Here is a 144,179-nt window from a genome sequence, read left to right as displayed (position 1 = left end):
GACTCCATCTGTTCTTATAAAGACCCCCATCAAATTGTATTAGGGCCCAATGACCTCTTTAACATGATTACCTCTTTAAAGATCTTATCTCTAAAATGGGCATGGTGGTACAAACCTGTAATCCCAACATACTTGGGAGGCTGAGGTAGAAGGATCCCAAGTGAGAGACCAGCCTGAGCAAATTAGTGAGTCCCTGTCTTAAAATAAAAATTAAAAGACTGGCCGGAATTAAAATTCAAATTTGTGGCCTAGCAGTAAAGCACTTGCTTAACACATGTGAAGCAATGGATTCAATCTGCAGCACCAAGTAAAAAATAAGTAAATAAAATAAAGTAATTGTGTCCATCTATAGCTACAGGTTTTTTTTAATTAAATGAGGTATGTAATACACCACCACAAAAAAAAATAAGTAAATAAATAAAGAAATACCTTATCTCCAAATACAGTCATGTCTGAGGTGCTGAGGGTCTTGATTTCAAAATACGAATGGGCAGGGTCAGGGACCATTCAGCCCATAACAAGGCTCATCTTTCCTTGCCCTCATGCACCTCACAGTGGTTTCTCATATATATAGTTTATAGTCAGCGCTACAAGCACTTCCAAAGATATACCAAGTCATGCCTTAGGTCTCTTTTTTCTGCCTAGTAGGTGTTTATTTGAGAGGCAGTAGAGTGCAATGGTTAATAGCACTAACTCTAAAAAAGAAATCCATCTTGAAATCCCAGATTTACCAATCAATCTTTATGTGACTTGGAAAGTATGGCTTAACCTTCCTAATCTATTTCCTCATTTGGAAAATGGCAATTGTACCATTTTTTCATAAAGAAAAATTAATAAATATGTATAGAGCATTTTGAATAGTGTTTAATATGTGGTAAATTCTGCTCAAGTGTTGGCTATTCCAGTTACTCTCTCCTGGCAGACTGCTCTTCATCGGGGAGAGCTTGGTTGACCATCACTTCTGAGAAGCCTTCTCTGACCTCACATCCTGGACTAGTGTCCCAAGCACTTCAGGTATGTTGGTTACTGGTTGCTCTCCCATTAGCCCATGACTCCTTGAAATCACAAACCTCTCAGAGAGGAGAAAGCTCGGTCGGTCTCTGGGGTCAGACAGGCTGGGTCACACATCTCTAAGCAATTTAATCTCTCTAATCTTTGATTTCCTGTTCTAGAAAATGGACACAATAGTCAAACTTCACTGAGACATTGTCAAGAACAAATAATATTAGACACATGAGGGATATTTCTGTTACAGAGTTAGGACCAATGATTATTAGCTATTATTATTATAACTCTGTATAGTCAGTGCATTTAAAAAAAATTAAACTAAGTTTCTTTCTTAGGGGCCCTATATCTATCTCTTTTCAAGAGACATAATGCAAAACCCACCATGTCTTATCATTGGCCATCGGGAAAACCTTAGGAATAAAGTTCCTTAAATGGGAACAGCAGGGAAGCAAACAAAGAAAAAACAAAACACTCTTGGTTTTATTTGGTAATGAAACAAATTACACAAAACTTAACCTGGAAATGAAAGTCCATGGAGGAGAAAAGCTTAAGTAGAAAACTTACAAGTAGACCCAAGGGATCCTCCACAGCCTAGACTAAACCACCACTCCTCAGTGATAGCACCTTCCTTCAGAATATGTCTCCCAATGTTTCTCTCAAGAGGCAGAACAAAGTTGAAAAGGGCTGTGATCACCCCCAATATTTTTCTTTCCTTTCAATATCTTTTTCAAAATTAATATTCTGTTATTTTTTTCTGATTTTTATTGGTGCATTATAGTTGTTCATAGTGACAGGATTTATTACATATTCAAACATGCACACAATATAACAATATAATTTGGCCAATATCATTCCCAAGTATTTTCCCTATCCTTCTCCTCCTCCCTCCTCCTGGTCCCATTCCTCCCCCTCTTTTCTTCTCCTAGTTTTTTTCTCTTACTCTACTGATCTCCCTTTGGTTTCCATAAGAACTCCCTTCCCAGCTTTCTCATCTACTCTTCCTTCTAGCTTCCACATATGACCCTTAACTTTCTGAGCTTGGCCTGTTTCACTTAACATAATGTTCTCATGTTCCATCAATTTTCCTCCAAGTGACAAAATTTCATTCTTCTTTATGACTGAATAAAACTCCATTAAGTGTATATATACCAAAACTCTCTTATGTGTGTATATAACACATTTTCTTTATCCATTTATCCATTGACAGACACCTAGACTGGACTCCATAGTTCAGTTGTGAATTGTGCTGTTATATTCTATTATTATTTTGTATTTCTACAAATAGGGGCAAAAGAAAGTTGCCCCTTATCAGAAAATGCAGATAGCAATAAATAAAATTTCTTAACATTCATAGTTTCCCACTCCCAAACGCATAGTTTGTTGTGTAGCTTTTGTGTTCCTTATAAAAAAAGATCTAAACAGAGATATAAATTACAGATACAGATAATTGATTATAGCTGGATATATTTGTAGACATAGGTGTATAATCACAGCTATGTCTGTACTTCAATGCAGATATCTGTCTACAGACTACCACAAACAAGTACAAAGATTATTCAAAATGAAGGCATTTTATTAGGTAAAGAGCTTTTGATTCATGATCTGCCTTCTGCACTCAAATTAAGACATATCTTGTTTAATCACAATCCCTCCCTTCTAAGGAATGAAATTCCCCTCGATTATTCCCGGCTAGTCCAAGTCCAGCTCTGCTTTCCTCAGGGTGGCCTCTCAGTGAGCCCAATTTCTCTGTGGGTAACCCAGTCCAGGAAGTCCTCAGATTTTCCTACCACAAAGAACTGGCTGCTCCTGTAAGGTCTGGGCTGAAGTGAACAAGGACTGTGAATTTCAAGCCAGTACATTTGACTCGCAGCTAGGGTTTCCTTTTACCCTCCAAGACTCAGGCATGACCCTGGAGCTTGTTTCCCAGGTGCAAATATCCTTTTCAAAACAGAACCAGATGGGGTCTCAGATGTAATGACAAAAATCTATTAATTGTAGGTCATAGATAACATGTAAATTATCTGAAAAGTTAAGGGCTTCATAACTTATCCTTGAAACAACTCTTTGAGGTAGATATTGCTGTTATTCCCAGATAAAATACGAGGAATCTGAAGCTGAAGGAAATATCTAAAGTTTGAGTCACTCGAGACATTGCCTGACTCCCTTGCTTGATTCATGCCATGCTGCTTCTGTCTGTGAAAGTTTCTTGCAGGAGATGGAGGAAACACCCACAACATGAGTTCTAGCTGCTAGAGTTCTCTTTCCCAAGATGTCTGGCTGAGAAAGAGCTGTGTCAGCAGCTCTGCAGGATGATCTTAGGGCTGTTAGGACCACTGCTGAGAAATCATGTCTCTGTTACAAAAGCTGGTGGCACAGGTTTCAGAAACTTACAATTATATCCTTCTCCTTAGGATGGTCTAGAAGTTTGGTCAATCTGATGGCCATTTGAAGTCTAGAGATGCTATGTATCTGATGTTCAGGGAGTCATCCTGAGTGCTGCATGTGGGACTGAGAGCAACTGGTCAGGGCTCTACCTAGACCAGGTGGGACTTGGAGCACTCATCCCCCCTAGGGAAGACTTGGTGATTACATGGAAAAACTCTGCATCAGGCTCATTTATAAATATAATTTAATATTGTTGAAAAACACTGACCTGGAGTGAAGATCTTCCCATTTAAAAGAATAATTTTCCTTTGTTGAGTATTTTCTAAAGCTCCATTATATTTTTAAACTTTTATGAGCTCATTCCTGCCTCCTCTCCTATCAATGGATTGTTGACAGACTGAAATTGGTCCTGGTTATTCCATGTTTGGGTAAACGTGGACCTTGTTCCCTTAAATCCTGGTTTGATAAGGACTAACAGGAAAACAAAAACGAAAAAAGTTAAGTAAAAAGTATAAATCTTGCATGGATTAGCAATGCCATATCCAAAATAGAATATGGAATAGAGTATTCAAGAACTTAGTACATCTGTATCTTAAGATTTATTTTCATATAATTTGCCCCCAACTTGCATAACAACAAACAAATGAAGGAGACCATAGATTTAACTGTGAGATCCAGTTATGAGCATAAACACAGGAACACAGTTGCCCAAGCAATGGCCTTAGGTTGCAGAAGCACAGATTCCAGCTGACACATGGAAACCTCGTTTCTCTCCACATTACACTCCTCTGACAGCTGTTTCAGCAACACAGTGGGATAAACTTTGATCAGTGAGGGACGTGTCTTCTACAATAGCTGTAGCAAAGTAGGTGGGGTAGTAAAGAGGTAGATATTTAAAAAAAAAAAAAAAAGAGTCCTTGGGTTTCAGAGAGATCTCACATGATGACTTTCATTTTTCCTATGACCAAGGGGGACAGAAATGATGGCAAGGGTAGCACGAGAAAGTAGTAAAAATCTAGCCTCTGTGGAGAATGAGAGAAGGATCTGAGATAAGTAGATTTAAAAAAAAAATGATACAAAGCACTGCAAGGGGAAAGCTGGACTCGGAAACCCTGAATGTATAGGGGGCAGCAGTGGGTAGTCAAATGACAGGTAAGAATAATAGATAATCAGGTAGGTCCTAGTTTGGAGATTGGGGAGGAAGGTGCAGCAGAAAGTCTGCAATGAGTGAAGCATTCTGTGCCCAGTTTGGATAAGGAAAGAACCAAAGCAATGACTGAAGATAAGCCATGGGGAGAGAGAGAAGCACAAAAGGGCTGGCGTGTTGGAAGGAATGAGATTGGATAATAAACACAGTGGTAATATGGAAGGAAGAGAGTAGGAAGAGTAGAAAGCTAACCAATGATTGACATATTAGAGTTTAAAGTACTAGAGGGGATGGAGTACCAGTTGGTAAGACTCTATCAATGAAAACAGGTGATTGGGAAGGAGAGAACATGCAGGGTTAAGAATGACAGAACCTTGAGGCTCCTTTGTTGAGCATTCCATTAGGATTCAAGAACTAATGTTGTCAATGCTTTATTTGTGTAGTAACATTGTATTATTTCCTTAGTACAGGCCCTCTTATTATAAGCCACTTCCAATACTTGCAGAATAAAGAAAAATAGTCAGTGAGATGAACAAAATATAAATAAATCTTCATTGGGTCTCAGATGTGGTCAAAATTATGTGGATTAGGTAGTTCAGGGATGTGAATTTCTTCCTCCTCTTCTGGGGCTGTGCACATTTCTCATCTGCTCTACTCAGTCTTAGGTGCCCCAGTGGAGGCCTGCAACTCCGTCCCTGCATGCTGTTGCAGTTCTGAGCAGAGTTGCCTACACCACATTATTGTTCAATGAAACTTCATTGAATTAACAGCTTGAGAAAATAGTTCTAAGACATCCTCATATGCTCATATACTGATTGTATAAGTGCTCATGTTAATGTTCATAATACTTTCTACATATGCAACTTGAGTCCAGTTGCATAGCTGGAGGGTTCAGGATGATGAAGAGAGGAGGTTTGGATGCTGCTGAAGATAGGGACAAAATCTGCTAGAGCTTCCAGACCCCCCTGCTCAGTACAGGGCCCAGAACTTAATAGATGCCAATGAATTCCAGATGAGAAAGATGACTCCCCACCTTACCAAGAATCTGCTTCTGACCTCTAGCTGCTGAGAGGCAGAAGGCTCTGTGTCATCAGGAGCCCAAACCCATCCAAGCAACCTCACCTCTCCACACAGCCTCGGCCTCTTATGAGGTTATTTTATTTTATTTTATTTTATGTTATTGCTTATTTTTTCCTTAAGATCATTCTAATATGTACTTTTGATCTTAATGAAGGCAGGCACTTGAGTAATTTTATAAATAAATAATTTACTTCCCAGTTGGGAGGTACTTACTCTATTGTAGAATAATGTGTTCCGAATGCTAGTGATTTCAAGTCCAGAAATGAGAAGTAATGTGGTTTTGATAGCATTCCACTGCCTGTTCTTAGCCAATCTCTGAAATTGTTGGAGGGTTGGGAATGCTGCAGCTCATTGAAGGGACTTTGTGACAAAAAGGAAAAATTCTTATAAACACTGGAAGGACAGGCCTGAGCTTGGCTGGGCTGGGCAAGATGATCCTCCCCTGCTGATAAGGTCTCTGTTTAGAACCAGGGAAACTGGCAGAACAGGGTAGGAGCAAGCTCTGAGCAGTGCATCAGGATCGATGGTTTGACAATACATATTTTTTGGAGGCCATCTGGGGATTAAATTAACATATTTAAAGTTCAAAAGGGAATAGAAATTCATTACTAGAATGGGAGAGGTCATTTTTTTCCTGGATTACTCCCAAACAGAAAATTGAGAACAGGATTTGTTGCAGTAAAAACCCAAAGGGATTGTTTTTTTCCTTCAGCAAAGCCAACAGATGTTTTCATTCTTTTTAGAGCCAACTCTCGGTTAACCAGCACTTGGACATTCTGTTTTTTCAGTTATTCATTTAACTTTTTCTTTTTTCAAATGCCACCAATCCTGACAAGATATTCCCTCTAGTCAGTGTTTAAGTGATTGCTCTTTGTTAGAATATTTCCTACAGTTGATCAGAACAGAAAGACAAAGGACAGACAAGGCTTCTTTTCCTATTTAGACATTTGGACTTTCTTTACCTCCCCTCTTCTTATTCCTTCTTTGCCATTATTCTTTCCCATCCTCTCTTGCATGCTCCCAGCTCTCTTGTCCTCTTCCTGATACATATATCCTTCCCAAACATCCTCACAAGTACCCTCTCCCTGTGGTGTGACACAGGACAGTTAAAAATTCAGGGCAGGCTGGAGAGTTTAAATGCTAACACTTTATAAATAACCATAGCAGTCCTCATTCACTGAGGCATTTTTTTTCCAATTTGAAGATTTAAAAAAAAATGTAACATGAAAGATGGTACTACCAATTTGTCGAGAACCAGATCAAAAACTCAAAGTCCAGAGATCCTGGACCATTGGACAGACACATGATGTAATCTACACCCTCCTCTGAGAGGACAGGAAGGGGTAAGTAATGTAGTGTGCCAAACTCTCTTGTATAATTATTTCAAGAATATTCTAGATGCCACTACTTTATTAAACAGATGAAGAAATTAAATTGGGAGAAATTAAGTACAAAGTAGCACAAAGTTACGAAGCCGTTAAGTGACATACATCAACGTTCAAGCTCAGGTCTTCCTGGCACCAAAGCTTTGTAGCAAACATTTATGTCTTCATTCAAGAGAGGATACAAAACACTTGAATATAGTCCACCCTCATCAATTTGCAAGTGGATTTTCCTGTTTTCAAGTGACTTTGGGTCTTGGGAATCACCCAGTTTCCAGATTCTTGGACTGATGACACCAGTAGTATCTTCAAAAGGAGAATTAAAATAAACATGGGAGAGTGAAATGTGTATGCATGTATTTAGATTTGACTCTGAATTAATGTGGATGTGATGTAACATTCATTTTGATTCATTCCTGAAGAATTTCTCCAGCTTCTGGCTGTTTCTTATATTTCCTTTTCCATTTCTCATGTATCCCTGTGAATGAATCGTGATGAATCCCCTCCAGTGGAGCAATTTGGCTCTTGACTTTTTTTTCCCATACCCCACCTGCTGACATGGAAGTCCAGGAGTTAACTAAAGAGTATCCAGCCTCTCTCAGGAGACTTAGTTATACCCATTAACCTTTAAATCCACTCACTGTATCAACAATTACCTGAAAGGACTCACCTCCTTGCTTCTTTGTGTTTTCCTTAAGGGGTAGGGAGGGGGTTCAAAGAAGTGATTTTAGACAAGAAATTCAAACAGCATTTCTTTCCCAACCATATCCTGCCCCTATATACATGCACCCTTTCTGTGCAGGAATATAAGCCTTCAGAGAAATGAAGAGCAGTTTTTCCGCGTAAGCATTTTAAAAACAATCTTGCTACAAATAAACTAATTTTAATATTAAAAATTAGAGGATAACACACACACACACCTACAAAATGCAGCCCAGAAACTGAAAAAAACCCTTTATTTTTTAACTCTTGAAACAAAAAGGAAATTAAGTCAGAAACTGAAGAATGCTGATAATAATTATTAGCAATATTACCATTTCAGAATTTATGTAATATAACTGAAGAAGCACTGAAAGGAAAATTTATATTGTTAGAAAGAAAACTTCAGACAAAATAAACAACTGAGTTTGGGCATCCAAGAAGCAGAAAGCACTTAAAACCAAAGAGGTTTAAAGAGGTTGGCTTTAGTGTTGGAAACCTCAGACTTTTACACACTGAATAGGGAAGCAAAGTCAAGAAATTATTTGATTGGCTAGACCTTTGCCTTATTTGATGTGATCCAGGAGAGAGTCTCTGTTAGAGGTTAGTTGGTGGTTTCTGAATGGTTAAGCTTAACTGTCAGCTTATTGTTTACATCTATTAGGGTTTTGTTTGCTTAAGTAGGAATCCAAGACTCTGGAGCCATCTCAGCCTGATGGTCTCTCAATTGATTATGTTAAATTTATAAGTAAATAAGAAAGAAGTAAGTACTTTAAAAGTTTTGGAAATTAACTACAAAAGAAATGCATGGAAAGACTGAATAAAAATAAAAGCATAAGTTAACTAATTATAAAAAACCCAAAGTGTGATAGAACCAAAAAATAAATCCAAGAACAAAGAATCTAACCAAAGAGATAAACCATTGTCTATTCTTATCAAGAACAAAATAAAGTAAGAAAAAATATATTCAAAGGGCCATAGGAATGAAACATAATCATAAATTATAAAGGAAATAAAAACAATAACAAACAAAATTAATTCTAGACAAATAGAAATGAACACCTGGGTGAAATGTATAATTTTCCAGAATTGTTTTCAGAAGAAAGAGGGGAAAAAAATTCAGGCAAACAAACTGATTTGCAACAAAACAATGAAGATAATACATAGAAGAGATCCAACAGCTACTTCCTAAAAACTCCCACTTATTTTTCTGAAATCTTTTTTTTCCTATTTCAATGAGTTTAAATAGTACTAAAGTTATCTGTTCCATAAGAGTTTAGTAAAATTCAACTATGAAAACTAATCTAGATTTCATAGTTCAATTACCAACTAAACTAGTAATTTTTTAGGGAGTAATATAACAAAAATGATATTACAAATCAGTGTGGGGAAAATGGAGATTATTGGAATAATGACATATTTGAGTAAGAAAATTTCAGTCAATGCCTCACTTGTTACATTCAGAATATTTAAGGCATGCATGGTGGAGCACATCTGTAATCCCAATGGCTTGGGGGGCTGAGACAGGAAAATTTCAAGTTCAAAGTCAGCTTTAGCAACGGCATTGCACTAAGCCAACTCAGTGAGACCCTGTATCTAAAAATTACAAAATAGGGCTGGGCATGTGGCTCAGTGATTGAGTGCCACTGAGTTCAATCCCTTGTACCAAAAAAAAAAAAAAAAGAGTATTTATAAGAGGGCTGGGTCTAGTGGCACCTGCCTGTAGAACTTGGAAGTCTCAGGCAGGAGGATTGTGGTTTGAGACCAGGCTCAGCAAATTAGTGAGAAACACCCCCCCCATCTCAAAATAAATAAATAGGGCTAGATGTATAGCTCAGTGGTAAAGCATCTCTGGGTTAATTCTCCAGTACCAAAAATAAATAAATTAGCAAACAAATATACATACATAAAATAAAAGCTCCCCCCATCAAAAAAAAAAGAATATTTGTAAGAGAGATCAAAGATTTAAATGTAAAAAAAACATTAAACACCACAATAATACAGAATAATATATAATCTTGGAGCACGAAATATTTTCTTAAATACAAAATATGACCTAGAAACTATTTAAATTTTTTTTAGTTGTAGATGGAATCAATACTTTTACTTTTTTTTTTAATGTGGAGCTGAGGATTGAACACAGTGCCTCACACTTGAGGAGTAAGCACTCTACCACTGAGCTACAACCCCAGCCCCTAGAAACTACTTATTAAAATTGGAAAGTTAGAATACATGAAAGTCAAAATTTACTGTAAGCAAGATGAATATAAAAATTATTAATAAGATAAAAATTTTGGTTTAAAAAATATAACAAAATACTAATTTTATTAGTTCTTAAACATTTTCTAAAAATAATTTTCTAAAAATTCAACTGTGCATTTAAAAAAAAAAAAAAAACAAGCAAAGACAGTTCCAAAAAGGAACTCCACATGGCTTGTAGATATGTAAAGAGGTGCTCAATTTCATTCATAAGAGACATGCAAATTTCAAGGATCATATGCCATTCTTTGCCTATCAAACTGTCTTGATAGTACATATGTTGGTGAGCATGTAGAAAAATAAACATGCTGCCATATGTTTTAGGGTGGAATATAAATTAGCCCAACCTCTTTCAATGGCAGAACATTCATAACAACAAAAATGGAGATGGATGCCTCTTAAACTAACAATTCTACATCTAGACTATAAATGTCAAGTGTAAAATTGATCTTAACAGTTGATTATAATAGGAAAATACTGTGAATAACCTAGATATGCTTATTTAGGGAACTAGTTAAATTAAATGGAAATCCAACTATGGATTACCATGTAACCATTAAAACAGAAGGAGGCAGCTCTGTTTGTCAGTTATGGAATAAGCTCTGGAGTATATTGTTAAGTGAAACCAACAAATATAAAACTAGCATACTGAATAAACATGACTCTAGGCGTGAAATTGCAAAGCAACTTTACTTTATGTCTCAGTGCCCCATTATAATGCATTCAGTGGAAGCTGGTTACACTTTCTATGATACCAATGACTCAGGAGGCTGAGGCAGGAGGATCTCCATGTTCAAAGACAGCCTACAAAATTTAGCAAGACCCTGTCTAAAAATAACAAAATAAAAATAATTACAAGGAATGGGGATGTAACTCAGTGGTAGAGCACTTACCTACTTGCCTAGTGCATGCAAGGCCCTGCATTGGGTACTAAGTTCCACCCCCAACCCCACATAGACCCCATTCAGTGGGGGAAGTTCTCCTATTCCTGAATGAAAAAATTCCATGACTTTTGTGATCACTTGACAAGTACACAATTTTGTATAACTTTAGATCACCAACTGAATCTCCATTAAGAACTTAAAATGGCCAGTCCCACATCATAGTCAATGCTGTCAACTCAAGTCACTATTACATTCCCTTCTACAGGTAAGGCTTGTTTTTTCTAGTTCAACTGCTATGCTACTTATCTTCCATTCCAGGGCAAGATGACAAGAGAAAAGGAAGCATGAAAGTAAGAACTCGACTCTACTACATGAAGATGGCTTTATAAGAGATCTAGGTTGGACAGGTGTTTTAAACTGACATTTTTTTCTAAGGGGAAGGATGACCCAACTTGTCTTGGGTTATTTGGGACTTTCCTAGTTTTAAAACTGAAAGTCCCATAACTCTGAAATTCCATATCTGGAAATGTGGGATTTTCAGTGACACAACTTAAAGGACACTATGCAACTGTTAGGAGGCATCTCTCTCATCAATTGAGATACCTTACATGCATTCCTTTGATGCTCACTTAGAGACATGGTCCACTTTTCCTGTTGGGAAACCTGCAATCTACTTCTAGTTTTTAACCACTGAGATCTCTTTTTCCATACTGTTCATATGCATGACTGCTATGATTTGAACATGAGTTCTCTCCAAAATTCATATTAAAACTTAATCCACATTGTGGAATTAAAGGTGGAAGAGATTAAATCATGAGGGCTCTGCCCTTATGAATACATTAATGCCCTTATAAAAGAAGCTGCAGAGACAGTTTGTCCCTCTTGCCTTCCTCCTACCACATATAAGGAGATAGCAACTAGGCGCTGTCTCAGAAGGAGAGAGACCAGGAGCTCAATGTATATTGAGTTTGCCGGTGTCTTGGTCTTGGACCTCCAGCCTCTAGAACTCTGATAAATAGATATGGATTGTTCATAAATTACCGAGTCAGGTATTTTGTTATAACAGTACAAACAGACTAAGACAATAGCCTAACAACTTTCTCCCTGCCACTCCCTCCCTCCCTCCTTCTCCCCTTTCTCCTCTTCTCCTTCCATGTCCCACATCTGGTAACATGAGATTCCCACACCATCAGTAATCAGCTCATCTGTTGCCTCTGGCTCTCAGGTGTAAAATGCCGTCCTGGCACCTGTCACTCAGGGTACATATTCATCTAAGTACTCCCATGTAAACTTCTCGTCTCTAGACCTGAGGTTGGTGAGAGTGCCATGTACAACTCAGCTCACTCCAAAGAAGTTATCTCCACAACCATAGATCTGTCTTACTTTCCTTTTTGGCCAATGGTCCATCACTTTGTATTCTCAATGGAGGTAAAAAGTTTAAGAACTTTAAACTGGTTTCTGAATATTTGTGTAGAAGATTACTATTCTGATATGGCATTTATATCGGTATTTGACAATCTAATATCTGTCATCATAGGATTTTGGCCCAAAGTGACTTTTTAATATCTGGTTTCTATGCTTACTATATGAACAGAATAGCCTGGAAGGAGTTTTTTTTTAAATGGCAATTGACTCCAGGATGGGGAAGTAACTGGCAGAGAAAATAAAAAGACTAACTTTTCACTATTTGTATGTTTGCATCATTTGTGTCATTTGAATTCACACACTGTGAAACTGTGTAAATATTACCTGTGAAACATTTAAATCAGTTAAGTTTCTAAAAATTGAACAGTATAACACCTATGATTAAACTTAATAAGATAAATGAGTCTTGTATATATAAAATTACTAAATTTTGCTAATATTATCCAATAAATTAATAATAATTAATGGATTTGATTCTATGTGAGAACAGACAGATGAAATAATAAACACAATGGAAAGAACCAAAACAAACCTCAGGGTGCCCACAAACTTCCTATATAATTAATGTGCACTTCAAATCAATATGGGGAAACATTATTATTTAGAAAGTAATATCTGAGTAACAGGTCATTCATTTGTAAAAACAAAACATGATCCTTCATTTACTTTTTTTTGGGGGGGGCGCACTGGGGATTAAACTCAGGGGCACTTGACCACTGAGACACATCCACAGCCCTATTTTGTATTTGATTTAGAAACAGGGTCTCACTGAGTTGCTTAGGCACCTCACTTTTGCTGAGGCTGGTTTGAACTCTCAATGCTCCTGTCTCAGCCTCTGGAGCCACTGGGATTATAGGCTTGTGCCACCACACCCAGCAGCCCTTTTGCTTCTAAACCAAGCCAATTTATATTAAAAATTTAAATGAAAGAAGTAAAATCATAACAATAGTATACAAAAAATACAACTGAATAATGCTATCATCTTATGGGAAGGACAAATACAATACAAATAGAAAAGCTGTAAAGGAGAAGTTGGATAAAATTAAAACCTAAATGTTCCAAAATACAAATAATAAAAACTGAAACAACAACAACAAAAAATGAAAGAGAGAGAGAGAGAGAGAGAGAGAGAGAGAATCCACAAAGCCATGTACCTATGCACATAACATTCACGATGTTTAGGTTTTATGGTGGTATTATACAGGTGATGTTTCTTTTCCTTGTTTTCTTACTTCCTGAAGTTTTTTTCTTGAAATTAATATGCATTGCCTAATGATAAACTTATTTTAAACGATGTTAAAAATCATTTTTAAATAATTAAAAATAGATCACCATAGTGAAAAGACTCACTATTGAAACAGTGTTTTCCAGTAACACATGAAGATTGAATATGTTTGCTGAGGTAAAGGAACTGCTTTTCAGCAAGTTGTTTACCCCAATGGTACTCTTCCTCAAATTGTCATTTTTTTTTCATCTTGGAAAGGGCTGCAACTTGAATCCTTCTGTGTGCTTGCTTACTTTGAGCTGATGTTAATAGAATGCTGTTCACAATGACATTGGAGAGGATTTCTATTGACAAACCTGAAATTGGAAACCTTAGTATAGCAGCTCCCAACAGAACACTATTGTGAAGAGTGTGTGTCCCCTAGTTGATTTATTCTTTCACACCCAGGTTAAATTCTTCTAATTCCATATTTAAACAAGAGAGCAAGGCAGTATTTTTAGCCAGAAAGCCCAGAGAAGGAGAAATGATGATTGTTCTATTTTTAAAAATCAATATTTTCAGAGTTCAGAAGTTATAACAAATTCTTATAATCTACAACAGAAAACCATGTGATAAAATAGCAATAGGCACCACAAACCAGAAATAAATATGTGATATTAATAGTACCGATAGTGACATTTGAGCATCTGCCATGTGCCCGTTAACCTACTATACGCTTTATGTACATTAGCTGTAGCCATAGTGATTCCTTAATACACAAACTGCTTGATTGATTACTTTTCAAAAAGATAATTCCATAAAAATTATTTTTTTAAAACTTCTATGGCCCATGACATGAGGGCACATACGCTCTTCACAATAGCATTCTGTTGGGAGCTACTATATCAAGGCTTCTATCTCCGGTTCATTATCCTGAAAACAACTGCTGTTGAGTATAAACATAAATAATAATTCAGGTCCCAATATATATTATAATGTCCCTAAGGAAGTTCAGGGATATAAATGAAGATCTTCAGGACCATGTATTTTTCCATAATGAAAACAAAGTTTACGATACAGCTCAAACACTTAGGCTCCTACAAAGTCCTGGATGGTGATGATGAAGATAATGAGGAAGATGATAAGGACAACGAGTATATGAAGAGTCCTTGCTGTATGCCAGGTGCTATTACATTCACTCTACACTTAATTTGACCTAACCAACAATTCTATAAGGAGTTGGAGAGATATCCCTGCTTTAACAGAATGAAACTGAAACATTCAGAAATTCTAAAATGTATCCTAGGTCACACAGCTAGTGAGAGAAAATGCCAGTAATTAGGCTCAGACAGTTTGAGTCTAAAATGTTTATACAATACACTGTCCCCCCAGGCTCAGATCCTGAAGGAGGAAGGGATGGAAAGATCAAATTATCACATTTTGGGAAATAGGTCTATATCCCTTGACAAGCATATCAAAACAAACCACCAAAACACTTATTTGAAAAAAAATCAATTTCATACTACAATATGGAATTAAACCAAAATAGAGGAATGCCTAAGTTGTTGAGATAATTACCTTGGGGTTTTATTATCCTCTGCTAGAGGACACTGACCCGGAAGGGCCCATTCCCAAGAGACCCACTGTCTCTGTGACTACATATAAGGCCAGATTTTCACTTCTTACCCTGAGAAAATGAGTATGCTTCTCACCTAAATTAGTGCAGTAGTCACTGAAATAACAGGATGGTAGAAATGTAGGACATATGCCCTGGTATATGTGTAGAAGTAGGAGTATGCACAGCATATACCAGATAAAGTGTCCTAAGATACGTATTCTATGTAACATAGTAATTAAAAGCAGGGACTTTGTAAGTTAGGTAGAAGTGTCTTCAAATACTGGCCCACAACTTATTAGCTCTGTGACCTTGGGAAAGTAACTTCACCTCCCTAAGCCTCAGCTTTCTCATCTTTAAATGGGATAACACATGCCAACCTTACAGATTTGTTGAGAGGGCCAAAGGGCATGCCATGTCTGGTACTGAGACTGGAGCATGGATAGTGCTATGTAATTGTTAGCTCCTATTATTTTCATGATCATCTTCAACACCATCATATTTAGCCCACATCTTCTCTATTATTAGCATTTTTAGCTAATAATAGAGTGATTTCCAAAGTGGCCATCTTCGTTGCTTTTCATTTTTACCTACAAAAACTGTATCCCATTAGACTACTGAATTTTCCATCTAAAGCATCTTGTAAAGTTGAACCAACAAAGGAAGGAAAGACAGGAAAATGAGAAAAGCCATCCCACAAAGCCTCCTTATGACCAAAATTTCACAATAAATGCAAAGCATATAAAAGGGAATGTCCATCCCTTTATGTCACAGCTAAAAACTGTAGCATAAATATTTTTGTCAGTTGGCTTTATTCTACAGATGTTTTTAAGTATTTGTTGCTGAAACAGCCAATCCACTCCTGAATTAAAAAAAAAAATTGGCAGTACTCAAAGTGTCAACTAATTAGATCCAAATTGTAGCTGAACACTTTGAAATGTGTGCATCGCCCACGTGAATACTGAAAATTTTATTATAAATGAAATTTCAATTGCTATGAAAGGCACAGGAATAAACTAATTTGTGAGCATCAATGGAATAAATAATGGGTTTTCCAACACTGTGCTCAGGGAGGGTAGTCTGCATAGCAGTCAGAAGGAGGTTGTGTGCATAACCAACTAGATTCCACTCCCATCTCTGCTACTAACTTTGTGAAACTTAAAAAGTTGCTTTTCCTTTTTGTGCAAACTAGGTCCCCACCCTCTGGACCTAATTCCCTCTGCAAACTTTTTAAAAACTTAATTTAAATGACTAGAGCGAAGGCACCTATTCTTAGGCAGCCACGGTTCCCAGTGGCTGGCTCACTGAGCAACTTCACAAGTTGTGCTACTTACTTATCCTGAAGTCTGTGAGCAGGCAAGGCATTGGTTTAACCCTATGGGGTCTCATTGTCTGCCTTTGGGTGAGATGAAATTTTAGTGAGCTATTTGCCCAAAGTATATCATGATATGAATTATAGACAATGCCAGTGGTTGATAGAAATAAAGCAACTTAAACCACCCAGCAGAAAGTCTTTACATTATATCAGTAAGGACTTTGTAGATTTTACCACCCAGCCACGCATTTGCCTATTATGTTGGGTAGTGAATGCCCCATCATTGGACTTGCTCATTCTAAGGCTATTAAACTATCTGCAAGAGGTTGGAAGAAGAGGTATGGTATAGATTGGGAGGTGTGGTGGTTTCCTAGGGCTGTTGTGACAAGGTACCACAAACTGAGTAGTTAGAAATTGGTTTTCTCACGGTTCTACAAGTCCAAAATCAAAGTATGGTCAGAGCCATGCTCCCTCTGAAGATTGTCTCTGTCTAGGAGACAATCCATCCTGGTCTCTTCCTAGCTCTTCCTGGTTGCCAGCAATCATTAGCACTCCTTGGCTAGAGGATATGTCACTTCAGTCTCTGCTTCCTTCTTCCCAGGGCTTTTGTCCCTCTGTAAATGTCTCCCAGTCTCCCTTCTCTTATAATTATACCAGTGGTTAGGTGTAGGGGCCTCTCTAATCCATCACGACCTCATATTAACTAGATTATACCTGCAGAAACCCAATTTCCAAATCAGGTCACATTTGCAAGTGTCAAGGGTTAGAGCTTCAATATTCTGGGGGAGGTGAGAGGAGTGGGGAGGATATAATTCAACCCACAACACTAAATATGACTAGCTGCCTGCTGTGGTGATCCCACCTGCTGTGAGATTTTAGACTTTTATAATTCCATTCTACCAACGTACTGTTATTAATTTGTTCAACAAATATTAACTAGCTCCATTCTCTAATCCTGGTTTTTTTTTTCTTAAAACATGCATTTTGCTAATTCTGTAAGTTTTGTGTTTTAGGAATGACTGGGAAAATTGAGGACATTGCCTTGAATCAAATCCCAGAGCACACAGGGCTAATTACTGTTTTGTTTGTGAGGTTTTTTGTTGTTTTTTTTTTTTTAATTTCATATTCAGCTCATTGACCTTACATTTGCTTTGCATTCAGCAATACAGATGCATATCACAGTGCAAACAAGAGCTAGATGTTGAACATGAGGCACAATGAACTTCTCAAAAAGTTTTAATGGTAATGAGTTTTAATAGAAAAACAGAGCTCAAAAGCCAGCCTTATATTTTCCTTTAGAAAATAACAGACTGGTCTCACTAGTAAATCAGAAAAAAAGTTCACATGGCTTGAACCTACTATCCTATGCTGATCTGTTTGTCTCTTGTTCTCAAAATGTGGCATTTGGACACACATGCTTAAGTGGTTGTGCTTTATTGTCCTTTTTAACAGGCAACTTTTTTGTGTCTCTCTTCTATCACTTATTCTGTAGTTTCTCAGCTTTGGTGCTATTGATGTTTTGTGCAAATAATTCTGTCGTGGGACTGTCTTGTGCGCTGGGGGATGTTCAGCAGCATCCCTGGCTTCTACTAAATCTCACTGACATCCCCACCTCCACCCACTGTGACAACTAAAAAAAAGATATTGTCAGGAGTCCCTGGAGGGCAGGGTGCTCAATATCACCTCCAATTGAGAACCACTACATATTTTATAAAAATGAATTCTTTTCAAAATATAATGAGGGGCCGGGGATGTGGTTCAAGTGGTAGCGCGCTCGCCTGGCATGCGTGCGGCCCGGGTTCGATCCTCAGCACCACATACAACAAAGATGTTGTGTCCGCCAAAAACTAAAAAATAAATATTAAAAAAATTCTCTCTCTCTTTCTCTCTCTCTCTCTCTCTCTCTCTCTCTCTCTCTCTCTCTCTCTCTCTCATATATATATATATATATATATATAATGAGGACACTAGTAGCATTGTTACCTTACATCTTTAATATCTGATTCAAGAGAAGCCTGAATTTTCACATTGACTTCTTTCATTCTGATAATATGTTGTTTTGGTTGCAGTTTACAAAGAAAACCCCACAGAGATATGAAATTGGAAATATGTAATTGGAAAATGACACCAAGTTTTAATAGCTTTTTAAAGTCACTATGGATAGTTTTCTTTAGCACTACCCCAAAATCCCCAAGTAGTAATTTCTTAAATGTTGCTTTACAAATTAAAGTTCTTTTGTCTATCTTTGACTTTGAATGGATCTTTCCCACATGCTTTGGTCATTTGGAAAATACCAGTTTGTTGAACTTTGTTGCTCTTCCAAAATTTGACACATTTTATCAATTTCATTACTAATTCAATATCAAAAAGATCACACTTGTTAACATCACCATCCATCTCATCAGCAATGCCTTTAAGCACAAGGATGTGGTCAAGTTCACAGCAGTGGGTAGAAGTTTTACAAAGTTCCCATTTTTTGCTTGAAATCTTGAATTTTATCATTGGCAACAAATACTACCAGTTATTTCCCCTGAAGAGACAGACTCACTTCTTTAATTTTTTAGTTATTGTCTTTAAAAAAACGCTCAAGTATGAATAACCATAATTTTCTGTGATTCTTTTGAGTAAAAAGACATGTTTTGTGAAAAAGGCTTTTAAGTCTGCATCTTTTGCAGTTAAGCACATACTCTCCCCAAGCCAACGGGCTACCTTAATTTGCAGCTTCATGTGCATTACTCATTGTGACACATAAGACGTTTTTAAGGCAAACTTAGGGTGTGTTTGAGATCACATTTCATGTTTCATCAAAGACCTTCTGAACCAGAACTTGCTGTTTTCACCACAAGGCCTGGTGACAAGGAGTACAATAACCTGCTGGCACAGCTGCACAGCACCGTCTTGGTTCCTGCAACACCATAGATACCACTGGTGCAAATGTCAACACAGTAGAAAGGGCCAGTTTTGTCTTAGTAGCAACAGAAAGAACAGTTCGACCACAGAGATCCCCAGAGGCCCACAGACCACACTTTGAGAACTGCTAGTCTATGAAGATCCTTCCACTCCACATCACCTGAATAATATAAAATGTATCTTCTGATAGACTTGCACATAGCAGACACACATCATCAAACTAGAAATTGGCATAGACCAAACACTTCACATAGCATATGATGAATATATACCCTACTACACCAAAATTGTTAAAACAATGTGGTTGGTTTCCTTGATGAGAGTCTTGGAGATTAGAAATGTTTCTAAAACATTTTAGTTTCTATATTAATGAAGCTGGCATTTCTGAGCTTTTCTTTATATTTTTGAAATGATTTCCACATTTAGCCTAGACCTTTCTGAGTTTCAAAACTTTGTGTGTCAGTGCTGCTTTCTGGGATTTGTACCAAACTTGACTCTTTCTTCCCTCAAAGAGTGGGTTCCAGTTCCAAAGAATTTGGTAAAGAAGCAAGCATTCACTCCATTTCCAAAGCCATGCCTTGTTCAAATTAGACACTCAATAAATATTTGTTGACTATAAAATTTAATTGGCTTACCCCTTTTATAATCCTGATAGTTTTATGATCTGATAATATGGTTTCTAATCTTCATCCATCTTAACTGGACAGAGCTACTTTTTAGACCCCAGGCATTTGAAGGTGAAAGTAAAGCTTTTTATTGAAAACAGAATGATTAAATAAATTTCTTCATACTGCAGAAGAAACCTGTTCCCTTGCCCAAGGCCTTTCCAGGACACAACCTCAGCAGCCAAAACCTTGGCTGCCAGTTTGATGCACACCCTCTCACCATCAGGCAGCTGAGGGATTCTCTCCAAGAGAACTGATAAGCACAAGAGATAAGACTCAAAGATAACTGACATTTGGGGTGCCTAAAGAACCAGATGGGCCTGTGTACTGAAAGACCTATTTTTTGATAAACCACACCCTAGGAACACAAGAGAAAAAGGAAGATGATATTCAACAGATAAATAGAAGTCATCAGGAATTCCTAGAATAGGACTACATGAAATCCTGGGAAAATAGCTCTTCAGTAAGCTGGAATGACAAGATGGATGCTCCAAGAGGAAATCTTCAGGAGGGAAAAAGAACATAGAAATTACCAGCCAGGTTTGATCACACTGAAGGACATTTCAGACGCCTGAACGGAGGATTCAGAGTTAATCAAGAAAATAAATTCACATTATGCCACATGACTTAGCTGAGAACAATATTTACATGATGGTAAAAATATAAACACTATGTATGTCGATGTAATTAAACCTGTGAAAGATTTTTGTTGGGAGGAGAAAGGTAAAAAAAAAAAAAAGTAGCATCAAGGACTGGTAATCATAAAATAGTTCAATCCTCATCTAATAGAGTAAATCAGTTCTAAATAAAGAAGTTGCAGTATAGTATGTTTCTTTAAAAAATGGAAGTTAAAAATCTGAAGAAAAAGCCTAAGACATTAAAAGTAGTTCCTCTATATAGTAAAACTTAGGAATGGGAAGGTTGGAGAAAATTAACTGTTATTTTTCACTGTAAAACTTATATAGACTTAACATTTCATACATGTTTTGCCTCAAATTACTTCAATAAAAAATAAAAGCTAACTAGTCAAAGATGTTTTGCTTTCGAAATAGATCAACTGCGTACCCAGACTTTTTTTGCTTAGGAGTTTCTGGTAAACCACACTGAATTTCCCTGCAGGAACAGGAAGCAGCCGCAGGTCTGGCCCTCCCGGACCCCCTCCTCCTATCAGAAATTACCTGTCATGTGTCCTATCTCCTCGAATTCTGTCCTTGCATAGTTAATTGAATGAAGACTTTGGTCTAATTGCTTTACCCACCTGATTTGTCCGGCATATCCCATATGAACAAATCTCTCTGGCCAGATTGGTCTTCTTCCTGCAGCTTGATTATGTCATTTGGTCAAAGAGAAATTATCCTTCTCTATTTCTGCCCCGAGCTTTACATATCAAACAAACTTCTAGCAATAGGTCAAATCCCAATTCTGTATGGGATTTTTCTTGACCACTTTAGTCGGAAGGGATGCTCCTAGATAGACACTATTTGGTTTTTAATATTTTTACACTATTTGTTTTTAATATTTTTTTAAAAAATTATCTTAAATACAAAAGCTATGCATCATTGATCTGTACAACTTAGAACAAAATAAACATCCAATAACTCACTTCCCAGCTTAAGAAATAAAACATTAATTTCCGTGACTGTGTATCCGTACCCTTACCTCACAAGAAGTTGCTCTCCTACTGTCTCTGTTACTGATATCTTTTTATTAGGTTATTCATTTTCTTGCTTTTCTTTATGGTTTTATTACAACTAGATGCATGCCTAAATAATCTTAATTGGCTTGCCTTGAATTTTAAATGAATGAAATCCTACTTTATATATTTTCCTTAGATTTTCTTTTGTTGGAACATAATTTTTTAATATTTTTTTTTATTCTTTTTCATTTTGAGACAGGGTCTCACTAAGTTGCTTAGAGACGTGATAAGTTGTTAAGCCTGGTCTTGAACTTGCAATCCTCCTGCCTCAGCCTCCTGAATCACTGGGATTACAGATGTGTGCCACTGCACCTAATGAAACATTATTTTCAAGAATTACTTACGTTCTTATCTGCAGTTCATTATTTGTCATCATTGTATAGTATCCAATTGTCTGAATATGAGTTATTGATAGTTTCTGTTATGGACTGCCACATTGAGTTGTTGTATTTTTCTATGATGACCAGTGCTACTATAAACTAGAACACTGCCTCTCATGGTGTGGTCCTTGGACCACCATCAGTTGTGATTGGGCCTAACCCCAGACTTACTGCATCAGAAACTGTCAGTGGGACCAGAAATCTGTGTTTGAACAGCTTTCCAGTGATTCTGACACATTCAAGTTTAAGAACTGCAGCTCTGGTGTGATGACCCATTTGTCAGTTTAACCTTGTAGTTCTCTTCATTATTTTATATACTTTTATATACTTTATTTTATATACAGCTATATTACTGGGCTATATGAATTAAAGTTGTTACATCTTCCCTTTGAATCAAAACTTTTATAGCGGCCGCGCCTAGCACGTGCAAGGCTCTGGGTTTGATCTTCAGCACCACATAAAAATAAATAAATTAAATAAAGGTATTGTGTCCAACTACAATTAAAAAATATATTTTAAAAAAACTTTTATAAAGATAAAGTAACTCACTTTATTTCTGATAATGTTTTCAGCCTTAAAGTCCATTGTGTCTGATATTAAAAAAGTTCAACATCTTTTTCTTCTGTTAGTTCTAGCTAACTTTCTTTCTCTGTACTTAAGTTTTGGTTGAATGTGGCTCCTATAAAACAGCATATTACTTTTTTTAAAAAAGTCCCATCTGATAGACTTGTAATTGAGGACCTCAGTCCACCTACATTGATAACCTGTCCTTTTAAACTCATTTCTACCTTTTTACTTTCACGTACTGTTTGTTCAGATTCTTGTTTTGTTTAATTTTTCCAATTTTATATTTTTTGGGTTATTCAAGATTTATTTTTCCATCCTTTTATTTTTTTTCTCTCTGCCTGTTTTATACTTTGAGTATTTATCCTAGGAATATTATCATGGGTATTTAATTTTTAAAAGTATGTATTTAATGGACATTTCTACTCCAAAGAGTATAAGTTTATGATGTTCTGAAGTTAAGTGATGAGCTGAGGTTGTGGCTCAGTCATAGAGCACTTGGCTAGCATGCATAAGGCACTGGGTTCAATCCTCAGCACCACACAAAACTGAAATGAAGATCTTGTGTCCACCTACAACTAAAAAATATACATTTAAAATAAATAAATAAAGTTAAATGACACTCCTCCAGACATGTTTTCTAAATCAAGAATTTCATTTTTGTTTTCAGTCTCATAAATTGAACATTCGTGTTTTATTTCATTGTTGATGTTCAGATACCAACACATTCTTATTGGTTATTATTTTTCCATGAAATTCAGGTCTTCTGTGGTTCTTTTTCTTCTTCACTTTTGTCATGTAGGAGTTCTTTTAGTAAAGATCTGGTGGTGGTAAGTTCTCTTAGTTTTTATATAAAGTTCTTTATCTCATCCTATTTTTAAATGGTATTTTACTGTGTGACCAATTCTATGGTGACAGTTATTTTATCTCTTGTAATTTAAAAATAGTATCCAACTATTCTCCTTTCCATGTTGCTACTGAGAGATCAACTGTCAAATTCATTGTTCCCTCATAGTAAAACAGCCTTTCTCTGTAACACAAGTTAAGAGATGATTTTCTTTTTTTGCTTTGCCACTACAATTGTAGTGGCAAATGTCTGAATGGAGATTTCCATTTAACATGTCTAGGATTTGCTGGGATGTCTGAATCTAATAATCAGCCTTTAAATATAGATGCCAATTCAATGCCACAATTTTTATATAACTTAAAATCTATTAAATATCGTTCTCCTTCAATCTTCCTGTTATCTTTTCTAGCAATCTGATCAACTCATCCTCAACATGTTTTCACCTCCTTTATATTTTCATTCTTTTTCAAGTTCTTCTGTTTTCCTGAAACTGTATTTTTCTTTATAACTTTTATCTGGTAATGCCAATGTCTCCCACACTTATATGCCTATTTCTATATTTTTTTGTTGTGCTGATTCTTATTCCTGATGGCTTGCTTGTTCACATTAGTGTATTGCGTGGTGGGGGAAGGGGAGTGTGTAGAGAAAGAAAAATACTGATGCCAGATGTTCTGTGAGATTTTACATAGGAATCTGTTTGAGGTCTGAGTTTAAGGGGGATTTGTATTTGCTTCTGCCAGGCATCTGAGGGCAATATCACTTTAAGCTCTATTAGAATACTGTACAGATTTTTATAATGATGGTCCCAAGTCCATGTGGATAGAAATTCTCAGAAGAAATATTTAAGAATATTTCTCCATCTTTATTTTTTATTCGTATTTCACTACATCAGTTGACAATGTATTTTACTGCAAGCTATTGTCCTCTTTGATAAAATTTTAAATTGTAACCATTAAATAAAAGGAGTGAATCAAAGAAAATCTAAAGGCCGGTTGAAGATAATGTTGCATTATTTTTAAATGATAGTTTGCTGGGATCTCAGAAAACACAGTCCACTGTGTTCTGATTTTAAAGGAAGTTTCAGGGCATTGCCTAAGGCAATACTAGCAGAATAAATTGATTTTGGAGTGCTTAGGCAGCTTCAAAATCTGAGCAAGGAAAACTGAAAGTTCTAACTTCGCATTAAATATTGAAATGGCAGTTATGATTTAAAGACTTAGGAACTCAGACCTGGGTGTGCTTGCCAGTGTGAATGGGCAAGATGGAGCCATTTGGTTCTGTGTAACAGAGAATGATATGACTCCAAAAAATACTAAGTGCAAAACCAAACCAAGTGCAGGACAATGAGTCTAGAGTGCTTCCTCAGAAGGCAAGAATTTACATTTGCGCATATATACATATGCTATCTCTGCAGGAATACTCAGAACACTGAAAATATTTGTCCCCTCTAGGAGCAGAAACAGATGTGATAGAGATTTTTTTCCATGTGCACCTTTTAGAAGCTCTTAAGTTTTAAGCCATAAAAAACATTTCCTATTTACATAAGTAGAAATATTGATGCATATTTTGATATAGACAGATGAAGAGTCAATGATTAAATGACTGAGTGAGTATGTGAATTCCCTGACCAGATGCAACTCTCACTGATTGCTGTCTAGCCTCTTTCTATTCCTTCATTTCTGTCTGTAAAATGGGGGTGAATAGCACCTTTTCATTGGGTGGTGGTGAGAATTAAATGAGTTAAAACAAGTAATCAGAACAAAGTTTAACACATAGTAAGAACTTGAAAAACGTTAGCTATCATTATTTTTATCATAAGCCTTGTGTTCTTGGGAGCCTACTTACCTAATTAACATGGGCTTTGTACAACATTATACACAGATTCTAATTCATATTCTCCTACTTACCCTCTATAAGATATTGTGCAGGACTTGGGATTTTTCATGCCCTCAGTTTCTACATTTACAAAAAAAAATGTAGAGAATAATAATTCAAGAATAACTGCCATAATCAACTCAGCCATCTCTCTGATATTGACATTAGGTATTCTTAATACTTTAGGTATAATAATGATAGTAAATTTAGTTTTAATGAGTCTTTATATTTCATAAATGCATACTAAAATATTTGAGGGTAAAAATCTCACATTTGCTTCAAACTAACAGAAGGAGGGATGGGTGAGGGAATGGGTAAAACAGGAGTGGCCCTGAGTAGATACTTGTCATAACTGAGTGATGGGGGCATGGGGCTCATTACAAGTGCTCTCTCCTCTTTTGTATATGTTTGCACTTGTCCCTAATAATTTTTTTTTCAAAGAGACTATGGTTAAGTGAGAAAAAAAGTCACACAATATGCTATTGTTTTTTTATGTAGTAATGACATAGTACCTGGTTGCTGGTAGCCAGTTGCAGAACTGGTAATATAGCTAGAGTATAGTAACCTCATTATTTATATTAGCCCCAGTTAAATGGTCAGGAACAAATGCTGGTAAGCCAGGGAAAGGATTAACTGATGTATGCAAAGAAATCACCCCATTTATTTATTTATTTATTTATTTATTTATTTATTTATTTATTTTTTACAGTTCTCCTGATGAAGATCTCAGGTTTCTGACATTTGGGGAGACACCAACCCCCACATGTTACTGAGGTCTGACACATAGCATTCATACTATTCAGCCAAAAACCAGACCCTGGAAAATGGCAGAATTGTCTCTCCATGCTTTAGTGTCAGCAGTCATTTTGCCTTCACTTCAAGCTTCAATTGAATAGTCTCAAACAGGGCAGGTACTTTCTTTTATCTCTACAACCATATCGTATCTGTATAACCAAATTCCTTATTGTCATCATTTAACTTAAAAGAAAGTGAGTTTCAGTGATTAATGTGTGGCCAATTTTAACTTGGACAGTCATTAAATAGCACGGGGGGAGTGGGGATTTGGAAATGCTGTCTTTAAAAGTTTCTCCCTCTACTTATTTTTTACCCTTCCCACCTCTGTCTCCATGGAAATGAGGTCAGAGGTCATAGGGACTCACAGGGAGCCAGCAGCTGAGAATGAGAATTCCCACTTAGAGATTTCAGCTGAAAGCCATAAACTCTTTTACAAAGACCAGCTGAGTCTTGGCCTCTTCAGTCTCTGGCTTTTTATACTGATGAATAGGTGGCTTTTCGTTTTGTTTTGTTTTCCTTTAGTGTGTATGTGGAGGAAGACTAGGTACTACTAAGTAAAACTCATTTTTTACATTTGTATTTGATTTCTGTGCAATAAATCAAGTATGAAGACATCCCTTAAGAAGTTATTTTAAATTTAATATTGTTAAATGATAGTGTACATGTGGAATGAAGCAATTATCACTAGTTTGATCTCTTTCCTTTCAAGCTTATGACAATACCAGCTATTTGAAGAAAAGCATATGTGAAATCATCATGCAATCAGTTATAAATGATTCTGTCTGATAAAATGTCACCATAATGCATTTCAAAATCACTTGGCTAAAAAACAAAATCTCAAGATACGGGTAGTTAGTACCATATCATACATAAAATGTTTTATGAACTTAAATATAATTTACTATTGACTCTTTGTCTTTCTGAACTGTACACACTATCTCATATTTTTTGCCCTTTAAGTGTTCAGCTTACTTTCTCAGAAATCATTTAAAAATACTTGAGGAGTGACTACTCAAATATACCAAATATTTTAAATTATTCTTACATATTCTACATTATCATTTCATACTACCTATATGACTTTTATTTTTTTAAATCTTGTCCTCTTTGGTCCTTCCTCATATGGCAAAAACTTTGCAATGCCATTCTTCATAGAGAGAACAGAAAAATAATACTAACTGAAATACTGTGAAATATAAATGTAGGTTTGAAAAAGCTCTAGCAGGTTCTTATTAAATTTGAAACTAAAGGAGTCTGTGTTTCAAACTTTAATATTCTTTTTTTTTTCTGTTTTGCTACACATCTTTATGGTTCAAGGTTTATAGATTCAGCGTTATTCCCAAGTACTTTTGCAAAATGTCATCATTACTGTTACATAAAATAGTCCGTTCTTATTTTTAATTAGCAATCACAAAACTGCTCTGAATATTTCAGAACGTAGTTTTAGCAAACATCAGTACCACAGTACCTCTCAGGGGCTTTACCATTCTCTCTTTTTCTTTTGTGGTCAGCAGTCTAACCATGTAGTTTTTATTCCTTAGTGTTTCCTTTGTCTTTCAGCCTTTCTCATGTCTGTACTGAGACCTCTGTCCTGGGTTGAGCCCTTATTCCACTTTCCTCTGCTCTCAGAAGTGAAACAGAACATCGTGTTCCGAAACTGCCCGGCACACATGCCTGAGGATGCTGCCAAGTCTGCAGCTGACCAATTGGCCTACTTTAGAGGACTTGCATTTATAAAATTTACAACCCTTTATTTCCACCACCCCATCCTCACCGCTCTCCCCCTGCCAGCACGATAAAGAGTATGCCAAACGTACTGATAAATCAAGAGTTCTTTGGTTTGGTTGCAACAAAATGGGAAGCTCTTTCTTTTCCCTTTCTTGGCTCTGAGGCTGTCCATTCCCTCCTGAATAAATGGAAAATGTTGGTTGATGTGGTGTACAAAGACATTTGAAATTGGCTGCCTCTGTATTAATGACTATTTTCAAAGAAATATACTAACAAAAATGATATGCTTTTCAATTTGGGGACATTTGTATTTTTAAAGTAATTCCCTTCCAAAATCTGATCCAGACAAACCCTCCTTCTTCCAAAATAGGAAGTCAGTGATGCCCAGTTTTCAGCAAGATCAGGAAAGTCAGATATTATGGATGTACGTATTTTGAAGACTCCTTATTGACATTGGAATCTTCTAGGGTTTTAAGTAGCTTCAAGACCAAGACCAAGTAGGAAAGGGTAAGGATTTAAACAAATAAAGAGAAGCTGTGGGAATTGGTTTCTCAGGATTTAAGTAATTATTCTGTATCCAACCCTATTTCTCAGGAGAAGGATCTCTGCTAAGTGCAGATACAGAATTTTCCAAAACTGATAAACCATTGTACTCTCTTTATGGAACAGAATATAAAATAAGGTCCAAGAGTAAATATCTATTTAGAATGAGAAAAGAAACCACAAAATTAAAACATTTTTAAAAGCATCCAGAAAACAGATTATCATTTGTATTAATTAATACTTGGGTGTTTGACCCACCTATATGATTTTTATTTTTTTAAATCTTGTCCTCTTTGGTCCTTCCTCATATGGCAAAAACTTTGCAATGCCATTCTTCATAGAGAGAACAGAAAAATAACACTGTCTTTCTTCTGGCTTAGTCATCAGAAATAGGTTTTCTGTTATTGATGGATTTAAAATGATTTCTTTAGCTTCAGAATTTATTGGTCACAGCCAAAACACTTTCTTACTCCAGAGGTGCTCTTTAAGAAAAGTCTCTAGAGATTCCCCTTTGATTTTGCTAGGTAGTATGTCTGCTGGCCCCCTTTGACTGGTCCAGCACCCTGTTTGTTGTCCTGGCCAGGAGAGCAGGACATAAAATGTTTGTAGTAGAGCCTTGGTCTGGAGGGCCCTGAGTAGAGAGTGGTGCATCCTCTCATTCCAAATTTCTTTCTTGGTGCCAAAGTTAGATTCCAGACTCTTACAGAGGCCCCACATGGTACAGGGCGTGTTACTGGAGGTTGGCAACCAAAGGAAGTACTGGAAACCCACTGGCCCCACCCACAGGCTCAGGACAGGATCCAGCTACACCCCAAATCCCTGAAAAGAGCACAGAGGACCTTGGATGGGTCCTGTGAATATAAATAGATATGAGACTTGAGGTTTTAATGTTTTAAAAATCCACCTCTCTGTTCAGTGCTGGTCATTTCATGGACATTCATGAAAATGAAAAGGGAATTGAATCCCCTAGCCAAAGTGACTTCTAATTAATATTCTTAAAATTTTTAATCTCCACGTAGCATGGATTTTATCTGCTTGGTTCACCACTATATTTTCATCATTTAAGAAAAATGAGAAGTCTCTTCCTCTGAATATTTTTCTATTCAAGGAGGGTACCAAGATCAGTTAGGAATGCCTTTTCTTTTCCTGGGTTAAAATGGACCAGCCAACAGGAAGCCCTGGCTGTTGCTCACTTCAGATGCTTTCATCCACCCTGGAGATGCTTGTTTTTACATCAGCTGAGCTCCCCCTTCCCTGGGGGAGTACTGTAATGCATAGTTTAAGCATCATGTCATCTCCTTTCACTTGGAGTGCAGGTTCTAATGCTGCTGGGGAGGCAAATGTAAAACCTTTTAGGCTGGAACCCTTCCAGCCAGGGTACAATTCTTGAATTTTATCAGAGTCTAAAATTAGTTTCTTGCCCTGTGTTACAATCTCACTTAAGATATTTGAAGAACCTTGAAAATATACATGTTTGCTTATTTGAGGACTCTGGGATGCTCCTTTGACCTTTGGGGAGAAAAATAATTCAATCAGTGTGGTCGATGTATGCATTATTTTGGGCCACTTTAAAACGTGGCCATCCATACGTACAGAGTGGGAGTAGGGCTGCAAGGAACTCCTGAATTACAGATTACTCAGTGTTGGGGCTGGATGTGTGCCACAGTGTATTCTCCCACTTTACTTGAGAAGAAATAGACCTGCAAAGAGATGAATTGAGTTGCCCAAAGTTGTCCTCATGAGTAGCATCAATCAGAAGCTCTGTGAGGGAAGCATATTAAAGTTCTCTCTCAAAATGAGTGTCATAGTCCATTGTCTTAGTCCATAAAATGGCAGATTGGGCAATTAATAAATAGCAAAACTTATAACTAACAAATTTATTTCTCATAGCTCTAGAAGTTATGAATTGGGAAGTCCAAGACACTAGCAGATTCCATGTCTAGTAAGGGCTGTTTCCTGGTTCGCAGAGGGCATCTTCTCACTGTGTCCACATGTGGTAGAAAAGGTAATGAGTCTCTTTTAGGCCTCTTTTCGAAGGATATTAACCCCGTTCACAAAAGCTCTATGGTCATGAGATAATCACATCCAGTAGGCCCACCTCACTGAGGGTAAGGATTTTAATGTATGAAATTTGGTAGGGACACAAACATGCAGGCCATGTGTTCTTTTTTTTGTTTTTATAAAGAGAGAGAGAGAGAGGGAATTTTTTAATATTTATTTTTCATTTTCTGCAGACACAACATTCTTCATTTTATTTTTATGTGGTGCTGAGGATCGAACCCAGTACCACATAAAAATAAAATGCCAGGCGAGCGCATTACCACTTGAGCCACATCCCCAGCCCAATGTGTTCTTATCTCGTATTTTTATTTCTTCATAAACACCAATCTCTAGTACCATAACTGTATGTCTAAGTCAGTAACATTTGAAAACCCTGTAGTTTATGATAAAGCACACTGGGAGGCCAAGAAAATTAGAGAAATTATTGTGGATGGACTTAACATGGGCATCTGAAGAATACTTAGTGAAATAAATTGAGTACATTTGATCCTCATCTCTAATTGCCTATGCAGCACTGCAAAATGAAAAGGCACTATTTTATTAATTTATTAAATAAGAGACACTCACTAGGCCATTGCGTTGAGTCAAGCACTTTGTTTAGAGGGGACTGCATATGGTGATCAATAAAATATGGACACTACCTTCCAGGAGATCATAATTCAGTGGAGAGGACAAATGTATGATATATTTGTTTCTACAGCTTCATAACCAGTGACCTCAAACTACTGTGATCATTAGCAGCTAAAAACAGCATTTATTTTTAGTTCACAGTTCTATGGGTCAGAATCTTGGGTATAGCACAGGTATCTGCTCAGGCTCTCACTGTGCTAAAAAGTGAGGTGTCTGCATTCTCATCTGAAGCTGGCATTCCATGCCAAGATCATGAGGTTGGGACACAATTCAGTTCCTTGAGATTGAATTTCCTTGTTGGCTCTCAGACAGGGGCTGCTTTCATATCCTAGAAGCTACAAACATTCCTTTCCTACAGATCCCTCTATCTCTAAGCAAACAAATGGGTATCTCCTTTATACCAAATCCCTCTCACACTTCATTCTCCTTTGAAGAACTTCATCTCGCTTTTTAAAATTTATTTATTTATCTTAATTTGTTATACATGACAGCAGAATGCATTTCAATTCATAGTACACATATAGAGCACAATTTTTCATGTCTCTGGTTATACACAGAGTCACACCATTCGTGTCTTCATGCATGTACTCAGGGTAATGATGTCCATCTCATTCCATGATCTTTCCTACCCCCATGCATCCTCCCTTCCTCTCCCTCCCCTTTGCCCTATCCTAAGTTCCTCCATTCCACCCATACTCTCCTTCCCCACTACCATTATGGATCAGCATCCATGTATTTCATTAGGCCTGTCTCACAATGTCCACAGATTTTTGTACCTTAATTCCATCTGCAAGAACCCCTTTTGCCCTATGCTGACTGGGGAGAAGCACATCATCATTGTCCCGGCTGTGCTCACACTCAGTGGAAGGAGACTCTACAAGGGAATCATTGGAGGTCATCTAGAATTCTGCCTACTGCACCAAACAAAATGCTACCATTTACCAGTGTAAATGACATAGTAAAGGTGGGTACAAAGAGCCATGAGAACTAAGAAAAGGGAAAGAAGCAACTCCATCTAGTAGAATGGATAGAATCGGGGTGAGAGAATAGGTAAAGTTTGAGCTTAGTAGGAATGAGCAGGAGGGCAACAGACAGGGAAAGGGCAGTCTTGTATACTTTTCTGTGATGTGTCTCTGTTTTATCTGTACCAGTGTAGCTAAGGTCTTTGAGGACATGAAGCTTACCACCTCTGGAGACTCCCATCTCTAACCTGCAATATACCAAATAGAGCCATAGACTCAGTGTTAATGTTTAAGAAATATTTGGGGCTGACTCAATATCTAACTAGTTCTGATGATTGTGTAACCTTAAACCTCTCACATTGCTTACCCAGCAGAGGTTTAAAAAATAAAAAGTGAGTTTTGTAAAAACTTTTGACATACACACATATTTTGTAAAAAAGCTTTGCAGATACAGAGGAAATAAATAATTGTTCGTTATTAGTCTGACATCTATTAACCTCTCCTGTCATTTTCTTCTGCTCATCCTACTAAGCTTTGCCCATTTTGTCCCAACTCAGTCAATCCAGCTGATGTTGTATTAGTCAGGGTTCTTCGGAGAAACAAAACCCATAGGAGATTAGATGGATGGATGGATGGATGGATAGAGATTTATTTTAAGGTATTGATTCATGCAGTTGTAAGGACAGCCAAATTCCATGCATGGGGCCTGGAAGCAGTCTCAAAACTCAGTGAAGAATTGCTGCAGACTTGTGGCAGATTTAATTTCCCAAATAACCTCACTTTTTACCCTTAGGGTTTTTCAACTGATGGGATAAGACACGTACCCACCTTATCTAATGTGACCCCTTTTACATAAAATCAACTAAGAGTGGATGCTAATCACATTTACAAAATACTTTCACAGCAGCACCTAGATTAGCATTTGATTAAATAGCTGGGTAATGTAACCCAGCCAAGGTGACATTTAAAACTACCTGTTAAGGATGTGTTAAGCCACTCTTGGACCTTCTGGAGCAGTCAATTCCCCCAGGTGTTGACCCGTCAGCCAATATCACAGAGAGCAGTATTACCCAGCTACAACCAGTCAACCTGGAATTATGTGAGACAACAAAATGGTTGTCATTTTAAACTGCTAAGATTAGGATAGTTTGTTATGTAGTCATAGAAAAGAGGAACACCTACAGATTAAAAGGAAGAAATAAACAAACAAGCCCGAGTACAACAGAGTAAAGCAGAGCAGCTCTGGAAAACAGCAGTCAGATTTTTTGAGGCCCATCTTCTGGAACAAGGCCATTCCTGTCACTCAGCTCCAATGACCCCAGAACTATGCCTTTCCAGTGACAGTTCTTCAGGAACCCACCAGATATTTATTACTTTCTCCCTTCCTAAGAACACCTGGTTTCTATTTAGGGATCAAAGAAATATGACTCCCTCCTCACCCCCAAAAGAAATGAAGCACATGACCTTGGCTAAGCTCATCAACAGATCCCTGGACACAGTGATTGAGTCAAAGAAAGACACATGACCTCAACCAGTCCAATCAGGGTTTTTGCTGATAACTACAGCAAAGACATTATTTGTGCCTTGCTGGGTGTCAGTGAAAAAGCATGTGGTTCCTTTCAGGAGCTGCTGGCAGCCAGTGGATGACCTTCAGGGGAGTCAAATATTAACCCAACAGCACAGAAAGCAGAATGAAGACAGATAGTTACTCCTTCCTACTGTCACTGCCCTGCTGGTGTAAGCCCCTCCTGCATCTTATATTCTGATGGCTGTTCAATTCTACGAATGAGCAAATTTCCTTTCTTTCTTACACCTACTTCAATTGTACTTTCTGGATCTGAAAGCCTCTGTGTAGGTAAAGCCATTCCTAAAGAAGAGAGGGTTAGGCAAACTCAAAATGTTTATCTACAAAACTCCCTTTCACCTGTGTCAGCAGCTGTCTTGGAAGCAGGTAAACGGAAAGGGATAAGATGTGGCGGGACATTTCTACTGTCCTCGAAACTCTGGATTCTGCAGGTCACTTGTTAGGAAGAAAGAATGATAGAAAGCGGAACGAGAACTAATATTTACTGAGCACCTACTATTTATCAGGAACAGACCTGGGTTCTTACATGCATTCTCTTAGTGAATCTCTACAAAAGCCTTTGGGTCATCATTCTAGCCCCCATGAATGTGGAAGCCACAGATCAGAGAAAACAACTCGGCTAAGTTCATGCTGGTATTCAGTTCTACCCGACTCCATGCTCACATCTTCCCCACTCCCTCTGTATCCCAGAAGCACCTTCTCATATCAGTGGTGCTATCATCACTGTGGAGAGTAACTCTCAGTGGAGATAGGGAAAGGAAGGAATAAACGCAACTCAATGCACATTAGTCCCTGAGGTGAGGACTGGGAGGTGGAAGGGATGAAATCCACCCTCAGCCTTGCTCCATTAATTGCACGGGTTGTCAAGAATGCTTTTCACATAGAATCCCTGCATGTTGGAGCAGGGTCATCTACTCTGATCTCCTTTTACAGTTGATGGAACTGAGGCCACAGAAGTCAAATGACATGCCCTAAAGTCACACAGCTAGGAGTCAACACTCGAACTGAAACCAGAGTGTGCTTTGGCCCTACCTCATTGGTCCATAGCATAGAATGTTAAGTTTGAGATTTTGCGACTAGACATCCTAGGTTCATCACCTGGCCCAATACTTACTAAGTAGGTTGGGCAAGTTATTTCATCATTCTGGGCCTTGATTCTCTCTCCTATTAAAAAGGGGTAATAAAAGTACCTCTCTTGGATATAAATCACATAGCACAGCCCTCGGATATAGTTACTGCTGACTGTTATCCACTGTGACCAACTTACATCTCACTACCTCAATGGTACTGATTCTCTTCCATCCTGGCCCCATCTTGTGTACCTCTCAGGATGTGTTTTCCAAGCTGATTATCCCCAGTGTGATCTAAATTAAAGTCTTCAGAAATTTGCCTATATCTGCTATAGAATAGAACTTTTAATTACTACACTCTTAAATGACAGAGAAGATAGGATAAGAATCCTAGTTTTCATTTTAATTTATCTAACCTTAGGTTTAGAAGAGGCAGTAGGAAGTTGGTGGAAGTAGGAAAAGGAAGTTTCCCAATTCTTTTTCCATCTTCCCACTGTTGAAATCTGCCACCAGGGAAGCATCTGATTAGTTTATTCAGTGGTCACTTACTGATACATATGGTTTAACCAGTGACCTCTGCTCTTGAGGGTATTTGCAGTTTCACCAAAGGTCAAAGCTGAAATTAAAAGATCTCTACTTTCTAGGTGTCCATCAAGAGTGAAATAGGTTTGCTGCTGATGATCTGGGATCAAGGAGCTGAGGGTGAAGAGGAAAACAAGATAGGTCATTTTACAATCCCAGGTTTCACACTACAGAGTCGGGGTAAACTGATCAGGTGGGCAGGTAGGAAAAAGGAGGTGTTGGCTATTTCCTGAGATAGCTCAACTGGAGTAGAAAATCAGAATGCCTTCAGGAAAACCAAGGGGCTGGGGTGGAGAATACTTCCACAAAGAGCCAAGCCCTTTACTGAGGACAAAAAAGCATACATCATATCCAAGAAGCCAGAATAGCACAGGGTGACCCATGGAACCTTCAGAGTGAGTCAGAACCCTGAGCTCACACACCCTTCTTTCACTTGGCTGGCTCTGTGCTTATGGGCAGGGACAGGTTCAGAGTATCAAGACGGCTGATGCTATACCACTGCTCACTCCTGCTATTCTTGAGGTTGGTACACCTTCCAAAGAGTTGGGAGTAGGAATAGGAGGAAGCAAAAGCCAGTGTCACCAAGAGAGGCTTGAACTTTGGAATAGCATCAGAACTCCAACCAGGTCAAATCCTAGCCCATAGGGAGTTCCTTCTCAGTGTTCTACAGAGATATGAGGAGGAAGGGAAATCCTCAGAAATTGGAAGTCCAGGCAGAACAGCCCCTCCACTAGAAATGAAGACCTAGATTAAAACCAGAGAGGTGAGCTGGCGAGCAGGGCAGGGCAGGGGAAGCAGCCTATGCTTTCCTATCTAGGGGGACCTAGAGGTCTTAGGGCTTATTGAAAGGCTTTTTGCAGAAAGTACTATGTAGTCTTAATAGATATATATTTTTATACATATATGACTCTGGTTTTGCAAATGTGTATGGAAGCTGCAGTGTGAATATGTGATTCATATATTCCACGCTTATGGTTTATTTCATCAATAAATGTACAGTAAGATTCACTTACTCTCATATGGGGACATACATAAGAGTTTTGACTTCCAAAAGAGATTCTCACTCTTAAAAAGGTTGGAGACATTGGGCTATATCATTGATTGCATCCCCTTCTCATTGCCGCTGCAAGTACTTCAAAGCTGGGTTTGTGAATGCCTCCTTTATGACCAGAAAGAATGCTTGCTGTCCTCTGATGAACAGTGGATAAAATAAATCAAACAAATATGTCAAGTACTTCCTTTCAAACAACCCCCAATATATTCTACTGAGTAATATCTTTTACATTCTCCTCTGGGGTGAATTTAGCCTCTTCTGTCTTGCCTGCCAGTTTCTTCCAATGTAGTGACTTGGGGACAAACTCTTTTGGAGGTAGTTGAACTTTGCTTTCTAAAACTTCCCATTACAAAATTTTAGGTAAATGTGATAATACAGGCCCTTGTTAACACACTGAGAAGCATGGCCCTCAGATTGCTAGTTATGAGCAGTTCAAGGTCAAAGACACACTGCTAACTTTGCTTCATTTTCTTTACACTAAATAAATCAACCATCAGACAATATTTAGTTATATTTCTAACATAATTTGTCAATTTTTTTTCTTTGTATATATTTTTTTAAGTTTTTGATTTACAAAAATAATACACATTGAGCATTTAAAACACAAGTATACAAAGATAAAGTGGGCTTATTAGCTCAAAGACAGAAGTGAAGAGATTTTGAAATATTTAATATTTACAACTAGAAGGCATGCTTGTTGTCCCCTGATGAACAGTGTATAAAATAATTGATATTTAGGAAGAAATGTGTGCTGGCATGTAAAGGGCTACCTTAAAGTTGTTCTTTTTTTTTTTTTTTTTTTACCTTGGAATACAGTCACAGTCCAAAAAAAAAAAATCTCTGTGTGAAACATTGATAAAATGATAATAACTGTCTCCATCTCAAACTTCTTCCTTTATCATCATCTCTGTTCTCCTCCTCCTCACCCCCAAAGAATCAAAGCTGCCCTTTTTGTTTGGTTGGGAAATTTGTGTTCATAACACAGGTCAGTTCCTACTTGTAGCAGGCAGACCTTGTTTCCTTACAGTTGAGCCATCTGCCTCTGTGACCTGGGACAACTCACATCACCTCTCTAACTTCTCTTGAAAAGATGAGGGATCTTTAGGACTCAGATACTGTAAAGATTTGCCCATGTTTTATGTTACTCAAAATCAAACAACTGAGCCCTAAGACTAATTTCAGGATACCCCCAAATTTCTGAGTTTCCACGGGATGAATACTTTCTTTCTTTCAAGAAATATTAAATATGAAATTCTTTCAATACACATATGGATTTCTGCTTCATCTGGTTTTGGCAACCCAATCCCCAAAGGACAAGGTCCACAATATACTCTCTGAGCTTTGAAAATCTACAACTTGTTACTTACATTAGGAGAATACTGCAGAGGTGGAGAAGTTGATTTTAACAATGATATAAAATAAAGCTAAATAAGAATAAATCATTTTGAGAGGCTGGGAGAAATGAATAGGACTGTTTCAAAAGTTAATGTGTACCACTACTGGTATAAACTGTGCATTGTGACTTTCAAAGAATACACTGTACAAAGGGAAGTAGGAGCAATTTACAGTGGAGAAACATGAGGAACACTACTTTAGCCAGGTGACCAATGTCAACATTGGCAGTCACAAATAATGATGAATTCTCAACATACCTTGGTATGATGTAATAACCTAGCATTTTACCTCCATAGTATTCTCCCCAAAACCCACTTTCCCTAGTCTAATAATGAGAAAAGCATTAGATAACTCTCAGTAGAAGGGCATCCTCTTATCTCTGACAAAATCAATGACCAGTGCTCTCAAAACTGTCAAGGTAATCCAAACCAACAAAGTCTAGGAAACTCTCCAGGCCAAGTGGAGCCCAAGGAGACATGACAACTAAAAGTAATGTGTGTCCTGAATGGAACCTGGAGTGGATAAAGAAATTAGGTTAAAACTAAGAAAATTTGAATAAACTGTGGTTTTTTGTTAATGTGTCAATATTGGCTTATTTATTATAACAGCTGTATATCATTAATGTACATTAAAGATGTTAATAATGGGGAAACTAGGTAAAGGGCTTATGGAAACTTTGCACTATCTTTTAAATTTTTCTTTAAATGTCAAACTGCCCTCCCCAAGTAAAGTCTTTTTAAAAAATTTTAAATCAATGAGCAATTAGTTAAAATAAGATAATGGTGGACTGTTGGCATTACAAATTTGTATACAGCATCACTAAGCCCAGATGGGGAAGTATCAAGTAATGGGAAGGAATGCTGTTTCAACTGGGCCCAATGACTTTATCTGAATGTTCCTAGAATTCTCTATAATGCAAAGAGTAGACATTGTAGTGTATCTGAATTAACTTACTCTGCCTTCCCACGCCCAACTCATCTGTGAAAGCCCATAGCACCTGGTGCCTTCAACCTGGAATCCGTAAGGCAAAAGTTATAAATTTCCCCATAGAATGAGTAAAAGTTACTTTATGGTTGTTCAGAGATTGGATCTTTGGTTGCATCACTCATACACTACAAAATAATGGTGGACAATTTAGTAACCTCTCTGAAGTCCTATTTTCTCTTTTTTTGTTTAAAGAAAAGAAAATCATCAACAACAAAACTCTGAAGGGTTGTGAGATGGAGAAAATGAATATAAAGTCCTCAATTCAGTGCCCGGCACATAGAAGTTCTCAATAAACGATTGTTAATATTAAGCAGGGGTTATCCATCAAAATCAAGAGAAGATAATCTCCTTAGGTGAGAAGAAAATATGACATACAGCTCTTTCCTCCAAATGTCCCTTCTCATTTTAACTGCACCAAGCATCTAGGAGGCTCTCTGCCAACAGCAGGGCTGGTTTGTTATCTCAGTGAGTCTTGGTCATTAAGCAAAGTCAGAGTCTTTGTTAATGTTTTCATCATCACTGGCTGAGCAGAGAAAAGCCCAAGCCACAGGGTACATCTCTGCCTGCCAATGCTCTGTAGTCTCCAAACAAAAACGCAATAAAAAAACACGACAGTGAGTGTCAGACCCCGAGCCCAGGCCTGGGAGCGGGCGGGGAGGGCTCCTTTTTCTCCTTGTTCCGCAGCACCTGTCACGGAGACGGGGACGGCCAGGCCGGCGCAGTCTCGCTTCCTCCTGCCCCCGCCGCGTTCGGCGGGCGGCTCCAGACCGTCCGCTCCCAGCAACGCGGCGGCGCAGCGCGCTCGGGACTAGAAAGCGCCCATTGAGGGCTTGCAGCTGCCGGTCCCGCTGGCCCAAAAACTAAATAAAGCCTCAACTTCAGTTCCAGTGAAGAAGACACTACTGTGTTCTTCCCAAGCCCCAGTCACGGCTATAAAACATTAAAAAGCAAACTGGCGATTGTTAAACACTGCATTTGTTTACACCCCGAATCTTGAATCACAATGGTGCAGCTCGGGGCTGCCAAGGCCCGGCCGGGCCGGGCTTTTTCCTGGACACTGGAGTCTGTTCTCTGACCCACCAGGCAGAAGAAAAGTTGAGTCAATACCATATCGCTTTGCTTTTGATAGATGTTTGCTCACAGGGACTTCAATGGGGAGTCGGAGGGCACGTACTTGCAGAGGCAAGATGCTCTATCACATTCGTGGGTGTTCTGAAGGCTCGAGGCTTTGCAAAGTATCCCCCAAGAGAAAACCCAGGCAATAGGAAATAAAATATACCCAGACGAATTAAAGGACAGTCGGGATCCTTTTAAAGAACTTCATGGTATAAAAAAGTGGTGGTGGGGAATAGATGAATGGGGGTAGCAGCGTGGTTAACCGCTTAAGCGGACTGATGGTTACTTGGAACATAATCTCACTTGTTCTCTGTCTGCTCTTGTGAATTTAGAATGTATTTCACTTTAAAATATTACAATACATGCCCCTTTGCTCTCCCCTTTTCCCAGTCTACAATATGTAAAAATCGTTTTTCTTTTAAAAGTCTTAGTGTAGTCCCTTTTTCAATTTTTTTTTTAATGTTACATGAGGGTTTCCTTAGAAAAAGTACATGAGCATGGTGGTAAATTGAGAAAATGTAGAAAAGAAATATAATGAAACAAAGTAATTACAGGTTCTACATTTTTCAATTAGACTGGCCTGGTCTTTATTTCATAGGTAAGAACTTCAGAATCAAAACTAGTGAGAACCACAAATACTGAAGGGGAAAATGCACAGAAATGCAGATCTTAGAAATGCAAAGTAAACAAAGTCAGGGCAGCCAGATCCAAGGACAGCGTTTAGCACTAATCGAACACCGGTTTCACACAGAGCTATATACTGGACATTGAAAGAGAAAGAGAAATAAATAAGACTCAGTCCTTGGTCCCATGGAGCTCACAGTCTAATGGGAAAAGAGTATATAAGCAAGTCATTTGAGTACAACTTTGGAATTACATGTACAGAGGAGTGAATGAAGGGCTGTGAGAGCCCAGCAGAAGATACAAGGACTGAGAGAAAGAAGATTGGAAGGCCTTAGACAGGAGTAACCTTTTAGCCAAGATGAGAGGAATGAGACTTCACAATCATAGGAAAAAGGGGGGAAATAATGAAGTTTTCACAGTTAGGTGAGCAAGAAAAGCAACTGTGGTGTCTTTTTTTATATGGGCTTGGGAACCAATATTATTAGATTCAGACTTGCCCATTTTTTTCTGTAATAGAGGCACCATTCCCAAAAGGTTTTGCAAAGGATTAACTTTGATATTTTTCTGTATATTTCCAAAAGAATGGAGTCACTGTTCAAAAGAACCATACTGTGAATTTGTTATCTAGATAACATCTCATTTGTCTTTTTTAAAACATGAATTTTATATATCACCTGTAATTAGTGCAATTGTGAAAACAGGTGTTTCCCCCACTTATTCCATTCATTATTCCATCATAGTTCCAAACCCAAATGGATCTTGAGTGAGTTTTATGTTTATTTGCTAATGCTACCACCTACCACTCGACACACACATTCACTTACTCATATAGTGAATTCCATTTGGATGGCAAAAGGCAAGTAACAGCACAGACAAATGTGGCCAGGGCGAAAATAAATTTCAAAGATTAACATTTTTATAAAGTAAACTTAATAATTTTTAAAACTCCCATATTTGCAAAAACGACTTAGTATTTTTGATTCTTAGTCTTTTTTTTTTTTTTTTTTTTTATAAAACCAGTTTGTAGCCGCCCCCAACCTACACAGTGACTATTAAGGTAAGTCAGGACTGTAATTACAACTTTGCAAATAAAGAAACCAAATGAAGAGGTAAGGTAGTTCCTTTCCCAGGGTAGGCCCTTAAATTGTCACTTGTTAAAACAGAGATATTTTCTGCAGCCACTAGAGCCTGTATCTTCAGACAAGAGCTTGACCCATGGAGTCCTATAGTTGTCATTCTTAGGTGGTGGGTCATTTTCCACCTCCCACTGAATTACAGCACTTGAATCTTGATGGTATTGAACATATCTAAGAATTTACAATGGGAGGATCATGTGTCACCTGGTTGAGCTGACGGGGTAGGGAGAAGGAGTCTATTCTTATCTTTCAGTATTTTTCCTCTGATCACCAGACCTGAATGTTTCACTGTGGTTAGAGTAAATAAAGACTCAAGATGACTTTTTATTTTTTTTTCCCAAACAAAAACAAAAAATTCAGTTGTCCTGAAGAACACTGATAATGTGAAAGGACAACAGTAATTACTATTTATAAGGTCATCTATGGCTTATTTTTCTTAAATTGAATTTTATCAGAATACTCATGTTTCATGGCTATATTTCAAGCTTGAGGAAACCAAAACTCTACATTTCAAGGCTATAATTCAAGCAATATAAGACCTTTAATAATATTGCATGATTCTGTTTATGGAGATTTTAGGTCAATTGTATCATTGTCGTCTTTATCTTAGTATGCATGTGCTATACCCACTGGAAAAAATTCATTATCTTACAAATGTTTCTATGGTAACTTTGATTCTGGATTATTTTAAGAATAATATCAGTGAAGGTATTATTCTAGTTACTATTGCTGCATAATAAATTACCCCAAAACTAGTTGCTTAAACTCAACATTTTCTATTGTTGCCAGCCTTATGGGTCAGAAATTCAAGAAGGGCTTAGATTGGGCAAGTCTCTCTTGGGACCTCCCATGCAGTGGCAATCAGATGTTGGTGGTGGTTCCAGTCATGGAAGGTTCCACAGTGCTCTCTCACAGAGATTGAGGTACCTTCCCAGAGTTCAGAGGGGCTATTAAGGAGAACTTCTATGCCAGTGTGGTGTCTCAGAGCAGTCAGATTCCCTACTTGGTAACTGGTTTCCTCTCCTCAGAGTGTCACAGAAAATAAGGCAGAAGCCTTTTCCAACCAGCCTCTAACATCACAGTCTCTACCACAATTCTTGGTTTGGACTGAGGTTGGCTCCATCTTGATGGGAGTGATACCAAAAAATTTGCAGACATATTTGAAAGAGGCCGCATATATGTTCTTGTGCTTTTTTTCTTTAAAAAATAACAACATAGCTTGTATTCTCTTAAATTATCAATATGGATCCTACTAAATTGTGAATTCATCCTGTGCTTCTAGAACCTAGAGCAGGGATCTGTGTCATAGCAAGTGCTACAAAACATTTATTTACCTGAACTCAACAGAAAGCTGAGGAACCAAGAACCCCAGTCATCCATGTGAGAAAGAAGAGACTTTGAGACAGACAAATTTTTACTTTTGGTAAGTTGGAAGATGTTTTAGTGAGCTTTTTTTGCTGCTGCAACAGAAAGACCTGACCAGAACAACTGTAGAGAAATAAAAGTTTATTTAGGGGCTCACATTTTCAGATGTCTCAATCCATAGATAGCAGGCTGTATTCCCAGGACTCATCCTGAGGCAAGTCATCATGGGGAAAGAGTATAGCAGGAGGAACCAGCTCACATGATGATAAGGAAGGAGAGAGCAAGAGAAAGACTCCACTTGCCAGATATAAATATATACCCCAAAGCCACACCCCAATGCCCCATCTCTTCCAACCCGAACCCTACCTGCCTCCAGTTACTACTCAGTTAATCCCATCAGGAATTAATTAATGGATTAGGTTAAGACTATAACCCAATCATTTTTCCTTCAAACATTTTTGCATTGTCTCATATGTGAGATGAATTTTGTTAAGAAGTATATTATTTTTAAAGTGACTACCCAGTTGATTAGCACCAAGAAATAAATCACATATTTCATAACTTCCTTTAGCAGAAGAAGGTTCTTGCTTTAGCCTTTCAGGAGTGTATTCAAAGCTGTTTCAATTTAGTAAATTCAGTATTTTTTGGGAAAGGCAAATGATAGAACTAGTGTCTGAGAATTGTTCTTCAACTCATTTCTGAGGCCATTAAATGTGTCCTTAATTCAACTCATTGAGATGAGGTTTGTGTAGCTGGCTGATAGGGAGCTTTGGGTTCATGTTAATTCCCCTTCTTTTGCCTACAGCATTGTACAGGAAATGATTCATTTTCACAATGTTCAGTATTTCTCTAAAATACTCTTGAGTCGTCATTAGTGGGGGAAAAACTCATTAACATTTGGCCTCTTGAACTTGTTTAGGCAGAACAAGCTTCTAAGTTGCTTGTATTTATTATAGTCCTCCAGAGAAACAGAACCAATAGAATATGTGTATGTATGTGTGTGTATGTGCGCATGCGTGTGTGTGTATATATAAAGAGATTTATCTTAAGGAATTAACTCATATGATTATGGAAGCTGACGAATCCCTAAATAGGCAGTCAGTGAGCTGAAGAATCAAAAGGGCCAATGTGTAATTCCAGTCCAAAGGGCTGAGTCCCAGGTGTAAAAACTAGGCTAAATGCCAACAGGCTGGAGACCCAGAAAGAGCCAATGTTTGAGTTAGAGTCTACAATAAGAAAAAAGGGTGGGGGTGCACATTCTGCCTCTAGGCAATCAGATAAGAACCAATTCCCTTTTATTGTAAACCGCCGTTTTTTTAAAATTTTTTTTTGAAGAGAGAGAGAGAGAGAGAATTTATTTATTTATTTTTCCGCGGACACAACATCTTTATTTGTATGTGGTGCTGAGGATCGAACCTGGGCCGCACGCATACCAGGCGAGCGAGCTACCCCTTGAGCCACATCCCCAGTAAACCGCCTTTTTGATCTATGTAGTCTTTCAGCTGATTTGATGAAGACAATCCACGTTACAGAGGAGGGAGGTCTGCTTTACTAAGTGGACATAAACAAATGTTAATCTCATCCAAAAGCACCTTCACAGATATACTGAGAATGTTTGACCAAACACCTGGGCATTCTGTGGGTCTAGTCAAGTTGGTACATCAAATCAACCATCGTATTCCTTTTCCATTAAACACTAATCAAATTTAAATTTCAGGTGGATTTTGTGTGGTTGTAACAGAAATTATTTTCTGGGTAAACCAATTTTTTGAAGCATGTGTAATGTAGCCAATGCTCTTCATGTTTTACTGTATGCTCAGAGTAATTCATTTTATGACTGTGAATAAATAGGATGCCCTCTTGATCCCTGTCCCTGGCAATATGATAACCTTGATAATGGGAAACCAGGAGAAGGAGGATGTCCTAATGATCACTTATGACCATCGCCAGAAGGAATGCTTGTGCAAGTACTCTGTCTTTGCTCTGGAAGACGACAGGCTTGCCCTCAGAGATATTATAGAGCATAGAAATTAAAACAGAGCTTCACAAGCATTCTCAGACTCGGTGACATCAATTGGAAGGCAAATCATCTGTATAGTTATAATTTATCTAAAATTCAGGAATTGAATATTCTTCACTTTGGTCTTACTCAGAAACCCATAGGCATTTCTCACTGGATGGTAGAAAGTTTGGCTTGCCCAGTGGAGAGACTGTGCGTGCAGTGATAAAGTGTGCAGCTGCCAAGGAGCTGCTGCAGATCTACCAACACTGGAGCCCAAATGGGGAACCTGATAGAACAAAAAAATAAAATACAATATTTAATAACAATAGTGCAGGAAGGATCATTGGGCTTCTTTACATAGTATTCATGATATTTTAAATTATCATACTACAGAGACCATATAATCTTATGTATAGACTGTTAGGGAAATTCTGTTATTATTTCCATACTGCAGTTTGGAAGCAGAAGCATAAGGAACTTGTCCTCAGGTCATTTAGGAAGTTAAGTGGCAGACCTTCCTACAGAGATTTGAAACCAAGAAGTCTGGCTCCATGTGTTACCATCATACTAACAGCACCTTTCTCAGTTGGGTGAGTTCTCTCTTGGTTACCCAAACAAATCCATAGTCTGCCCCAGTGACCCTATGAAGTGCCACCTTGCACTGCCAAGTCCCAGAAGATTGCTAGGCAAAGGTTCCTCTTTCTGCCTTAAGGCCACACCCCTTAGGCAGAGAAGTATGGGGGATGAAGAGAAAGGCCAACCGTGGTGGATCAAAGACCTGTTCTCCAGCCCTTTCACCTGTCCTGAGCTCTTTCACTCTTCTCACCATCCAACCCATGGACCTTCTCTTAGAGCTCTGCACTATATATTCCTTTGAAGACTTGGTATTCCCTTGGACATATTTATTATCAAAGTAATTTTGTTAACAAAAATCTTGATGCTGAATTTTAATGCTGCAGCCAGTGAGGCTACCCTTCCCCTCACTCGGTCACTGAGACGGTTCCTTTCTTCTGACTGTAGGCTAGGGAGTAGAAATACAGTGGTGAGCAAAACAAATACAGCCCCTACCCTTGAACAGCTTATAGTCTGGTGGGGAAAACAAACATGATTCAAATACTTACACACACACATACGTGACACTAGATGATGACAGGCACTACAGAGGAAGGATGCACCATGCAACAGCCTTAGGGGAAGGAAAACAGTCAGGGGCAGCAAGGGAAGCTTCCCTGACTAGTGTGCTGGCTCAGGTCAGGAGAAGATGGAGCCTGTGCCACAGGAAGGGGCCTGGAGGCAGGCGGAAGGAGTGGGGGGATTTTGAGGAAGTGAGAGCAGGCCAGTGTGGCTGGAGAACTGGGTGTGGTATACAATGAGGGAAGACAAGCAAGCAAGGGCAAGACCCGTCTGAGCTGATGTTCAGGACTCTGGCTTACAGTCATAGAGCAGTTCTTTTTCACTGCATATCAGAATCACCTGCAGAGCATTTTAAATAATGAAAAAAAAAAAAGGATTCCACTTCATAACCATAAACTCTAAATATCTGACAGTGAGACCCAGACATAGGGTTTTTTGTTTGTTTGTTTGTTTGTTTAAGCTGTCAGGTGATTTTACCATAAAGTCATGGGTGAAGCACTTTGGACTCAGGAACAGGAGATCACCAAAATGTTTAAGAGAATATGCATACTATGTGTGTTTTGAGAAGGATGGATGCCACTGTCAGATTTACACCTCAAAAGCATAATTTCAGAAAGGAGGTAAATTTAGTGACCATTAAATGTGCAAGTTGGGGTCAGGGTAGCACCAATGAAGATGAAAAAAGATAAATATATATATTTAAGAGATTTCCAGTTTCTTAAATCACTGAGACTGGAGGCAGTATGAAAAGATGGGCTTAATGTAGGGAAAAGAGCAAAGGACTATCAGGCTTCTGCTTTGACAATAGGTGGATCGTTGTGCCACTTATTGAGATAGGGACAGGAACAAGAATCAAAGATGTTTAGTGTGGGGAATGGGACTTCCATTGTGGCACATGTATTGTGCTTTCATTTCATCATTACTTTACTTCTTTTTTCTTTAATCACCAATATATTATTTGCCAATCATTGATACTGATTATTCATTGGGACAAACCACAACAATAACAACGGCCACAGCAACACCAACAAAGAACTATTGACCTAACTGAGTCTTGGACTCAGTTGGGTGAGTGAATGTCCTACATGGAAGCTCAGACTTCTTAAGTACAAGTCATCGCCCTGCTTCATCAGCCCTCAATTGTAAGTCAAAGGTGCTTATTAAAAAGTAGAGAAACTTTCCATAAACCATATTTTCCTAGCAAAACTGTTTCTATTTCATCTCGTCCTTAAAATTATTTATGCTGTGTATTTAAGATATCTAGTGCCAAGTAACAAGATCCCATCCCAATAAGCTTAAATAAAATTTTTATTTTAAGGATATAAAGGTTTCAAATGCAATATGGTACAAGAATAAATCTGCAGCTAGGGTTCAGGAAAAACAGCACCATGAATTTATGATTTCACATTTCTCTTTCCTCGGTTCTTCCTTTCTGCATACTTGCTTTGTTCTTCTTTCTCTCTCTTCACCAATATGCTTATGTCATTTTTCTAAGGAAAACATGGGAACAAACAGTTCCTGAGATTTAAGTACCCGAGCTCAGACATCCTGATTCCATCAGTGCAAAATCCGAGCTTCCATGGAGGACATTCACTCACTCAACTGGGCCAGCTGTCCTCTGTGGACCAATCAACTTTGTATTACAAATATTACAATCATCCCACATTGATTCATATACCCTGATAAACTGTGGCCAAAATGGATGTTCCCACCGAAGCTCAAGGGGATTATTTTAGATCTGGGAGTGCAAGTCCTGGAAGTACAGGAGCCGGCCAAACAGTGCAAGTTTGCCATTACATTCTGCTATAATTAGGATTTTAAATGTCCCCAAAAGATCAATGAAGTAAAGCCTTGCTCTCCATGGTGGTTGTTTCAGTCAGGTTTTTAATGCTGCTGTGACCAAAAGACCTGACCAGAAAAAAAATGTAAAGGAGGAAACATTTATTTAGGGGCTCATGGTTTCAGAGGTCTCAGTCAATAGATAGAAGACACTATTCCTCCAGGCTATGTAAGAGGGAAGTAGCTCTTATAATGATCAGACAAGAGAGAGTGAGTGACTCCACTTGCCAGACACAAAATATGTACTCCAAAGTCACACTCCCAGTGACCTACCTCTTCCAGCCACACCCTACCCACCTTCAGTTACTGCTCACTTAATCCTGTCAGGTGATTAATTCACTGATTGGGTTAAGGCTTTCACAACCCAATCATTTGTCCTCTAAACATTCTTGTATCTTCTCACACATGAGACAACACTTTCCCTTTATAAGCTGATTACATGAGGTATTTGTTATGCTGACACAAAGCTAACACACATCCCAATCGAGTAAATTAACGTATAAGAAGCCACAAAGACTTAAGTGAAGATCATTTCAAGAATGCTGCTAATTCTACAAAATATTTCATCTCTTTAAACTAGTATTTTGTTTTTGTTATTATTGCATCTACAGTTTTCAAAATTTCTGAAATTTCATATTAAATAGGGATGAATGCTAATAGATTTGCATTTGTACATGACTTGGACTGTGAGGTTGGAACTGATTCAACAGAGCAAGGCATTAATTCTGAAATTGTGCTTATTTTAAATATCATTTGCATTTCTGTAGATGGAAAATTATATAACCAACTCTAGTTCTTTTGATTATCAATTGATTCACACTAAGACTCCTCAAAGCCCTAAGAGAAATAGCAGGAGTTGAAATTTCAAATGCATTTTGGAAAATATGTACTTTGTTCTCTTCAAAATCAGGGAGAACATGTTCAATGACAAGTCATAAAGATGCTGGTTTGATACTGTATTCCTTTGAAGCTCTAAGACAAAATGAGGACTGTACTGGTGATAAAAATGATCATAAATAAAGATGTCTTATAAGTTTTTTAAGGGGTGGGCATTGAGAAAAGACCAAAAAATAATCAGGCCAACATTCCCTTCTGACTGCTCAGGCGTGGCCTCTCTGCAGGAAAGGGAGACTGTACTGCCAGTGCTGATGACCTGTGGACTTTCCCTCAAGGAATTCAAACTCCAGTTAGGACTGAACACATATATGGCTAATAAAATTTATAAAACAACCTATTCTTAAGTGCCCGATACAAAAGCTACATTAGTATAGAGAGAAGTTAGGAGCTGAAAGTTCCAGTAGTGTTGCAGGTCCCTGCCAGGCTGATCTTGACAAATCTGTGAAGTGGCTGCAGTTTGTCTTGGGTGCCCTTGTATACTCCTATCAGCATAGACTGTGTGTTCTACCTTTGGCTTCCCATCTGCTGGATGGTACCTGTCATTCATTTCAGTCTTTTGCTCTTAACTCATTTTCAACAAATCCTTCCTAAGGTGCTCATTGCAACTTGAAACTGAACCAGAACAAATCTGTGAGGATGTGGGTTCTGCTCTGGGCTCTGCTCCTATGTTACTCAGTGTAACTCAGTGTAATTTTCTTCAACCTGACCTTATCTCATTTTTTAAATAAAATGGGGTAGAATTAGGTAGAGTAACTATCTTCCAGATAGTAAATTGTCAATACATACATACATATGTATATAATACATATATTCATACAATACATATATAAACACATCTGCTCTCAGATGTGTTTGTATTTTAAAAAGTAGACAGTCTCCATTATTCCCAGTGTAATTAACAGCAAGAGTCAGCAAACATTTTTCTGTAAAGAGTCAGACAGAAAATATTTTAGGTGTCGTGGGTCATATGGTCTCCATTGCAACTACTGTAATTAATTCTGCCATGGTAGCATCAAATCAGCCAGACAACTTTAAAAATTATTTTAAAAAGCAGGCAGTGGGCCAGAGTTGGCCTGCAGGACATAGTTTGTAGACTCCTGGATTAGAGAGTGTGTTCTGGAGCCAAACTGCTTGAGCTCAATGCTCAGTTCTTTTCCTTATCTATAAAATGAAAAATGGAACTATACCTACCTCATAGTGCATTTTTGGAGACTGAATGAAATAATATGTGTAGAACACTGCTCTGTTTATGAACTTTCTCCTTGTGAGCATGGACACACTCAAACCTTCTTACTAGACAAAATCTTATCAACTTACCCTGCCTCAGAATAATGGCACTAGTGGTCACTTGCATGATACCACTTTGACTCTAAGATAAATGGTCTTGTAGCCTTCTGTAAGGTGGTCTGTTGGGAAGCCAAGAATCTTCTGAACACCCTTCAAAGAAAAACTGTGGTGAAGTTACCTCATGTGAGAAAGGAGGATTACTAAGTTACTAGTTTTTAGTATTTTGTAATATTAGGTTCTTGGTGTTACAGATTAGCAAGGGGATGATGGGAAATCTGAATGTAGTTTTAATGGAGTCCAACACAGCTTTGTGTAACAGAAGTGGTGGTAGAGGTAGGAGTGAGGGTGTGGGAACATCTATAATTGCAGGAATGACTTAGGAAACAGATGCAGATTCCCTTTGCCCTTTGAATTCAGTGATTGAACAAAATACCAAGAATTGCCAACTCCTGTGCCACAGTTTTTGTGCACTAGAGTATTTTATAGCATTTCTGGCTTAAATGGGTTTTGCCTTGGATTGCATCATCAGCCCATATTGTTCCTCCTACTTTTTATGTGGCACAGTGCCTACATTTTGTGAAAAATTATTAATCTTTTACAAGGGCATTGTTGACAGTTCTGTAATCATTTGTTTGAGTCATAAATTTTTTCTTTGATAAGTCAACGGTGCCTGTACTATTTGGCAAGTATTTGCCCCACACTAGCTAGACCATAATGATACCACAGGGGCCACAGCCAACACAGGAAGGCCGGGGCTTGAACAGACTTCGATTCTTCTCATGGTTATATCATTAGCCAGCTGTGCGGCTTAGAGCAATAATTACCTTTGTAGCAGAAGGACAGCCATGTTGCTTCTCTGGGATGTGGTTTCTTCATCTGAAAAACAGTATGTAAAATAGATGCATAAGGCAATTGCCAGTTCCCTTGATCGCCTATGTAGAGTTGAGGTGACCCCAGAGGTCTGAAGTTCTGTGGTCATCATCTCAAATCTCTGGGCCTTTTTAAAGCTTCTTCTTGGTTTGGGAGCGATGATGGATAGGTTAATAAGTACAGTTTATTAAACTGAATTTTGCCTGGAAGAGGCTGATCACAGATTCAGGATTAGAAGCATATTAGTTCACAGGGAGGCATCATCTAACAAGGGGCAGCAGGTACTGCTGTCTCACACTGTGAAGAAGACCCAAGTGGAGATTTGGTTCTGTGGCTCACCATCTATGGGAACTGGCCCAAATCCTACAATCTTTCCAAGTCTGTTTCCTCATCTTTAAAATGAAAATCACAGTCTGTTGTGTCTACAACCACCCAGGGCTTGTGCATCAAATGAATTGCTTCTTGTACAAGCCTACTTTAAGCATTAAAACTCAGAGAAAGCCAACATTAATACGGATTCCTTCTTAAAACAGAAAACACACGATGTGATTTTTCAAATACTAGTGGTTAAGAAACCTGATAACCTATGAAACATTCTAAAGGTATCAGTAGACATTGCTTCAAAATGCATTTTGGAATCCACGTTAACACCATTGTGTGTTCCCCTCACAAAGACCTGGAGTATTAAAAAGTTCTAAAACCTTTTGAGAAAAGTCAGTACTGTCAGAATATAGCCTCACCTGATCTAAAGTGTTTTCTTTGCACACACAGCATGGCAGGGCCCAGAGAAAAGGCTATGTGATGGGAGTTGTATTGGGGAGGCTGATGATAATGTGTTTCCTTTATTCTGCAAGGCTGTCTGACAACTCCTGGCTAGGTTCTGCCGGCAGCCCTGACAGCTCTGGGTTCCCTCCAATGAAGGGAACAAAGACTGGGGTTTCTTTTGAAAAAAATTCTTTCTGAGCAGTGAGATTGTCCAACACAGTTTCCCTGATAAAGGGTTCATTATCTATCCGCGTGACTTTGCCCTTAATTTTTATACCGGCAGTGCCAACAAGAGCATATTTAAAGCCAATCCTTTTACTCAGACAGCTGTAACAGCATCCTGACAATTTGTGCCAGTGCTCAAGGCTTGGGTGTGGAATATAATCAACCATAGGCTAAATTTCCAATTAGCTGAATCACCAAGAAATGTAATTTATTAGCTTGCTTCGTTGTATTTACACTTCTCGTCGGTTTGGTAATGCAAGCTCATTTTCAGATTAAAAAAAAAAAGAGAGAGAGAGAGCAGCATGTTTCTTCTGTGGCTCAACTGACACATTCTCTATAGATCTGAAAGGATTGCTTATGTTGGAGTAAGGTGGCTTTACAGCTTTGGAAAAAAGTGACCCTCTAGGAAATAAGTGAATATAATAATTAGCACACAATGATTCAGTCTGAAAGGGACAATCTGTAAATGGCAGAGGAGAAAATCTTGTATCATCCAAGTCTAAACAAGGCGACTAAGTTTTGTCTTTCCGAGGTGGGAAATGGATGTGATGTTAACTCAGGAAGGTGAAAGCTAAGTGTTCTGTCAGCTTTGTCAAGAGTTTCAATCAAAGGGAGGTAGCCATATGGAGCCCACACAAAAGGAAGCCACAGAGGAAGAGCAAATCCATTTTTATCAGACAGTCTAAGGGAGAAAGTGTCTGAGATGAGGGATGCACAGGGAGAGGAACTCCATTGGGTTCCCAGGACACTTCAATAGGGGTTTTCAGCTCCAGGATGAAATAGCCAACAAGATTCTCCGCCCATTGTTTACTCTGAATCTATGCTCATTGAAAACAATCTTTCAATGAATAATTTTTTCTGCTTCTAAGTTTCCTTAGTATTAGGAAGTGGGTAATGTGAACATGAAGATTTTCAGGCTGCTTAGTATGGTTGTGCAAGTTAGGTACTGGACAAGAGTATCACATCAAAGGTAACACCAACCACAAGATAAACATTGTAGATTTAAATATTTATTATGAAAATTCTGACGACATTAGAAATCTTCATTATTTTTAACAAAAATCGGTATGTCATAATAATTTTCTGGCTGATGGGATTAGAATGCCAGAAGGAGGGAGATTTTTTTAAATTTTTATTTGTAAAGCTTTCTGGGTGTAATTGACATAATAAACTGCATGAATTTGAAGTGTACTAGTCAGTGAATTTGACATACACAACACATACATTCAAGAATCCACCACCACAATCAAGATAAACAATATGGTCCTCAGTCCCCAAAATTTCTGCCTGCCTTTTTAAAAACTTTTTTATTTGTTCTTTTTAGTTATACTTGACAACAGATGAATTTTGATATATCAAATATATATGGAGTGTAACTTCACTTTTTAAATATTTTTATTTGTTCTAATTAGTTTTACATGACAGTAGAATGCATTTTGACACATCATACGTTAATGAAGTATAACTTCTCATTTGTCTGGTTGTACATGATACAGAGTTACACCGGTCATGTAATTAATTATATATGCACATAGGGTAAAAATGTCCAATTCGTTTTACTATCATTCCCACCCTTGTGCCCCCTTCCTTCCCTTCACTTCTCTCTGTCTTGTCCCAAATACCTCTATTCTCCTCCCACCCCTTATTGTGAATTAGCATCCACATATCAGAGGAAACAATTGACCTTTGGTTCTTTGAGACTGTCTTATTTCGTTTAGCATAATATTCTTCAGTTCCATCCATTTACTGGTAAATGCCATAATTTCATTCTTCTTTAAGACTGAGTAATATTCCATTGTGTTTTTATACCATAGTTTATTATTTTTTTTATCCATTCATCTGTTAGAGAACACTATATTGGTTCCATAATAACTTCCCATTTTTGTGGTTGCACATGACTGGGAGTTACACTAGTTGTGTATTCATATATGAATATAGGAAAGTTATGTCCCATTCATTCTCCTGTCTTTCCTATTCCCATCTCCACTCCCTTCCTTTTATTCCCCTTTGTCTAATCCAGTGAACTTCTGTCTCCACCCTGGCCTTGCATATTGTGAGTTAGCATTGGTTTATCAGAGAGAACATCTGGCCTTTGGTTGTTTGAGATTGACTTACTTCACTTAGCATGATAGTCTCCAGTGCACACCTTTTTATAATCTATCCACCTCTCCACTTCCACCTCATCCTGGAAGATTAGCAGTGAGTGAACATTCATCTGCTTCTTGTCACAGATTAGTTTGTATTTTCTGGAGTTTTAAATAAATAAAACCAAGCCATACGTATACTGGCTTTTGTTTGCTTGATTTTTGTTTTGGTCTAGCGTTATTCTCTCAGCATCATAATTTGAGATTCAACGATGTTGTGCATGTCAATATTTTGTTCCTTTTTGGTAGTGTATCATTATATGGGACTACCATAATTTGTTTACTCAATCACCTATTAATGAACATTTGCACTGTTTACAGTTTGTGGCTATTGCAATAAAACTGCTGGGAACTATCATTTTCAAATCTTTGTATGAAAATATGCTTTTATTTTTCTTTGCTATATACTTAGGAGTAAACAGCTTGACCTCATTGTACATGCATATTTAATTTAAATAAATAGTCAAACTGTTGTTTTGATTGTCTTTACAGACCCAGTATAACGGAATTGGATTTGTTCTATATTCTTGCCAACACTTATTTTAGTCAATCTTTATGATTTTAGCCATTCTAATGTGTGTATAGTACATCTCATATCTCATTGTGTTTTCTTTTTTGATTAAAAAACATTTATTGAGAACCTAGAAAATGCAAAATACCATTTTTTAAATACAGTTGGTTCTTAATTTTGTAAAAAATTCATATTCTAATAATATATATAATCTAGAATTTTACTATTTCAACTCCTATAATTGTACAATTCAGTGGCTTTAATTATATTTAGAATGCTATGCAACAATATTACTGTGTATTTCCAAAACTGTTCATCACTTCAAGCAGAAAATTTGTACCCATTAAGCAATAAGCCACTATTTCTACTTTTCTACCCTGTAACCTCTATTTTATGCGTATGAATTTGTCTATTCTAGATATTTTGTGTAAATGGAATCATACAATATCTGCTCTTTTATGTTTGGTTTATTTCATGTAGCATAATATTTTTCATTTAGAATAAGTTTCACCTATGTCATAGCATGTATCAGAACTCCTGATTACTGAATAAGATTCCATGTTGTATTATATACACATATATATGTTTATAATATATTTGATAACTATTATATATATATCACATTTATATGTTTGTTTATTCATATGTTGATGAAAACTTGGATACTTCCAATCTGGAGATACTGTTGAGTATTGCTGCCATTGACAATTTTGGTTTTAATTTGTATTTTCTTAACGACTAAAGGTGCTTCTGTACATGAGTTTGTGTGCCATCCAGTCTATGCAGCTGTCTTTCCTGAGGCACTTTTCTACCTGGATTCTCCAAGGCAGCAATTCTTAAAACCTGACTTCACATTGGAATCATGTGAGAATATTTAAAAGTTTACATTTCGCCTCTAGAGATTTTGATATAATTCATCTGTGATGTAGATTAGGCAGTGGGATTTTTCTAAGTTTCCCAGGAAATGGCAATGTGTAACCAAAATTAAAGACTCCTCTCTAAAAGCTTCTCAAAGTTTAACTCGCATATGAATCACCTGGAAATCTGCATTTGGTAAAATGCAGATTATGAGCCAGTAGGTCTACCATAGGGCCTAGGATTCTGCATTTCTAATAGGCTCTTAGATGTTGCCAATTTAGCTACTCTATGGAGCTTGCATTAAGAGGTTGGCAAATAAAAGTGTCCTACTGGTCTTGAGAAGGGTATTTTCTCAGCTTGCTTTGGTATTGGAACTCCTTGGTTTCCTATGTCTGATTTCTAAACCACCTTCACTGCTGGTATGCATACTATATAATGCCCCTGTTTCCCTGCTGGAAATCCTACATACTCAACATTTTGAGCTCCTTAGTGGGAGTACCCCTGACAGCCATCAGTTTGTCTATTACTGACTGAATATGTGGTATCTGCATGCTTATATGAATATATTGTTGTGATAGGTTCAGTTCCCAAATGCCCTACAGCAATGGTTCTCAAATCCTTGTATGATTCAAATGACTTGGGGTGCTTATTAAAATACACCGCTATATTCCATTTCAACATTTCTGATTCAATGAGGACAGAGAAGTTGAATTTCCATTAAATTCTCAGGAGATGTTCTTTTATTTAATAGAAATCAATGGAAAATGAAAATAAAATACTAATGCTAGTTATGGGAGAAGGTATCAATTTAATACAAATGAAACAAAGACAAATTATTCAGTTCTTGTGTATGGAAAAAGAGCCTTAAGCTATGTGTTCAAATATGATAGAAAGAATTAAAGAAAATTCAACATATGCTGGAAATAAATTGCTGACAACTGTTTAAAAGAGGAAGTACAATTAGGGATTTTATACTGTAGCAGTGCAGAAGTCTCTTTCCAGGAACTTGGCATGTACAAAATGGTAAGGTTTTCATTTTCAGATTTTATTCAGACTAAGAGCCTAAAGAAAATACTGTGAATGGTGCAGCAATTTCATCTCAACTTACTGGACTGGATACCAGTAATTCTACCAGAAGGTGAGAGACATCATTCCATCTACAGAATCAATGGAGCCCTTCATTTCACGTAGTAGGTGCAAAGAATGTACCTTGAAAAATCGCCTATTTACTTTTAGGTAAAGTGAATTCTTATACATAAGGTGGGTAGTTGCCTGCTTTCCTATCTCCGCTTCAAGAGACATCTTGGAATAATAGAAACACCCCTACCTGAATAGCCTAAAGTAGAATTCACTTTTCTATTAGAATGTGAGTCACCTTTAAAAGTGATTATATTTCCTAAGGATAGGCAATTAATTTCAATGATGTTCTTTCTTCTACATCCAACGCCCACCTAAATCAAAGTTTACTGAAGTCTAAGTGCATAGTTAAAAAGAAAAAAAATAAAGTATGTTTTGCAAGGACTTTGGAAAATGGACTTTAGGGCAGGCGGTGTGTGTGTGTGGAGGGAAGGGCGGTTCAGGTGTCTAAACTGCAAACAAAACAAAAACCCCAAACAAAACAAAACAATAACAACCAAAGCCCCCAGTAATCTGGGAAGAACTTAAAAAGCAAACTCTTACAGATTTTAATAGAAACGAGCAGAACACATGGTGCTGGTATTCCATTTTATCGTCAGTGTAAGGTTTGAACCAGTATGATTGTTACTCGCGGATCTGCTTTTTACAACCAAAACATTTAAGAGGCAATGCAATTCATCATGAGCTTCTCCCGTCCGAACAGGAGCAGAGAAAGGTTGGTGGGCTGCCTGAGCGACCTACATTTGCTCAGTCGTCTGGACTATAAGAGAACAGCCAACGTGTGCCGCCTCTTGGTAAAACTCTCTTCCTTTCTCTAAGTCCCGCCTGCCTCCCAGAGACGTTGGTGCCAGGCTCCTGGAGTCCGTGGCAGGCTGCGGGCACTCATGCCTCGGGTTCACCCTTTCACCCCTCCTTCACCTCCGGAGTGCCACTCAGGGTGGCGCGTTTTTTCCACCCACTCGGGAGGCTGTGCGGGCAAGGCCAGGAATTGCAGGGCCTCCCCACTTCGGAAATCCCTGGAATTGCATCCGCTCCACCTTAGCCACTCTGCTGAGGCATGGGGGGGGGGGCTCGAAAGAAACAGGGGTTGGTAGCAAGACACTCGACTTAGAAACGCAACCAGCCTCCACGGAGATCTGAACTTGTCCGGGTCCCCTCCCTGTCCTTCTGCCTTTTGTCCAGGAGACACCCAGCCAACCAGACCAGCACGGGGCGCGGAGAGCTGGAGCGCTCGGCAGCGGATGCGGCGCGCGGCCTGGCAGCCCAGGGCATCCCCGCAGCTGGGGGCGGAAGATCTGGGCGGTTGCAGGAAGGGTCGGCACAGCCCCAGCTCCACTCCACCACCGCAGCCCTGATCTGAGGCCGGCGCGGTGAGTGGCAGAGAGGAGGGCGCGGCAAGGGAGGAGAGTAGCGAGTGTGAAGACGCTGATTGGTGCGGGCTCAGGGGCGGGGAGCTCGGTGGGCACGGGGGCGGGGCCTAAGCCAAGAGCTGGAGCTGCTGGAGCTGCGAGTGCACGGAGAGGAATAGCTAGCAGCTGGAGCGGAGTTGGAGGAAGCTACGGCTCCGGCGAGGGCGGTGGACTAGGGGGTCGGAGACTTAGGTCCTAGATCGGGAGCAGTCGGTCCAGGCTGGATCGGAGGCACGTCGAAGCCGTGAGCTCCGGAGGCCGCTACAGCACCGGCCCCAGCAGAGGAAGGAAGCCGGCCGGCGGGGAGGTAGGCGGCTGAGACGGCGGGTCCGGGTGTGTGTGCTCGGGAGGGGGAGGTGGTGCGTTCGTGCGCGGCTGCCTCCGCTCTCTTCCTGTCACCAGCAGCCGCTTCTCCTTCTGCAGAGCCCAGTCAGGGGAAGCGGGCCGGCTGCCGGCGCCCCCGCGGTCCGCATCCTCCAGCCGCCAGGCAGCTTTTCCCGGCTCGTGGCCAGCGCCCTGCTTCTCCTGGCCACCTCCTGGCTCACGTTTTCCCGGCCCTCCTCCGAGCCGGTTCCGCACGCTGCCGGGCGCGTTCGCCGCGGGAGTTGCCAACGAACCCGGGCTTCTCTCCCAGCCCTTGTCTCCGCACGCTTCCGAGGGTCTCCCCTGTCGCCTGTGCTGCAGTTTCCTGGGGCCTTTCACTAGAGGAGAGCACCTTATCCGCTGCCTTTACATTAGCGTAAAGGAGCGCTCCCTTCCCCGCCGGCTCTTCAGCAGCAGGCAGGGTCGCAGTCTGCGCTTTTCCTTAGGCAGGCGACGGTGGTCTTCAGAGCTCGCCCCCCAGCTCCCGCCCTCCGAAGTTTGCCGCCCTCCTCTTCCGGGGTGGGGGAAGTGCGCCTCGGGGCGGTTGTTCGCTGGGGCCCTAACTCAGCTTCTAGTGCTGGCCAGGCTTGGGCAGGTTGTTGGAGGCTTATTTAATGGGGTCCCGGCACAGTCCGGAAATCCAGCTTTTTGTAACGCAGGGCGAGACTGGAGGGACCTGCCCAGCAATATGGAGCCGGCCAGGAGAACAAGCGAGCGTGCAAGCTGGAGCTAAAACATCGAGGGGAATTGTCTGGAAGCCACAGCTCGAACACTCACTTCCCAAGGGCAGAAACTGCCTGGCAGATCACGAGACAAAGAGGACAGACAAGCTCTAGCCAGGCATCCCTGTACAGAAATGTATTTTGATAACCAGAATTTGAGCATAAAAATGCAAGAGTGTGAGCAGAATGGCTGATACATGTTGAATGCAGAATGTGTAGGAATTGGATTTGGGGGAATTATGCTTCTGGGAGCTGTTAAATACCGGAAAGGTCTCAGCCCCACCGTTAATTCCCGGCGGAGCTGCAGCGCTGTTGGTGTCCAAGTGTGAGTTTACTCTTTTATTTGGGGTGGTGGGGGGTGGAAGGGTTAATGACTTTAGGTGTTTTTTTTTTTTTTTTTCCATTTTCCCTCCCCGTGTTCTTTTCCTCTTTGTCAGTGCAAAGTAAAAATGGATAAAGCAGTTCCGGGTTTTGAATGTAGCATGTGATTGTCATTTCAGTGTGATGAGTTTCAAGTTTAGTTGTTAGGCGGGATATTCACAAAGCTTATTGACCTAGGCTTTCTGTGGAATCATGTTTTAATATTTTATTAGCTTGTGTTACTTTTTGGCAACCTTAAAGATGGTTAGTATTGGAGTAGGTAACTGACAGGGTCATTTCTGACTCAAGTTATCAGAGTAATGGATCTTCAATGTATAAATCATTAGGAATTTGGTGATTACTGCACAGGAGAGGGCCACAAGCCCTTTTATCATCAAAAAAGAAAAAAAGCATCATACACGCTGTAACTTTTTGACAGATGACACTGATCTTGAAATAAGTCACTCATAAGCAAGAATAGTGTTCCTATGTACAAAAGTTGCTAGAACTTTGCAAAACAAGTGTTTTGCTCAGCACAAAGAAAATATGAAATAATTTGTGTGTGTGTGTGTGTGTGTGTGTGTGTGTGTGTGTCTCCAGGTCCCGCACGTGTGCCTCTAAAGTTTGTTGGTTTGGAGTCAAATTGGAAAGGACAGGGGGAAGCGCCAGGCTTTGCTGTGGATAATGTCACTGTTGGACTCTTTAGCTTTTATATGCCAGTTGCTGGTAGTTATTAGAGGGGTCATACTACTGTTTCCAAAGAAATGTATAGATCTTATGAGTAGAAGAAAGTTCTTTGTGTCTGATATCATCTTTCAAACTGTTATGTCCTTTTACTTTTGATGTTCATTTTGATTTTGAACCTGTTCTTAGTTGCATAACAGAACTCTGCAATGTACACCCTCTTAGTCTGCTGTTTTATCTGTACTGTGTCTTTTCACATCTGTGATGCTATATGGTCAATGTAAAAAGCATTTCACTTTCCATTGATTAAATATATTATTTTCTTTAGCAATTTCTTGAGTTTAATACATTTACAGTAAAGTTAGTTTTGGGAAACTAAACTGCTACAATAAGTTAAAGGGATATATAGTTCATTTATTGGCAGTGATAATGATTGTATGCATTTATCTTCTGGAAATATTGATTTCACCTAAACTGATTTTTGGAGGGCTTTGAATCCTAAGTGCAAACCTATTCAACTTACCCAAATTGTTAAAAGTGTTGGCCATTCCTTTAATGAAAAATTTTCCATGAATACCTTGTAATTTTTAGGTTGACATGTTGGTTTTAAATTCCCCCCTCCTTTTTTCTAACCTAGGTAGTTTAGGGAGTATTGTAAAAAAGCATCCACTTTGAAAGATTGTCCACATGGCCATCTAAAATGGGAACAATTCTAGTTCAGCTTTTATCATATTTGCATTTTGTAATTTGCAAAATGTCCTTTATTGAATAAAGAGCTGATGAGTAAGTAGAACATAACAAGCTGAGTTGATGTTTGCAAGAGTTCTTACTTTTAATTCTTTAATATTTGGTCCAATGCAGAAGAAATGAGAAGTGCGTAAGTATCAGCATCTTATACGTTTTAGACAGGCTGATCACAGAGCTCTCTTATGCAGAGTACAGGGTTTTGCTGGTAGAAACAAGAACATGAAGCATCAAAGTGAAGGCCTGGAAAACTAGCATGTTACTTATCAGTGGAAGGGATTATCAATTTGGCTTACATTTTATAAAGCATAATATAAATTATATCACAACAATTCAATAAAAACCCAGGTTGTTAATTTTTACAGTATTCATATTATTCATTGCATTATGTTTCCAGTCTCATCCAACTGTATCCTAGTCATCTTAATGTTTGCCACAGTTCTGCCAATACTGTCATTGAAATTACTTGCCTAAATGAGTGGCAATTAAAGACCACTTCATGTATGCTAAACCAAGTGAATTGAAAAATAGACTCTGTAATTACTTATAAACTCATCTGTTTGGCCAATGTTAGATTTTTGTTTTTGTTTTGTGAAAGAGTAGAGTAGAATGAATGTAGCACAGCTTTTAGTTAAAAAAAAAAAAGTCTACTATAAGAACATCTTCAGAGATTTTCTTCTGCCAGAATTGTTTTCCTTAAAGTAAATCAAGTAAGTACCCATAGGTACCTGTAGTCAAAATCATTTTCAGGTTAATGATCACCCTAGAGAGTTTGGAAGTCACAGGAGTCTGGCCAAGTGTGGAGAGGCTCCACCAGTGGGCGTAGTGAGTTGATAAAGCCCAGGTGCCTGGCTGTTGGCTGTGGCTTGCTCCTTGCCTTCGTCCTAGGATGCCTCAGTGGTCTCCATCTGGGGCTTAGTCCTAGAAACTGGGGCTCTACCAGAGGACACAGCTGCTTTCAGTCCCTAGGGGGTTGCATTACTGAGTTTGTGTTTTGAGAACAGCCCAGGAAGCAACCACCAAACCCTGCTGGAGAGGAGTATATCTCTAACTTTCACCCCTCCTTATCCCCTCACATTTGTATACCTACAAACTACATAAACACACTCCCAGCCCCTCCCAGGTCTCCTTGGCCCTGACCTCTATACAGTCACCCTCAACTTCAGGTAGGGAGAGAACTACTTGGGCAAAGTCCATTTTCAGCCTTTATCTATCTATCTATATGTTTACAGCAGAAAGTTTTATTTTAGCTATCTTCAGGATTCATTTAGAACTGTTTGCAGCATTTAAAGGCACTACAGGAGAAAATTCCTGACTAATGTCTGTTCCTGTTTTAAATCTGAGTTGTAAAAATGGCAGTAAGTAACATTCAGTGCTAATAGTACTAGTAGTACATGCTACCAGTAGAAATAGTAATACCATAGCTGCAGTTTACTTATAACTTCAAGCACATTTATCTAACTCTTCTGGCTTATTTTCTCATCTGCAAAATGGGGATGATAAGTGTATCTAGGGTGATTACAAGGGTTAAATGAGTCACTACATGTAAAACTCTTAAGAACTGGGCCTGGCACATAGTAAGCACTGATCTGATGTTCATTATATTAAGCTCTTATTGTCAGGCATGCAGTTTTCCATGCTTTGTATGTGTGATTTCCTTTAGTACTCATTATAATGACACTATAAGGCATAGGTTTGCTTATTTTTTTCTTTCTTACAGGTGATAAACTGTTTCAAAGAGAGATTTCAGTGACTTTCCCCAGGTTATATATCTAGGCACTGATGGGAGCAGCTGCCCCTATTTGCAAATTCTTGCTAAGAATTTTAAGAATTTTTTTTTTTTTTAAACAAAAAGAGGGGCTTAGGTCATCTCTGTTAGTCCTCTCTTTCCATGGCCACTTCTTCGGTCATTCTCTACTGTGGTGATGCAAAGAACCAGATAGATCACCCTTCTAGCCTTTTCTGGGTGAGAGGATCTGTTCCTCATGTCCTGTAAGTTGTATTACCCTTTCTCTCTGAAGTACATGTGTTCCTCTTTCCGTTGCTCTTCTTGCAGTGCTCAGGGCACTCATTAGTGAGACTTCTTTCTGAAGAGCCTCATTTTCTTATTGTATCACCTGGTCAGGCTGTCTTCCCTCAAGGGCTTGTGGGCAGCATTTGCAACCCACACGGGCCTCCTTAACCCCATCAACCCATAGTGTGGCAGCAGGGAGTATGTTCTAATTAGCCAGTTATTTTGAAAATAAATTGAGATATTTAAAGTCTATTAAGTTGAAATTTCAAAAGTCTTTGGGCTAAGACTGAGTTCATCATTTTTATTTTATTTTAATTGAGATAAAATTCACCCTAAGACCATCATTTTAAATCAAAGGTGCCATACTCACTATATTTGCTAGGATATTTGTTTTTCATCATGATTTCCAAAAATTTGAAAGGTAGAAAAGATTTTAAATAATGATTTTAAAAGACAGTTTAGTTGAGTTAGGAGGTTCTTTCAGAGTTGAAGCCAGCACTGAGTGGTGGGGGCATGGAATATAGGATGGTGGTGTTGCCAGCACAGGACTCTCTGTACCCTCCTTGCCTCTATGAAAAAAATCCATTTTGTGCCACCACCCAGTGCCACACTACTAATTTCATCACAGAATGGCATTACATGACTAGAATACATTCTCAAATTATTTAATGTAATGTTAGAATATCCTTTAAAAACATTAGTTTTTATTGATGCATTATAATCACACATAATGGTGGGTTGTATTGTTACATATTTATACATGACATAATTTGGTCAATTTCATTCCCCAGCACCTCTCTTTTCCTTCCCCTAAAAATATCCTTTATTCTTGACTCCCTGAAAAACTTTTCAAATCCTGTCTTTCATAAAATGGGGCATGAAGCAAGTCAACAAAGTTAGAATTTTCTTTGCTTTTTTTGCCATAATGCCTGCAGGTTTTAGGATTAAACTGAAAATCTACTTTGTAAACAGTTGTATGTTAAGCAGTATAGACTGCTATTTGTCAAGCTTCAGAAACAATTTTTTTTTCTTGAGAAACAGAATAATTGCTCAGTATTATTTGCAGATAAAGAATATGTACTTCCAATTAATGGCATTGCAAGCAGTTGTTAAAAGGGTTGAAAGACTGAGCGAAATAATTACCTTGAAGGAAAATTTGAATTGTTACATAGTATTATACAAGAGTAACTTAATTTGTTATTTGTTCAGAGGATTCCACTATACCTTTGTTACAGTAACTTATGCAGGCATTAGCTTGGAATTTCTATCATAAAACTGCCTTCATTATTTGAAAATGATAAATTGTAGATGATGAATATCCACATAAAAACCTTTACTACATAAATAATTAGGTTGGATTCAGATGCAAATAGTTCGGTGAACAGGTGTCGATAGAGAGAATGGAGGCAAAATCTGGTTAATATGGAAAAAAAAAAACCCATATTCTGTCAGTCTGGATTGTTAGGGCCTCAAATTGGTCTCAGGAGGGTTACACAGGTACTGCCAAATGCCTCAGGCCACTGTGTCTTCTGGATGTGACAATCTTTGTGACTCTGGATTAATGCTTCACATACCCCATAGGGAGGAGCTGAGTTGTTAGAAATTGTGCAATAAGGGCCCAGGAGTGTGGCAGGGGGCAGAGGTGCCAAGAAGGCTACTGGTGGCAAAAGCTAAGTTCACAGAGATGAATGGGCAATCTTCCAGAAGTGGTATGCTCAGGATTCTTTTATTCACTAGTTTATGGACTTTGCAAGCAAGGATGCATTTTAATGAAGTCTCTTTGAAGAAAATTTGCATGGCTGGGATGCTGCCTCTTGGACTTGGAGGAACCGCTGCTGAGTTATAATGGTTTCTTTTTGTGCAGGTGCATGAGAGCCAAACACTATCAACAAGGCTGCTGTCTGGAAAGTAAGGGAGATGTTCAAGGTTAGTTTCAGAAGCCAGCTTGGGCAGGCAAAGAATCACTGGTACTACTGACATATCTAGTCTGCCCTTGATTATCCAGGCAAGTTGAGTTCAGGCAATGGGTTATGGTGGTGTTAAAAGTGCGGGCTCTTGAGCCAGACTACCTGAGTCTAGTTTCTGTTTCTCAGTTGCTGAGTGTAAATCATGGTCAAATACTAAACATTGTGCACTTCAGTTTCCTCATATATTACGTGAGACAATTAATAGTGCCTGCCTACCTTCCATGGTTATCATGAGGAACTAATGGGTTAATACACATATAGCTTCCAATAAGAATTAGATGACTATAGTGGTGATGACAGTGACAATCACTAAAACGGGCATGGCAGTCAGGAGAAAGTGTGCAGTGTGTGGTCAGGTAGAGATATATGCTGCCTCCGCCCAATTTAGGACTCTCTGAATCTTAACATCAAGTAATCAAGTGACTACACCTCAAAAAAATGGCTCATCTGTTTTCCTTCATCTTTTTTTAAAAAATATTTTTAGTTGTAGGTGGACACAATACCTTTATTTTGTTATTTAGTTTATGTGGTGCTAGGGATCAAACCCAGTGCCTCATGCGTGCGAGACTTCGTTCTCAAACCACTTAGTTGTCAGAAAATGAGGTTCTTCTGACAAGTGGCAAGGAAAAGAGCACGTAGAGACCTCTAGGTCTCTGGCACTCAGTGCCAGGAAGACTTCCCTGGAGTTTAGCCTCTTTACAGTCATTAGGTTCCTCAGGGTTCTTTTGCCCTTTGCACAGATTTATCCTCAGGCATATCCAAGCACAGTTTTCAGGTTTGTGAAACCTTGGAAAGACATGAAGTTTTTTCTTACTGAAATGTGTCCCCCAGCAAGAAACATGCATAGCTACAGAAGTGTGCTGTGACAAGGACTTGATAGTTGTGGGGTTGGAGGGAATTGTTACGCTTTCCATTCTGTACAAATCCCACCAAACTGGCCCAGTGGGTGACTGAAACTGAGGAAGTGCTAGGCAGCAACTGGCATAAAGATCTACCCAGCTTACTGGTTTGATTTTTTTTTTTCCCTCCAAAACGACATACATTGCCAGGAAAAGCTAACAAAAATTTCAAGGCAGATTTGGAGGAATTAAAATTATTCTTAGGCCTATTGCCTGGTTTCTAAGCATTTAGGGATATGCAAATTTTCATGTTCTTTAAAGTGCTGCATCTCTTTTGTTCAGAGTACATTAGTACTAAAAATGAGATTTGCTAGTTCTACATTTTTGTGTGAATTTATGCAATAAGTGTTTAATTTGATTCTGGATCTTTTGAAAGGAGAGGCTTTCTTCAAATGGATAATATAGCTTGTTTTTCTCATATGCTTCACTGGTTGCATTAATTTTTTTCTCTGATGACTAAAATGCAAAGTAGAGTACTATCCCAAATTAATATTCTTGCTCCACAAAGACTTCCAATGTTTGTTTTTGCTTCCTTTAATATGTGAATCTCCTAAGAGTGTTATTGTATTACAGCTAAGAGGCTTTAACCATGTAAAGTTGACTACTTTACACTTCTGAATGCAATATAACAATTAATCTATGATTAGATTTTGCTTCTTAAAATGCCATTCTGAGGAGTGCCTATAATATTAAACTTCTAAAGTGTTTCACTTTTCAAGAAGTATAAAAGCTCTCTTTGCTTTCACAACCTGAAATTGTGTAGGTATTGTTTTATTGCATTATTGTGCAATCAGCTTCACAGAGGCCTCTAGGTTGCTTTTACTCTTTATAATAAAGATAACTGAGCAGTAGAAGGTGATGTGTGTGTGTGCAAGCTTTCCTATCAGCCATCTACTGGGACTTTCTAATTCTCTAACTTATAGTCTTTGACTCTTCAATTCTTCTGCTTCCCCTATGCTTTAAAGCAAAAAGCAGAAGAAAAATACTTCCATTACCCATTTCCCTGTCTGTGAAGCCATCTTTATAGAGTCCTCTGCAGCAACCATTACTACTACTTCTGATTTCTTAACTGCTTAAAAATCTAATAACTAGTCTTTACTACTGGCCTGAGTTCTGCTTTCTAAAAAGTGTATGATGATTCCATGATAAGCAGAGCCCCCAATTATCATTGCCCCCTGTGTGAGTGCTTCTGCAGGACTTTGTTGAAGGGGGATCACCTGTTCCTCCCTGATTCTTATCCCTTGTTTCAGGGACATTGCTTTGTCTCTAAACCTTGATTTTCCTCCTCAATGGGAGTTATTGAACCTCAATGTGTAGTCCTTAGATCATTTTTAAACTTTTAATTTTTTAAATGATTGATTGCTTGATTTTTGATGAGTGCCATTTCGTTTATTGGTCTTACCTTGTTTGCAGCTGATTACCAAATCTCTAGTGTGTCCCTTCTCCTGAGTCACAGCCCAGGCTTTCAGCAAGCCACTGGCACACCTGCAGGTGGATGTCCATAGTCCCATAAGCCCATTTGAGTCTCCTGGCTTCCTTTTGCTTACTATTAGTACAAAATTCACAGTAGTGGAGAACCAGGCACCTGTTTCTTCTCTTTTCCTTGCTCCTCACTTAAGCATTTATCTCCTCCTACACATTTTTACTTCACCATCCCATCATGTTTCTTACTTCATACCTCCCTTTTCACACCTTCTGCTGCCTCCTTGGTTGGTGCCCTGGTGGCCGCTTTCCCAGACTGCTGCAATACACCTTTCTCAGTTTGCCTCACCTCTATTCTCTCTCTATGGCATTACCTCCTTCACTCTGTGGTTAGTTTTGAGATTCCTCAAGTGCAGCTGTGATCCTATTGATCCCTTTCCCCAGGCCCTCTCAGTGCTTTCCATTCCACAGTTACTAAATTACAAACTCGGCACAGGCACTCATGATGTCAGACAGCTCTATCTGTCTTTGTAACGCAGCTCCGCTGTTCCCTCCCTGATTTTGGATGTATCAGACTGTTCTAACTCTTCCTGTAATATAACATTTGCCTAATCACTTCTGTGCCTAGGATCATGCCACACATTTCATTCTGTCTTTAGAATCCTGCAATTAGATGTGGTCCCTCCCTCACCTGAACCCTGCAGTGTTTAGTCGGCCTCTCTTTTGGCATTTACCTAATGTTTTGGTTCCCTGTGTACCAGTCTTATCTCTGAGACCTTGACACCCGCCAACACTCCTCCTCCTGTTCCCGCCCAGTGTTCTTAGAAGGCAAGGCTCTTACTAATCTTCGTTGTGTGTACCGTGTCAGGCAGCAGCGCACTGGCCTGTGTATGTCTGCCAGCTCTATTAAGTACTTGTTGAATGGAAGTAGGAATTCAAATGCACACAGATGGCGAAGTGTGATGTTCATTCATAAGTCTTGTTTTTCCTTCACTAGGTGAAGCTGAGTGTGGAGTGAAATCAGACGACAGATGGACAGTGTGACAGGAGCTGCACAGAGGATTGGGCCTCGCTGTGAGAGTCAGCCTAGAGTCAACGTGTTGACAAGTTGCTGAAAAGGAAGCCAGGGAGGACTGTGACACACAGGAAGTAGAGCCCTGTCTGCAGTCACACCATTGATGGAGGACAGATGGACAGCCGAATGGCCAATCAGCTCTCCTTGTAACCCTTTGGAGAGTGGTCCTTTGTCCTCTGCTGGACACCTATTAGGATTTTTAATACACTCTCTGATTTCATTTTCCATTAAAACATAAAATTAGACTACAGTGCCCAGCCAGACTCATCTGTTGCATGGTAACAGATCTGCAAACATGAGTGCTGAGGGGTACCAGTACAGAGCGCTGTATGACTACAAGAAAGAGAGGGAAGAAGACATTGACTTGCACTTGGGTGACATATTGACTGTGAATAAAGGATCCTTACTAGCACATGGATTCAGTGATGGACAGGAAGCCCGGCCTGAAGACATTGGCTGGTTAAATGGCTATAATGAAACCACCGGGGAGAGGGGAGACTTCCCTGGAACTTATGTCGAATATATTGGAAGGAAAAAAATCTCACCTCCTACTCCGAAGCCCCGGCCACCTCGACCCCTTCCTGTTGCACCAGGTTCTTCAAAAACTGAAGCAGACAATGAGCAACAAGGTGAGCATCAATGAGTAATTGCTTAATGTCCTCTACTTTCTTCTACTTCTCCTTTTTTTTTTTTTTTTTTTCTGCAAAGTCTTAGGTTTGGGCTGGGCTGCTGTACTCTGGGTAGAAGTAGTCATGGTAACTTTATCTGAATTGATATATGGTATGTACAAGAAGCTTTTTGAGTCATGACATGGCTAGAAAGTTTTGTCTATGGAGTTAGGAGTTGTTATAAAAATAGGGAGATGGTATCTGAGACCTGTTCAGTGAGCTGTAAGCACTATTTAAAGTTACCATTAAATTAAATACCTACTGTATTCTTACTCTTGTAATTGGTATTATGTATCTAAATAATCACTTTGAGAAAGTAAGTCTAATATAAGTATATTTAACATTAATATGATTTGTATGGAAGAAAATAAGCTATAAAATGACCAAAAAGCTCAGCAGAGAAAAGATAATTGTTTTTCTAATCCTATATCTGCCTCTCAGTTCCCTGTCTCGGAGCACTTTGTCTTAAGCCAAACCCCAGTCCTTGGAGTTAGCATAAAAGTAAAAATTTTTTTCCTCCTTTGTGCACAACATCACTTGTAGAATTAATACCTAGAGTCCGCTTGGCCCTGGTGAGGGGAAAACAATATTCACTGGAAACCTCCTTGATTCAAAACCCACTTAACATTTATTGGAGATAGTTCACACTTGAGTTTGGTACATAGCTGTTAAGTTTTAGGATCTTCTGTTCAGTTTCTCATTGAGATAAGTCTTATGCTCAGCTTTGCTGTTATCAGCTTTGTCAAATACTGGTTTCTCACTAGTAAACCTCAAGCTTTTTTTTTTTTTTTTTGCTTTTTTTTTTTTTTTTAATCTCTGGGACTAAGAAAGTTTATGGGAAGATACATATAAAACAGGTGAAGCTGACTTGCTTGTTTATGTATTGAGTAGCATCCCAGGAGATTTCTGGAAGCAGTTCTGATACTACTTAATGTATTACACTTTCTTTAATGTTGGCTTATTCTTACACAATCAAATGAGATAATGAGAATAAAGATACAGAATACAGAATGGGGTAAGAGCTACCTTTTAACATTGGGTAATAGGACTGTGTGAAAGACAAAGAATTTTTTTTCTCCCCCACTAGACCTAAAAGGGATACTTGTTTTATAAATGTTATACTATACCTTATAATAGAAGATATTATTTGAGTAGTATTATAAAGTTAAAAAAGCAAAAGATAAATTCCTTTCAGGTGAATCAGAAAACCTTGAATCTGTACCTGTATCTGTAATTTTGTCAACCATTGAATTTCTTGCAGTTTCACTTAGCAGATTGAAGACAAATACATAATTATATTTCTCCACCAAATAACATGTTTTTTAATTTGACTTTTGATTTTTGTAAGTTAGAAACACTTTCTTAAGTAGGCTCATTCCAAAGGAAAAAAATGATTTAATCTGACCCAAAATACAAAGGGTTTCAGAATCTTAAAAAACATCTCAGTTGAATCAGAAAAATGATTTAAAAGGTGGAATAAGGGTATCTTGTCAAGATTAGTGACAAGAAGATTTTGTAAAAATAGTTTCTAAACAAAATTGCATTTGATGACTGCCATTAGGTATGTTTATTTAGATATAATATTCAGAAAAGCAAGTCTTACAAGAAAAATAATTTTCTCTTTTTAGGAGCTAAACTATTTTATAATGCTTGCTTTCTTATGGGTGACAATTGAGATTTTTAAAAGCTTTTTCATTTTTTCTTTTTAATACATGGAAAGAGTAAAATGAAAATTTTTAGCAGAATTCGAGGAAGAGCTCCATGATAATGTGCATGAAAATATTACAGCCTGAATATAAATGAGAAATTAGGAATAACTTAAAGGTTGGAAAGGCAGAGTAGGTGGATTATGTGGAGAGTATTATACTAAACATTAGATTTTCTAGAAATGTTAGTCATATTCTCATTTAAATGTGATTCCTATGAAGTGAGAATTCAATAACTCCCATGTTAAATTGTTATGGGTAATAGTTGTAACTATGAGTCCCATGTTAAATTGTTATGGATAATATTTGTAATGACAAATTTTATGTGTTGGAATCCGGGAGGCTCCAGTTTCTTTTGCCTAAGTGCATATTTATTTGAAAAGCTTTTGTAGTGAAAAAAATGTGTGATGGCAAGAAGGGAGAGTTCTTTTCTCCTCTTATAGTGATTGAATTTTCTAGGGTTTTGTTGTTGTTATTGTTGTTTTGTTTTTTTAGTCTCTCCGTCTGACTTAGCCTGTTTTTCACATTTGACTCCCCTTATTTTATTTAGATTTCCTCCTTCCCCACTTAGGTCTAAGAACCACATACAGTTCTCTTATGTCTTATGGCATAGTCTTTAACAGGTCCTGAGGTAAGATTGAGGGGTCTCCGACCTGTCTGCAGCTAATCATTTGTTTCTTGTATGCTGCCAAGCCTTACCCCATCCCCTCTCTTTTATTTTCCTCTTTTTTGGAGATAGGGTCTTGGTGTGTTGTACAGGCCAAGTGATCCTGGGCTCAAATGAGTCTCTGGCCTCAGCCTCCCTAGTAACGATGACTTAGGGCATGCACACCACCATGCCTGGCTATATTCTGTTTTTAAAAGAAGGTTGTCATTAGACTCTGGTCACAAGTAGACTCAGGGGTCTAGGGATGTAGTTCAGTGGTAGAGCACTTGTCTAGCATGCACAGTTCCGCGGTTCATCCCTAGACACACACATGCACATACACAAACTCTGAGAGGTTCCTTCTATACAATGTTATTATCCACTTTTTTTCTTTGTATGCATATTTCTAGAATATTTCTAGAAATAAAGCTGTAAAGTTTGACTTTTTTTTTTTTTTTTGGTTGAGGGGAGAGAAGAAAGTTAAACAACAACAACAAAAAGATAACATCCTCTCGGGAAAATATACTTTTTGCTAATACATTTTGCATGCTGTTATTTAAGAAGCCCTGGCCTATAAATTAAATGAGTTTATTTACTGTATAATTTTGGGTTTGGAGCATTAAGTTCATTTAGTAAACATGAACTGAGTCCCTATTTTGTGCTAGAGAGCAATGATAAAAGATGAAACCAAGACATCTCTCCTCTCTTGCCTTTCCCCCAGTTCATGGCTGGGCTTTGTCACCTCTGTCATGGTGCATAACCCGAGCATCCAGTTGGCTGACCCACTCTGACCTCTTTGTTCAGATCTTTGTTATGGAAACTTGCCCTGTTCACCCTCTATTTTTGCAAAGTATTTAATGGCTAATCTACAATATAATTTTCTGCATTTGCTGTTTGTTGTCTCTCCCTTTGTGATGAGCGTGCAAGGTGTGTGTTACTGGCCTAAGAAGATGCATGCTGTCAGAAGTGGTCCTCTGGCTCCCACCTGTTTGGATTCTGGCACTCTATTCCCCTATATGCAATCTTATGGGAGCTGGGTCCTGTATTCCCTCTTTTACACAATGGAAGGAATCAGCTGGAAGTAAGAATTAGGGATAAGGGAGAATAAAAATATGTATCTCTCATGTGTAAACTGGAGGAGCTATTTCTCAGCACAGCCATTCTAACACATACTTTGAAATCCTTTATTTAAAATTATGCTAATGTAGAATATGTAGGCTAGTGAATTTCTGTGATCATGTTAGTTTAGGTAGAGCATTGAAATCTTTGAACTTGAGAGGCCACCGGTGAGCTGGCATTCACATTCACACCATCCATGACCCTCACACCTCTGCAGCTCCCCCAGCTCCTATTGTAGACTCTTGACAGCGAGTCACAGCAAGTTTCACATATAAAGCAAAAACCATGCACTAGACATGGCCTATTTTAAATTTTGATCAAAATCCCTTCTAAACAAAAAAAGAAAACAGGCTGCAGTTGGTGTTTGTTTTCATGGTTTCCCAAGGCATGTTATTCTTAATTTTCCACACTCTGCATTTGAATGTCCCTCCATGGTTATCACTCCCTGTCTAGAAAGCAAGGCTGTAATATATCATATAAATTGACTACACTGTAAAGAGGTCACAGAAAATAGCGACCAAATGACATTCGTTGGCTGGGTCCTGTGGTCATAACATATGGCTCTCTCCTTGAGACAACAAAAATAGTGCCTGTGCAAGTGGTTTGCTTACTGCATAAATTCCTGCCTATACAAATTCTGTTTAATTTCAGAGTATGCCTTCTACTTTAGCCACTTTCCCTCCTAGTTAATTGAGACTTCCCTGTGAAGTTAGAGAACTGTCTTGTTAAACATGTGACTTCTGGTGCTGTGTGCCCATTCTGTGCTCACTGTCCACACTGTTCTTACGAGAAAGCCGGGCTAGTTACAGGATCTTTGCAAACAGGGCCCTATCTCTTAACTTCTGACCAACTAGAAAACTCCATCAGTACATTATAGCTTTTACCAAGGTGTTAAAGTTTGTTTTAGCCATCTCTGTTTTAGTAGGAAATAAGATATATTTCTGAAAGATATTATCAAAATACTTGATTAAAAGAGTGGGTCTGGAAACAGCAAATGTAATCATTATTTTTAATAGAATCAGATGAGCCTAATCAATTCTCTTGTGATCACAGAATACATTGCTCATTTATTAAATTTTACTTATAACACAGTTCCCCCTTGCATGACCGTCAGCATTTATATTCTCGTTACTGAGTTCCTCATTTGTTAACATTTTTTTTTCCCTATTAACTTAAAAGTTCATTGTTTTCCCTGGAAATGTGTACAAGGAGGGATGGTGAACTCAGTAATTTGTATATCCACAGTTATTTAAAAACAAAATTGATGAGAAGAGAAAGAATTCCCAACTTGCTTGTATTTTGGAGAGAGGACTCTGTCCCTGAACTGGCTCAGCTGTGTTCAGAATTTACAGTCAGAGCCTTAGGGGCCTATGAGTCAGGCAGGGCTACCCTGGGTATTCCCAGGGAAGAGAGGAAGGCTTGCTCCCTCCTTCTGCAGGAAGTTAGTCAAAAGGAAGGACTATTTCTCTCTTCCCAAGAGCTGTGGTGACAGTTGGGTTCAGCTTGTTATTATTTGAGGAGGAGCTTTCTGCCAGGTTACCCTGACCTGTGTCTTTTGGAATCACAGGGTGAATGTAGGCAAATTACGTTTTCTTACTTAAGTGACATCTAATACCCCTCTTCTCCATGCTTTGCTTTTCATGGTTCTCAGTTATTTGAGGTCAACCGAGGTCTGAAAACATCACTGAATAATTACATATATTGAGAGACAGCACATTCACATAGCTTTTATTACAGTATATTGTTAAAATTTTTCTATCATTGTTATTATTGTTAATCTCTTACTGTGCCTAATTTATAAATTAGGTATGTATGCTTAGGAAAAAAAAACAATAAATGTAGGGTTTGGAATTATGTGTGGTTTCAGGCATCTACTGAGGGCATTAGAATGTATTAGAAGATGCTTTTGTTATAGCTTGTCTTTAGACACTTATGTATTTTGGCTCTTTTCCAAAGTAGCTACATTCTGAATGAAGCCCTTGCACCTGTGACTCAAACAATTTAAGGCCTATTTTATTTACTAGCAACTAAGTTGACATTGCTATTCTAATAAAATTCCCTTTGTCATAAAAATATCCTATAGGCTAAAAAATTTTAAGCTTAGTTGTCAGTAGCTTCTTAGGTAAGTTTGATGTCAATCATTTCTGATTTCTAGGTGAATGCATCTTTGTCTCAAACAGGAATTCTGATACATAAGCACTTCTTCAAGAAGTCTTGAATTTTTAAAAATATACATTAGAATCTGAAATTCAAGAATAAATGGTGCCTTACATCTGCTAAGTGGCATCCAAAAAGGGAAGACTTTTTTTTTTTTAATTTGACCAAGAAGTCAGAATTTTTATTGTTTAAATTCTTCTTTCTTTTTGAGGCCTTACTACTTTATTTTAAAACTTTGTTTATTTATTGTTTGTTTGTTTAAGAGAGGTAGCCAACCTGAAAGCCATAGTTTACAGATTTGATTTTTTCCCACATTTTTATTGGTACATTATAATTGTACATAATGATGGGATTTGTTGTTACATATTAGTAGATGCACATAAGAAAGGGGAAGAATTTTGTGCCTATAACAAATAATAGTGCATAATATATTTTGCCACGTACACATCCATATTTTGATTAGTAAAAAAAAAAACACAGATGTTAGCAGTACAACTGACTGTCGTATATATGTATCTCTTTGTTGTTAACAAGTTTTCATGAGCAAGCCTGTAAAATTGGTCTAATGACTGAGATGGGAGAAAATAAGTAGAAATAAAAATCATAGTTGCATGGTGGATAATATCTTAAGTTGTGAGGTCTTGATTGAATTTATAGCATTTAATATCAAAGCAATTTTAGTCTTTCAACAAGACTAATCAAAGTAGAGGAAAAAGTTAACTAGAAAGTGTTTTTTTTTTTTTTGTTACTGTTGTTTGTTTTCAGTTACTTGGGTACAGTTTCCCTAAAATGTCAAGTTAGTTATTTAACAAAATATGTCAGAACGTTTTAGAAATGTATTATTTCTACTTAAAATTTATATAAAGGACTATGATATTTTGTTTCTACTATGGAAGTAGAAATATTGCTAAAATATAACATTGCAACTAAAAATATATATTGTGATACAATACATAATATGTATACATTGTTAAAATATAACTTGGCAGTATTAACAAACATACATTGTGGTACAATGTATAACATACATTGTTAAAATATAACTTCTCAATTAGAAACAACAAGCAGCAGATCTTTCTGTTTAATTATGTATGCAGAACTTTTTCCCAGTGGCTTTATGCCATCCCAAGTATGGTTATCATTTTTAGAAATACCTTCTCTAGATTGTTTCTTGCTTGGAAGCATTTGCAGTGTTTGTATTCATCCATTTATCTATTCTCACTTGGTAGCATGTATTATGTAATACCTGTAGATTAATCTGTCCTGTCAGTTTGATGCATATTGAAGGTCTGACTGTAAATTTATTACAGTATTTGTCAGACTTTTTAATTTGTTGATCAAGTTTTATATCTAAGATTGGAAATAATGTAGGCATAAATGAAATGTAAATTTTTGTGATATATTATTGGAGTCATAAATTCCACCCTGCTTTTGTAGCCTACCTATCCCTAACCATTCTAACCCCAGTGTTCTGTAATTATAAAATAAAAAAGCCAGATACTGCCTTCTGGTTTTGTCTGTTTTAGTTTTACCCTTCCCATTCCTACTCATAGGAATTGTTAGAGAAATAAACACAGAAAACTGTATGTAAGTTTTTACTAGTAGTATTTCCTCAGTAGTGCAACTCTGAAGCCATCTATAATGGGAGGAGGGGAATGTAATGAGATACTTGAGAATGCAGTGAGACAAATGCTGGTTGGAAAGATGTGTCACATGATCTTATCGCAATATCTGATTGGAGGCTGGTCTGGGATTATTTAAGAATATTGCTACTAATGGTGTTGGAATCAAATGGTACCAAGTTTTGTTTTTGTTTTTGTTTGTTTTTTTTTAATCTACATCATATATGATTTTAAGATGTTTCACCAATCTGAAATATTTATGTTCTACCCCTCTTTATGGGCACTCAGCTATTACTGGCATCATTTATTTGAGACTCTTCCAGTTTCAGTTCACATGTAGCACTACATGAGTGAATTAAAAGATATTCATGGAATGCCTTTTTGTACTGTATCTGTGCAGTGTAACCAAATTCAGTGACATGATATATACTCAGACATTCCTTGGGATGTTTGGTGTTTTTCGTTTGTTTGTTTGTTTTTTAATTTTCCAAGATCAGTAGATTATAGTAATTGTTTATTCCATAGTATCAAGCTTTGTTTATTCGGACTTCTTTAAATCCACCTAAGAAGTAATATATTAAGATAGGCATTAGCAAAACTCTGGAATAAAGCCAGTGTGACTGTCTTGGATGGTCATGTGATCTTTCAAGCTTTACCCTAACTGGGAAAACCCATATAATGCTCTCAGACGCAGCACATGGGACCAGTGTCACAGCAAGAAAAAGTGGGTGTTAGTTCCATCTTTACTACTGGTGTTTGGTACATGCAGTTTTCAAAATTATTTAAGGGTGTTAATAAGACACTGATTTTGTAATATTAGTTATTGTAATAATAAGATGTTATCTTTTAACTGTTGTGAACCTACACTGAATATGACTTTTTAAATTTTTATTCTATATAATATTTTTCTTTTCTCTTTCTTTGCATCCCATTTTCATCCCCCACTTTGTCCTAGGGTTAAGCTAAGATTCTCATACATGCCAGTCAAGTGCTCAACTACTTAGCTACATCCACAACCCCTAAATAATTCTTTTTTGGAGGAGGGGCCAGGCAGTACTGAGGATGGAACCCAGGGCACTCGACCACTGAGCCACATCCCCAGCCCTATTTTGTATTTTATTTAGAGACAGGATTTTGCTGAGTTGCTTAGCACCTCACTTTTGCTGAGGCTGGGTTTGAACTCGAAATCCTCCTGCCTCAGTCTCCCAAGCCACTGGGATTACAGGTGTGTGCCACCATGCCCAGCCCTAAATAATTCTTAATATTAAAGAATGTTGCTTCTTTATCAGAAAGTAGTCATTTCTCACTACCCTGTGCCCCAACTATAGAAAATATAATTAAATATTTTGTCATTATTAATTTTAAAGTATTTTACAACATTACTAACTTAAGTCCTTAGGTAGTAAAAGTAATTTTTTTTTTATCTTTGAACAAAAAGCATTTAAAGAGGTTAGAGTGCTATGACTTTATTGCTAAAATAATATTGGATATTTACTGAGTACCAAGGAATGAGATATGATGAATTTTGTTAGAACATATTACAGTTGTTGCCCCACACTTCCCTTTAAGTCTATTTTCATGCTGAAAATGTCTTTTTTTAAGTTAAACATTAAAATTTTGCAGGCTTAACTACTTGCCCTGCTAGCATTTTATGGACTTTTTAAAAATTTGATCCTCCTAGTCACCCAGCAAAAATAGCATATTATTAACCATTTTGAGATTGAGAAACTGAAACTTAGATTATCATGTGAATATTTACAAAGAAAAGGGACAGACTATATACAGGGTTCAAGAATACTCCAAGGGGGACAAGCAGTCACAGAAGTGTGGATTTTGCTTAACAGTTCTTTGAGAAGTTATCAGTAACTGAATTCTGCTTTTTGGGTGTTTTTCAAATATGTCTGTCTTATCTGTTAAGTTTTGTTAGCTAGTATATTCATACAACTACAAAAGATTATCTTCACTTTATATATGACTTATGACATTTTCTTATATCTGGTAAATATATTGAAGGGTTGAATTATAAAAAGACTGAGAAGGAAGGCCACAAAATGAAGACAATTTTGGGTATGTGTATGTATATGCAGTTTTTCCCAGGGTGAAGTTTACCTCGATCAGATAACTAAAAAGTTATACAGCATTATAAATAGATTTGCCTTCCATTTCTATTATTTTTGAGGAAGTCAATGTGAGATGGTTTCCTGAGTTTCAAATTTTCTTATTTCTGCCTTATATTCTTTTTATTAAAATGGAACACAGGCTGGTTATTACCTACTTAAAAGCCAAAAACCTGAGGATATCCAGAGTTAGAATTGTGTGTTTTGGCATGTGGATAATGGCTGCTTGAAACCTTTAAGTACAAGATATCTCAAGTTGATTCAAATGAATCTAAAGTCTTGTACCTGAATTATGTCAAGTTTAGCAGTAAATGCCATTTAAAAAGACACAGTAAATTACAAAATTCCTTTGAATGTCAAACCTTATTTTTTAGGAAAGTCGGCCACTGCCAAGTTTATAACATAAATATTGTGTTTCTGTTACCTGGCTTCTAAGAACAGAAGAATGAATGAGGGCACATGAAGGACACAGGTGGATTTTATTTCTAGGTGTTTAAAAGAACAATGTGATATTTTATAGAGATAGCTTCTCAAAGGCAGTGAGTCACCACCAGCAAAACTTCTTGGATGTTTTTATTTTGCTTATTTTGTTTTTCAATTTAAAAAGAAACATATATAAGAGTTTCCAGAGTTTAAAAAGCTCTGACTTTTTAAAAAAAGTCCTTTTAGAGAGCCTCCTCTTATTGCAGTTCCTAAGAAGCTGGGGAAATACATGCTTATAAACAAGTCTATAAAAACTGGAACTAGTGGGGAGCAGCATGTACTGTAAATTAAAACAACTCAAGTTTAAAAAACACAATAGAAGAAGTTTTGACTGCATAAAAATAGCTAGGCAGATCCATGCCTTCCCTGATTCTCTGCCCCTAATTCAGAAAGGGCTTAGGCAGCTGTCCCTGGGACATTTTCTCTCCTCCTCTTCCTTTTCTCCCCAACACTGCCTTTTTATTCAGTGGGAGGTTACAACTCAGGAAATAGGCAGGCAGAGCTGGGAGGCTAGAATAGGAGTTAGAATTGGGGTAGCCTGAGAATCCTACTCCACAGAAGAGAAGTGTTGCAGGTGGGGTAGAGTTAGAAAGACACGTGTTAACCGAGGGTCTGCGTGTTCTAAGTGCTTGGTCATTTGGAGGAGCCTCAGAAAGGCAGGCAGTGAAGGCAGAATTTTTTCTTTCAGGCTAACAAACTATGTCAAAATGAAAACCACATTGGGAATTGCCAGGAAACCGTTTGTTTCAACCTGCTTACTGACTTTAGATCTGAAATCGACACCCAAGTGGATAAAAAGGGGAGGCTCAGAGCAACACCAGGTCTGGGAGATTTCTCCTTGTTTAGTGATAAATAAACAGGAAAAACCTAACAGAGCCTGACTGAAAACCACTGCTCCATACAGGAAAGGGAAGATCAGATCGAAGATCCAAAGGAGAGGAAGCCTCCAAAAGTGATTATTTCAGAAAGATATGACTCTCGTGAAAGGGGCAGAAAGCAGTCAGATGATCAGGAGCTGCAAAGATGGGAGGATGGGATGAAATGGAAGTTAGACAATAAAAAAAAAAATGATTAAAGAAACTAAAAATATAGTAGCACATTAAAATCCACATCAAAGTCAGCAAAGAGAGGAATTGACACAGCTAAAACAAATGTGTTGTGAGGCTAAGGGAAGTTAAAACTCTTCAGAATCCAAAAAGAGAAAGAGAGAAATTTAAAATGAAGGGGAGAATACATACAGAGAAGATCTAGCATGAGAATTGTAAGTGCTAGTAAACAGGAACTGGTACCAAGTAAAACAGAACAATATAATTAAGATAAGCTTTCATGCATGTGTGCAGATTTGAAAGCAACCTCCACATTTGTCATGTGAAATCAATGAGGGACCACCTCTGGATTCATTTGGCCTCTTTTTAATTGTAAGCATAATATTAAAATACCTTGCTAAAATATCTGGTAAAATATTTGCTATCTGATAGGAACAAAAGTATCTTCCTTCTCCTTTTATACAGAAAATACCAAAAGATGGCAGACTGACTTCAATTGTTTTAAGGATAAGAGATGGTGACTTAAGAGCGTAATGAGCTGCCTCTTTGTATTTTATGGAGACATACAATTGAGAGATGTTCTCTAATCAGCAAGTGCTCAGAAATGATGTATTAAACCTTGCATTACATGGGAGGACTTAAAAATTGCCTTTTCATTCTTAAGCTTTACACTTAGAACTCATAGGTTTTAAATACTTTATTTGGATGAACCGAAAAAGTAATTACCAGAAGGATAAAACCATAATATACACATTTTCCAGATTCCTAGAAATGCAGTGTGTATTACAAGACAGACAATAAAGTATAAAAATATTACTGATGGAGAAAATGCTTACTATGAATGAAAACAAAAAAGGAATATATACATCTACATATATGTGTATACATATATATAGATATGAAACTGGATTTATACCCATATTTGAATGGTAAACATGTTATGCATCAGGGGCTCTGCTAACCTTGTACTGTGTTGTTATTTTTCATTAAACAGTTCAATGACATTGATCTCATTGCACTTGTTGTAAAGATAAAGAAAGTTTAGTTATGTGATGGCCCAAGGTCACAGCTGGAGGTGGAGTTCCTTATGACCTCAAAGGTCCATTTGTTGACCCAGTGACTTAAGAAATTGTGCCATACTGCCACAGACAGGTGTGAAGTCACATTATACAGCACTGCTCACTCCTGGTCATCCGGGAGCTGGCTTTTCCACTGATGTGGTCTGGTAGGACAAAGTGAGTTAAACAAGTGGATTTTTCCTCTTTCAGGAAATTGACTCCAGTAAAACTGGAGTATGAAGCAGACGTGAGAGTTATTCTTCCTTATAGCAAAAGAACATCAGAACAACAGGGTGGGAAGTGGCAATTTATTTTAAAGTTTCAACTCTGCATGTTGGAATTTGTGGGTCTTAAATGGTTAAAATATTAACTATCTTAAGCCCTCACTTGGGAAGCATCTCTCAATGTTATATTTAACATTATAGGTTTATGTAATGCTGCAACATTTATATATACAGTACTTACATATAGCATTTATATATAAATTCATGTTCAGGTGTATGTACATTATATAGTTCTTATAAAAAATGTATATGAAATTTTATCTATATGTATCTGATAGTATAGTATTTCAGGCCATGTAGGAAAGTTATTGTTGTGTTAATTATGCAAATGCACCTTTACAATTGAGTTTGTTGTTTCAAGGATTTTTGCTGGATTGAAAGCTAGCTCTAAATTGCTACTCTACTAGACTTCATTGTTTGATGTTTCATGCACAGTTACATTGTAACTGTCACATATCATTATACCTTCCCCTTAAGAGAAACTTAAGAAACCTGGGCAGCTTTTACATTTAGAGGAAGTTTAAATATATTGGAGCATTAAATTTTGTTGCGTAGCTGAAGCTTCGGTTCTTGTCAGACCACATCTTTATCACTATTCTGTGATCTAAATTATCTAACTTTGATCCTCATTAAGGAAAAGTTTCACAAGGAATAAGAATGTTTGCTCTTGTTTTCTTTGCCAGATCCGGAGTCTGCAGCACATCTGAGACCTCTTTGCCTAATATAGTTTAATCAAATAAGTGAACTGTCATCAGTCAACTTTTTTTTTATTATTCCCTTAACTACTTTTAGTGAATTCCACAATTATTTCCAAACCTAGATGTTAATATTTTGAGTAATTTATATTCTTTGACTAAGAGGGAAAAACAACCTTCACTCCTTCCTTTTGTCCTTCTTCCCTCCTTCTCTCCTACCTTTCTAATTTGTTATAGTAACTGTGAGACAAGTTGCATTTCTCATACCGTAGAAGAAAAGAAAGGAATCAGTTTCACAATAATTCTTTCCAAAATGCAAAACTACTGTCCCTCCCTACCTCTCAGACAGCCCTGCTCATTCTATTTTCTAGTACTCACTATCTAGTAGAGGACTTTGCTTAGATTATAAGAGTCTCTTGATTCAGTGAGACCCTAAGGGGCCATCTTTTTTACCAGAATTCAGTGCTATGTTTAGTTCTCATTTTGAAAAAATTATGAAATTATAAATCCTATGTTCTACCAAATGTAGTTAGTAATCTTTAGATTTAATATGTGTGTGTGTGTATGTGTGTGTGTGTGTGTGTGTGTGTGTGCGCGTGCGTGCATGCATGCATCTGTGTGTGTTATTGTTGGTACTGGGGATTGAACCCTGGGGTGATTTACCAGTAAGCCACATCTGCAAGCCTTTTTATATTTTATTTAGAGACAGGGTCTCACCAAGTTGCTCAGGGCCTTGCTAAGTTGCTGAGGCTGGCTTTGAACTTGTGATCCTCTTGCTTCAGCCTCCCCAGTCTCTGGGATTACAGGTGTGTACCACCTGGCTTATGTATATTTTTGTAAGAGAAGGAAATGGGGAGAGTGGTTAATGTTTACAGTTATTACAGACTTTTAACATGAGGGCAAAAAAAAAATCTTTTGTTTATAAGAGTTGGAGGGGCTGTGGTTGTGGCTCAGCGGTAGAGTGCTCGCCTAGCATGTGCGAGGGTCTAGGTTCAATCCCCAGCACCACATAAAAAAAAAATAAATAAATAAAATAAAGGTATTATGTCTGACTACAACTAAAAAATAAATATATAAGAAAAAGAGTTGTAAAGGGGAGAGTTAATATTTCTTACTTTCATTAAAGGTAGTGCAGGTTCTGATGAACTTGTTACCTTATTCTGGACCTTTTTTTATGGGCATGCAGTTGAACAATTACATGACTTTTTAGTTTGCTGAAAAGGTGGTATTTGCAGGGGTTTTTGTTTGTTTTACATTTTTAATTCATTACATACAAGTGCTACCTTTTCCTTTTCTTAACTACCTGGAAGGAACTGTTTTACTCCTGAGATGGCAAGTTTGAAACTTCTTCAACAAGGTTTTTTCTATTCGTACCTTTGCAGGCAGACATCCAGAGTGTGCTGTGAGCCAGGCACCAGGTTGTGTGCTCTGCCTCATCTCATTTGGTCCCATTTGCTGGTGGAGGCTTAGAAAAAGAAATGGACTCAGGGTCAGCCCCTAGTAGCTGGTTCTGGGCTGCTCTGCAGCTAACTCCCTTCTGGATGTGTGCTTTTCGGGGCTTACTGTAGCACTCTGGCAGTGTGAGACTGAAGGAAAGGAACCTCTAATGGTATTAGCCAAGTACTAGACTATGAACTGTGGGCTTTTAAATACAGTCTCACATCTCTGTAATCTTTGCCTGTATTCCCATTATTCTCGAGCTAATTTAAAAAGTCTCACAGATATGGATAATAAACATGCTCAGCTGGTCAATAACTTGGTTCTGTCAAAATCATGTTTTCGGAGCACATATCACTCACATTGAGGCAATTTGTGTATGCATTTGTGCAAAGTGCATCGACTCCTTTCAAAGTTTCATTGCAATGAAGAGTGGCATAGTAATAGAGATGTAGAAAAATGACCCCATTTCATTTCTGGAAAGGTATTGTGCTTTTAACATATTATTAGTTTTGGAACCTAATAATTTGAATTCAGATTCCTTTGTATAGCAAGTCTAATATAGAAGGTGGTTGTGTTTTATTTGATTGGTGAGGAAAAAATTGAATCTTTGCTAGAGAGGAAAAAAAAAAAAAAAGCTTGACCTTTGAGCACTTGGGGCCATAGCCTGGGTCGTGGTGTGAACTTCTTCATGTGGCCTCAAGTTGAGTCTTGTTCAGAACACAGTGGTCTGACTTTGGTTCACATTGTGGTCATAACATATGAAGGTGAAAGAAGAGTGGATCCTGAAGTAATCAAGATGGATTTTATGATTTTATTCAAAGCGCTAGTTCCAGTAGGCAGGGGGGGCAAAGAGAAAGAAATTCCATGGGTAGATAGACACCCAAGTGCTTTCCCAGGCTGGACCTGGAGACAGTCAACCACTTTGGTATGGTGTGACCCCATTTCTCAGGAGTTAGGGGGTCCCCAATAGCTATGATTAGGGAAAACTTCTCTCCTGTAAAGTGGAAGATGAACTAGGTTGAAGGGACAGTTCAAGGCCATTCCATAGGCTCAGTAGTGACCAAGAACTTATTGTGGAGGCCTCCTTCCTGTGCTTCCCATCTTTCAGACTTGGCCCTCCATGTTCAGGCAAGTTGGACTGTGTCTATCCAGGGAAAGTCCCTGTTTTGGGTTTAGTCAAGTTTGCCAGAAAAGATGGACCTAAGTGGGAATAAAATTTGCTGACCCCTGCCTAAGAGGTTAACGGTTTCATTTATGTTTTTCATGACTCATTGTAAATTACAGTGCTCCACAGATAGAGAAAGAAGCCGTCCTCTTCCCACCCTCCCCCAGACACCACATAATGGAAAAAGTAAGAATTTTCTGCATAAGCAAGGCTTTTTTCTCTCTCTCTTTTTAAACAAAAAGCCAGTCTCTGATGGGACTTTTTTCCTGCCAGAATTCCCACTGGTCTACTGTCGCAATTTTTACAAAAGGCCATGCACGATGAAAGAGGGAGGCCCATATTAAGCCCTTTGCTTCTTGTTATGTGAAATGTGTGTTTCTGTTCTTGGTGTTGGAAGAATTATTATTTTTTTGGACCTCTCTGATCGGCATGTAAAATGTACTAGAGTCTCCAACTGCTGAAGTACAATTTCAATTAAGAAAAGGTTCGCTCTGCTGCTGTGATTAGACGCATAATACGTTGGAAGTTTTGATGTTCTGTTTCCTGTTCAAAAAAAAAAATAAGTGTGGTCTCTTGGGATTTCCCGCTAGATGAGAGGATTTTCCTCAGAGAGAATTTAGCTCTGGGAAGAACCATCTATGGAGGTCATAACCTAGAAAATTCTTCAAGAGGAGTTGCAGTGAATTAAAGAGGTGAGGAAGCCGAAAGTTCTGTTCAACTGGGGCTGTGGCTGAATGAACCATTTCTCTGTGGAGCCTGAGCCCTCCAGTAATTGGGGACAACGTGTCTGCAGAATTCGGATTTCAGTTCATAATGGAGGAGAGAGGGAGTCTGGGACCCCACTAGGAATTTGTACTCATAATTATACCTTTCTTTTCTTCCCAAAATCTTTATTCCATTGCATCCTTTCTTTTTCTTTAGAGATAGTTCAATTTGCTAACAGGAAAAAAAAAAAAAAACCCATAACAAAAAACCTAAAAGACACTGTAACCTTAAGACTTGCCCCCAGCCAGTGGCTTCAGCATAAAGCAGGTGCTCGGTTAATTTTGGTGGCTCACAAACAGAGAGAGGTTACCTTTGAGATCCAGATTCTGAATAGTCTGCCTCTGCACAGTCACATCGACAACAGTGACAGAGGACTGCTTAATTGAAACTACCTAAGATGGTTCCTTAAGCTTCATGGACAATTGAGTAACTTCAGTTTCCTCTCTTTACTCTTGTTTACTTCCTGCTCCTCTAGAATAAAGCATTAGGTATTCTGGTCTCTTACAATGAGAAGATTAAACAGCTGTAGTTTAAATTAAAGCATTAATTTAGAGTGTTCTGTGGCTGCATTAATTATATTCTCTACTGAGATTAAATTCTTACCAATTTGACAGATGCATATAACAACAATATGTACTTATCCAGGGCAAACCAAAGTTCTGTTAACCACTGATCCTTAGTGGTTTTTTTTATTTACTGTATACATTAAAACTTTAGAAATTGACATAATTTAACTTGACTTCTCCCAGCAGATAGAAACAAAAAGAATCTGAAGCATGAAACAGTTGTAAGAGCTATGTTTGTCTGGAGACCTGGCAGGTCTAAGTGATGGAAAATTCTGTTTTTCAGTGGAATTTAGCAGAAATCATGTGTAAATGAATCATAATTAAGAACTTTGGGATTTATTTATTTTAATTAGAAATATTAAGTTCACTCAGTGGTCTTTGAAAAAATTTTTCTAACTGCATAATCTATGTCAAGTATAAGTTTAATTTCTCTGGGCACAAAGAAGAGTTTTAGCTGTAACCATGATCATAACTCATGCTGAATATATTACTGCTACTGTTTGTTGAGTGGTTAACTGGTCACATTCATTGTTTAAATTTTTCTTTGATTTCCAATAACAGTTATAAGGTAATGTATGTTTTAGAAATGCACTTGTTTGAGCTTCTCAAAATTAATGTGACAATTAGTGGGACTGGAGGTAAGAAATAATAGCTTTAACTTCATCTAAAATTTTGTAATATTCCATTGCAGAACACATCCGTGGATTTTATAGACAATTTCGAAGATTATCAACCTGCATCCGTTAGCACAAGGAATCATTTCTCTGTTATTGGGGAAGGGGCAAAACAGAGGGGTGAAGTGATTCACAGTTAATGGACAAATTTCAAGGCATATAAGTCACTCTACTTAGGTTGATCCTGAGACTCAACTATGGTCCTCAAAAGGAAGAAATACACTTCAGTAGCCAAAAAGAAGACAGCACACATATGTGATAGGTCTTATTAGGTATCTCTTATTTTCTAATCAAGAGCTTCCTGGTTGCAGGAAAAAAAAAAATGGAACCATTTTAGCACATCGGTGAATCCTTATTGTAACTTCATAATTCTTTGACCACAATGTAAATGTAGTGATGGCACCTCTTGAAGAATTTGGACAAATATGCTTTTTTTTTTTAGCTGGTTGTGTTTTGAATTTGAATGGGTTATTGTAGGCATGTGCAGGAGACATAGGACAGAGTTTGTTACGGTTGTTATAGGATCACTAATGCATTCAGCATCCCTTTTCATTATTCTTGGTTATGTGGAGCATTTGTGAACAGGCCAAACATCTCAGAGATGCCTTTGGCCAACCATTAGTCCTAATTGCTGTGACTAATTTGTTGTATGACCTAAAGACGGTAATATACTTAACCTTGGTTTTCTCATCTGTAAAATAGAATTGATGGCACTCTGCCAAGCTGAGAATTTCAGGGAGGCATCACGGTCACAACCAAGCCCCTAGCACATTCTAATTAGAGTATTAGAAACCCAGTATTTGATGGTGACATTAAAAATGGAAAAACACATGGGACACAAACACAAAAATTGTTTCTTAGACTTTAAGGGACATGTTTAGACCTAAAAAATGAAAGGAATTGAAATTGTTTTGCCACAGGAAGTGAAGATTGAGGGCCAGTTTAAACAGCTGAGAATTACACAAAACAGTGTTTTATAGAAAATAGTAATGAACTCTTCTTTCCCTTCTTTGAGGCTTTTCAAAGGAGAAGTGAAGTTAAATTACAGCAGAATTACATGAGTTAGACAGTAATGGTGATTATACTGACCAATTCTAAGACACACACAAGGGTGTTCTCTTCACTTTCAATGATGGGGAGAATGCATTTGCCGAGAGCTGCTACATACGGAAACAGAAAGCCTGCTGGAATAATGTTTGTTTCTTGAAACAGAATTTCCATTTGCATTTATAAGTCTTGTCCTTTGGAAAATATTTCCTGGTAGACTCTTTTATTCTTTTTGCATCATATTCATTACTTATGCCACTTGATGTGCCATTCTAGGGTCATTAGTATGCTGTATGGATGTTTTATATACTTACTGTATACTTCAATATGCCATATTCAGAGGTCATAATATTGACAAAACTATGTGCAGATTCTCTCTGCCACTTTCTTTTGTTGTGTCCATTTGGTGTGTTCCTTCTTTTGCAAGAGATTTTCAGGACAACTTTTCGTCTTACAGGACCAGCATTGCAAGCAGCTTAATAAATTACAAATATTTTGCCTCTATGATTACTAAACAATTATAAAATAGCTCATTAGTAAAAGAATTTTTTTTTTTTTTTTTGGTTTTGGGGAGGAGGGAAGAAAATTAGTCTTTCTGAATCTGAATCTTTTGCTTAATTAAATAGCCTTAGCAATAAAGACTGCCACCTATTGGTAAAAAGAAAGAACTAAAACTAACAGATGCTTGCTTATCTTACAGGTCTGTGTGTGAGTGTGTGTGGTGGGGGGTGGAGATCAAAGAATTCTTTGATGCTCTTGACTAACGTATTTGAAAATGCATGATTTGTTTAGGAACCTATGCCTATGGTCTAAATTTATTATAGACCATCTCTTAAAGTCCTAATAGGTATTTGAGAAGAGGAGTCGTATTGCTCTCATGGTCTCATAAAGTATAATTTTGAGACTGTCAGAATTCCATTTTAATGGAATATTAAATGTAGTTTTAACTGGTCAAATTTTTGAAGCTTGATGATAGATTTGAAAACATATTGATGATTAAATTTGAAAACGTTTTTCTAATTTTGTGGTTAGTTCCTTTAGCCTTTGGAATCTAGTGTTTCTGGCATGGCCAAAGTGGGACAGATTTGGTGACGTTGGCCTTTGGTGCCTCTTGGTTTCAGATCATGGGCACTATACAAAGACCACCATCTTAAGTGATGTTATCTGCCTAGAGTTGCTAAACATTTATAAGGTGCATTTGGTTTAAAAAAAAAAAAGTTTTTTGTTAAAATTCTCGTGAGATTCCAAACTGGGAAAATGTTATTTTTATCAGCTTTTTCCCTATTATTGGATTGATACATAATTCAGTTATTAAGATGACTTGGATTCAAATATATAACACTAGTATAGCAATATTTTATTTTTAGTAATATATCATTTTAAATCCATGTATCACCATCATCCCCGGTATGTACACTGGCAACTTTTGAGAACAATAGAAATTTATATACATTAGTGTTTCATCTGTGTGTGTGTATTGGTAGGTAATCCTAACAAACTTAAGAATAAAGCCACCATTGTTCTGATATGGTGTCCTTATTTTTTTTTCCCTTATGTGTCTGTTCATATTTGGAATTTTATACGTTTTTATATTAGGTACTACCCAAATAATCATTTGATATTCTCTTTTGTCATTACATGTTCAGTTAATTCATTTGGCAAAATTTATTTGCCCTCCACTGGGAACTAAATAGCATAAAGCTAAAGAAAGAGTTGGTACAAGGGAAACTGGGAGCCCCATATGTTATTTGCTTCAGTTTTTTACATAGTACACCTATATATGTTTGAAAAAATATAAACTGTTACAAAGCAACATATTGGTGAATTTAAATGAGTAGAACATAATAAAAGCAAAAGCCAAGCAGAAGAGTCATTGGAGTGAGGCCATAATAAACCAGGAGATACTTTTTGAAGGAAGTGGAACATTCATTCTTTCCAGAAGATTCTTATGAATGTCAGAATTAGGCTTATCCTTGGTATTGCAGCATAATTTGAAAAGATGAGATAAAGATGAAAAGGCAGCTTTGTGAGTATTGTCAAGAAATTTAAGACATGCACATTTTATGTAGAAAAGTTGCAATGCATTGTTACAACCAGGCTGTGTAATTTCCTTCTGTAAAGACCTGCCCATTTACCAGTAATGATACCTTCTTTCTCTTCTATTTTTGTCCCTTCCTTTAGGAAAAGGAATATATGCTTACTCATTATTTAAAATTCAAAGTCATTTTCCTGTTCCAGTTGCTTTTGTTCCTACCATTAAAGAAGAATTCAATTGAGCACATATGAAATTTTTATTCCTCTTTTATTTCTGCTTTTCCCAGCTATCCAACTTTTACCACTTTTTAAAAATTTTTACCCTATCATACATCAAATCTGTATTTTCTTGGTCTTTCTATATTGTATTTGTATAAAAGCAGATATATCAGTCTTTTAAAATGCTCCCAAATTGTCTACCCTGGAACTTAATGGTTCTCTCACAGAAATCCAGTACTTAAACACATTACTGAAGCATTTAAATCCACTTTTATTTTAAAATAATATTGCACTGGGCTGTTGGACTTCCTAACTATAAACTGTTTCTTTCCCCCAAATAATATAGGTTAAGCAAACAGGCCATTCTAGGAATTTTTTTTTTTTTTTTGCATTTTTTTTTTAACCATGCTACCTTGATAATGATTTAACTTCCCATAAAGCTGCATTTTTAATAGGTGTTTATAGGTGTTGCTTACTGAGTGTTTCAAGTACTCTGAATGGAAACTGCTGGGGGAAGAAGTTAACACAGCTATTTTCTCAGTCAAGCAACCATGTGAACATTCCCACATAAAAAACTGTGGATAGGCAAATGTGTTAAGTGAATGAAAAACTGGAAAAATGCCCGTCTCCTACCGTTGACCTTCAGAAGTTATCTAGAGAATGGCGATTTACTTGTGTACTTACACTGTGCCAAATGCTGGGCAGGGTGCTAGGATCACCGAAATGAAGAGGTTCCTCATGCCCTGAGCAAAACTCAAACCCCAGTGGAGGAAAGCCAAGAGAACCTGGGCTGAGGGAGCCTCCCAGATGGGCGGGCACCATCCCCTGGGAACTGGGCAGGGACACCTGGCTCCTAGGATGATGTGTCTTCCTTTGCCTTCCACTTGCCTCTCCTGCATGGTCGCGTTTCTCTCTGGGGCCTATGGAGTGGAGTTTCCGTGCCCCCTCCTCAGATTGTTAGGGCAAGAGGAAGGCACGTGTTTCCCAGAGAATCTGGGTCTTGGTGACAGGCTCCAGCACGACAAGGCAGTGGAGACCCGTGTGTTGCTCCCTGGCATAGCCATGCATCCCATGTTGCCTCCTGGCTCTTAAATTCCCCCCAGCTTTGTCAGCTTTCTTGCTTCTGACATCAAATATGAAGGGTGCCAGGGTAAGATAAGATTATTCCCTCTGGCCTTGGCATACCTAGATGTAAAATAGAAACTATAATAAGTGAGTTAGATTTCTGAATTCATTTACCCAAATTTATATTTCATTTACTCATCACATTATTGAAATATGCCCATTTGCAGTCATCACCAACATAGTCAAAGTCGCTCAAATGAAGTAGACTTTGGTAGTCTTACGTAGAGATCTAGCCACCATTTATAACATTTCTGAGGGAAAATGTGTTCCAAGTTTTATGTCGCCAACTTACAAATGAGTTTTGGAAACACAATCCATATGTAAGTTGTTAACAATCATCCACGCTACGGCGGCCCTAGCTCTGTGAGCATGCTTAGGTGGCTCCAGCCTCCTCAGTATTAAAAGTAGCATTGCCAGAGGATTTTGAATTGGTTTTATTGAAGTTCTTTAGGTTTGAGATAAGATTTCAAAACCTGCTTTCCAACACCTCTGAGCTAAAGGAAGTGTACTTCCTATCCTTAAAAAGTTCCTTTTAAAACAAGACTTTGTCTGTTTACCTTTTATTCCTATGTTAAAATTAATCTGATACTGGACTGGGGTTGTGGCTCAGTGGCAGAGTGCTGACACATGTGAGGCCCTAGGTTTGATCCTCAGCACCACATGTAAATAAATAAATAAATAAATAAAACAAAGGTATTGTTTTACACTACAACTAAAAAATACTTAAAAAAAAATACAATGCTCCACATTGGCTGCCTTGTGACTTCTCTAAGGGACAAGGGAAGTAAGGGAAATGATTAATTTCCAAATACATCGATCAACTCATAGGTATTAAAGAGTTATTTTCACAATGGTGGAGTAGAGTGGGTTCCATTTTCTGAGAAGGAATCCTACTTAGACTATCCTGGGATTGATTGATTGATTGATTGATTTTGCTAAAGAGATTCTGTAAGGTAGATGACACTGTGATTGACTGACATGGTATTTGTTATTATGGAAGTAAAAATACCAGGATTTTAGAGTTTATTTTAATACAGGACTTTAATAATGCATAGTGGCATTGTGTTCTTGGTCAGACCTTTGCAGCCCATCTCTGGTAGCTTTGTCATGCATGAACATGACCATTTACTGACACAGGAAGTGCATAAAAGTAGTCAGTCTCTAAGTGGAGGCGAACGATTCCTGTCACCTGGATCAGCCACCAATGACTCCTGATGTTAGGCCTGGCTGCAGAGGGCAGGGAGCTTTTCTGTGGACCAGAACTACAACTCCTTTCTTTCATGTTTTCTAGTCTTGTCATTCCTTTCCATTCTTCAGACTTTGCATGTTTCAAAAGTCTTTAGATATCCACAGAGGAAAAGCATACAGTTGATCGAATTCTGAGAGGGAAAAAAGGAACAAACTATGGTCACCTGTAGACGTTCACAGATCTGGAGCTTGCTGGGGTCAGGGTCGGGGGAGTTCCTGGCTGTGTGTGGGAGGAGTGGACTTGAGATGCTGTGGTTGGATCCTGAGTCAGGGCTTGGAAAGCACTTCCTCAAGTTCACTAGCAGGAGTGTGGCAGAATTCGCGGCTTGGTGTCTGAAGACCTCATGGCTGCCAAGCGTTTGAGCGATCCTCCCATCTCTCCATTGAACCAAGGACCTGAGGCTGGTCAAAAGCACCACAAGATTAGAGAGCTTGGTCCCTTGGTCCCTCTTCTGCTGCTTAAACTAAGGGCCACATTCTAGACTCTCCGGGTCACACTATCCTGAACCTGAGATTAGCAGAATTATAGGCCCGATTTCAGGCAGACGTGAGCTTGCATGAGATGAGGGCAAGTGCCTACATGTGTCTTTCATTATTCCATTGCTTTAGGAGATGCTGTTTAAGTTGGCAGATCTACTTCTTGAAAGCAAAGCTTGTCACTGGTGAGATTACTGATTTCACCAAAAAAAAAAAAAAAAAAAGTATCAGATGCCAAGGGAGGGGAGAGTGTAGCATTTAAAAGTGTGGTGAAGCCATCAAGTTAACAAGAAAAAGTAGAATAAAATGTGGTTTCAATTTGTTGTTCTGGGCTCAAGATGATTGTATTTCAATAGTAAACTGCAGGGGTGTGTGTGTGTGTCTGTGTGTGTCTGTGTGTGTGAGCGCGCATGTGTGCATGTGCACACACTTGCTCTCCAAATTTCAGAATCCTAGAAATTATTTAGAATTTCTAATTCTTTCAGTCCCCAGTTCCATACTTGGATAGTAAATTAGTAATTTCCAATGATAAGTAGAACAAGACATTCCCATTTTTTTTTTTGGTAGATAAGAGATACTTATATTTCCATAAAGCTTTGGAGGCCCAGCATGTAGGGAAAATTTTGAATGACCCATCCTACCTTATTAGCAGTTTTGCTAGGTAAAACCCCACTGCCATCCAGTGGTGACTAGTTATACAACACAGTGGTTACAAAATACACATTTTTCTACTTTTTCTCCCACAGTTTATAACCTCTCTGCTCTTATCCAGATACTTTTCATCATAGTTTTTTTTTTCTTTTTGAAAGTGATGCATATGAAACCCGGGGCCTTGCATATTCTATGAAAATACCACTGACTCTATTCCCAGCCCCTGCAACAGTAATTGACAGAAAAAAACTGACTATGTGACAGGCTTTAGAAATTCTTTTTTTTTTTTTTTTTCCCTTTTTGGTACTGGGGATTGAACCCAGGAGTTCTTTACCACTGAACTACATTCCCAGCCCTTTTTATTCTTTATCTTTGAGACCGTTTGAGACTGTGTCTTGCTAGATTGCTGAGGCCAGCTGGCCTCCAACTTGGGATCCTTCTGCCTGAGCCTCCCAAGTCCCTGGGATTATAGACATGCACCACCATGCCTGATTTGGCTGAAGAAATTGATGGTGAATAGGAATTCATCTACCTTGTTCCTTCTTCCTAAAAATACTAATTGTCTGTATTAATCTTTTTTCCTCCTTAAATTAGTCATAATATGTCTGCTTTTTCCTTGAACAAATGTTTTGTTACTTTGGCTAAAGAATTAATGTATGGTGCTATTCTTGCTTGTCAGTTTTACTTTAAAACCAGTTTCACTTCTATCTTTGTATTTATACTTTGACCTGTGGTTTAACAATTTTCTAGTATGTTTCATGACACTTATCCTACATTTCAGACAAAGATTTATGTGTCCCATAGGGTCTAAGTTGGACTTGGAGCAAGAGTCAACTAGCAAATGAAATTATTCTGTCCTGTGAAAGGTTCCAGCCTTTTAAAACTAGAGTCTGAGAAATTTAAAAAAAAAAAAATTCTTGGGAAGAAACTGGGTTTGTGAGTACTTGGCTAGAAATTTTAGGAAAGGAAAGAACATTTCCTCTGGCCTCAGGAGCACATTCAATGTGAAATATTACTGTTTTTAAAAGAGCCAAGCTTAGATTTATCTTTGGGTTATTTATTTGACTTGAAAATAAATGGATCTAGTCCTTATTAAGAATGTTCAGAATCCTATTTTAAATAAAATGGTATTTTACTATGTTGGGTGAGAGGCTGCCAGCATGAGTTATTAATTGAAGCAGCTGAGACTTATAGAGGTGTTTGCAAATATCTACTGCGAGTTGGGGAATTGGTGAAATCTGGCACAAGTGAGTTCCAGCTGCACCCATTTGCCTCATTAGAGTTCTTTATGGTAAAGGAGACACATGCTTCCTACATGCTTTCGTGTAGTCTATACTCTGAGCACTTAAGTAAGCAGGTGGAAAGTTTATTCATTCAGAAAAAATGAAAACGACCAACCATGGGCCCATCTATATCCACTCCAGGAAAGAGCTATTCAATATCTTCTTTATATTTTCTCATGGATCTCATTTTGGTTTTTGCATTTTCGTAATCTTTCCAGCATTGTGAATGATGTTTAAATGTTGATCTTTTGGTTATTGATGTGGACAGTAAATATGAATCTTCACACTCAAATATGATGTAAATCAGTTGACCAATCAGTGTGGGAGCAAACTTCTGATGGTCCCTCTGTGAACTCCCTATTCATCCTGCAATCACCATATCTAGAGCTGGGACAAAGGAAACAGTCCTTAGAAATGCATGATTTTGCATCTATAACCAAAATATCATCTGTTTGGGTGCTTTATTATTTTATATGGTTAGTTCCCATCTCTTGTCCTCTCTTGTCATCCACTAGAATAGAACATCAAAGGTTTACTGAAAAGAAATTTGAATCATGGGATTGAAGATTTGAAAAGCACCATAGGGATCATCTACTCCTATTTCTTATTCCCTCAAAAGCAAAAAAATCTAAAAAAGATGCATGATGCTGTAGGACATTGGAATCTCTTCCCAAAGGAGACATCTTCTCAAGTCATTTTCATCTTAGATCTTTATCCAAAAGGGTTTCCCCCCAATTCCAGTGCTGGGGATTGAACCCCAGGGCCTCAAGTTAACTATGCAAAAAAAAAAAAAAAAAACACTCTACCCCTGAGCTACACCCGCAGCCCCTGAGAAGGGGTGTTTTTACACAGACTTTATTTTAGTGAAGCCTTCAATAAAAGAAAAAAGACACAGTGTTGCGATTCTAAGGACCGGGTTGTGGTATGTACTCTGAATGTTGGTTTAATATATAAATCACTCTTAATCTTGGAGCTGGTGTAAATGGACTGATAAGTGTTTTGGTCAGTCAGAAGTTGTAGCTTACTTTTTCCAATGTTGATATGATTCAAGGGAAGACACCCTTGGAAGTACTTAGCTGTGTTTTATATCCATAATCATGTTTAAGTTTTAAATTTTATATAATACAGGGAGGGGAGCAGATTGCATCAATACAGTCTTTTTCTTCTTCTTTCTTCAATGAGGCAAACAAAGCAGTATCTTAAATTAAATCAGGGCTTCCTGAGGTTCTGGAATCTTATTCCTAATTTTTCCACTGGGTAACCTCCAAATCCTTCTCTTGCCTTTGTCCCTAGTTAACACCAGTCAGGACATGAGCAAACAAGATGCTGCTCTGAGGCAGAATCTGCTGTGGAGGGAGCCTTCAAGGGGATTAAATCTGGAAAGGCCTAGAACACGTTTAATCATTTGGGTTGCTTTAGAGTTTAATTTCTGAGACTTCTAAATGGGTGATGAAATTTTGCAGCATCTGCTTTTCTAAAATTACCAAAGGAGGATCGTTTCAATCTCTGATTTGCAAGGAACCCACCCCCCCTTTTTTTCAGTCCTGTCAAAAATTTTATCAGATAAAGAAGTTTTTCATGCCGTGGATGGGGAAAAATAACCCATTCTTACTGATGAAGGGAAGTGGGTATAGGAGCAAATGGTGGATTCAGAGTTTTTCCAGAGTCTTTGGAGGTATTCATTCTTGACAAAGTTGTATACAAATGGTGTCATACCTGGGTCAGCCTCCAATGCAGCCTCTTACTTCAGCAATGTGGTAAACAAATGTCACTCACTTGTTACTTGCTTCTTCATGACCCAATAGATCAGGCATTAATTTGAAGTCATGCTCTGCAAAATAGTCCTTGGGAAAAATGGGTTAGTAATGGGGGTGGAAGAAAACCTTTCAGTTTTCATTTTAAGTCTCAGCCTCATTACTTTCTTAGTATTCTTTTACCATGCCAGTCTAACGTCAGCCTCACTGTGCTTCTTCTAAAGGGAGGAAATCAAAGGGTAAAAGTGAAAGATATTGGCTGTCAGTATGAAATGCCTACTTCCTATACAGCACTGGAATCCTATTGTTATTCATGGTTAGTGTAGGGGAGGGAGTATAACATGCAGAGTCATGATGTTCTTATGCCCTTTGGAGGATTATGCTTTGTGCAATTCCTAAAATGGGGTGATTATTTGGGATTTTGATGGGCAAGATATTGCATTTTAAAATGCTAGTAACACCTTCACAAACCGCAAAGGCCTGGACTTTGCAGGTGGAGTAGCTGAGTACCTTTGCGGTGTGGTTTTATTATTTCTCTGAAGCACCTGCTTGCAAGGAGTGGGACCCTGAATTCATAAGGGTGGATTCACAGAAGTCTTTAAAACCAAGTATCTGTTGATGCAAAATAGCACAGAGTTCAAAGCAACTTTGATTTCCCCAACTAGATGTTTTTCTGTTCTTTAATGAAAACAACCGACCACCCCACTCTGCTTTTCTCTTTAAGAAGTTGTTGTTTTTCTTTTGATCACACACATATTTGGTAATCTTTTAAGTGCTACATACATTAAGGTATCCTTGCTCCACTTCTTTTCCACTGTGGCTTGAAGTTGATGGTCTTTGAAGCCCCAGCTGTGGTCATGGTTAGGCATCCTGAGCCATCTCTGGCCTCAGCTGTGCAGAGTTGACTGGAGTGTTTTAGTCGTCTGAACTTGACCCAGTCCAATGATCCATTCGTTTAAAAAGTTCTGAAGATCCACATATGTGGGCATTTGTTTTCAGGGAAGTTTGTAACTGAAATGGTATAATTAGAAGAATTTGGCTCAGGGCCTGTTAACATCACCACATGATATGTAAAGCAGAAAGCTTCACGGGTCCTTTACATTTCATAATTTCATTTTTTTTTTTTTTTCACATCATTGTCGGATCCTCCTCAGAGAGGCTGGCTTTTGAATGAGGAAAGACCAGACAGACCGTCAGGGACGGAGCAGTTTCATAGACTGGAGAGGATGCTCAGCAGGAGCGGGGAGATAATGGAGAAAGAAAATTATTACCAAGTTGGGGGAAAGGGTTGGAAAGGATGATGCAGATGCTCTTGACAAGCCTCGTGTTCTTTAGCTTTGCTGGGCCTGGTTGGGTTGAATGTCGGTACATTCACCTGCCAGTCGTGGCTTGGTGACCCAGGAAGCACAAGTGGGCAGTGGGTGGTACATTAGTACTTGTCCTATAGTACAGAATATCCTCCTCAGGTAGGGCCACTCCAGTGAGAGGGCAGATGTGCTTTATGGGAGCTTCCTTGGCCATAGTTGTTTTCTGTTCCACAGGGACCCAGGATGCTATGTGGTTTTGTCTGAGGTGGAAACTGTGCACTCAGCCAAGCTCAGCTCACCCCCATATCTCATAGGCCTCTTCTTTTATTGTCTTTTTTTTTCCCTTTAGCATTTTAAATTATAAGTGCAAAAGGAAACATGGACAGTGGACAATAGGAGCTGCTGCTTCCTTAGAAGTTCCCAAGACCCACAAATCTCATGCCTCCTGTGAGGCAGGAAACTGGCCGGAGTATAGGGATAACCATGGAGGTGTAACCCGTTTATATAGAGCTGGTGTTCCTCATTTCATGTTGGTCATTTTGTCCCTTCAGCTTAATGTAGCCAGTTGGGATGATTATACCTAGAATGCTACAAAATTATGTTCTCCTTCCTTTGTTAAACAATTTTAAGAGAGAACCTTAGTTCACATTTTCATTCATTGTATATAGCATTTTTTTCTTTTTTTACCCAGAAATCTTATTTCCAAAGAGATTCCATGTCTGTAATGTGAATTTCCTGTTTTCTCTTAGTTGTCTTTTCAAACATTTATTGCATATGGCATCTGCTACCCAGGAATTGACATTTCCAAAGGAGATTCCCTTGTGGATAATGTAATGCTCTATTCTTGTTGCCTTTCCTGAATGATAATTTTTATTATTATTAATGCCTTTTAGCCATTTATCATGTTATCATATGATCTGAGTTGGAAACTGTTTGCTACTTCCAGTTTCTGCCACCCAGGAAAAACAGACAAACAAACAAAAAACAAAACCCACACCTTATATTCAGAGAAAAACAATGGCAGCTTGGCTTTTTAAAGGCAACTCTCTCTTCTGGATATGAGCTGTGCCACTCACTGTTGCTTAAACGTGTCTAGTAGGAGATAGGTCGAAGCTTCACAGGCCTTCTGCTTGATCCCAGAGAGCACAGGCACCAAAAGCAAGAAAGACAATGGTTGATTGCATGAGGTATCACTGAAGGCCTCAGTTCCCTTCACAGCCTTTTATAGCTGAAGTCTGAGCCCAGAAGCATTCTTATTGTAACCAACACAGTTGAAAAAATAATTAAAAAAAAAGAACACATTCACTAACCTGTATTATTTTTTTAATCCATTCTATCCTTTCTTTTTTTCTTTCTGCTTTTTTAACCTGCATGTTCTAAAAAGGGAATGTGCTAGAAACTGGATTTGAGGATGCTGGGCTACAAAAACATACACTGTTGGACCATCCTGTCAAGGAAGATGGCTTCCTAAGGTGCCTGAGTCTGCTTCTTATGCTGGGTAGACATTTCTACCTCTACTCTTTTTATTGTAACTTTTGCTCATTTGTCTTGTAGGCAATATCGGACATGTTAATGACCTCTAATTTTATAAATAAAATTACTGCAGCCCATATTGTCCAGATGTGAACCTAAGCAGACCTAGAGTTTTTTGACTTAATAGCTGAATGATGCCAGCCTTCCCCTGGTAATTGAACCTTCTGTCATCTGCAGTCAGCAGACAGTCTGGAACAGGAGGCACACAGACACACTTCATGCTCATTTTAAGGAGAGCCAGAAGCAGATGGAGAGCCCTCAGATGCACCAATGTTATTAATCACACCATTTCTGAAGAGCCCACTTTACAGGCTTGCTTACTATGCCGACTCCAACCAGACACTGAGACGAACACTGTGGAGAACCTCCTAATAGCATTTGAGCAGGTTCTTAAGTTGTGAGGAACACCACTGCTCAGCTCCCAGTCAGCTCAGGCACAGTGCCTTCATGGGAGGAGTCAAGCTCTTCTTCTTGATGTGCAAACAGGACAAGAGCACAGAACTCTCATTGAGGAATGTGGCTCTTCTCTTGCATGTGTTTATAATTTTGAGTTCAAAGCTTACACATTCTCCAGATAACCAAACCACACTGAGGAGAAACAGAAGACCCCAAAAGTTGTGCCACTCAGTATAGGGTTCACCAGCCACACATGAATGCCACCGGAGTCCTTGGAACATGGCTGCTATGAAGTTGAGATATTCCACAAGTGTGAAATAAAACATATTAAATCTGCAAAATTTCTAGGTAAAGCTTTTTATTAATTATATGTTGAAATGATAGTATTTTGCATATGTAGGATGCTAAACAAAAGATTAAAAGGTTAAATTTTGCTTTTTTTTTTTTAACTTTGTAATGTGGCAGCAAGAAAATGGAAAATTACATATGTGGTCGACATTTGGACCCCTCTATTTATAGAAAATTATCCTTCCTCTGAATTCCTGGTCCAAACTCTATTTGATGACTGTGTTATGCATTTTGTTTGATTTCTTTTCATGTGTAGTGGTGTTTTCTCTTCTATATTAATGGCCAGCTGGTAGAAGGTAGGACTATGGACACAGTTGGTCTCATTGTGATTTTCAAGAGTGAGGAGGGTTTGCTGTCACCAGGACTGGCAGGTTCTGTTCTCATTTGGTTGGCATAAATCAGGTATGCTAAATACTCTGTGAATATCTTAGTAAAAATACATTACATAGAGAAATAGGCCAGTTTTTTTTTTTTTTTTTTTTTAAGTGGCTGTTCTTGAGCTCTACTTCTTAGGTCTGTTCTTTGGCTAGAGGATTCTTTCTAACTTCATTATCTGGCTCTTGACAGTCTATTTCCCAAATATTTAATTAGTCCATTAGGATCCCTTAGAAGGGTGCTGCCTTTGTGACCTCTAAACTCAATGACCTCTTGTCAGTTATATCCTGGCTGTGACTGGCACAGCTGTGTGAGCCTAGACAACTGACTTAACTTTTCTGAGCCTCACTTCTTCCTTCTTTAAAATGGGAATAATGATAGAACCATCCTCATGGTATTGTAAAAGATTGTATTATTTTGGGGACTATGCCTAAAGTACATCAAAATATGAGTCATGATTATTGGCATCTTTATAGCAAGAGTCTCGAGGGCAGTCTTTAGTTTGTTTCTGATCTCATATAATTTGTTGTTATTTCCCACTACCATGTTTCCCCCTTCTGTTCATTGTTTTGTTGTTGTTGTTGTTGTTGTTTTTAAACTGGTGCTTTGTAGATACATATAAAAGTGAAATTCACTATGATATAGTCACACATGTACATAGCAACAGTTTTGAGAATGTTCAAAGAATGAAATAACTGAATGACAAGTTATTCAAAGGAGAAAGAATAAACTTACCAAGATCTAGGTTTTTGGGGAATAGTAGTTTGCTTTGAGTGTCATGACTTCTAGGTAACCCCCTTTGGTGTTCTGTCACTGATGTTTCTACTCACTGGCTGAAGATCATGAGATAATTTTCTTCCCTACTTCCCATCTCTTAGAGCCCAGCAGTGCTATGCGTACATGGTCAAAAATCTAAAACCACCAAAAGGTATTTGCATTGAGAAGTGATTTAATTCAGAAAGTCTGAAGAAGGAGAACTGGGGAGAAATCTCACAAAGTATAAAGAGAAAGATCTATGGGTCCATGTAAACAAACAGTGTTTGCTTTGCCAAACACTGGTCAAGTGACCTTCAGGTGGTCGCTTCACCTCTCAGTCCTTCCCAACCACAAAATGAGATCGATGTGCTGTCATGACTAGAGGAAGGGCCCTAAGTGTCTAGTGTTGTGTCCAGGTCAGTGACCATCCCCCACCCCCACATCCTTCGCCTGGCCAGCTTCCTGTTGCTTTGTCTCATGATCTTCCCTTCCTGCAAAATCATTATGCTTAGAAACGCATTAAAATCATTTTCTCTAATTTGTAGCATTCATGACTGTGGAATTAAGAACGTAGGGCTGGTTGTCTTCCATTAGGTCTACCTACAGAGGTCAGAGGAATTTTGCAGTCCTTTTGAATTTACTGTTGATTCTGGCCAAATGAAAATTTATATCTAAGCTGAAAACACTTATTTGACCCTCCATGCTTCAGATTAGAAATTATAGGTGAATGAAACCTATGACATAAATGAATGCTGATACTGTCCCACTTTATTGAACTTTATTTATTCTCCCCACCCCACCACACTTGAAATTATTCATGCTTGGTGCCCACTCCAAATATCCTCTAATTTTTTTGCTGGAGTTGCAATGGCATGGTGACTATGAAGCATACAGTTATTTTAAAAGTAATCCATGATAACATGTAAATTTAATAATTTTGGATTGGCCATATGCTCTCCTTGACTTCCTCTCCAAATCAGAATTTAAGAAATAGAGGCTATTTTAGAACATCTAGCTAAACTTTGATGACTTCACTGATCTGCACAGTGAGGCCCAGTTGTTTCCCCCAAAGTTACCCAACCTGTTAGCAAAGCAATCTAGAGCACACTCCTCACCCATTGTCTAGTTGTTTTTTGTTTTTTTTTTCCTACTGCTGCACAGTGGTTTTTTGATTATTTCCCATAGGACACAGTGACAGTTGTGCCTAAATAAGGTATTTAATCACACTTATTATTTTTTAAACAGAAGTCATAAGAAGGATGCAATTGTGCTATAGATCCATTTCCTGGCTTTCTGTATAGGTTACACTAAATGGCCCCAAACAGTAGTAATTCATGAAGGAAAACAAATGGGTCATTAGAAGGTTGATGCAAAAAATGACCAACAGGGGGAAACCTAATACAACCTTTTGGGTTAATTCTTTAACCCCCCTTTAAAAAAAAAAATCACCCAAGCTCCTATTGGAGCCAACAAAAAACATCTGTTGTTTTATTTATAGCCACAATTTCTAAGAAGCATATTCTATAGCAGATGAAAAAGTAGTTGACAGCTCATAATTCACGGAGTTACTGAGGCCTGATCTGATAGAACAAAATGTACAAAACTCCCTCTTATGTTTCAGGGCCTATCACTTCCTTTTCAGCCGAATAGAGAAGTGACCCAGCGGAGAAGTGGAGCATAGATCGTGACTGTCGTTAGGAAAGAGGCAGCTCTGAGCTGATAATGCAGAAAGGAAGACCCCGCAGGGATAACGATTGCTTTCACCTTTGGGCCCTCTGTGGCCTGAGTCATGGGCACTTTTTCATTAACAACATCACAGGTATTTCCATTATAGAAAACCAACACTTTCTCACCATTCCCATTTTCAGCCAGGAAGTTTCCGCAGTGTTCTGTCTTCAGGTTGTTACCAGCGTACCTCTATCAAGAATCTCAAGTGTTGATTAAAATCACCAATTTTACAGTTCCCTGAGTCCAGCTTAATCTTTCCCTCACTCCTTTCCTTTCACCAGTTAGCTCCAGTTCATATCGACAGAAGCACTTTACCCTATTGACTTTCAAGCAATTATTAGAATATGTCGCTTCTAAGATATCACCTGTTTGTCAGCTCATTTCTGACAATCGGATATGATCAGTGTATGTTTTATATTTTGCGTCAGTTCTATCTATAGCTCCTCCTGTATGTCTCAGTTAAAAAAAATAGATTGGTCTAGCACAAGTTACTTTTGATAACCGAGAACTGTTTATCATCCTGAGCTTTTTTTTTTTTGATAATTTAATCATAAGGTCCAAATTGGCCCATTTAAAATTCTTAAAATCATTCTAGAATAAATCCATGAATTTCCTTAGCTGAGAGGTGAATAGTCTCCTGTTCTTGCACTGATCATCATGGTATCTTGTGAAATATGAGAATTTATTAGCACACCAGAATTAATCATCTCTGTCTGAGGTGGTGAAAGTATATTGCATCATTTCTTTAAAACTGTAACCCTTCACGCGATTGTTAAAGGTTGCGTTTACTTTTACATTGAAATTGTTGTACCTTATATTACGTATAAATAGCTCAGTTCTATATTGGTGATTTTGAAAACTTTGGTAATTAGAAAAAGCTGACGGAACGCTCTCTCATGAATTACTTCTGCATTAGCTAGAGGAATTGTTAGTTCAGTATTTCCAGGCCCCTTGTCTTTCTCTTTTTTCCCCCCTTTTTCTTCCTACTTCCACTCCCAGTTCATCTTTACTCCCCTGCTTCCCCAACTGGGACCCTTTAACTCCCTTCAAATACCTCTTAAGATTTCATTTTGGAATCCTTGGAAATATAAATCACAAAATATATATTCTTAAAAATTATTTGCAGGTCCTTTCCCTACCTGATGATTAACCCAAAGAGTCTATTATACCTTATTGGAAGTGATAAGTTGGCAGGTTATTTTTAGATGAATAAAACCCATTACATCCTTGGGGAAGAATGTGCTTAGTTTAGCCTTATGAGAAAATATTTAATAAATGCTGTCCTGAAAATATTTAGCCTGGCTGAGTGGGCTGGCAAGAGTTCCATCCTGATAAAGCAGAAGTGATGGTGAGAAGCTGGCTGGACAGTACCAGCTCAAGTTGAAAAAATGCCTGTCTTGTCACCATGGCTTGTAACTGTCACCAACTGCTTTTCCACTGGCATCCTGAAAAGATTTTTCAACCTCTTTCGGCTTTGTAACCTCCAGAGTGTTGTCATGCAGTCTGTCTGTCCCAGGAGGTAGACTAGATTCAAGGAGTGATTAATGTTGGCCTAGAGGTCAATTTGTTCTTTACAATCTCAGCTTTACCACTCTTAGTACTAGCATGACTTTAGGCGAATTATTTAACTTTTCTTAATCTCAGTTTCCTCACCTGTAAGAAGCGGGGCAGTTAAAACTCACAGGGTTATACAGATTAACTGAGATAAAGCACTGAGCATAGTTTCCATTGCAAAGTGTTCAATACATGGGAACCATCAGGAGGAGGAGAGGTAACTTGTAATTTCTCTCTACCTCCTTCCCAAACCACACTCCAAATTTAAGGAGCCCAGTCCTTGGCTGTAACATACTGTGGGACCTTGTTCACACCATTCCTCCCCACACAGTGGTACCCAGATGCACAGAGCTCTTTTCTCTGTTGATACCTAATTAGGGAGGATATCAGGCCTAATTCACTGTGACAGCTAGATCCTCGACTCATTCAGCATCATCTGCCCAACACAAGTTTAGATGTTTGATCACTGGAGTCCAGTGCCAGGCCAGCCTGTGAAGCCCAAGGCATGCAGGCATATGTTATCAGTATGAAAGTGAATCACTGAGATTCTGTCTCCCACAGTGATTTTCTCTGTGTGACTGGCAGACTCATCCTTAATTCATGTTGCTTAAAATGTGGTCTGAGAACCATCAGGGCATTTACTTGGGAGCTTATTGGAAATGCAGGATCTCAGACCCCACCCCACCCCAGGCCTTCTGTAGCAGGTTTATTTATACACACATGAAAGCTTCAGAAGCATGACCCAAAACCTGTACCCTTGGGAATATCTGACATTCAGAGAAGGTTTTACTAAATACCTATACAATCTGTGTTTGATAATGACTTTTTGGTTAAGGTTTTTCCCCATCTTTGGGTATAGTTACTGATGCATTAGTTCAGGTTACCCTAGCATAGACTGGGTGGCTGCAACCTCAGAAACATTTCTCACATTTCTACTGGCTGCATCTGAGGTTAGGGTATGAAAATGGTTGGTGAGGCCTCTCTCCGTGGCCTGTAGATGGTTACTTTCCTGCTGGGTCCTCACATGGGAAGAATGGGGAACAAGCTTTCTGATGTCTGTTTTTATAAGGGCACTATCCTATCACCAAGGTCCCAACTCTATGAGCTCATCTCAACTCAGTTATCTCCCAAAGGCTCTGTCTTGAAATAGCGTCACTTTGGGTGGTAGGGCTTTGTGTGGGAGACATGATTCAGCCCACAGAAATTGACTTCTATGCCTTACTTTGAAATTCATTTAAAAAGATAAATATCTATCAGATTTATGACAAAATGTTAATTGCGGGAATCAAGGTGGAGGACATATGGGCATTCACTGAACAGTTCTTTCAACTTTTCAGTATGTTTAAAAATGTCAGAGAAAAAAAGCCAGCTCTCTGTAGTTATTTAGAATGGAATCTGGTGGTTCTTTTTGCCTCTGATTTTCATCCAAGCTGTCTTAAAACTGCCTGTTCTATTCCCCTGGATCGGTTTTTCTCTTTGGCAGCTCTTCCCTCTCTCTTCGAGCTGTCTCCTTGGTCAGCCAATGCCTGCTGACCATCCTGTCAGTGAGGTTCCAGCCTGGATCCAACACCTCTGTCTGGGCTCCAGCAATATCTTTCTGTCCAGTCCCTTTCCTTACCCCAGCCTTCTCCCCATCAGGGGATCCTGCAATTGCTTTTGACATCAGGGTTCTCTGGTTTATTCTGTTTGAGCATTTACAACATTACAGTTTATAAGTTTGACTCTGAAATTTATGGTTAAGTCTGTGTGGGAAAGAAAGTTAGAGATTGTGTGGTTCTCCTGGAGTGCTTCACCTCCTTCTGCTACCCATGGGGGTTCCCACTGCTTTGCTGTTTATAGTGTTGATTATCCACATTTAAAGGAGTTTGTGGTTAAGGAGAATGTATTTATTGACTTTCTTACTTGGGGAAGGGAATATGAACACTGTTATTATCAACTTGAACCCACTAGGAAGTATGATGGCTATTCCCTTATAGAATAGGATGAGCAGCATATATCTGTGTGGTAATAACACCTTCATTGTAGTGCTCCCTTAAATTAGAGACCTTGACAGGAATTTTTGGGAAATGTGTCATAGGTTTCTTTTCTTGACTGTGACTCTTCTATTGTGATGGATGGAAGCCATGCTGAACTCATGTTTATGAGCTTTGTGACATTGGCCAAATGGCTTCATTTCTCTCATTTTAGTCCCCTTGCCTGTAAATTGAGGAAAATAAAGGCTATCCATCTCTGATCTGCTATGAAAAATAAAACCATGTCTGTAAAATAGTGTGGGGATGCACTCCTAATTGATATAATATTCATTTATGCACTCAACAAACAGCAAGTGCCACTGTATGTATGGTGTGTGTACTTCCTTTCTTTCTGTCTTTTCTGAAGCTTCTGGGTCAGGTGTTATATGAAATCTTTCTGAGCCAACAGACCAGTTTAGATTCAACTACTTTTCTGGGTAGGGAGAGGGGAGGGGAATCCCTTTCTTCTCCATTTACCTCCTTCTCAGCATTTTAATTTGCTAAACACCATAAATTGTCATCTTTAAATCAGATTCCAATTTAGGTGATAAGAATCATAGTTAATTAGGCTGCCTGTCAAAGATTAAGTGTAATCTTGCATTTCCTGATCTCTTTACTCCAAGGCTTTAGCCAAGGCCATCAGAAGAGAAGCAGTAATGTCTGCTTATGCTTAATAAGAAGATATTTGCCTGCCATTTGTTTCTGATGTCAATCTGTTGTCTAGAAATAAAACCAAATGGGCAGAGGGTCTCACATCCCAGTCATTTGTTTTTAAGCTGTGGATCAGAAGAGATGAAGTGGCAGAAGATAAACTTGGAGATATTAAAGACTACTAAGTTTGGGGTATCTGAAAAGATTTGCAGACTTCAAGTTTAAATCTGTTGGCAACTCCTTTAATTCCCTCCTACTAGTTATCTCTGAAAATAATGCATTATGTTTGAAGATTTATTTTCACATCTACTCTTTCTACTCCTATTTTCAGTTGCCCATACTTTTTTCTCTCTTCTCCTCATCCAAAAAAGTCCTTGTTTTCTGCCAAGCTTAATGTAATTTATTACATAATCATTCCTAGTTCATTTTTTCTCCTCATTCAGAAAACTGGAGTCAAATAACTCAGAGGTTAGTATCACAGGAAAAGTGTAATAAATTGAAAATGATATTTGAGTTGACTTCTGAAAAAATATCGAATATTACTTATAGAACAAAGGCAAAATATTAACATCTACTCTATCAAAGCTACTTCTAACATGCCTCCTTTAAAAAGTATCAAGAAGACTCTTGCTGTCTTAATTATAATTGTTTTTGTCTTAAAATTTGCCATTGTGATTAAGTATTTCAAAACATTGTTAGCAGTATTAATCAAGATTATATGAGTAATTCTAACATTAATAAAGATTATGCTATCTGTACACTGGAAGCTATACCTACCATATATATGTGTGTGTTATATTATACTCTAATTTATATGCATAAATTATATATGTACATACATATATAAGTTGTATATACAATACATGCACACATACATATATAATTTACTTAATCTTATTTTCTCATGTAATTCCCATTTTATAAATGAAAAAACTGGGGTCCAAGCTGATTGACTTCCCCACTATACTAAGAGCTATCATCAGGATTAACATACAGACCTCTGGCTTCAAACCTATGACTTTTAATCACAAGCAATTATCAAGTGAGTATCAAAAATAAGGATCCATAGTTGGAGTTGTGCTTTGTTTTTGTTTTTTAGCGTCAAAGTACAGTGTTTAAGGTGGTGTTGCCTATAGAACTTACGAAGTTTAAAATTCAGGGTACTAACTAATGTAGGTATAAACTATAAATGTGTTTATAGGTTTATTTAGAAAAAGAATTGGGATTTGTTTAACTTTTGCCCATCAGAATGTTTCATTTGAAGTCATGAAACAGATTATTTCAGGCAGAAACAAAGTTTTGATTCTGTGGCAGTTAGACAGACTAACATCTTGATTTAATATTGATCCAAGTTTGCCTATATAATTTCTGTGTATTTTGTGTTGCATTTTTAGAGGAAAGCAGCAAAATTTCACACACTTCCAAGCCGCTTCCATCAGGAACGAAATACTTGGCTGGGGCCATCTCTGGAGTCCCAGTGTTTCAGCTTAAACTTTCCACTTGGCCCTGCCAGGCACTAACTTTAAAATATCTCTTTTTAATGGAGAACGCCTCCAAAGGTGCAGCTGTGTGCTGGTTTCATCTTGCACTTCACAGCGGTGTTGGCACCGCTTAGTGCAAAGAATGCCACCCTCTCCCACACACTGCTGGTGCCCAAGGACTGTTGAGGCCTGTCCGTGGTAGTGGTTTGGGAAGGCTTAAGTTTGAAAAGAAGGCTTTCTTCTGTTGCATGTGATTGGCTGTCACCAGGATGGGTGGGTGGGTTGCGGGGGTGGTGGCATCAGTGGAAGATGCAGCCTCTGATGTGTCATCAAAGTTCTTTCTACAGTTTGGTACACCTGGATCCCGGGTGATCTTGTCAATGTTGAAAATGATTCCTCCTTTCTTTTGAAATAGTGTGTGTGTCTTGGATTCACTACTTTTGGACCTTTTAGCTCTTCTTTATTTTTCCTTACCTGATACTGATTTCTTTTTGATCAAAAAAACAAAAATAAAGGGACAAACTCAATTAAGTGGACAAAAGGGGTTGGATTGTAGTAGTGGAATCTACAAATTCCGCCAGGTTCTTCAGAGTGGACCTGGTTCTCCAGACTTTAGACAATGTGCTACAGCTGCCTTCAAAATCAAAATGCAGTTCTTATTCTGGTATAAAAATCATGCTAGCAGATGAAATCCAATGAGAATTTATATGTAAACTTTAGAAGGATCACACTTTGTCAATTTGTGTTTTACTTATAACTCTACCCTATATGTTTTATATTTTAATTATTTTTATTCCAATTATGTTTTGGTTTATCAAATTGTAGATGTGATACTTTATTATGAACTGGTCAAAGAACAACTTACCAAGTTTGGTAATTCCTAAAATTGCCATTTCCCATTAAAATCCCTTAAAATGAAATTTATGAAAAAAATATAGACCTACCTTTATATTTCCCGTCTGTTACATATGCTGATAGGGTAGTGTTTGTTTTGTTCAGTATAAGAAAAGTATTTGTGGGAAAGGATCCTTTTGTGAACTAAACATCCACTTAGCAACAGAAATGGTTTATAGTTTATCAAAGAAAATGAAAGGGTATACACTTTCATATTAGAGTGTTTTTAAATTTTACAATGCTTTTAAATGTTTTTAAATTTTACAATGGAATGAAAGGAATAATTGATTTTAGGATTCTTGTAAGAATATTTTACTTTAGAATATCTTTTAGAGTTTTGATTAATTCTGATGCTAAAGTTAGTGAAATGAACTTACAAACTTCTTGGGTAGGGCTGCCATATTCCCTATGTCTAAATATTTCACAGGGGAAGTGGACTGAATCACAGATATTGTACTAGGGAATAGGAAATCCTTGAATTGTTTTTTTTTTTTAATCATCTCTTGTAAATTTTACTTTTCAAACTCCCGTTTTAAAATCTTCATCAGCTATAGTAATTCATGCCTTTGAACAATAAACTTTTTAATATTAAAATTCAATATATTACAAAAAGAGCTCTACCTTCCATATGTGTGTCAATTTTTTTTTTCTTTATTAGATAATCTGGCGGCAGTATGAAATACTCTCAGTGACCTCACGATGGTTTCAGAAACTTCATAAAACTCCAGTATAAGTAAAACAAATGCTATTGTGTAGCTCAGGATAAGTGCAGGTAAACTAAATGTCATGGACAAAAAAAGCATGGGGGGGCTGGGGATGTGGCTCAAGTGGTAGCGCCATTGCCTGGCATGCGTGCGGCCCGGGTTCGATCCTCAGCACCACATACAAACAAAGATGTTGTGTCCGCCGAAAACTAAAAAACAAATGTTAAAAAAATTCTCTCACTCTCTCTCTCACTCTCTCTTTAAAAAAAAAAAAAAAAGCATGGAAGAATAAAGAAAGTAAGCTTTTGCTTTTTAAAAATGTCTTCAGTTCAAATGAAGAGAGAAGGGTGGAAACCTGCATGTAGCATTTGCCAACCCAGCACTAGAACAACTGTCGGGTGCACATTTCAATTACAATTAGATGAAATTTTTAATTATCGTTTAATTTAACTTTCATATTTGCCTTCAGAAATGATCATGTTGATAAGATTCTGGAAGGAGATAAGGCTTTATTAAGTAATTCCATTTTTAGTGCCAGCGTAGAATTTTTTTTTCCATTTAAAAAAATGCTAATTTATGAGAGAAAGGAAAGCAGAATCAGCCTGTTAGTTGCGTAAGTGTTGTGTGGATATGTTTATTGTATATTCACTAATCCATCTTTAGTTTTCTGAATTTGGGAGTGTGCTCAGATCTGTTGGTTTGATAGAGCTAAGTACATACTCAGTAGCATTTCTCTATACCATTGCCCTACCTTTACGTTTCCCTTCTGTTACATATGCTGATAGAGTAGTGTTTGTTTTGCTCACTATAAAAATAAAGTATTTGTGGGAAAGGATCCTTTTGTGAACTGAACATCCACTTAGGCCAACAGAAATGGTTTATAGTTTATCAAAGAAAATGAAAGGGTATACACTTTCATATTAGAGTGTTTTTAAATTTTATAACACTTTTAACTAAAAAGACTGAAACTTTATAAAGACATTTGTATTTTGAGTGCTTATCAGATACATTCACATTTTAACATTTAGAAACTTGGAGATACCATTAATGGATTTTTTTTTTCAGGAGAATCATCTGCATGGATTTTTTTTTTTTTTATCAAAAATAGTAAGTCCTAGGGCTGGGGCTGTAGCTCAGTGGCAGAGTACTTGCCTAGCATGTGTAAGTCACTGGGTTTGAACATTAGCAACACATAAAAAACTAAACAAATAAAGGCATGTTGTCCATCTACAACTATACAATAATTTTAAAAATTAGTAAATCCTAAAACTTATTACTCCATACAGCTTCTAGCCCCATTCATGGACATTCTAATTCTGGGGATGTAGTGCAGCCTGGGAATCTGCATTCCATAGTGTTCTCCAGGTGGTGATCAGTGTTAGGAGAGCTGAGGTTCCCACCCGTCTCTCTGAATGGTGCCTGTTAATGGCATTATCTGTTTTGCCTTTATGTTCTAACCAAAAGATGTTAGAGTGATTTTGCAGTTGTTTAAAGTCACCCAAGAAACTGGTGACCTTTTAAGGGCCTCAAGTCCAAATACTGATTAGCCCTGTGTCAGGATGCCATCTCAGAGATAGCACACAATGACTCAGAAATCTTTCATCTGTCATTGATGATATTTTCCCTTATGCAGGATACCAGACTGACTGTACCCTCTGATATTTGGTCACTAGTTGCATGTTGGTATTTCAATCTAAATCAATTAAAATTAAGAATTCGGTCCCTGGATTTTGTAATGGCTACATTTTAAGTGCTTAGTAGCCACTATGACTAGTTGCTGCTTTATTGAGAGCACAGCTATAGAAATATTTTCATTATTGCAGAAAAGTTTTATCAGACAGCCCAGCTATAGGATTTTCCTCCTGTTATAATTTAGCTCTTCTCATTTTATCCTGAGTTGCAGCAATGGCTGATAGAGACAGGTGCAAAATTATATATGATGTCTGTTATAGGACATAGTACAATCTTCAAGGATCTTAAACCAGAGTGTTTAGGATTTGCAACATAATTTACTTAAATCATTCTTAGTTCTGAGGTCAAAATTTAGTGACACAATTGTATTTTTGAATCATGAATCTGTCATTAACTCTTAACTAACATTAATTCTTAGTACTTGATATATGGGCTTAATCAGAAATCTGCTTAACCAGGTACATAGTTTATAATAAAGAATTATACCATTAAAATCTCACTGAAACAAAATTGCAACTATTTAGTCTTTCTTAGATTATATGAACTATTCAGGTCAGAGTGCAAAATGTAGATTTTACTTGTCTAAAGTTATTTATAGATGGCTAGTAAGTAGGTTGCACAGATAGACATTTTCTTAAAGACTGTCACCCATATTTTGAAGTTTGAAAAAATTCAGGTGAATATATTTAGCGCCCTCTTCTGGCATATTTTGAGAAAATTATTTTTACTTTAAAACTTTTGTGGTTTTTTTGGAGTAATAATACAGCCATCAGTGTAATATCATAAAAAATTGTTCATGAATGTCATTCAATCAGATTTCTCTGTGTCATTACAATTGGTAAAACATACAAATCATACAAATAAAGCATGGAGAAACAGCTTATCAAAGCTTCACAGTTCTTAAATTACTAACTGCCCAAAATATATGTAAGCAAATAAGGGCTCTGACAGCAATAACACAGGGACTTAATTTGATGTCAAGTGGACAGTGATCATTTGTATTGGCTTGCAGCCACCCCTTGCATTTGTGGGGTTTGAGGTGGAGTGCAAAAAGATGCCCAAGTATCCTGAGTCTAAATATTTTAGTTAGACATCATGCTAACATTCAACAGAATCTCATCTGTTTCCCCATCTGGATAAGGATTGTTTCATAATAACCAGGAGGCCAGTTTGAATTTCTTAAGCTCCTCAGAATATTGCTCCAGAGCAGGGTGATACAGGGAGAGCATGAGCCTGGCTCCTCCCTGGCTTATCCTGCTCATCCAAACTCCAGTCCAGCCCTAGACCCCTGCCAGATTCAGCCCACCTCTGAATTCTGGGGTGCACCTGAACATGGAAGGTTCAGGAGTCCTGGGGAGAATGCCCTAGGGAGAGAGGTCTTAAGAGATCATGTGGCTGGGAATCATAGGATTCTAGGCTGGTACTCTGAATATATCCTAGGAGAAAAGAAATGGGCATTTCCCCTAGCCCTGAAAGTGTACAGCCTGGGGTGGGGGTCTCTCTTACTTGGACCTAAGTTTGCTACTGTCAAATGTAAATAAATTATATTTAAAATAGTCTTTATTGTGGTCTAATGTGTTTGATTCTCCTAAATTAAATATAATTGTGGGATTTTGTTTGTTTGCAGCTTTGACCCTTCCCGATCTGGCAGAACAATTTGCCCCTCCTGACATTGCCCCTCCTCTCCTCATCAAGCTCGTGGAAGCCATTGAAAAGAAAGGTAACCAGACTGCTAGAGGTTGGCAGTTCACTTGTTGAGACCCTTATTTCATGGATGTCACAATTTATGTGTATTTCTGGGACATTTATTAAATAAATTTCTTACTACCTGAAATATGAAGATACTTTGCTAGACGTCCCCCCCTTACCGCCCCCCCCCCCAGCTATTTAGGTCTCTTTACTGGGGAAATAATCTTGGCCTGTGATTTCTAGCTCTAGGTTAACATATAGTTTACTGTATGGAAACTCTTATGTATTCCATAATTTAATAAACATGATTAACTTGCTTCTTAGTGGCCAGCTGGTTTTGCCAAAATTATTGACATGCTAGATAAGATTAATAGTAGGAGTTGACTTCCAAGAATGTTTGGTACACATCTAGAATAGATACGACATGGAAACTGGAATGTCTCTCTGGCAGAAGGCTCACAGGTTCTCCAGAGAGCTGTGTTTGGCATACATGGTTCTGTTTTGTGCCCTAGGTCTGGAATGTTCGACTCTATACAGAACACAAAGCTCCAGCAACGCTGCAGAATTACGACAGCTTCTTGATTGTGGTGAGTGTCACAGAGTTACACATGCAAATGGGAAATGTAGGTCTCACCTTGCTGCTTCCAGTAATGCACACACACACACACACACACACACACACACACACACACACTGACATTGCCCCTTTGAAGGGAACTCAAATCATGCACAGTTCCCTCCACCCTATTGTGTTAACAGTATAAACCAGTATGAACCTTTGATGTTTGTCTCCCTGAGTTGGGGTGTGTGTACACCTGCCTGCTGGCATGTTGACCATCATCACAGCCATGGGCCCCTGCATTCTCCAAGAATTACAGAGAAGAAAAATGACCTTGGGATTTCTCTGGCTCTGCACATCTACCATCTTTCCTTGACCTTTCTGTTGGCCACATTAAACCCATCTGGATCAGCTAAACAGTGTTTATATGAGGGTGTCCCATCTGACATCCTCTTCCTTTCTTTCTTCATTCCCCTTTCTTTCTTCTTTTCCTCTCCCCACCCACTGCCCCATCTGGCTGGCTGACCTGCTATTTTCCTTTCTTGCTTGCTCGGTTTTTCATGCATACATACATGCATCAAGTAACAGAATGATATTGATTGTTTTATTCAGTCACGTACTGGCAAATCAACTCTCTGGAAAGAAGCCCTGGTTTGTAACATCTGCCCATTTCTGTGGCATAAATATCCCCACTGTGGTTGATTTCAAGCTAACCAACGTGATGTCACTGAATGTGGAGCTGGGGAGAATTGAGGACAGTTGGCGCCTAAGAGCCAGGACAAACCAGCGCCAGCACACCATTGGGCAAGTGACACCAATTCAGCCAAGTGGTGGCTTTATATTTGCTTACTCCCTCCTTTGCCATAAAGGAAAAAAAAAAAAAAACTGTACAATTGGTTTACTTGCTGTCATTTACGTGGATAATTTTCTCTTGTCAACTTCTAGAATATCTCAAGTCCTTTATTTCCTCATGGTATATTTATTCTTTTTAGAAATACACTTTTCAATCTCACATGATATTTCAACTGGATTTGAATGCTTGAACCAAAAACAAAAGAGTAAAACTCGGTCCTAAATGAAGCTTCTTAGAAGTACAACTGTACAGGACTGCTTATGTGGTGGTATTTAGTAAATGAGAATTGAAATTTAAGGCAGCTTCAGAATAAGCTGACTTAGGAAAATTTTTTTAAAAGATGTTTCTTGGAGAAAAGAATGAAACTAGTTCTTTTTTTTTTTTTTAAGTTGTCAATGGCCCTTTATTTTAGTTATTTATATGCAGTGCTGAGAATCAAACCCAGTGCTTCACACAAGCTAGGCAAGTACTCTACCATTGCGCTAGCTACAAACTCAGCCCAAGTCTAATTCTTTATCAATAAATATTTTCACTTAAAATGTACTGCACAAATGTTTTGACATTTTTTTTGAAAAAAAAATTGTTTAAATTGTATTTCCCCTTTGTACCTGGAAATCAGCCTTGAACGTACAGTGCAAATCCTCTTTGCTGCTATGTCTTCTATACTTCCCACAGAGTAGGTCATTACAAGTTGTTTGGCAGAAAATTCAAGGTGAAAAGACTTGTTTTTCTGTATTTCCAACAATATTACCAGTGTATTAAGGAAACAATGAATTTTGTCCTCAACCAATTGACATAGAGATAAGTGTTCTGGTCAGAAAGTTGGTCAAATTGAACATGTTAAAAGTCACAGGAAATGTTTAGACCTCAGAAACTGATGAAATAGTGGTTAGGTTTTTAAAGGTGACCGATACAAAATGATGCACATTCGCTTAAAAAAAAATTCACACCACCTTGAGATGGTGTAAACAACCAAGATTCACGTCAACAATATATTTTGACTGACAGTTTTCCTCCCCCTTTGAAATCAAGACATACGTATGAAAAGCTGCCTTCGTTTAAATTCTGGGCTATAAAAAAATGAATCTACCCTCCGCCCCCGAAAAGTAAGCAGACTTGGAAGTGGATTTGCTAATTCTGTTTCCAGCTTTAAAATTGTTCAATACATTAAAATACTGTAATATTCTGGAGAAAGCTCCAAGATAAATCTGAAAAAAAAAATCATAGCTTTAAATCAACCTTGTGAATTTCTAGCATCTGAAAAGAACAAATGTAGGGGACAGCAGCCTCCTTTTATTAACACCTAAGTTACTTTATTTTATCCACACACTAACCTTATAAGCATTAGTTACTTTAACTTCCAGAAAAGGAAGCTGACCCTTAGGTAGGTAAATTCACTCACATTGCACAGTGGCCGAGTGGTATAAAACTGTGTCTTATAGCCAAACAGTTCTGGCTCCAAAAGCCCTTGTTCTGTTCTTTTTTTCTTTTTTCTTTCCCCACTATTTTGCCCTAAAATGAATCATTTCTTCTCTCCTTTTCTCAATTTGAATATTAATAGTATGAATTTTTCTCCTGACACTTTCTAGTTCCTCTTAACAGGAATCTGGCTCTTAACCTTGGCACTATTGGCATGTTAGGGTGGATAATTCTTTGTCAAGAAGAGTGGAGGACACTGTCAGTGCATTACAGGATGTCTGGCCACATCCCCAGTCTCCACCCACTGAGTGCCTGCCTCCCCCAGTTGTGACCTTCAAGAATGTCTAGACATTGCCAGATGTCTCCCGACCCACCCCACTCACAATGGGAACCACTAACCTAGATAGTGGTGGGGTGGTGGCATCTTTCCAGTGGAAAGGTAGGGTAAGGTGTTGGTAAACACTATGTGACTCTTCAAAAGTCATCTCAGAATAGCTGTGGTGGCTTTTGGAAGAGCATGTTGAGATGGTTTTCATGCAGAAAAGGAGTCTCATAGCCTAGAAGTTGGAAACTCCAAGAAACTTTAGAAGTTATATTACAAATAACGATGATGATGATAAAAGTAATACAATTTACTGCGCCATGAACTGTAGTGGAATTTGACATGTGGTGAGTTAGCCAAAGACCTGTGGGAGGTAATTTCTTTCAAACACTGTAATAGCTCCTTGGGAAACACATCACGTGTCATAGGAAAGGGCTTTGAAATTAACATCACTCTGAGGACTATGTAGTTCAATCCACAAGCAAATAGCACATTTCTATCTATGTGCTGGACTGAGGGATGTAGGAAGAGCAGGTGAGAGCTACAGCCCCTGCCTGCTCCTGCAGCACCCTCTGCCTGATAGGGGAGACACATCATCCTGCATCACTACCATACTGTTTGCTAGCTGTCTTGATGGAGGCATGGCTCGTCAGCACTGTAGGAGAACAGAAGGGAACCCTGCCTGACAGAGGGACATGTGAATATTTAGTCTTGATGTTCATACACCATGGCCAAATGGCTTCACACATTTTTCAGGATGAGCAAATTCAGTAATATTAATTTGCTGGGCAAAGATGTATTAAATGAAGCATGCAGGGGTGAAGTACACAAGGAGCTAGAGGCTTGCCAAGCAGTTGATGACTGTGGAGAGTTCCTGTCATGATACACATACAGTTTTATTGAACAATATTTTGTTACACTAGTATTTGCACACTTTCAATGTTGGTTCTGTATGCAAAGACCTACTTTAGTCCTTCTCTTACTTGTTAGAGGTGTCAGGTATTTCTGCTTAGCTCTTAATAGGATATTTAAGGGCTATAGCACTTTTTGTCCCTCCACCTTCTTTTTTCCCTTCTGGTGCTGGGTACTGAACCTACTCGTGCAAGGTAAGCACTCTGCCACTGAGCCACACCCCCACCCCTTGCCTCTTCACCTTTTTCTCAAACCAACCTAGCCACGACTTATACCAGATTCACTTTTCTTAGAAGTTTGTAGTGTTGTGTAGTAATCTTTCCTAACATTCACCTACTTAGTGAGGCAAGTTTGGCTTATGGTAATGATGTGTCCAGTGAATCTCTGTGGCCTTGGTCTCATCTTAGGGGGATTTATAATATCATACTTAGTCCAAGTGTCCCCAGGACACGGTCTTCTATTCACTAACTCTCTGGCAACTCGATAATTGGATACTTTCTCATTCTTTCTCAGTCCACTGCCCAATCCAGTTACCGTTGCATTATTTCTTGATAATGGCTTGCTGGCTTCTATCTGCATTAGAATTCAGACCCCATCCCTTTGCTTCATTACCAAAACCAATGCCTTTACTTCCAGCAGCCCTCCTTTCCAGTGTACTCTTAACTCTACAGTTAAAAAAGCTGTATAAAAATGTAGTGCTTTGGACATTGACCCACTTGTTCTCTGTTGAATACCTGAGTCCCAGATAACTTTCCTCAAGTTATCCTTCATTACCAGTGAGCATCCTTCAATAGTGGCCAAATGCCTGTCCTTGTTTTAGATGTCTATGAACAACTGCTCCTTGCACTCCTCCTCTCTGCTGGGCATAGTGCCTTTTTCTATTGCAAGGACTCAGAGCATCATACACAGTGAGTGCTCAGGCGGCATTTTTTGATTAGCATCACCCCTTTATTGAATTGCTTGACCTCTTTTCCAGCTGAGAGATCTATTAGGCAGATATGCTTATCTTTTTTTCAGAGATGGTCTGATGCCCACAGGTTAGATTAGTAACAGTCACCATTAGGGGGAAACATTCTGAAACTGTTCAAATTATTTTTATGGATTTTCTTGATTGACAGCTGAAAGTCTGTAGTATCTTACTATTTAATCTATCACTCTGTTAGGTTAGATTTATATTAATTCTGAGATGCAGTATGTATCAGTTTATGTCTGAGACAATGTATTTTGCTCTTGTGATTTTGGGCAGTCTTTCCTTGTGACTCATCCTCCCTTCTCAATCAGGCAGACCCACCCTCCAGAGGGTATTTGGGAATGTGGGGTTATGTTACTTTGCTAGGACTGCCATAGCGCAATACCCCAAACTAGGTGGCTTAAACCACAGAAATGCCATTCGCACAGTTCTGGAGGCTGGAAATCCAAAATGCAGGTGTAGGCATGCTCGCTTTCCTCTGAGGGCTCTTTCCTTGCCTCTCAGAAGACAGTCTTCTCACTGTGTCCTCATGTGGTCTTTTCTGTGTGCACACATCCTTGTTTCTCTGTGTGTCTTAGTCTCCTCTTCTTATAAAGATATCATCACATTGGACTAGGGCCTACCCCAATGGCTTCATTGTCACAAAATCACCTAGCTCTTAAGGGCCTTATCCCCAAATATAATCACTTTCCAAGTTCTTAGGGTTTGGGCTTCAACATATGAATCGGGAAGGGACATAATTCACCCGTAACAGTGACATTATTATTTTTTTTCATTGCCTCAAAGTCTGGGAATATGTTGGCATCATGGCAAGGAGCCAAAAATGCTTAATGCTTACAACACATGGGGTAGATCTACATAAAGAAAAATTGTTCTACCCCCAATTTAGGAGCAAGGCCTCTGAGAAACACTACTAATAAATATTCCATGTCTTACATTTGTCCTCATTTTGCTTCCTTTCCTGTGTCACATTTAAGTCCCACATTTGGAAAATTGGCCCAACTGTTAGATAAATGTCTGAAATATTTCTTAAAATGGTTCTTTCCTAGATGCCGCCTCCTTGGACTTGGAAATGATCGATGTGCAAGTTTTAGCAGACGCTTTCAAACGCTATCTCCTGGACTTACCAAATCCTGTCATTCCAGTAGCTGTTTACAGTGAAATGATTTCTTTAGCCCAAGGTTTGTTTTCTCTTCTGAAAACCTCTTTCAACATATATTGGGTTCTGGATATGCTGTAAACTCTGTGAAGTGCTGCATATAAGGAGATGGTATTTAGGAAATATCAGTAGTAAGCCTCCTCTCCCTCTCACTACCACCAAGAATTCCCTTCCTTATCAGGGCATCCAATAGAAGACCCAGAGTCTCATTTGCTTATAAGATTGTCCACATGTTGAACTGGCTAATTCTTAACCTTTGATCAGTATTAACAAAGATCAGTCTATCTGAAGGACATGGTGTTCCAAATACCAGTGTGAGATTTGGGGACCCAGCATAAAACCCAGTGACTGAGGATGTTCTTGGCCATCTTTCCCAAGTGCCCATAACAATTTTTTCTGAAGGATGAGGATTCAGTTAGAGAAGTCTCCGTTCACTGCTTTGGGACAGGAAATTGTGGTCCATAACCTTCAAAGTCAAACCTGTGCTACTTATCTGATGCTCCTCAGAATTAACCAATCGCTTGAAGCCACTCAATAGTGGGCAGGTTTCAACCATCACACCCTGAACATCTTGTGGTTTTTTACACAAAGAGTTTCTTGCATTTCTATTTGACTTTTTTTTTCTTTCTCACAATTCATTTTCTAATAAGAAGAACAAACGTCCAATGTACTTCTCCTGAAGACTTTTAATTGACTCCTTCTGTAGCTAAAGGAAAGAACAGGACTGGTCTTGGTATGCATTAACTGATACCCAGAAACAGTCTTACTCTTTTTCTTTCTGTTTCCTAACTTGCAGAAGTACAAAGCTCCGAAGACTATACCCAGCTGTTAAAGAAGCTTATTAGGTCGCCTAACATACCTCATCAGTATTGGCTTACACTTCAGTATTTGCTAAAACATTTCTTCAAGCTCTCTCAAACCTCCAGCAAAAATTTCTTGAATGCAAGAGTGCTCTCCGAAATTTTCAGCCCTATGCTTTTTAGATTCCCAGCAGCTAGGTAAGTAAAAAAGGGACTCATGAACTTGGGGGTGAGGAGGGTAGTCCTAAAATGATCCATCATTCACTGTGTTCTAAAGAAACTGCTTCATAAACATGAGCAGATTTTTACCACAAACATCACTTGAATGTATAAATGAAAACGAATCTGTTTTTAGTGATGAGGTTTCTAACAAAACTCTCTTTCTTGCAGCTCTGATAATACTGAACACTTCATAAAGGTTATAGAAATTTTAATCTCCACTGAATGGAATGAACGACAACCAGCACCAGGTAAGGCTTTGTGACATTCAACATTCTCTCATTGTGTGGGTGTTTTTAAACCTTAAAAGCAGTGGCTTCAGACTTCCTCTGAAGTAACATAAGTTTTTGGTATGGTAGAATTACAATCCACAGTAATATTTTACTTGTGATTCATAGAAAAAATAGCAGAATGGTAGTGAGTATGATAAACACCCAGGTTTTAGCATTTGCAGATTATGAGTTGTCTTGGTGTTAGATGAGAGTTGGGTGAGTTCCTTAGACTCACCAACTTCTGGACCTCTAGTTGTTGAGTAAATTTATGGAGTTCATTTTAGTTGTTGACATTTTTATTTTTCTTTCTAATACTTCTAAAGTAGGGGATTTATAATTATTATATAATTTTTAAAACATTTTGGAGTGTGATTTTTGGAAGTGAGTATGCTGAGAAATGTCTATCAAAATAAACATTTTCAATAGTGCAAGCAGCGTGAAAGCCCGGTGTTCACTGCAGCAAGTTAGAGGAAGCCAGGCACTTCTTTGAAAGCAGGCTGGGGTTCAATTAGCCATTTAACAAAGCAGGAAATGTAGGCTATGTAATTTAAAGTGATTTTTTTTTTAAAAAAACTGTGAAGAGTCCAAAAGATCTCATTTTGCTATACACTTGTGGAGTGTGGTCATTTAGAATAGCAATAAAGGACCTATAGGTGAAATGAAATTTCAGGACCAGTAGAAAGTGTTGCCTGTAGTCTTGATTTATAAATAGAATTTAAATGAAGCACCATGAATTTATATTATTCATTATAGGTAATGCATGCAGATTACTGTGGTTGTCTTTGTATTCACAGGCCTGGGGACCCAGGCACCACTGTCATGCAATAGAGATAAGTTGTGCTTTTCTATCAGATATTGCAGAGACAGCTTTGATTATTTACATCCAGATGGGAGAGCCCCAAAGAGGCAAGGACCTGGGCTTAAACCCCATCTGCAGGGATTAGACATGGAGAGAGGGAGATTACCATTCAAAATGTAGAACTTCTACAGGATTCTATTGTGAACAAGTCCAAAAAAATGGTAACAAAAGTGAGAGGCATCAGGTTTAGTAGATAAGGCAAGCACAATCTGTTCCAGTGCTCCAAATTACAGCAAGCAGAATGTTTAACATGCCTAGAATTGTAGGAAAACTGCCTCTAAAAAGACAGTCAATAGATGCCTTAGGCTTCAGTCCAGTGGGGGCCAAAAGATTTCATCTCATATGATTACTTAGGTCATTTGTAGTCTTGAGAGCTCTGTGTTGGCATTCAGGCTTAGTAGGAAAGAATGAGAGTGGGGCATGGAACATGGCACTTGAGCCATTATTCACTATGCACCCCTAGATGAATCACATAGGCTGGGAAGGAAGAGGACCAACAAGAATAGGCAGGCCCCTGAGGCAAAGAGCTGAGCAAGGACCTTTCACTCCCTTCTGACCAGTGTTGAAGTATATATTAGAGAGAGAAAGTGGAGCCCTGCTTAAGGTAAAGAGCTAGGGATTCTTTAGTGACCCTGGTCTTCTTTAGTGATCTTCTCCCATTCCCATCAGGGGGACATGTGGAATCTCAAAGCCAGACAGGACTTGCCAGACACCTACAAATAAATTTGTCACATGGAACCTTTGAGAACTTCTTCTATACAAAGTGTAGTAGAATCAGTGGTGGAGTTTGATCAGTCTGGCTGGTGTGAACTGGTTAAGTGTCTTCTATCAGTCTTAGTCTAATTCCACCAAAGTAAAAGTTTATCAGCAACCATTTTCATAATGTACCTTTAAAGCTGCTTGATGTGTCAAAGGACCCTGTGTTCCTCTACTTAAAAACTGGTGTGCCAGTTTCAAAGGAGGATTAGTTCCATCAGCTCTGCTACAGAATGACAAAGCCTTAAACATTTGCTGGATCATCCCAGCAAAAAAAAAAAAAAAGAAAAAAAATTAAATTAAATCCAAGTAATTTTTAAAACCTAGTCTTAAGCCGTTTTCCCCTTTGTGTGCTATCTCTTAGCCACTCTGCAAATTGTCTAGGCCTCTTGGAATTCAATGGATGCCTCAATGTCTCTCATTTGTGAAAACATTGCACTCCCCACCTGCTAGGGAAAAATGCCCTTACCCTGAATACCTTTGTATTTGGGAATGACTCCAGCACAGATGATTGACAGAGCATCCCTAGGTAAAGAAATGATTTGTTAGGCCTGCAACACCTTACCGGAGTCCTTCATCATTACCCCAGCATGTGCTAGTACCAGAGGGCTTTGGAAGCACAGCTCTGGCACATCTCCAGTGAATGGTCATAAATCAATCGTTTGTAATAACTTTGTTACTGTGCATAGAAATGAGTACCTGAATGCTATTTAAAAGGGACAAAAAGCAAGTGTCTATTATGGGCCAAATAGACATGATTTCTAGTTTTTACCAGGTAGAACTTGAAACGATAAAGCTGATGATGTAATTTAAGGCATGATATCAATGCAAATAAGATTCATAAGCACATAGCATCTAATTAAATACTGAACTTCGGAGATGTGTCTGGTGACTTTTTAGGGCAATTGAATAGATAGAAAAAGTTCATGGAAGTAATATGACTTGAATTGTACCTTGAAAGATAGGTACAATTTGAATAGGGGAAGGAGAAATAGCATTTTCATTCATAGACTTTAAAGTTTTAAGTAAATTGCAAAGTACAACAATAATGGCTTTATATCTTACAAAAGCAGTAATATAGTACTGTGCCACATAAGGATGTTTTGATCAACATTGGTCTCATATAAGGTGGTAGCTATATCATCTAACCTGGGTATGTAGTAGGCTATAAAATCGAGGTTTGTATAAGCACACTCTATGATGTTTGAACAATCATGAAATTCCCTAGTGATGCATTTCTCAGGAGGTGTTCCTGACTTTGCAATACATGACTATATTTTAAGTGACATTATCATAAAAAAAAACATCATTTTGGAGTTGAAAGCATTGTCCCACTCTGTCATTTGGAGCATGAAGATACTAAAGCGTATAGAGAATGAGAGTAGTCATCTCCCCCAACCCCTAGAGCCTGTTCCCTGCTACTTGGATTTTCAGAACCTTTCAAGCAATGGAGCTGCTTTCAGTATCCACAAAGTCCTCTGAGGTTTCCAGCAGATGATAAGCTAAAAATACATGAATGTGTTCTTACAGGTCACATATACCAAAGACACAGAAGGCAATGTTGGTAGCTTTCAGGGTAAGCCTTTGCACCACTCTGTCAGATGTGCAGTGGAAAGAAGCCAGGATTTCTCAATGGGCTATATCTGGATTTGAAGCTCACATCTTTGCTACTTACCTGCTTTCTCAAGTTACTCAGCTTTTCCAGACTCTTTTCCAGACTGCAAAATGGGGATAAGACCTCTTGCTCAGGATGTTATGAGGATTAATGAGCTAACAAATACCAAGACTCTACTGTGTTAACTGTAGCTTTTCAGACCCTGCCAAGAAAGATCAATAAAGGAAAGGAGTAGGGAGGGGAAGGAGAGTTACTGGGGTCTGAATTAGAATAAGATATATTCCATGCTTGTATAATTAAATCAAAATGGATTCTACCATGTATAACTAAAAAAGAACCAATAAACAAATAAACAAAAACCAGACCCTGCCAAAGCTAGGCTCACTCTGCAACTCTAATTCTTCAAACCGCTATTTCTGGTTGTCTGAATTCTGTCGTGCTGTTCTCCCCATTGACTCCATGTTCATAGATAGGGCTTTAATGCAAATCTGAAAGAGATACTTTAGGTAAATGTAGCCACACTGGATGCATTGCTTGGAGCAAGGCATTTGCCTTCGTACGATGCCTTGTCCTGTGTGTGGCTTGCTGGGTGAAGTGGCCTCGACTTCAGTGCCACTCCCCATGTACATTGCCCAGGTGTACACAGTGCACAAAATGTGAAATTATATATAGTGTTCGTAAACAGTGCCATCCACTTTGTCTTTGCCCAAGTAGGTCCTTACTCTGCTTTTTATGAAGGTTAAGTTGACATATTCAATAGGTTTATGCCCTAAGTTATTTTCCCTCTTAATCATTCTGTAGGGTTTTTTAAAAAATTTAATTTTTTTTTCTTCACTAACCTCTTCAACTATCTTTCTGCAAGGCAAGGACAAAGATTTTTTTTTCCTTCTTTTTTGATCTAATTCTACCCAAGATCTAGGCCCAGCATAATAATCATCTAATTATTTTTTTTCTTTGATAAACATTCAGACAGAGAAACTAAAGTTTAGGAAGGTGATCCATACAAAGGAAGTTTTCAGAGCTTTGTTGGTAGTTTGCCATTTCCTTTGTTAATCAAAATCTTAACACCTGTAATCCCAGTGGCTCAAGAGGCTGAGGCAGGAGGATCACAAGTTCAAACCCAGCCTCTGCAACTCAGCAAAGCCCTTAGCAACTGAGACCCTATTTCTAAGTTAAAAAATACAAACAAGGATTGGGGTATATAGCTCAATGGTTAAGTACCCCTGAGTTCAATCCCCAGTACCAAAAAGAAAAAAAAAAAAAAGTCTTAGCTATATTTTAAGGTGGTAAATAGCAAGTTTTCTGGAATCATTATGTGTTATAGCTGTGCTACTTAGGTAGCTAATATAGATTTCTATAGGGCAACCAAAGTAAAAACAGCTTCATTTAATGCAGGGTGCTTTTGAATGCCACCCATTATAAGTGTATTTACATATTTCAGATTTCATGGGTATATTCAGAAATATTAATGTAGCATAATTGAAGTCTAATATTGTACCCTCAAGCCTAGAGAAGAAAATAAATGACTCTTTCTCCCCCATGCCCTTCTACACCTGTCAAAGTTAATTTTTAACCACCAACACATTGCAAAACATTCATCCTGAAGAGCCTGATTCATAAATCTTGTTTTAAATGCTGTGGGTTGGTTTCCAACCAAGACTAAAGCAAGCACTAAGGTACAGGGAAATGACTTTCAAAAAAGAGTTTTACTTTTCTCTGATTTATTTTTTATTGGGTTTAAAATGTGGTCTGACATTAGAAGGTCGTTTCTACGGTGAGAAATGAAACCTTGAAAAAAAAATTGCATGCATTGAGATGGGTAGGAATAAACAGAGGCAAGCCGCTCTAAGTTTCATCAAAAAAGAATTTTATTTGAGCTCTGAAAAAGAGATGTGAGCTCTTCAGTGTGCATGTGTTGAGGGGAATGCTCAGTTTTTGTTTTCACCGTGCAGCCTTTTCTTAAGGGACGGGGCCAGAAGGGAAATTGCAGGGGAAGAGTTTTATTCTGCTAGGCAATGGACCTGCCCTTTCAGACACCTTGTAGAATGTGTCCGAGTTTGTGTGTATGTAAACCTGAGTTTATTTATAAATGTAAGTGGGCATTTTCCTTAGTGCAGGGTCATTAAGAACATTGGATGTAAAGTACTGCATTTGCATCATCCTTCTGAAAGGCCCTCTAAGTTGTTTTAAGTTAAAAATTAAGTGTAAAATGAATGCTTCCCTTCATAAGTGAAGATTTTTGTTCATTTGAGAGAGAGAGAGTGTGTGTTTTTTGTTTCTTTTGTTTTTTTTGGCTGCCTCCCCTTTTAATGGTCTGTTGTTCATTAATAATGACCCACAAAATCCTCTAAGAAGCTTTCCAGGTTGAAAGGCATTTGTGGCATTTGCTACTTGATGGTGACTTGTGCATCTGAGAGACAGTACCCAGTCTATAACTTTAACACATTTTAATGATGGAGCCAGGAGGTTGAATCTGCTGAAAACTGAAATTATGGCCTAGTTTTGTTTCTGAAATGATTTTTAAAAAACACTGAGGAAAGGGAAGGAGGTACACATTTTTTTTTAAAGTCCAGAAAGAAAAGTTAGTTTTTAATTACATGTGCCAAGATTTCCAACGTGGATGAGTCTTTGAGGTCCCAGATAAATGCTTTCATTAAAACAAATTTTCCTACAAGAGATTAGCAACCACATTAAAATCATTTCTCAAGTATTTTGACAGCTGTGCTTTTATTAGTGAATCATATGGATTAAATGACAGTTGTACAATTACTTATTTGTATGTCATTTTGGACATAGTGTGAGAAGCACAAAATATACAGTTTCCAAGCCGAAGTTACTCTATGGCGCCAGCAGAGGGCTCTCTTTTTAAGCTAATAAAGAGCATGGGTCTTACAAATCACTTTTCAAAGACCAAAATTCAATGGGAAAAGATTGAACTCAAACTTTCAGTAATGTAGTAGAACCTCTTAGATGATGATTATACATATTGTAAGATTTTTGTTTAAAGCAAAGTTTCCAAATCTAAGACTTTCTTTTAGAAGTTACACTGCTTTTCAGTGGAAAATATTCTCCTAAAATAGAAAATGTACTGTTGGACTTACCATTTAGGTTTTGTCATGATACATCATTTGAATCCAAATAGGTATGCTTAAGAAACTGATGTGCTGATGTTTTTAGCTTCAGGAGGGCTATTTTTAAAAGGAGGGCAAGATTATGCAGCTCAGCATACAAAGTATTCTCTGAACTAACCCTCTCTATCCCTGACAATTGGCAGATTCACTTATAGACTTTTCTGTTGGGAAAGTTTTTCAATATTCTATCACTTGTACCAAAAGAATATTGTAAAGTCATTTTCATTGTGGATTAGCACCACTTGCCAGGTATTTTGAGTGTGTCTTTTGGTTCCTGCTGGTGGCCTGTGTGGACTTGATGTCAGCACCTGCATCTCCTTTATCAGTCTGAGACCCTTGGGTCACCTTCCCATACAGAGTATGAGGGTATTATTTACAGAACCCATATTTAAGTAAGCTGAAAATAGAAGACAGGAAAAGTCAGAGTTTCGTTATAGGTGTGAAGTTTTTTTTGCATGCAGCTCAAAAGAAATTAACTTCAATTCACTTGTCAACCTTTACTTTCTCTAGCAGAGGGAAGCAAGGAACTGGGACTGTGGGCAAAGAAAAGAGTTTAGGGCCAAACATTAGAAGTGTGGGTTATTTTTCCTGAAGCATGCAAGGAATTATTTGAAGTGATAATCTAAATTACTCTCCGATTTTAAAGCCTGGTGATTCTGTGATTTTTGCATTGTAATACAGTTTCCAGGATAACATTAAAACCATCTATGTTGATGCAACAGGAAATTTTTGTAGGGGGGGAAAAAACATTTAATTCTTTAAAGAGTAGCCAGCACTGCTAAGTCTGGTTCATTGCAACTTTACCAAATAAAGGACGAAAATCCACTAGAAAGGTATGCCCTTTTCTGCCCTTCTCCCTTTGCCCCATGTAGCCAGCACAGAAACCTAATGCAGGCACACCATTTAATTATTAGAAAATCTTATGGCTGTTTAAACATCAGACAAAGTTGATCTCATAAAAATAGCCACAGTATTTTCTTTTTCTTCTTCTTCTTAATGCCTCGTGGTCATGAAGTATGGCACGTTGTGGGATTCTAAGGTGTCTTCCTGAGGATACCCTCCCAGTACTGTGAGCAACTGAGTGATACGCTCCCAGGCTGAGCTGCTCTAGAAGGGCTTTCCTGTTACACCTGTGGGGCAGTTTGTGCAAGTGTGGGGGAGGAGGTGGACACGAGCAAGGCTCTGTGTTCTGGGCTGTGGTGAGAGGTTCAGGCCTTTACAAGCGAGGCTTTGATTCTATTTTTTGCTGAACTAGCTCAGCCACTTCCTGTGTTTGGCTGTGCATAGTGCCTTGCTTCACTGTCGGCTACTTGAGCCCCGGGAGTCAGCCAGCCAGTGAGCTCCGCCACAGCCTTTTAGACTATTTTCAGCCCCCTTACAATGGTCTTCTCATTTCCTCGGTGAAAATGAGCAAGTTAGTCTTGCATTGGCCACTTGTCAGCCCATGACAACTTTGACTTTGGCTCCCCTCCCCCTCCTGAAATCCCTAGCTCAGCAAATATTTGAACCTGCCCAAGTTAATCATGAAGCTGCGATCTTTATCTGAGAGAGACGTGCGAGCGCCTGGGCTCTTTCCCTCCCCTGTACAGTAGCGCGATCCAGTTGGCTTCTCAATGGGGAGCGGGCGGTGAGCGGGCAGCGGGGAAGAGCTGCTGGGGCCGGACTCACTGGGCCCGGCGGGCGGGCGGGCGGGGCGCGGGGCGGAGGGACAGGCGCGGCGCAGCCCAGCCAGCCGCGGTGTGAACAGAGGGTCCGCCGCGCCCCCACCTCTGCGCGCACTCGCAGCGCCGGGCTCGAGCATTGCCTGCCTGGAGCAGGAGGGGGGAGACACCCGGGTTTGGCCCACTGGGTGGAAGAACAGCTTTTTGGATTTTTTTTTTTTTCATTGTCGGCTACAGACATTTCAAAGGGTAACCGTTGAAATGCATAACCTGCAAAGTAAGTTGCCTTTCATTTGTGCACTTCTCTGCACTGTGGCTTTGTATCTGCGAATGGTTCCTCTCTGTAATTTGTCTCAGGGTGGGTGTGCGTGCTTGGAGTGTGCGTGTTCATGCAAGGAAGATTAGGAGAGACACTGCCTACTGTCCTGCAGGGGGACAGTTGGGGGGAAAGATGGGGTTTAGGTTGGAAGTTAGGAACGAGGTAATTACAAGGTGATCAGCTGGAAGTTGTTGGCAGTCCAGGGTGTACATAGACCACGGAAAAATCACCTGTCTCCCTTCCCTGCTGCTAGGTTTCATTAGCTATCTGGGATCTAGCGACCCAAAAGGCTTGCACCAAGTGCTTCCAAATTCATGGGGGTGGCCCTCTGGTCTGACTTACATGGTCACAGTGCTCAGAGGACTTCTCTCCTTACTTTTGAGGGAGGGTCAACATTTTATTAAACTATAATTTTTTTCCCTGAATCCTACCCAAGGACATATCCTACCACAACCATTTTTTATCTTTTTGGCCATTTTTACTTGTATTTGAGTTTACCTAAATGCTTAGGCAAATAGTGAAGTGCTGAGTGGGAAAAAGTAGAAGGGAATAGGTTGAGCCTGCCTTCTCCAATAGGGGAATGCGAAGTAGGGGACCCAAGTGAACAGTGCCCAGAGAATACAGTGCCTTGGTTTGCTTTTTAATATGTTTTATAATTCCAAATTTGATAGAAAGTCTAAACCTAAATTTTAAGGGCTTCTGTGTTCTTTAAATTGTCACAGAAATATGTGACATACATATGTACATAGATCACAAAGCCCTGCTATAGTTTTTTTAAATGAGCTACATTTACATTGTAAGGTTTCCCTCACACACACACACACACACATATTATAAATGTCAAAAGTGATTGGGTCACAGTGAGAATGTCCATTAGACTCCAGTAAGGGTGACAGACTTATATGCAGAATGGTTTTTTAAGAACCAAAATTATTAGATTTGTAGGAAAATTGATTTCTTTAAATACTGCTAAGGAGGAATATTTGAGGCATTTGATCTAGAAGGGGAAAAAAAGATTACATCACCCTCCCCTTCAAGCAGCTTGTACTGAAGATGGATTCATCAGTAGAATACTTTGGAAAGATCACTGTTCTTCAACTCTGCAGTCTGACACATGGCTTCTTTTTGAAAGAAGCATTTTTTTTCCCAGTTATGTTAGATAGTTACATTAAGATTGTCATTAATAAGGAATGTTGACAATTATGTTTATTATTTCTGCAAACAGTAGGCATCTTCATTTCTACAGTAAAATTCGGAATTTTCATTGTTCTATGAAGTCTCGTTTTTTAAGTTTGGCATGTTTGATACAGGAAAAAATTCTGTCTGTGCATTTTCTTTTAATTGCCGTTTCTAATATGGTAGAATGATGAGTGTTTTAAGTTCTAAGCTTTCAGCAAATTTTGGAGGACTCAAATTAAAAAGCTAGTCTCAATCCTTTCTACTTTTAATATATATGGTTGGTATTTAAGGACTGTAAATTATAGCTTAAGGATAACCTTTTGATGCCTTTGTAAGATTTTTACACGAAGGAATGGCCAGGCTATCTATAAACACAGATGCACTAGGGGGAAAAAAGCTACGAGCTGCAGTGTATCAGCTGTTGTCAACCTGCCAACAGCGGAGCGTACCATGCTGCAAGGAGTAATAAAAAAGGAATTAGAAAACTCACTGCTAGAGGAGAACAGTCAAATTAAACACCTTTGGAAAGGCTGAGCATATGTACATGGCAGTTCTGTTCCGTGTGGGTCCTTGGTGAGGCTGGGACTGTGTGAAGGCTGGCATAGAGGAGAACTGATGAAGCAGGAGTGGTCTGGTGACATTTTTCTGACTTGATTGGCTGGGATGTGTGATGTAATAGGTTACAGTGCAGCCCCTTATAGGTTTTAAAATGAATTCCAAGACACCATTACAAAGAAAGCCGGACTCTTTTCTTATAACTGAGCTCAGCCAAGGAAACTCTCGCACAAATGTACAACACTGTTTGGAATATGGAAGACCTGGATTTAGAATATGCCAAGACAGATATAAACTGTGGCACAGACTTGATGTTTTATATAGAAATGGATCCACCAGGTAATACTGCAGTATTAATGGAGCAAGTCAGTTAAATTTGTGGCTTTTTAATTTTTTGGAAGCTGCCATAACAGATCCTCTGTAGATTGCTGTTTTTATTTATTTGTTCCATTGATAAAAATTAGTTTGATTATAATTTAAAAATTAAACAGATTGTTTGCCTGCCTGGGGAAGGAAGCAGCTCAAGCTGTGTGGGGTAAATGCTGATTCTTACTTGAATGGATCTGAATTAGATTCCACTTTTTTACTGGTGTCTTTTGTTAATTGTGATCCTTTGCTAGTTGGAGTATATTGTTCCTTTAATTAAAAGGATGCATCCTTTGTGTTGCTTTTCTCTGTTGACAGTGGATGAGAACAGTGTGGTACTTTGCAGTGATAACACTTGGTACTTTAGAAAGCACGTAAAATGTGGCAGTGATTACAACTTAGTTCTCAATGAAACTGTTGAGAAACTACTTTAAGTCAGATATAGAGATGGCTTATTCTCTTTCTTATTAAGATACTATATGATAAAAAGGTGGCTTTTTATTATTTAGTCCCGGTTTTTATAAAATAAAACATCTGAAATAATTTTCTTGATAAACATCTGAAATAATTTTTATATAAATTAAAATAATAACAGTGCTTTAAAACTTATGCCTTTAAATTTAGCTACAAATCCTAGATTTATTTCCTAAATTGTTTTCTTTCAATGTTAGTGCCCCCCAATTAAGAAACACTGCAGCCTTTTTTATTTGTCACCAATTCATATATGAATACTGATTTGACATTGAAGAAAGGGGATAGGATTTTTAACCAGACCTGGCACATAGAGCACAATTTATCCAGCAGAATATTAACGTGAATACTAAGGAGATTCAGGTCACAGATGAGTTTCTTAAAGTGGCTTTTGGCAGAACAGTGCCTGAAATACTAAGATTAGAGAAAACCAATTCCTCCTCTTAAAAAAGCTCATCTATAGCAGTATGTTTTATTAGTGCAATAGCATTTGTGGAAGACAGAGACCAAATTTGTCTTTTATAATTAAGAAAGAAGAAAATTAAAGCCAAGTCATGTTACTCCTGCTGCTCATGTTCATAGTTTCTTACTTTAGATAGATTTGACCAGGCATAGAACTTTAATATAGCTAAAAATCTAGAAGTATAGAAAATTTCATGACTCTGGGTCTACTCTGAAATTTATTTACATGGCCAGCCCAATTTATTTGTTCATCTCTAGATTCTCTGTGCCTGTCAGTCTCCCTCTTCTCCTTTTCAGTTTCATTTCCTTTTGAGCCACACTCTAAGATTTTTCTTTTAACTGTCTTTCATCGTGTATGGAATTGTGAATTACTGGGTGTCTATTTCCAATTTCTTTTTTTCTTTGTTGTAATGGAAATGTTTATCTGAAGAAAAAAAAATAGGTCTAAGTTTAAATGTTCAGTTGGAGTTGGAATTGCAAACAACTTTTCCTTTCTCTTTCACTTGCAGCACTGCCTCCTAAACCGCCCAAACCCACCACTGCAGCCAACAACAGTATGAACAACAATATTTCCTTACAGGATGCTGAATGGTACTGGGGAGAGATCTCGAGGTAAGACCCAGAACTCTTCATTTTCAGTTGATACAGAGTTTTAGATGAAGAGAAGGAAAAGCACCAGCTTGCTAAGTTCCATTTTTAGGATATCCTCCAACATAAGCATGAAGTATATAGTTGGTTCTTTTCCAAAGACGACCAAAAAAGTCCCTGGGCGCTAGAGCACTGTGGGAGCTCAGTGCCCCAGGAAGTTAATAACCGGGAAGTTTTATTATTGACAGAGATGTCAGGGAAGCACCAAGGTGACATGGCACTGCCTTAAGGCAAAATGTAGAGGCATTCTCTGTTGAGCAGAACTGTGATTATTAATATTATTGTCTTAAACACAGTAACATAAAATGTCTCTTTTTTTCCCCCCCAGTTAGCTTTTTTTGGAGAGTAGAGAGTGGTAGGAGGAAAGCCTTTTAGGAATAATTTCTGTGCTGGTTTATCAGGGACATTGATTGAAAAAATAAGTAGAATCTTTAGTATAGATATACCAATATGAAAGTGAATACTTTTTTTTTTTTTTTTGTAGTACTGGACTGGGCATCGAACCCAGGGCCTTGCAAATGCTAGACAAATGTTTTACCACTGAGTTGCACCCCCCCAGCCCTCATGTACCTATTTTTAATGACATGGGAATTAATATGTCCTTATAAACAAATATGGAATTAGTAAACAATAAAAACATAACATCTAAATATAAATCTATAAGGGGTTAGAATATGGAAATTGTCTGTACTTGATGCCCAGTTTTGCTGTGAACCTAAACCTGCTCTAAAAAACAGTCTATTGGGGCTGAGTGAACACTTGCCTAGCATGCACAAGGCCCTTGATTTAATGCCCAGTGCCACCCGGCAAAAAAAGTCTATTAATAAAGAATGTAGCGGGTAGGGTTGTGGCTCAGTGGTAGAGCACTTGCCTAGCATGTGTGAGGCACTGGGTTAGATGCTCAGCACCATGTATCAATGAGTAAAATAAAGCTCCATTCACAACTTAAAAAATATATATAAAAAAAGAGAGAATGTAGGGTTTGGGGTTGTAGCTCTGAAGCTCAGTGGTAGAGCACTTGCCTAGTAGGTGTGAGGCATTGGGTTCAATTCTCAGCACGGCATATAAATAAATTAAATAAAGGTCCCAAAAAAAAACAACTAATAAAGTGTTAAAAAGAAAGAATGTAAACCTATGATTACTGAATTCAAAAGATAAGCATTGTCTTGTGTTCTGTTCATTCCAGGGAAGAAGTTAATGAAAAACTTCGAGATACAGCAGATGGAACCTTTTTGGTACGAGATGCCTCTACTAAAATGCATGGCGATTATACTCTTACACTAAGGTGAGTCTCAGAATGCAGCTGCAGTTGGGGTGTTTGTGACATAAAATCATATTTCTTTATTAAGAAATTTTAATACTGTTATTTTTCTTTTGTATTTACAGGAAAGGAGGAAATAACAAATTAATCAAAATATTTCACCGAGATGGAAAATACGGCTTCTCTGACCCATTAACCTTCAATTCTGTGGTTGAACTAATAAACCACTACCGGAATGAATCTCTAGCTCAGTACAATCCCAAACTGGATGTGAAATTACTTTATCCAGTATCCAAATACCAACAGGTAATCAAAACTGAATTCCTCATATTATCAGAATGTGGAGACAAGATACTTTCAAATCTATAGAAAATTTTAAAGCACATAAATTACATGGAATCATGTTTGAAAAACTTTACACATGCCACAAAATTGCTAAATCAAATAGCAAGATTAACAAAATTGGCAACATGGAAAAAAAAATCTTTAAACAGTAGTAATTTGATTAAATACCTTACCAACTAAATTTATTTTTTTTCCTCTAACCCCCCTATCCTTTTAGGATCAAGTTGTCAAAGAAGATAATATTGAAGCTGTGGGGAAAAAATTACATGAATATAACACTCAATTTCAAGAAAAAAGTCGGGAATATGATAGATTATATGAAGAATATACCCGTACTTCCCAGGTGAGTTTTTGTGAAATCTGGACAGCTTAAAAAAAAAAAAAAAAAAGAATAAAAAAGGCTGTGATTGGGGGATGAAGTGGGAGGGAGGTCATTTATTTGTGAGTCATTGTTGATTATTCCAGCATAGGACTTCTAACCCTATTGAATGAAACCTATAGTTATCAGAATGATAAATTAAGATCACATGATAACTGAAGGGGTTACTGTGAGATTTAAATTGATTTAATGTGAAAGTTTCACATTCATGTGCCCTGTTGCCAAAAGAAATGGGGTACATTTGCCCACAGTGTTTTTCTAGAGATTAGAGCCTCTATAGGCCCTGAAGCATCTGGGGGAGAAGGCATCCTGGATACTATAACAGAAATGGCTTAAAAAGATCGAAACTATAATCATTTTCCATAGATTCAGGAAAATTCTTCAAAGAATTTCAGAAACACACATTTCCTATCAGTGGTTTTTTTTTTTTAATTCACATCCCAACCTGCTAACATAGTACCATTATTTATATAACATTTACATTATATATATATGTAGTGTAGAGATGATTTAGCTTTCATAGGAGGAGATATATACAGGTTCCTTTTGAATACTGTTTTTTATATAAGGCATATAAGGGACATGAATGAGCATCCACTGACCTTGGTATCTCAGCGAGGTCCTGGAACCAACCTCCATGATACCCCAGGACAACTGTTTTTCCAAGCTAGATGATGATATAGGTCAAAAATGCTGATACTATCTTGCAATAAGAGGTTGTTCTATGAAATATGTGACATTGTCTTTTTAAATTTTTGTTTCAGGAAATCCAAATGAAAAGAACAGCTATTGAAGCATTTAATGAAACTATAAAAATATTTGAAGAACAGTGCCAAACCCAGGAACGGTACAGCAAAGAATATATAGAAAAGTTTAAACGCGAAGGCAATGAAAAAGAAATACAGAGGTGGGTGAACTGTGACTTTTTTTTCCCTCCTCTCTCTAGAAATAACCAAAATCTTTTAAGACTGCTTAAACTGATGGTCTCAATTTCTGTGCTTTGGATAATTTAAAATGATAGAAAGACATTCTTTATCAGAGGAAAACTTCCAGGAAACAATAGCGAAACTTTTCATAAATTTGGGAGAACTTACCTGATGTACCCAAGTAAATACAGATAACATTTCTCTTACTTTATAGGATTATGCATAATTATGATAAGCTAAAGTCTCGAATCAGTGAAATTATTGACAGTAGAAGAAGGTTGGAGGAAGACTTGAAGAAGCAGGCAGCTGAGTATCGTGAGATTGACAAACGTATGAACAGCATTAAGCCAGACCTCATTCAACTGAGAAAGACCAGGGACCAGTACTTGATGTAAGTATTTGAAACAAAACCCTGGTAGGGGATGATTGGCGATTGCTAAGGTTAAGGACGAATTATTAATGCATTTTCTTTTCAAAACTGTTTTCCAGGTGGCTGACTCAAAAAGGTGTCCGGCAAAAGAAGCTAAATGAGTGGCTAGGCAACGAAAATACTGAAGAGTAAGTAGCTAGTTACTAAGATGACAGAGAGCAAAAGGTTGTCCTCATTTTAGGAAGACTCATGACATATTTTGTTTTCATAACAAGTGAGGAGTTAGTTACTGAGTTTGGAACATCTCATAGGAGAAAATTATAAACTCCGTGTCATTATCTGGAATTTTAAAAAGAGGAAAGTTTAGCTAAGGAGGACTTGGATTTATTTTTACTCATAGTTGTGTAAAATGACCCTGTGTCCATAATGATGTCCCTGAACATCTGAAAAATCCCAAAATATTTTTGGAAGCTTCAATGAAAAAAAAAATTATGTTTAGTATATTTTGAAGGTTAAGTGTATGTTTGGTTTGAATTATTTGAAAACTGGCAGTCCTCCTATTTAATTAATTTCCCGATCTAAACTGGATAAACAGGATAATTTAATAGTTTTCCCTCTGCCTCGGTACCTCCGTGTGGTTGCTGACTTGGAGACAGAGATAGTATTTATTGCTAACTCTGTCCTGTGGAGTGGCATTGGAGGCTAAACATTAATAAGAAAACTCAGGTCAGAGAAGCAGGGTTGATCTAGCTACCTGATGGTTGTTCTGACTTTGTTGGAGCCGGAGAGAACAAGGTGGAAGTGGTAAGAGGGCCCTGCGGGGAGAAAGTGAGGCATGCTGGGGGTTCCTGCACTTCTTATTCAGAAACCTTCTCTCTTGTCTATGTAGCCAATATTCTCTGGTGGAAGATGATGAGGATTTACCCCACCATGATGAGAAGACATGGAATGTTGGAAGCAGCAACCGAAACAAAGCTGAAAACCTATTGCGAGGGAAGCGAGATGGCACTTTTCTTGTCCGGGAGAGCAGTAAGCAAGGCTGCTACGCCTGCTCCGTAGTGTATGTATCTCTGGCAAACTAGTTTTTATGTTTCATGTATTCATTAAGGGTAAGGATTTGAAAAAGTTCTAGCTTTGAATCTTATAGTAATGCAGAAGAGGAAATAAAATAGACACTTCCAGTTAGACATGGATATTATGTCTATTAAGTTCTCATAGCAGGTTTGGTGATACATGCCAGTAATCCCAGCAACTCAGGAGGCTAAGGCAGGAGGATTACAAGTTTGATGCCAGCTTTAGCAAATTAGTGAGATCCTGTCTCAAACCAGTTTTTAAAAGGGACTGGGGATGTAGCTCAGTGGTAAAGCATCCCTGGGTTCAATCCCTCGTACCCACCCCCACCAAGAAAAAAGATCTACCAAAGAAACCTGTCCTTTATTTAGAAGATTGGAGTTTGGTTTCCAATTTGGCAACAAATGAATCATGAGCCGTCTTTAAGTCTTTTCTCATCTTTAAAATGGAAGTAGCAATGCTTGCCCCGTGGTTTTTCTGTTTGTTTGTTTGTTTGTTTTTGCCTCTGAAGGCTAATACAGGTAGAATCTGAGGTCATTCACATAAGAACACCTCCTATAGATAAAATATCTACATGTCAGAGCCATAAGAGGAAAGACCCCTTCCCTGTCTGGCTTTGAGACCTAGTTCTGTCACATAAGCGGCTTGTCTTTCCCCACTTACTTCTTACTATTGTGTAGAGTCCTTTGAAGAGTGAGTTTGGGTCACTGGCGTCACCATTTGCATCACCATGTCAGAGACATAAACATCCTCTAATAGGGAAAAGTTGTAAATACCTTGTCCTCCAAGGCTGACCTCCATTTACTGCAGAACTACTCTTCTTAGGAGTGACACAGAACTTGGAGTAGGAGAACAGGAGAACTCAGAGTAGATGCAGAGGTGGAAAGTTGTGTAGACACTTGAGGAGGGCTGAAAGAAGGAATCCTGTTATCAGTTGTGACTGGAGGGAGAGAGTGCTGCTGTCACTGGGCTGCACTCACTGTCACAATGGTTGGGAACGGCTCTTCTCTTCGCTGCCTGCTTACCGCATGCCGGACATTCTATCAAGCACCTCGCATGCACTACCTCCGCCTGTTACATTCATGTTACTCTTGTCCTCCTGTTAAACCTTTTTAAAGATGAAGCTGGCCCCAGAGCTTGGCCCTACTCAAGACCCTCAGCCAGTAAATAAGTGACAGCACCCTGGACTGTTTCACCTTCCCATGTAATGTGCTCTTTCACCATGATAACCTTATTAAAGATGCCCTGTAGAGCTGTGAATTGTCCTGGGCGTACTCAAAAGGCAGTTGTTTTGTCTCCTCTCCAGGGTGGACGGTGAAGTCAAGCATTGTGTCATCAACAAAACGGCGACTGGCTACGGCTTTGCGGAGCCTTATAACCTGTACAGCTCCCTGAAGGAACTGGTGCTACATTACCAACACACCTCCCTCGTGCAGCACAATGACTCCCTCAACGTCACACTAGCATACCCAGTATATGCACAGCAGAGGCGATGAAGCGCTACCCCTCTGATCCTGTTCCTGACGTTCAGCCACCCTGAGGCCTCTGGAAAGCAAAGGGCTCCTCTCCAGCCTGACCTGTGAATTGAGCTGCAGAAAGGAAGTTGTCAGTCTTCAGATGGGACTAGAGCTTTCTTGGACAAAAAAGAAGTAGGGGAACACTCGCAGCCTAGAGCTGCAGGATGATCAGATCTTTCTAACCCAGACTGCTTATTCTTATCTTTTTTTTAATTTTTTTTTTTTGGTTTAATTTAAAGCCACAAACACAACACAAAGAGAAAAAGAAATGCAAAAATCTCTGCGTGCAGGGACAAAGAGGCCTTTAACCATGGTGCTTGTTAATGCTTTCTGAAGCTTTACCAGCTATAAGTTGGGACTTTGGAGACCAGAAGGTAAATAGGGCTGAGGAGCCCACACCCGAGAATGCTGGGTCCAGCCTGGTTTAGCCTGGGTGTCGCTGTGCACGGTGGGCCCAGACGCATCGCACTGTGGATTATTTCATTTCTTAACAACAGAACGATATGTAGCAGAAAGGCACTTTGCTCACGAGGGGCACCTTGGGAGAACATCAGTTCATGTATGTTCAAGGGGAAATCTGTTGTAGCAAAGTGCCGTAAAATGTTTTGTTTAAACTTGTCAAGATAAAAACAACCTACCAACAGAAAAATGGAGCGTGGAAGACGGGAGTTAAAATGACATTAAGTATATAAAATATGTACATAATATCGGATGACTAACTATCAAATAGATGGATTTGTATCAAAACCAAATAGCTTCTTTTTTGTTTTGCTGAAGGCTAAATGCACAGCGCTATGCAATTCTTAATTTTCATTAAGTTGTTATCAGTTTAAAAATATACCTTCAGTATAAGCTTTCCCCTTCCCAGTTTTTGTTGCTTGAAAATATTGTTGTCTGATTTTTGTTAATATTCCTTTTGTTATTCTTATCCTTTTTTTAAAAGAAGAAATGTACAGAATGCCAGTTTTAAAATAATGGCTTCAGAATTAAAACTATGAAATAATTTTACAGTTTTTCTTGTACAGAGTACTTGGCTGTTAGCCCAAGGTTAAAAAGTTCGTAACAGATTTTTTTTTTTTTTTGGACTAAATGTTTTGTTGGGCAGTGCCTGATAAGCTTCAAAGCTGCTTTATTCAATAAAAAAGAAAAGAAAAAGATGTATGAATATGACAAAGTATCGCTGAGTCCAACAATGTTGTTTTAAGATTTAAAATACGGTACCTGGCAATGTTTGTTTTATAATGAATTGTGAACTTCTTGAATCTGGGGGTTGGGGGGAGGAATAGCCAGGGGCTGTAACAGGCAGGGTGGTGGGAGGGGTGGTATGCACTTTCTCACAATTCAGACAAGTGGCGAATAACTGCAAAGTGAAGTTGCTTCTGCTTCAGTCTTTTCCCACTTTGACTTGCTAGTTGTTCTCAATTAATGATAATTACACACCTACTGTAACTCTAACCCAGTGCAGCTGGCCAGGTATTTCAGTTCTGATGAAGAAAGTGCTGAGAGTTCATTTTGGGTTTCCTGGAACAATGCTCCCCACCCTCCTTGGTTTAGCACACTGGTTTCAAGGTATAATCTGTGCATTTAGAAAATGTATTTTTTTTCCCCTCTCTTTTTAACATTAGTTGTGATAACCAACAAATGTTCATTTTAGAAAAAGCATGACCTGAGAAAATCATTTCAATTGGATACTTGTTATTTTCCTAGCTTTCTATTCAATTTAGAACATAAAGCAAGTAGACACAGGCATCTGGTTGCTGCTCTGGAGTTCCTTCAAGCTAGTTCAAGTCGTGGTGGTCATTGCAGGAATCCAGATGACAGTCCTTGTCATTCATCCCAATAATCGTGTGTTGTACTTGAGGGTGGGGAAAGGAAAAATTTTGTGGTGACATCTTTCCAATTTAGGGTGAGGTTGAGAGTCTCCCTCCCTGATTTACATATGCAAAAGCTGTTACTGTTCAGCAGGAATTGTACCCATGGCAGAAGGGGCGAAGGCTGATGATGATCATGGTCACTACCCTGTTGGATTAAAATGGAATCTTTAACAGTTTCAGTTTCCCTTTCTCAATATTAGATTCACCCACAACTTTATTTCTCTCTTCATAAAATACTAAGATGAGGGTGTTTTGTTTTAATGTTCCTTTAAAAAAAATCATTTGGAAGAATCAGTCTAGCACCTGAGTTAATCTCTGTAGAATGTATTATTTTTCTTCTTTTTATGAAGCTACTCATTACCCAAGAGCAAAAGTCTTATCTTCAGTCAGACTGCCGCCCTCAGACTTGACTCTTCTGATCTGACCATCTCCCTCTCATTGCCAGACAATTTATGATTCCCTGGTTTTAGTCCGTCTTTGCTTTAAAACTTCCAGTGGTGATATCCTGCCACATCACGAAGAAGTTTGTTACAAGTATTTGATAAACTAGACTTGTGGGGTTTTGGTGTTTTTTTGTTTTTTGGTAGCACATCATGTATGCTATTAAATACAAATAACTTTCATTTAATTACTAAAATACATCTGAGGTCGGATGTTTCATTAAAAGCTACAGTTTTTTTGCTTCAACATTCTGCAAAACAACATGCTATTTAGACAGTTGCCTCATTTTTGTGTCTCACAAGCAGAAGTGCAATAGATTTTTCTTTGAACAGAAGACAGGATTTGGTGTTCTGTGTGGCAGCGAGTTACATCAGACCTATTCTGTCAAATGCCTTTTGTAGCATGCACACCAAATTTGTCCTTGTGGATGTTTGACCATCAGTGCTCTGTGGGTTCAGTCATCTCCTAACGTTTTCTGGCTCATGAGTATGAAGGGAGACAGCAGAGCCACTCCTGCTATGTGATTTTTATCCATGCATTCATTTTTTTTCCCACCCAATGTAGCATCCTAAAGTCAAAGCCAGAAACTAGGCTGCAGAGAGCTGTGAAAAGGCTATAGAAGTGGGAGCAGTGGGACCTCATACTCCATACAAGAGTGATCATAACCATGTGAAAAGGCAAAAGGCATGTGTTGGCAACATTTGACAATGTCATGGCCCTGGGTATATGTATATATGTATATGTGCATGGACTGTTTCCAGTACACCTTTCAGCCAAGACAGATCCACAGTCATTGAGTTCAAGTACATAACAAGCAGATGTCTAGTGCAGTTCTTGTGTATGTGTATGGGTTGTTTTTTCCTTTGAGATTGCTTTGTTTTGTCTTATAAAAGGTGAAAATTGTTGGCAAGTGAAGTGAGAAGTTCATAATTCTTTGGCTCTTTTGTTTTTAGAAGTTACTCCTTTTAGGGAGCAGGTCTAGATGACTTATCTTGGAAATCCTTATTTTCAGTGTGTCAAGTCAAAGTGTGTTTATGTGAGCTGTCACTGTGGGGAACGAATTACTTTGTCATATAGCTGGTTATGAACTAGTAACGTGTTTGGGAAGTCCTACTGATGTTCCTTATTGGGGAAAAAAGTTCTGCCGGTTTTAACAACTGCTTTTGCTATGCATGGTATCCAAGTCAGTTGGAAGGCAGACTCTGCTATCTGTTTGAATTTAGGGTCATTTAAGGAAGGGGCAGTTTAAAGCACAATGCCTCACATGGGACAAAGTTCCAAAATGCCAAATTATTTTTTAAAAAATCTAGTTATATAACATACTAGTATGATGAGTGGGGAGGGAATGGAATTGGATTAATTGGAAAGACTATCCAACTTAACATTAAACTTGTCACCATGAGATAGCATTAGCTGCCCAGGATGCTGCTATTTAAAAGAGGAAAAAAAAAAAAAAAGCAAAACAAAAAAATTCTCATTTATATGTGTGTATTTTTTAAAGCTACAATCTGTTCGATGTTTTTACAAATCTGTTTATATGACATTGTTAAAATAAAGTTGGTCTTTTGACGAGAGGGAGGATGTCATGGTCAGTTGTAATTTTGCCTTTACAAGGCACCTAGGGTGGGTGGGTGGGGGGAGTGTGCCTCCTTGACATTTTGTTCAAGTTATAGATTCAGTGGAGCTATGTCTTGTTTTAAGTTGCTTTGATGCATTGTATTAGGTCTTCAACAGAATAAAGGTTGTTTTGAAACTTAAGTTTGGGTTTGAAATTTCAGTTGTCACCTAAGAAATATCTCCAAACAGCTCACTCTCTTCTTGATTTATAAATGTTTTAGTTTTCATTGATTTCTACCTACCCCTTTTATTTCATCATCACATTATCTCATTTTTATAAAGTGAAGAAACTGAAGAGCCACATGAATGTTCTCAATGTTTTTTTCCATGACTTCACTCTTTTTTTTTTTTTTTTTTTTTTTTTAACCAGGGATTGAACGCAGGGGCACTTTACCACTGAGGCATATCCCCAGCCTTTTTTATACTTTATTTAGAGACAGAGTCTGCTGAGTTGCTTAGGGCTTAGCTAAGTTGCTGAGGCTAGCTTTGAACTCATGATCCTCCTGCCTCAGTCTCCTGAGCCGCTGAGGTTACAGGGGTTACTGCACCTGGCAATTTCACTATATTCTTAATGAGAAAAAGAAATGCTTGTATTTGTCATTTCAAGGTAGGTTCTTGCTACCAAAAAAACCCAAGAATGCCCTATTCCTGTACCCTTCCCCTCCACCATTCATCCCCAAACCTTGACAATAATCTTCTAGTAACTGGATTTTGATGATCTCTGGTTTTGTCTCTTGTATAGTTTGCATATTTTGATCCCAGTGCAAGGATAGTACACGGTGGTGTGACAAATGGTATAAACTAGCTAAACTATACTATAACTGCAGGTTTTACACTATCACTTGGTCAAGCAACAGCTCCTACCATGAACAACTGTTACCTTTTTTTTTCCTGTTGACAGAACTTATGACCATGCTACCTTGTTTGTAGATGACATTCTCTCAGGGAATCTGAGAGAATCATAGGGAGGATCCTTGATGTGTAGGAGAAATGGTCTAAGAACAGAGGTGGGGGCACACACTGTTGTGGCAACAATGACTAGCATTGGTTAAACATGGCAGCAGCTGAGACTCTTCTTGCCTTTCCCCTGTTCTGTGTGGTAGCACAGCTCTATATTCCCCAGATATTTTGCCTTCTAGTTTCTAGGAAGTGAGTCTCCTCCATCGTGACAGTTCCAGCTGGATAGACCCTCTTTCCAATTTGAGCAATCCTCTATATCCCAGATCTCATATGAGGTTCTGGCAACCTTGCCTCCACCTGTCTTTGCTCACTCAAGCAGTGGTCCCAGCTCTATGCAGTTGCTAAAGCTCTGGTTTCCCTCACCATCCATTTGGTTTCTGAGTGTTTCTGTCATCTGAGTAGTTCTCTTTATTTAATGTTCTCTGTAAGATTTAGAGTATA

At 38.3% G+C, this 144,179-nt stretch overlaps 1 protein-coding gene across 5 annotated transcripts; it reads left to right on the top strand.

Moving 5' to 3' along the window:
• Nucleotides 1-58,131: 58,131 nt before the first annotated feature.
• Pik3r1 (phosphoinositide-3-kinase regulatory subunit 1) lies at nucleotides 58,132-142,919 on the top strand. Of its 5 annotated transcripts, none has more exons than XM_021722472.3 (17): nucleotides 58,132-58,358; nucleotides 64,803-64,864; nucleotides 68,224-68,930; nucleotides 113,409-113,501; nucleotides 113,983-114,057; nucleotides 119,555-119,686; nucleotides 120,461-120,662; nucleotides 120,855-120,934; nucleotides 132,839-132,941; nucleotides 134,164-134,262; nucleotides 134,364-134,544; nucleotides 134,801-134,926; nucleotides 135,727-135,869; nucleotides 136,103-136,279; nucleotides 136,378-136,446; nucleotides 137,148-137,318; nucleotides 138,636-142,919. In XM_021722472.3, exons 3-17 carry the CDS (start codon nucleotides 68,597-68,599, stop codon nucleotides 138,823-138,825), a joined length of 2,175 nt encoding a protein of 724 aa, XP_021578147.2. In that variant the 5' UTR covers nucleotides 58,132-58,358; nucleotides 64,803-64,864; nucleotides 68,224-68,596; the 3' UTR covers nucleotides 138,826-142,919. The 5 variants fall into 5 exon arrangements, with proteins under 5 accessions (XP_021578147.2, XP_040129734.2, XP_005319599.2 ...); XM_040273800.2 differs by lacking the exon at nucleotides 64,803-64,864 and adding an exon at nucleotides 59,074-59,461; XM_005319542.5 differs by lacking the exon at nucleotides 64,803-64,864.
• Nucleotides 142,920-144,179: the final 1,260 nt, after the last annotated feature.

Source organism: Ictidomys tridecemlineatus, chromosome 1 (assembly GCF_052094955.1).
Source record: "Ictidomys tridecemlineatus isolate mIctTri1 chromosome 1, mIctTri1.hap1, whole genome shotgun sequence".
Classification (NCBI taxonomy): Eukaryota; Metazoa; Chordata; class Mammalia; order Rodentia; family Sciuridae; genus Ictidomys; species Ictidomys tridecemlineatus.
The sequence above is the reverse complement of the archived record's forward strand: the minus strand, read 5'-3'. Positions and strand labels throughout refer to the sequence as shown.

Excerpts from the sequence above, each read along its gene's own strand:
- Pik3r1 (XM_005319542.5), top strand. The coding sequence starts at position 68,597 with ATGAGTGCTGAGGGGTACCAGTACAGAGCGCTGTATGACTACAAGAAA. Across the intron at positions 113,502-113,982 it reads GGAAGCCATTGAAAAGAAAG|GTCTGGAATGTTCGACTCTA; the intron begins GTAACCAGACTG and ends TTTGTGCCCTAG. Across the intron at positions 136,280-136,377 it reads ACCAGGGACCAGTACTTGAT|GTGGCTGACTCAAAAAGGTG; the intron begins GTAAGTATTTGA and ends ACTGTTTTCCAG.